Consider the following 144,179-nt stretch of genomic DNA (forward strand, 5'->3'; position numbering starts at 1 on the left):
GTGGGGAGTAGTAGGAAATGAGACAGACAGCATTGGCCAGATTTGCACAGGAGTTAGGTGTCAGGTATCTGCCGGGCAAATCAGTGCCAACAGAATTCCATGAGGGAAGCCAGCTGGGATAGTCTTCCTTCCAATAGGATCAAGACAGACATATTCTTGCTTAAGTCAATGGAAAACTTTAAACTCAAGAGAACAAGCAAGGAAAAACCATAAAGAAACTTAAAATCCAAAGATCAGGAGAGGTACAGAAGAAAGTTTAGTACCTAGTAAGTGTTCAGTAGTTATTTGCTGAACGAATCAATCGGTGATTAAATAGACTTCTATAACTTTTCATATATGCGGTTATTAAGCCACATGAGAAGAAGCCCAGAGTAAAGCATTTTGCAGTAGGGGATTAATCTTATCCAGAGAGAGTTCTGGCCTTTGGCCTCAGCTTCTAGGAGGTGATCTCTATGTGTCTGGAATGTCTTGGTTCACCTGGGGCCTCTGGGCCACACTGGATAGTCTATGTTAACAGTGTGATTTATGATGGGGGCTTTGGGTCACCAGTATCAGCTCAGCCTCTAGACTGCTGGAGACTAAGGCCAGCCACCTGGGCTGTCAGTCATATCTATGTGACCAAGACCCAATAAAACTCTGGACACCAAAGCTCAAGGGCACTTTCCTGGCTGTCAGTACTCCATGTGAATTAACACAGTGTTGCTGAAAGAAATCAGCACTGTCTACAACTCCACTGGGAGAGGACAAGTGGGAGATCCTGTGTGGACCATGCATTATGCACCCCTTCCCTCTGATTTTAATCCATGTCCTTTCACTATGATAAATTATAACTATGAATATAGTAGCTTTCAGTGAGTTCTGTGAGTTCCTCTAATGATTTATCAAAACTGACAGTAATCTTGGGAACCCCAAAACTTATTTAATAAGTGAGTGATCTTGCGGATTCCTGAACCTTACAAATGTCAAAGTAATAATCTTGCGCCAGAAAGTCAGGGAAACATGGGAGGACAATATTAGGAGTAATGTCAGGACACACAGAAATTTTAGGACAATTTCTCAGAAAACCTAAGAGTTTGGGGCCTGTTTTAATGGGCCAATGAACCTCCAATGACTTGGTCATTCAATTAAAAGGCTAGGCAATCAAATAATAAGCATCTTCTTTCTCAGAGACCTTTCCCCTGGCAGAGTAATTTGGAATGGGGTCCTCTTGCTTCACAGTGGAGCTTCTGAGATTTCTAGGGGGAGAATTAATGGATGATGGCTTTTTTACTTTTAATGAAGAAACCCAAAGAGTAGTTCATTGGTTTGGGTCAAGATCAGTTGGGTGAAGGGGAGCCAGATGGCTTCTACTGCTCAGATAATCAAATACCAGAAGATTCCTCACAGTTGGCCACTATTGTGCCCAAAGATGGTTGGTACATGGTCTTTACTGCTTCACAGTATTCTAGACAGTATGCTGCAAATTATTTTGAATTAACTGTAATTTCATAGGGATACAGAATTACTATGTTGGAAACTTGGTAATTGGGGACTGTGAAAGCAGGTCTTCCTGGGTTGCTTGGTCTAGAAGGTAGAGCTATTTTAATTTTGCTGAGATAAGCAAGGCACCAACACATCATTTAGAAAGCAGACAATAGATGTATTCATTGTGAAAAAACTTAAAGAGTGGTCCTTTAAAAGGGCAGGATTTTATAAAGCCTCTTCAGGAAAATGTTTCAGCTAAACAAAGATGAATTTTCTTACCATCAGAGCTCTGCATTGGCTAAGCACATTACTTCACTGAGTGAGTTTTTTTTGGCATTATTAAAGCTCTTTAAGCGTGACTAAAAATATTTTTGTATGGTAATTACGGAAGGAATTCAAGCTGTATTAGTTTGGTTGGTTGAACTGCTATATCAAATAAACTCAAAAATATATAAAGGTGCAAACACAGAATCAGTGTATTTCTCCCTTACATAACCTTTTAAAGTAAGTGTTTCTGAAGAGCTGGCTGCTTTTAGCTAGTCCTGATTCAAAAACAGTATCCATTCACCTGAAAGTACTGCCATTTCATAAAATATTATAATTCTCTATACCCAGAATAGGTAGAAAGAGGAAGAACGTGGAGGGGACACATCTGCCTCTTAAAAGTCTTGATCTTTGAAGAGCAGATATCGTTTCAACCCAAATTCCAGTGTCTAGAAACCAATCATTGGTTCCATCTACCTGTAAAGGAAGCTGGAAAATGAAGCTAACTGAGGCTCAGAAAGAAAGAAAAGCAAGTATTTTCCTGAGGAGTTAGCAGCTTCTGCTGATGAGCCATGACCATTCCATTCCCTGGAATGCCATCGATACTGCCTTCTACTGTGAGCCCACTCCATAGTCAACCAAATGATTATGAGCACATTGAAGGGAGAGGATGTCATTGGGTAGTGCACACAGATGTACTAAGAATTAGTCATGAAAAACTAACACACTGTCTTTCTTTGGGGTTACCTAAATTAGATATCTTATTTGGCAGGGACTTTGGAAAAGCATTTCAAGATATTCTATTGTTCAAGAGAGATAAATGAGAAGTAAATTGCAAAGGAGTTACATAAATTATTACCTATTTTAAAAACCTTCCCCAAAAGGGTCTAAACAATCAGTTACTAGTCTGGAGGAGGTATCCCTAATGGTGTACTGAAGGACTTAAACCTGATCCTGTACTCATGGAAATGTTTTTAAATGCCTTGGATTAAGATGTAGAAGTTTTATTGATCAAACTTACTGCCACCAAGTGGAGTCAAGTTTATTAAGGTAATAGAATCAGAATTGGTAAAGACATAGACACTCAGTAACCTTTAATAAATGGCTTATTTAATAAGTAATGAATATGGAGGAACTTTGTATGGATATAAAAAAAAAACCCTCCTGTTTTTGGTTTGAACCCATGAACTGCACAGTAACTACTGATAAATGAGAGTAAAGAACTTGACATAATAATGGATCATGTGAAAAGACCTGTGAGTTTCAGGTGATTATAAATCCCATGGAGCCATCAATTCACTAAGTGTGCAGTGGAAGGTGTGGGGAAAGACAAAGCAAGATTATGATGTATAAGTAGAAATAAAATGTTTTCTCAAGGAAATAAACAGTTCTGAATGCTGCAGTCTGATCAGAGCACATGTGGAAAAATTTTAATTTCTACATAACACATTTCAAGGACACTCACATGGTGGGAGGGTGTATCTCAGTGGTAGACCACATGCTTAGAATGCATGAGTTGCTGGGTTCAATCCCCAATACCTCCATTAAAAATTTTTTTAATAAATAAATAAACTTAATTACCTCCCTCCCCCCAAAAAAGGACATCCACAAATGCAGTACATCCTGAAGAAAGACTAGAAAGACTAGAACCACAAAAGTTTGAAAAGAAACTATCTTATGAATAGTTGAATGAATTAAAAATGTTTAGAGTAGGAAAGATTATTTTCAGAAGAATTTTCTTGTGAAAGCAGAATTAGCTCTAATCCTGCTCTAACCCCACTATACGGTGAATGGCATCTTGCATCAATGTAGTAATGTTATCTTACTTTTTTGAATTATTGTTATATTACTAATATTAATGTTACACTGTTATATTGTTAGAATAATAATAATAGCTGAAACAGATTACCTGAGGGAACTTGAGAAAGGAATTCTGCCTCCAGATTGCAATAGAGAAATTCTGCCTAAGTTTCCACCTCCAGACTCAAGACTCTTACCTGAATCTCCAGCCAGCCAGCTTGCCCTACAGATTTTGGACTTACTGGTGCCTGTAATATATAATAAGACATCTATATAGAGAGACATAGATATATACACACACACATATCACCTACTGGTTTGTTCCCAATTGGAGAACCCTGGCTAATACACCAGGAGACAATCTCTCTCTTTTCTGTTCTCTATTGCCCTACTCTTTTGATTGTATTAAATATTCCTCTATCAAGCTGAATTTATTTTGTTTATTTTTAAAAATCTCTCATTTGATTATTTTACTTGTACAGTCGACCCTTGGACAATGTGGGGGTTAGGAGTGCCAACATCCCATGCAGTTGAAAATCCACAGATAACTTTATAGTTGGCCTTCTGTATCCATGGTTACACATTCTCAGATGCAACCACCCAGTGGACTGTGTAGTATTATAGTACATATTTATTGAAAAAAATCCCCATGTAAGTGGACCTGTGCAGCTAACACCTGTGTTGTTCAAGGGTCAACAACATATTGAATTTTCTCCAAATCTCATCATTTGGATGCCCATCATCTCATTCAGATGCCTCCCAAAAAAAGGCCTCACACATCACACATTTTTCTAAACAATGTAGTAGTGGTAGGGGCTCTAATTAAATACATGGTTCAGATCTAATCAACTTGACTTTAGAAGGAATCTCAAACTTCACTTGCCCACCCAAATTGCCACATAGAGGAAAGAGCTTGGACTCTGATACATGAATGAAACAAAGAAATATTCTGCTTCAATATATATTGTTATTTTATATACAATGTTGTGACTATAAGTAATAAAATTGATGGGAAACATCAACCAAAAAAAAAACAAAAACAAAAACAAAAATATAACATGGAATCAGGAGAAAGGACACAAAGCATCAGCACAGGTAACCAAATTACTAGAACTAGCAGATGAGGACTCTGCAACAATTATTACTAATACATGTATATATTTTAATTACAGGATCAAGTAGACCTAAAAGTTAGCAGATGATGTATTTCAGAAGAAAAACGGAAACTAAGAGTGAAGTAAATGGAAATTATAAAAGAAAAGTATTCTCTAAAAAATATGTATCTACAAACATCAATGTGAGCTTTAAAGTAGATTAGACACAAAAATACTGATTAGTAAAACTGAAGATAATTCATTAGGTATTTCTAAATTAAAGCAAAGAGAAGAAATATTCAAAATAAAACAACAGGTAAACAAAATGTCAGCTACCTGTGCGATTATCCCAAGAGGCAGATCTTACATATAGTTGGAGTGTCAAATGAAGAGAAGTTGCAGAAAATTTATTTGAAGAAATAAGGGCCTAACTTTTCTAAATTTTACAAAACTAAATCCTAACCCACAGTTTCATGAAGCTCAATTATCCAGAAGTGTCATAAACACAAAGAAAACCAAACTAAAGCACATTATAGTCAAATTGCTAAAATACAAAGTAAACTATCTTAAAAATAGAAAAAGAAAAAATTGTATTTAAATGCATCACAGCTAAACAAAAGCAGGCAGTGATTGCTGACTTAAAGAGAGATCAGGAAATAACAGAAAAAAAAATCTTTAAAGTGAATTGATACTATATAAGAGCTGACAACATAAAAAATAATGACTGCTTTCACACATACACACACACACACACACACACACACACACACACACACAACACTAAAATAAAATAAAAGAGTAAGATTAGGGGTTTCCTTTCAGGAAAAGATTATTTTTAAGAGTAAAGTTTCAGAATCTTCTTCTCTGGAATTTCATACGTGTAGGCTATTGCCAGGGTGCCATTACTTGACAAGATGAGGACGGTAAACAGCAATCTATGTTCCTCATTAACACCCCCAGACTGTCCTATTGAATATAGTTCCCTGCACTATACAGTAGGACCTTGTCGTTTATCTGTTTTGTATATAACAGTTTGTATCTGCTAATTCAAAACTCCTAATTTATCCCTCCCCACTTCTTCCCCCTTGGGCAACCATAAGTTTGCTTTCTGTATACACCAGAAACTAACAACATTGTAAATCAACTACACTTCAATAAATTAAAAAAAAAAATCCTCAGACCCTCCTACTGCAGGCGAGGTGCCACTGAAGTCTCTCCCTGTGGAAATCCACCTGGAGCAGCACACAGGAAAGCCCTTCCTCTCTGCCAGCACCCTACACTGACAAAGCTTAGCATTTTGCCAGCTAGCAAGGAAGGAACATCTACAGAGTTCAGTTCCAGTATCACAGAGCAAGTAGTTGAGGTTCTATTTGGAGCTGGAGGGCAATGAGTTGACAATTGGCGTAATGGCAATGGGCTGAAAAATATTTTAGAGAATCTTATGTAAAAGTTATTAAAACAGTATCGTCAGCTTTCATTAATTTGGAAGGATGAGGACTTAACACATTAAACTATAAGTTAACTTAGCATTTCTCATGTTAAATATTGTTTCAGGAATTGTTGTTTCTCTAAATATAAACTTTCACCCGATGGAAGGTAGAAAAGTAATGGTGGGGAATGAAAGGGGCCCTATAAAAAACCTTAATATTTAAGAATACTGACTTTGTACAGAATATATTGTAAGTGGGGATCACTCCCACCTCATCTTTTTAAAATACAAGTGAGATATGTCATGCAATTAAAAAGAAAACTGCTTTTAGAATTCATTATACAATTTTTGCCAAAGTAGTGTGCAAACAAGAAATACTATAAAAAAATCAAATCTATCTAGGTCTTGGGTGATCAAAAACAGTTTATTGAAGGAAAAAAGGCATAAGACTCAGGAATAGGAATGTGGAAAAAATAGGGAAATCAAGGGTTTTAACTTGCATATACGAGTACCATTGAGAAGATGCAATGACATTTTGGTTGATCAAGAGTGAGAAGAGAGAAGATGTAAATAAAAGTTTCAAATTCATCTCTCAGACAATAAGAGACATTCAACATTTTTAAGCAGGAGAATAATATAATAAAAGCAATGTCAAGCAAAATAAGCTAGTGATGGTAAGCACCATAGACTGAAATTCAGGGAAAAATAAAAATCCTATGGAAATCATTGCTATAAATAGTGAAGACATTGGTACTTGAGATTTGGATCAGAATACTGATTATAAAGTCTTTAGAGTCAGTTCATTATGAAACTATTATAGAAAGGTAAATAAGACATAAATACCATCATAGGACTGTAGCTAGTGGAGTTAAACATGTAAGTGTCAGTGACAACAGGGAACCTCGGTTGATTAGAGGCAAACTTCACATATGAACATATTGGCTTAGGAAACAAAAAGACATAGTGCTTACTTGAACCAACTAAGGTGGAGGCATGTATAGAAAGACACTCATTTAGTTGCCACCACACAGACAGACAGCGTATCTTCACAGCTGAAATCATAAGGGATTTGTTTTTAGGAAAACCATGAGAAGTAATGAAGCCTTCCCTGATAACTCTGTTAGGCTGCCATGGGACAAACTACTGTTTTAATTATCTTTCAGCCATTCAGCTTGACCATGAACAAAGCAATAAGATTCTCTAGGACTTTGCCTTTGTGCAGAGAAATATTAAGTAAATGCTTGATCTCCCTGAAATATCAGTAAACATATGTCAGCTGTGTGACAACTTAAAGTTTCTGTTGTTCATTATCACTGCTAATGGAAATGTAGCCAGCAATCACACTAACCAGCAATCACACTAGAATGGTGTTCTTAGCATTAAATTCTACCAAAATACTACCTAGCATGATTTTTTTCTCCTAAATCACAGTGAGTTTATATATATACATATATATGTAGGTGGATGTGTGTGGATGTGCGTGTGTGTATACATACATATGTATACATATAAAATGTTGTAAGCTAGGGTTGCGTAATGAATACCCCCAAAGTTAGGGGAAAAGCCCTGCACAAATGAAGTATTTTTCTGCCTTTTTCAATATTACTTCTGCTATGCAACTTCATAGCGAGAATACTATAGCTCACATCATGATTTCCTTTTCCTTCTTACTAGCAAGGATTTTTAAAAATAAATGTATTAAGTGATTATATTGTGGCAGTTGCTTTGCTAAATGCTGCAGACACAAAGATGACAAAGTCCCTGCCCTCACATTTTAAAGTCCAGGTAGGAGGCTCAAGCAAAAGAATTACAGGAATCTAGAAGAAAACTAAAGAAATAAAACAAAATTAATAAAGCAAAAACACTTGACTCTGCCTAGAGCAGCCAAGGGAAGTTTCCCAAAGTTGATTTTTGAGTCAAGTCATAGAAGACTGAGGCATCACAGTGGGGGAAAGATTCTGGGTAGGAAAAAGAGCATATGTGTATAAAGGCAAAGAAATTTTCCTTTATTACATATGTTAGGAATAAAATAGAGAAAGTCAGTCTAAAATAATTGGAAAATGTTGCATGTGAGTGTAGCTTAAGAAACTAATTTAAAGTAATACATATGCATAACTGAATCACTGTGCTATACACCAGAAATTAACCTTATAAACCAACTATACTTCAATAAATTTTTAAATAAAGCAATACAGTTATTTTTGTTACCAAAAAATATTTTGAAGTAATCTAGTGGTTGGAACTCACGGTCACATTGGGAGACGGTTTGTGTATACAGGCAGGAAGATAGATTTCAGAAGTGTAGTTGGAAAGGGGAAGAAATGGTTTACTAAGGCAAGTCTGCAGGGACAAATAAGATGCATTTCAAATAATCACTTCTTAGGACATACTTCATGATTTAAAATTAAAATGAATATAATGATTGTTGTGTTTGCCTTAATGTAGATCAACTGTTCTTGATAAACTGTGTGTTGGTGCATTGTTTCATGCGCTGCTTCAACTGATAGCTGTCCCCATAAGGATATTCATATTTTCTTTGATTTAAGCTCTTCTTAAACAACTTAAATGCAACGGCTCACTTCACACTACTGTCCCTTTACTCTGCTAAAACTTGGCACTTAAAGGAATGCAGAGAAAAATGTAGATTTTCATTGCTTAAGAAAACATTCAAGTTCTAGAGACACTTCATTCACCCTCTATCTATTCCTTTGTTTTAAATGTAAGATTTATGGATTATTTAAAATCAGGATTTTGCCAGATGATAGGTGGTAGTAGTATTTCCTCTGAACCGAAACTTAATTTTAAATGGAATTAAATGCTTAATATTTTATTTAATTTTGCTTTTTCACAATTAAAGTATAAATCAATAAATGTAAAATGCAGTTAATTAATCACTGACGTATGCATGATTTAAGCACTTACTCAACAGAAGGGTTTGTTTTTTTGGTTTTTTTTCAGACTGAGTGAATTGATTTAACCAATTGTTCTGTCATTTCAGTCAGGTTTTAGAAAGGACAAATATTCTATTGTTAGAATATCCTACTTTTAAAAAGGCTTAGTCCCTGGAGAAGTGCCTTTGCAAAAGTCCTATTAGCATGTATTATGTAATATCCCTATTTTCTGATAAATTAGAAAAAACAAAAATATGATTCACCAAGTATTTATTGGCTCACAACGTTAACCAAGACATCGTACTTTTACTTTCCAAAAGACTATTTACCAAAAACTATGTGTTCCCCATAACAGGCTATTGTCATAGGGAAGAACAAATCTGATTCCATAATGGATCTGTTTCTTTCACTTCAACCTTTGTATTCTATTGCTTTTGCTATGAGTTAATCACTAAAGGGATATTTCCTATAGCTTAGAGTACACAGAATGGCCCATCTCCTGGAACCTTGCCTCCTATACTGAGTGTTAAGCTAAAATACCTTTGTTTAGCTCACAGGAAACAGCCTGACCAGGCCCATCTGTGAATGGCTGCAGGAAAGAAGAAATTAAAATGTTCCCCCAGAATGTGACTGGAACCAGGAAATATTTGCAATAACTTATCGCCTTTTTTTTCTTTTTTAAACTTTACCTCCTCACCTCTTCCTCTCTGTTCTATAAAAGAAACCAGCATTCAAATCTGGGAAAGATGATTCTTTGGGATACTAGTCTACCATCTCCTCAATCTGCTGGATTTCTGAAAAAAGTCATTATGCCTTACCCCAACAACTCATCTCTCGATCATTGCTCTGTCATGTGGCAAACAGTACAGGCTTGGAACTGATAACACTATCCCTCATAGCTAAATCCCAACTATTAAAACATTTCAAGTCAAACAAACTTCAGAGTACGTTTTATTTTTTTAAATTCTCATTATTCCCAAAGTTTTATACCAACATAATAAGCACTTTTTTTGAAGTCTATAAATCCATAGTAATAATTATGCATGCCTAAACTATTTAATTTATAAAAAGCAAGTAATGACAACATTCATTCTGAAGATGACTTTACTAATAAATATCTTTCTTCATATCTCAGTACCCTGTTTATGCCAACATTGTACTCTTTTCTAATTGTACCTATTTAATCATATTTTCTGCCTTAATATTTTACATCTATTTTACATCTATAATAAATTTGAAATTTATAAATAATATACATTTATAAATTATATAGAATTATAAACAATTTATATATGTAACAGATACATCATTTTTCTCCTATTAAAGCATTTCTACAAATGACAGGAAAGGCATTATAAAACTCTTTGCTCTTAGTATCACTGAAATACGTCATGTGACAATGACTGCCCTTTAGCATAAAATCTTATTTTCCTAAAATTATATATATGTTTGCACCTGTATATGTGTATACACACATATACTCACACATACACCCCATAACTTGTGTAAATAAAAGACTTCCATTTGAGTTTAGTGTCTCCTTACATTTTGCTTTCTCTTCAGAGACTGAAAGAAATGGAGGGGTGCTCATGTGACTATTTTACAAAATAAATTGAATCATATAGGAAAGAAAATGTAGTCTGTTGCTACTGAGACAAAGATAAGTGAGGGCTGTGTGGGTTATTGCGATTTGTTAACAAGAAATCACTTGAGTGCTTATTGCATGAAAGGAGCCATACAAAGTACTCAATAGATAATCAGACCCATCAGTGGTTTATTTTATCTCTGTGTAAGCTTGGGGATAGGGACCATAATTTGCAAAGGTAGCTTGCATAAACTTTCAGTTCACATTTAGTGAACATCTAGTCTGTGGCAGGTCCTATGAAGTCATTAGGGAAGTATATCTGAATCTTGATGATTATTTGTATTTTCCATGCAGTGTGTCAGGTTCCATCCTAATACAGCAACAATAAGTTCTTAATAGTGAAAAACATAATTACCACGTAAGTCATATTTCTGTGTAGCTATTTTAAACATACCTGTGTGTCAAATTTCTGCACTATCTACCTACCTGCCTAGGTATACTTCATTTACAGAGATAATAACTGCTGAGTATCTAGCAAAATGATTCTGGAGGGAGTAATAAAATTAACAGTAAAAATAAAAATGTAAAAGTTTCCAAACCACGATAGGTTAGTGGTTCATCTATCTGGGTACGTGATTTCTCAATATTACTGGAAAAAAAAAAGTCAGGTGGTTTTGATACAGTCACAAATAACATTTTAAAAAATCACTTAATTTTCTGACAGAAATGAACTTATTTACAAAACAGAAACAGACTCACAGATATAGAAAACAAACTTACAGTTACTAAGGGCAAAAGGGGCAGGGGGTAGAGGGATAAATTAGGAGAGTTTGGGGGTTTACAGATACTACTATATACAAACTAGGTAAACAAGGTCCCACTGCATAGCACAGGGAACTACATTCAATATCTTGTAATAGCCTATAATGAAAAAGAACAAGAAAAGGAATATGTACATATATAAGTGTATACCTGAATTACTATGTTGTACACCAGAAATTAACACATTGTAAACCATATTTCAATCTTTAAAAATCACTTACTTTTCAATACTGCAAAACAAAATCACTTTTTATTACACATAATGATACAGATGAGTCAAATATATGGTGCAACTTTAGAAAAATAAATCATGAGCTTCTAATCAGTTATATTTATTATACATAAACAAGTTTTGATGCATTTAAAAATTGTAAGAAACTAAGAAGTTTTTTTGTTTAGGTTTTTTTTTTTTGGAGTTTAATAAAAACCTGGAAATTTTTGTTAAAGCAGTGAAATACACTTTGAAGTCTCTCACTCTTAAGTTTTATGGCCTAATTGTAGGAGAGAAACTTCTTGAATTTCATTACTTTTTTTTTGTAAAATACACATGATATTTACATATGCATCACATTTCACAGGTCCGTAATCCAAAAAAACTCGAAGTTGATATATATAAAAACACTTTATACTATAGTGATATTTAAATGTAATTACCATATTATATGAAATAGAGTGTCTATTTAAAAAACTTTTCTCCATAATACAATTATATACATAAAACAGCTAAAAGTAAGAATTTAAAAGGCAAAAGACATTTGACATAATTACAGGCATACCTCAAAGATATTCCAGGTTCTGGTCTCTACCATTCGAATAAAGTGAGTATCACAAAAAGGAAGTCACAAAAATTTTCTTGTACTCCAGTGCATATAAAAGTAATTTCATATTATACTGTATTAAGTGTGCAATAGCATTATGTCTACAAAACCAATGTATCAATTTAAAAATACTTTATTGCTAAAAAGTGCTAACCATCATCTGAGCCTTCAGCAAGTCATAATCTTTTTGCCGGAGGATGGTTTGAAATATTGTGAGAATTACCAAAATGTGACACAGAGACACAGAGTGAACAAGTATTGTTGGAAAACTGGCACCGGTAAGACTTGCTCAAGGCAGGGTTGCCACAAACCTCCAATTTGTAAACACCACAGTATCTGTGGAGTGCAATAAAGCAAAGTAAAATGAGGTATGTCTGTATAATTTGGTATTCAGAAGTTTTGGTCAAGGTATATTGTTGATAAATCTATTAGATGTGTTGACACTTGGTAAGATGTTATATAAAAATTAGGTAAATTAAATTTCAGTATCAATTAAAAAAACAGCATAAGGAATCTATTTTTAATGCCACCCACTAGAGCCGTATGAGCAAAAGACTCAGTCATCTGAGTTCCTATAATTAATTTTAATAATTTTTTTTTACTTTTATATAAGCAATTCCAGATTTTAACAATTAGGAAAGTGGAGATACCAACCCAACCACTGGCTCCACGAACACTCCACCTCACCTGTCACTCAGACATCAGATGCCATGACTGGTGGCCCCAGCATCACACTGGCCAGGCTATTCCTGCCACCAGAAGGAGTGGCCCACGTAGCCCCTGGTCCCCTGTCATGACTAGATTCCAAACCCAAGTCTTGTGTAACAGCATCTGATTGATGGAATACAACTCACACATATGGAACACTAGTTACAAAGTACCTGGCATTTACCTTGTCAGGATATGTGGTACAAGATGACCCTCCAGAAGTGGGTCAGGATGGGTGAGGACCCACCTAACCTACATGCCACACTTCACATCTCTGATGACTTCGCAGGACTCCCAGACTTCTTCCTGTACCTAATGTGTACCATGCTAGTAATAACACGTTCCAGCTTAAAATACCACAGCCAGACTGCATAAAATAACAACATCTTCACACTCTTTCCAAAAGGAAAGACCCAATTTCCCAATCATGGCATTCATCTCTGAATAATATTCATTGCCCTGGCTTCAGTCACAGTCTCCTCTTAATACCTCTAACCTGTGGGCCCAACTATAAGTTTACACAGCACGTACATGTAGCATATGCTCTTGATAGAGAGATTCTATATTACACCACATCTCTCTCTTTTTCTCACAAACATAAATAAGCACACACACTCTCAGAGGAGGGAGAGAAGGAAGGAAGCAGGGAGACAGACAGACAGGCGGCTATCACACTCCTATACACCTTATTTCTTCACTCTGTCGCAAGGCTACAGCTCGTATTTATAACTTCCTTTCTACATTACAACTGCATGTTCCTCCTTTCCTCAGCTTTAAGTTGGATGGACTTTTTGCTTGGTGAAATAAACAAAACATTCATTCCTGAAAAATGTGTCTTAGTGGCCCTGCCTGAATTATTTTGTTAAAGTCTTTTAATTAACTTTTATTACTGGATGTGACAATTCTAGGATGTTATGGATCCTACGTTCCAGACATAGTTCCCTTGTCCAGCTGTGTTACAGCAGTTTTTCCTTCCCTGCGATGATCAGGACTAACCATCAGCCAATGCAATGACTCCCTCTTTAATGTTTTCATGACTAGGGGTCATTAGATCTAAGAGTAAAAGCTGTCACTTCCACACCTGCCAGGTGAAGTGTATTGCTTCTAGTATCTTGGAGGGTTTTGATGGATAAAACATTTTTAAATCCTGTTGCCACATGCCAGATGACAGAGGTTATGTTGATTTGCTCCAATACAAAGACTGTATATGAAATTGTACTAAGCACCGAAAATGCCACCAAAATGATTGTCATTTCTCTACATTCTATCTTGGGCAAACAGGCAAGTAAAATGTGGATGCAGTAGGAATAATCAACATTTCCTCTTCCAAGATTTTTAGGGTGATATTAATATCTGATTTTCCCCTAAGGAAATACTGACTTTGCTGTATTTTTTCAAATTATTGATTCAAAGCTTTCCCTTCCCTACTTTAATAGCCCTAACCCTAGGCATCTGGAAGTCAAATAATAAGTCTACCAATTTTGGAGAAAACAGATCACATCCAGGCATGAGGGAAATAAAAAAAAAAATAGTTTCTGGGAAACACCACACTAAATTTAAAATTGTTCTTAGTCCAAATGTTATCACCTAAAACCCCCTAAATAATGCATACTATATTGACCCTCATTAGTCCTCTTAATCACCAAGAACTAGTATTATCTAAAGCCAAAATCTATTATCCTCCCCCGAAGTTCTACATATTTTCCCTTCCCAGGTGCTCATTTTCTTAATAAGACATTGGCAAATTCACTGACAATCAAGAGAAAGATTTATGGTGTGTACTCGGGTGTGTACCAGGCCTCCCCAGAGGACTTGAGATTCATAACCTGACTGAAGACAATGATTAGGTAAGAGGAAAAGACTCTCCATCATTGTGACTCCTATCAAGACTGTCACAAGATTTGTAGTTCATGATGTTGTATGGATCAAAAAGGACCTTTTAAGATGGCCTATTTACATCCCAGGGACTCCCTGGTCAGTTGACCATTCCAGTTACTACTCCCGTGCCACTACACTGAATGACAACAATTTTTCCCTTTTTTCTGGTTATTAAGTAGGATTGCTGGCCCCTTTCTTACCAATATCTTAAACACCTACATTAAAATTAAGGACCCCATTTCAATAATTTATGACAAAGGAGCCAAGAATAAGCAATGGGAAAGGACAGTCACTTTAATAAATGCTGTTGGGAAAACTGGACAACCACATGCAAAACAATAAAACTCAACAACTATCTTACACCACACATAAGAATTAACTCAAAATAGATTAAAGACTTGAACATAAGACCTGAAACCATTAAACTAAAAACAAAATATAAGCAATCCAAATACAGCAATACACTATAAGTGCATAATGATCAATCAGTTTTTATTGGGAATAGATGTATAATTTAATTTAAGAGGTCTCCTTATGAGATTCAGTAAATTCAAATGTTGAGAGAAAAAAGCCACATGATTATTGGAATTTATACAGAAAAAAATCATTTGGTAATTATCCTAGCAAAATAGGAGCAGAAGAGAACTTCTTTTAATCTGATAAATGTATCAATAAAAAAACACAGCAAATATCCTATTTATGTATTTATGGATAAAATATTAAAAGCACTCCACTTAAAATCAGGAAATAAGGATACTGAATACCGACATTTTTATTCAACACTATACCAAAGACACTGGCCATATAGGATAAGAAAAGAGAAGCAAAATGTAATCATTGGAAAGCGAAAAAAAAAAACAAAACCTAAAATTGGAGAAAATGTGATTACCTACACAGAAAATATAAGAGGTACTGCCATTAAAACAAAATAGTGGTATACCCAACCTTTATTACTACCATTACAGCCTTTTTTGAGGATGCAACTGCTTCCCTTTACCATGTATTCTGGATGCCTTGGTAAAAGAAGTACTTTCTGAAAATCATCTTGGAAGTGGTTGAGGAAGTAACTCTTGATGAATCCACTGCACCACCCCATCTACCTAATTTATTTAGTCCTTTAATGTCCATTACATCTAAGACTGCCCTGTCCTCTCTACTCATTCTTTGTAAGCCATCACCGAGTTCTGGATTTCCCTTAACAACCATACAGATGAAATTGCTCCACCATGATCAATTTTGCAAACCGAACCCAGAGTCACTGGTTAGCACATTTCATTACAAATTAGTCCCACCTAGATTACATCCTCCCCCTTCCTTATCTAGCACTTAATTTCCACACCTATTTCTCAGGATTATTAATATAAATTGGGAAGTCTTGAAACTCCATTGGCATTGCAACACTTTTCCTCCTGAATTTGACTTTGTATTAAACCCATGGGACATGCAGGGATCTGTGTCTAGTAATAGGTCAAGAGATAATAACTGCTGGGAAAGGTACAGTACAGTAACATTTCCTTGCAAGATAATGACTTGCTGTGTGAGCATAACAGGATCTCCATAGAACACAGGGTCAGCTTCATATGACAGGGAGAAAGTATGTTTCTGCTACAGAGATACATGAGGGCATTCTGGAGTCAGAGCCCTTAGAATTATCTAAACCTTCCAATCTGAAGCATCCTACTGTTTCCTAATCAATGCCTTAATCTTTACACAACAAATATGACATTGCTATGAATTTAACCCATCTGGTGCTTTAGGTGTCAACAAAACCATACATCTGCTTTTAGATAGAGGAGACACACAGCTTCAGTAAGTATACTTTAAAAGAGATCATGGGAAGTACCTCATTCTCTGAGATGACTTGAGCTGTGTGAACTCTAACTCTGCTGCTTTCTTTCTCAGAAACTAATACACTGAGAAGCAGACACCTCACCTGGAAATAATACTGTTCCATGATAGGTCCTACGTGGTCTGCCAAAATCAGGCACTAGTCACTTTGTTTCAAATGACTACAGGTGATCATTTCAGTAACTTTTGTCACAGCAAGAGACTACCAGCATCCTCCCTTCCAAGATCGGTACTTCATCAGGACAAAACTAAGTCACATAATGTCTTCATTTGCCAGATCCCAAACCTTGAAGAAACATGGCTTATAACCAATTCCATGACAAGAATTGTTAAACAGATCTCAGTTGCAGATGACAAAAATGTCTCAAACTATTTTAAGGAGAATGAGCTACTTACATACAAAGATGTTAAAAGAACTGGATGAGCATGCCCTAATCTCTGCCTCTAGGAATGACTCCTAGAATGACATGACTGAACTGTGCTTATAAGGAAACTGATTTTCTATTAAAATCAGGAATATGGGCATCATCAAAATAATATCAAAGGACTGAGCTCCACGAGCAAGATCAGAAAGTTACTGTTAGAGCCGTCAGCTCTAGTTTACAGTTAACTGAAAGATCTGAACAAGCAAAATGAATCTCACAAACTACTGTGTGTTCCCCTACTTAGTGCCAAAATCAAGTATGTGAGTAAATCTTATTGGCAGAATCTCAGCTTTAACTAGAATCTTTACTGCAAGCTTGGAACACAGTCTTTATTTTTTTTTTATAGTCTCCACACTAATGGTAAATACACTAGCAGATATGGTACCATATTCTTGATCAAGACAGCCTCCTGAAATCTACAATCACCAGCAATCTAGAGTCAGCTGAAGCCATGACCCTGTCACTTCTTTTTAATTTTTGTGTGTGTGTGTTTGTGTATATATATATAATTGAAGTACAGTTTACAGTGTTGTGTCAATTTCTGGTGTATGGCACAATGCTTCAGTCATACATGAACATATATATACATTCATATTCATATTTTTTCACCATAAGTTACAAGATAGTGAATATAGCTCCCTGTGCTATACAGTATGAACTTGTTTATCTATTTTACACATATTAGTTAGATCCACAAATCTCAAACTCTCAATTTATTCCTTCCCACCCCTTTCCTGCCCCCATTTAGTTTGTTTTCTATGTCATTGAGTCTGTTTTGGAAATAAGGTCATTTGGCATTTTCTTTTTTTAGATTCCACTTATAAGTGATATCATATGGTATTTTTCTTTCTCTTTCTGCTTACTTCACTTAGAATGACAATCTCCAGGTCCATCTATGTTGTTGCAAATGGCCTGTCATTTAAATAGAGGTGCTAAGGATTGGAGGATGGTGAGGACTGATGAGTCACATATTGGAGTTCAAGTCATGGCATTTCCACACACAAATAGTTTTATTCTAAGCAGATCCCTTCCCCATCTCTGCCACTGTTTTATTTTCATATGTAATATTAATTACTTAGATAAGACAATTTTTAAAATTTCTAACTTGTGTTTTAACATATTCTAGCATTTTGGGAACATCTACAAAGAAAAGTTCTGGGATTTAGAGGTTTTCTATTCTTTACAACACATTTGTTTTAGCCTGTGGAGGAAGATTAGAGAATGTGTGTGTGTATTAGTAAGGAAATGGTAAATTTATTAAAATTTAGTAAGAGTAGCATAAACATTAGGCTATAAATTTTAAAAAGCTACAAGGAAGAAAAATAAGAGAGAGAAAGTATTATTATACCTCAGAAAATGAAGCAGTTGCCTGGAGCTAAGGGGGAAAAATGCATCTAGACACAAGGGACAAGCTTTATGAAATAACTAACTTCAAATACAAAGGTTTTATGCCAAAATACATTATTAGGAACACAGTAAAGAAAATATTGTAGGAAATGCCGTTAAAGGCTTTGGGTGTTGGGACAACCTATATCCTTATTTTTTTTTTTAATTTTCTAATCTCCATCTCTTAGGGCTCTGCTTGTGAAATATTTCATAGCAATAATCATGCAACACTTTACTTCTAAGAAGGAAAAAAAAGGGAGAAAAAAGGATAAAAATAAACTGTCAGAATCATATGCTCCCAATTCACAGAAAATATGAGGGCCAACATGTCATTGATCAGATGGTTCTAATCTTAGGATTTTGGTTCTTCTTAGGAATAAAGAAGAAACTAGGAGAGATTGGGAAAAGGAGGAACAATGAAAGTGAGGAAGGGTGGAAGGGGTAAGGGAAGAGGAGGGTAAGGAGGACCAGGAGCAAAGGGAGAAGGGGAAACAGCAGGATAAAAGGGCAGAAGGAAAAAGAGAGAGAGAGGAAGAAAAAAGTGAAGAAGATAAGGAGGGGGAATTGGAGAGAGAGGGGAAGGAGGAAGAAGAGCAGAAGGAGACTGGAGAATGAGGAGAAGAAATGCAATAGGGAAAAACAAATCTGACTCCATATGTTAAATTTGTTCCTACGCTCTGTTTCCTGTGCTTAGTCATGCTGGTTCTGCACCTTTTCCAAAAAAAAAAAAAAAAAATTATATATATAATATATATATATATATATTTTTATATATATATATAAATAACCTAGAGCCTGAAATATACAGGATAGCCCATTCTCAAGGCTCTGACCTTTAAGGGTGTAACATTTTCCCATTCATATAAGACAAAAAGTTGCAGAATAGAAAATAACATTTGTCTTGCAGGTTTACAGGAACATCATGACCCCACCAAGATCTTACATGGACAGCTACAAGAACAAAGGATTCCAACACCAAGAAGTTTGCAACAACCAACCACACCCCCTCCCCTTTTTTAGTATAAAAAGAGACTGGCTTGAGTAAATGTTCTCCAGGACGTTAGTCTGCTATCTTCTCTGTCTGCTGGCTTTCCATATAAAGTCATTATTCCTTGCCCCAACACCTCATCTCCCAATTTACTGGCCTGTCCGTGTGGTGAGCAGGACAAGTTTGGATTTGGTAACAGAAACAACAATGGTAACAATAACTTCATCATCCATTGGTACTCAAATTGATGTGAATGTTCAAAATCAGCTGTATTCTTCCTTTTCATTTCAGTGGCTAAATTTCCCCCAGACATAATGAAAGACTGTTTCTGCTTCCTAAACTCAATTGCCTCTGGTCAGGTTTTAGTGTACCATTAAAATAATTATAGTTGGGAAGACTCTGGAAATATGGTGTGTGTGTGTGTGTGTGTGAGAGAGAGAGAGAGAGAGCAGGAGGGGGGTGGAGAGAGAGAGACTGAAATTAATAATACGAAAATAGAACAATTAGGTCATGTGTTCTGAAATTATCTTTTGCTATTTATAATTAGAGACTACCATTTTAAAGCTAAAAAGAATTAACTGCTCTTAACTCAGAGTCATTTATCAATATTTATCAAGGCACAAGTCATACATTTGAAAGTCAAATTTTACCATTGATTCCCAGTACACAGATAAATTGGTAAAAGCCAGAATGAGCTAAACTCTACTCACTGTATCTAATGTAACCAGACATTCTAGAAATTTCAGTATATGTGGACACAGAAGTGGGAAAAACAAAACTGAAAATATTGATTTAGCTATATCGAACTTCAGGGAAGTGTTAAGGAAACCAAGATAAAAAAGGAAATAAATCTAGTCACTCTATGGAATCTTTCAATTTATTTTTAGTTCTCCCTTGACTTGAACAAAATATCACATCTTCTTGTCAGGAGACTGTCCTGTCTCACACAAACCCCATCATTTCATTCTACTTGTACAAATAAAAATATACCAACTTGTGACAGAAATGAGAATAATGCTAATTTTTAATGTTTCTATATATAATCATCCAGACAGGCTAATATTCTAAGGCATTTGCTAGTTGTTATTTTCCTGTTTTCCTACCCTGATGAAGTGAGTAAGATTAATGAAAGTAAGGCTGTGGCTTCAAGACTCTGAACCATAGAGCTGGCTGTCAATCATGTAGTGAATTTGGTCTTTATCTAATCTTTGTCATTCAAGTTTCAAATGTATAATCTACATAAAGAAACTCAATGATTACTATGATTATTTTAAATGACAAGTGAAGTATTTCATTTGAATTCTGTGTCAAGATGAAAATGTCTTAAATTAAGTGCTCATCTCAGGAATTAAAACTGAAAGGACCTCTAACTTCATAATCTGTCCCTTTTATCCATAAGAGAGGCAAATAGTTGAAAATTGATACCACTTGATATATAATTTTTGACACGAATTTTTTCCTGTAAAACATTAATATATATTTCCGATGTGAGGTTGTTTCCTCACTCTCTTTTAGATATGTTACAGAATAAAAGATAGTGAATTATTTCCCTCCCATGTAAGTATGGATTCAGAGGAAAGTCATCTAAGGCTTACACGTACAAGGACCCACAATATTTCCAGCTCACTGGTGTGTATCTCTTATCTTCATAGTTTAGGGAAGCACCTGTGTGAAAGGTAGCAGAATAAATAAAGAAAGAATAAAAGAAGTAGAAGCTTTTCCTTTTTCCCCCCTCTTTTTTTAAGAGAAAGATTTATGGAAACTTCCATGAGACACCTCTAGTTACATTTCTTTGGCCAAAATTCTGCCAAATATACACATTCACTTGGAATGGAGTGTTGGAAATGTGCTCGCCATTCTGGGTAAACATATGCCTCGCCTCAAATCAGCAGCTCTATCACACTGGAAAAGGAGTGATAAATACTGAACCATCTGCATTTCTCTAACGTATTTTCTCTTCATTCTCTTTTCCTTCTGGATGAACATTGTTTTTATTTCCCCTTTTTCCCAAATACGATCTTTAACTGTCTAAACCCATACTCTCTGTTGACAGAAGAAAACAGGAAAGCCATTGGCATTTTATGAAATTCTCTAACATTAGTACTTTTCTATGGCAGACTTTTAAAGAGATGATATTACCTCTAATGCTCCTAAATACATACTTAAATTTTTCCATGTATATGTATTTTATTAGTTGTAGGAATGAGACCAAATCCAGCTCTTGTAAAGTGATAAAAAATGTGTTGCCTTTCAACACGCAATCTTAGCACACAGTCTTGTGTATTACAACTACTGAAGCACTTCAGTATGAGGTGTTACTTGGTAGACTGTATTCCTCAAAAATACTGTTTCCTAACTTGGTGGAGTATTATTACTTTTCTGTTGCACAGACTCAAGCCTGGCTAGATGACTTGCTTTCATGAGAAAGTTTAGTGGAAGTAACAGGTGTCACTTCTGAGCAGACACCTTAGGAATCAGCACATGATTCACCATGTTCTCCTTGACTCTGCATGGCCACCAGCATTGTCTAGAAGGGGGTGACACCATCTGCGTGGACCTGAACAAAGACGATGAGGAGCAGGATTGCATTTGACCCGGGAGCAAATGTAAAGGACAGTTTTGTTTATTCTTCCATCTTTTGCCCATCCTAACTTTCAAAATCATTGTGTCTCAGTTTCAGGATTTCTCAAACCCACTAGTCTTGTCAACCAACCAAAATCTGGCTTTTTATTGAAAACCTTCCAATGCTTTCTCCAATACAGAATAAAATCTAAATACCTTAACTTAGCCAACAAATAATTTGGTTGCCAGTCTATTCTCTGCCATGCCATTTGGTAAAATCATTCCCCACAACCACTGCACTCTGACCTTCACGAGACTTCTTTCTGTGCCTTAAAAAACAATCAAGCTAATTTGAGGCTCATAACCCTTGCAACAGTTACCTCTTCTGCCTAAAGGCCAGCTTCCCTGATTTGAGTACATCATCCTGTTGCTTGGGTCTCATCACAAATGTACTGGGCACATGTATCTAAAGCACCCCCCTTCTCTTGGGAACTCAATCCCATAACCCTCTTTCCTTCATGCCACCAACAACATTTTGTTTAACTTGTGGTTTACTCAGTAGTTTTATATCTCTTCTCACCAATCTCTAAGCAATGTGAAGGAAAATGACATTTATTGCCTGGAATAAAGTGGGTAAGCTGTAAACGCTTGTTGGATAAATGGTTGAGATGAGATATGATACCATTTGCATGAGATGAGTCTGATGAGAAACTCCTACTATTAATTCAGAAGAAAAAGAAAGAATATCAAGGCAATTTCTATCATTCGCTGAATTTCCAAGGTTCAAAAAGCTTTCCAAAGCTTTTCGGAGTAAGACTTTAAAAAGATCATCACTTGGATGAGTCTAGTATAATTTTCTCCAACTATATCATCATCTATAAATGTTCAGGCACAGATTAAAGTAGATGATAATTCTACCGTTGTGCAGCAATTGAAAGTTCATGTTTATAGTACACTTGGAACTTTCCAATGTTAAGAAACATTATGAGTTAGAACTGTGATCAAATTCAGCAGTAAAAACTCATACGGTTTAAATGGAGGCAGTTCACACAGAGGCATCCACAAGGAAGCATGATTTGTTCTCAGCATCCTGAGATTCTACATCCGGTCTCTCAATATGCAATAAAAAAAAATGTCCTCTTTTCAATGTATAATGACAAATGAGAAGATTTAAATTCAGCTGACAACATGAAGGCTGGTGTTCAAAGAGCAAACTCTTGTTTGATCCAGTGATAATTTAGACTGTGGCTCTTCAATAATGGGGCCTCTGTGATTAATGAAAACGATTTTAAGAAAAAATATTCTCTTAGTTCTCTAAGAGAATCTACTTGAAAGCATTGTTTTATCACACAAAATTTTATGATGGGAAGATTTATATTTAGAATTAAATACATCAAGCTAGTTGTAACTTCTGGAGACAATGCATGTTTGTAACCTTATTTCTTCACTGAGAGTCACATGATTTTCACATAGTTAACAGTGATAAATGTTAATTAAATAATATATTAATGACGACTTTTTCAGTTTTGTCCCTAACTTTTCTACTAGCCCAATTTTTCTGTCATCAGCTGAAGTAACTAAATCCAACAAAATACATGCAAGACTTTTCCAGCTGAAACAGCATTAACATGTCACAAATTCTAACCAAACTGACCTACAGAGGTAATGTGATTTCAGTCAAAATCTGAATGGGGTTTTAGTTGGTAAAAAGTGGCCATCCAATTTAATATGTGTGTGGAAAGGAAAATAGGAAAAATAATCTTTAGAAGAGCAAAGTTGTAGGATAGGCATTATAAGATTTCAATACTTATTAGAGAGTTATACTTACCATGATACTGTGGTATTGGCATAAAATTAGACAAAAATATTAACGGGACAGAGTAGAAAGTCTAGAAAAAACACTCATGTTTACACAGCTCATTGTTTTTCAACCAAAGCACCAAACAAATTCAATGATAGGAAATAAAACATGTTTTCAACAGATGATGTGAAACAACAAAATAAATTCGTAGGAAATAAAGTGAACTTCAACCCCCACTTCCTACCATGCACAATAATTATCTCACAGTGGATTACAGACATAAAAAAGAAAGCTAAAACTGCAAAGCTTTTAGGAAAAATGTAAAAGAACACCTTTGAGTACTTGGGGTAAGCAAAATACATTAATGAAAGTGCAAAACGTACTGTTAAAAATAGCTGATAAACTGGACTTCATCAACATTAAATACTTTAGCTCATCAAAAGACAACATATAAGAAATGAAAAGGAAAGCCCGGACAGGAAGTTATTTTGGTACAGATCTCTAAGGAATGGCATCCAGAATGTATAATACAGTTTAACAAATTAATCATAAAAAGACTATTGTCTCATAAAAATTGAGAGAGAGAAGATAAACAGTTTATAAAAGAAGATATATGAATGGCCAATAAACTTTTTTTATTTTAATATCATTAGTATTCAATTCAATGCAGGTAATTCTGAGTGTTAAAAACTCCAGAGAACCCAGTCGCAGGGGGCCCACACTTCCGTGAGTTTTACTTCTGGGAACCCAACCAGGTTCTCCCCGTAACCTCCTCCTTGATATGACTAGGGTTCAGGGGTATCCAAATGAAAAACACTGACGTGACTGAGACTGCCCTAACAAGTGAGAAGCTAAACACACAGAAAAATCAACCCTTCTTGAATCCATTAAGAGAAGTTAGGCCACAGGGGAACACACCGCCCCCTTAAACCGGAGAGGCAGACAGACAGGCAGATATGGAGAAACACAACTTACCAGAGCAGAAACTCAAGCCGAAACGCCCGCGGGAGCCAGTGCTGGGGCAGGGAAACCTAAACTGTGGCTCACAAACTGCTGGAGGCTCAGCGCAGACAATTCTGGGGTAAAAACTCCGGAGGACCCAGTCACAGCAGGGTCCCCCCACATTTGTGAGTTTTACTTCCAGGAGCCTGGCCAGGTCTCACAGTAAATATCAGAGAAAACTCCCCTCCTGCCTCCGGCCAGGGAAGCAGGAGAGGAACCACTTCGAACCACGGGAGAACTCTGCGCTCACACACCTGCCCTCAGGAGAAGCTAACTGAGCAGAGCCCAGCCCGCGGCGGTTTTAGCAGAGCCCAGCCCACCTGGGAGAAGGGACCTACCCAGTCCCAGCCCAAGCTAGCAGCCTGTCCTAACTAAGGGGAGAGAAAAAACTGAGAAACACTCGTGACGTTTACAATCAGAGGCACAGGCTAACAGCTGAGACCTAGTCACAGGCCGCTTTCCCTCCCCCACACCGCACGAGCACATTTTGAAAGGCCCGTTTCCCGCAGCCCCTTTCCCCTAGCACAGGCACACCTCATTTCAGTGTGCTTCACGGTGATTGTGTGTTTCGCAAATTGAAGGTTTGTGTTAACCCTTCCTAGAGCAAGTCTGTCGGCACCATTTTTTTGACAGCATTTGCTCACTCCCTGTTTCTCTGTCATATTTCCGACTTTTTCATATTATTATGCTTGTCATGGTGATCTCTGATCAGTGATCTTTAATGTTACGACTATAATTGTTTTGGGGCACCACAAACTGCACCCACATGAGAAAGCAAACTAAATTAATAAAAGCTGTGTGAGTTCTGACTGCCCCACTGATTGGCTGTTCCCCATCCCTTTCCTTCTCCTCAGGCCTCCCTATGCCCTGAGATAAAACAATAATGAAGTTAGGCCAGTGAATAACGCTACAGTGGCCTCTAAGTGTTTGAGTGAAAGGAGGAGTTGCCTGTCTCTCACTTCAGATCAAAAGCTAAAAATGATTAAGGTTAGTGAGGAAGGCCTGTTGAAAGCTGAGATAGACAGAAAGTAGGCCTCTTGTACCAAACATTTAGCCATGTTGTAAGTGCAAAGGAAACGCTTCTGAAGGAAATTAAATGTGCTACTCTAGTGAACACACATATAACAAGAAAGCGAAACAGCCTTGTTGCAGCTAACCGAGGAAGTTTTAAGTGGTCCGGATAGAAGATCAAAGTAGCCACAACATTCCCTTAAGCCAAAGCCCAATCCAGAGCAAGGTCCTCACTCTCTTCAATTCTATGAAGTCTGAGCGAGGTGAGGCAGCTGCAGAAGGAAAGATTGAAGCCAGGAGAAGTAAGTTCATGAGACTGAAGGACAAAGCCGTCTCCACAACATCGAAGTGCAAGGTGAAGCAGCAAGTTACACAGAAGAGGTAGCTGAAATCACTAATGAAGACGGGTACATGAAACAACAGATTTTCAATTAGGTCAAACAGCCTTATATTGGAAGAGGACGCCAGCTGGCACTTTCACAGCTAAAGAGAAGAAGTCAATGCCTGGCTTCAAAGATTCAAAGTCTAGGCTGACTTTCTTGTTAGGGGCTAACCCAGCTGATGACTTTAAGTTGAAGCCAGCGTTCATTTACCATCCCCCAAATCCTAGGGCCCTTAAGAATTACGCTAAATCTACTCCGCCTGTGCTCTATAAATGAAACAGCAAAGCCTAGATGACAGCAACATGGTTTACTGAATGTTAAGCCCACTGCTGAGACCTGAATACTATTCAGGAAAAAAAAAATTTCTTTCAAAATACTACTATTCATTTACAACGCACCTGGTCACCCAAGAGCTCTGATAAAGATGTACAATGACATCAGTGTTGTTTTTGTGCCTGCTAACATGACATCCATTCTGCAGCCCTGGATCAAGGACTAATTTTGAATTTCAAGCCTTATTATTTAAGAAATATATTTCATAAGGCTCTAGCTGCCATAGATAGTGATTCCTCTGATAGAGCTGGGCAAAGTCAACTGAAAATCTTCTGGAAAGGATTCACTATTCTAGATGCCGTTAAGAACATCCCTGATTCCTGGAAACAGCTAAAAATATCAACAATAACCAAAATTTGGAAGAAGTTGATTCCAACTCTCATGGATGGCTTTGAGGCGTTCAAGGCTTCAGTGAGAAAAGTTACACAGATGTGGTGGAAATAGCAAGAGAACTAAAATTAGAAACAGCCTCAAGATGTGACTGAATTGCTGCAATTTCATAATAAAACTGCAACAGATGAGGGGTTACTTCTAATGGATGAGCAAAAAAAGTGGCTTCTGAGACTGAATCTACTCATGGCGAAGATTCTATGAAGATTGTTGAAATGACAAAAAAAGGTTTACAATGGCACATAAACTTAGTTGATAAAACAGCAACAGGGTTTGAGAGAATTGACTCTAATTTTGGAAGAAGTTCTACTGTAAGTAAAATACTATCAAACAGCATTGCATGCTCAGAGAAACTGTTCGTGAAAGGAAGACTCAGTCAATGTGGCAAGCTTCGTTGTTGTCTTATTTTAAGAAATTGCCACAGTCACCCCACCCTTCAGCAACCACCACCTACTGAGTCAGCAGCCTTTAACACTAAGACCCTTAATCAGCAAAACGATTATAACCTGTGAAGGCTCAGATTGACGGTCAGAGCTTTTTAGCAACAAAGTATTTTTAAATTAAGGCATGTACATTGTTTTTTCAAATGTAAAATACTATTGCACACTTAATAGACTACAGTATAGTGTAAACATAACTTTTATATGCACTGGGATATCAAAAAAAACAGTCCTGTGGCTTATCTTTATTGTGACATTTGCTTTGTTGCAGTGGTCTGGAACTAAACCAGGAATAGCTCCAAGGTGTGCCCGTACATAATGACTGGCAATCAAGGAAACGATTACAAGGCATCCTAAAAGGCAAAAATGTAATTTGATTATTTTAGGCCTGAGTGTCAGGCGGAGGAGGTTCAGTGATTTCTCCCACTAAATACTACTCCTTTATTCCAAAGCTGTGAGAAAAAAATTCAATAAAAGTAGATGAAAGAAATGATAGTCATCCTAACTCTCCTAACTCGGTGTCAAAAAGCAATTTGCTCAAGGCATAGCATCCTTACATAAGATTTTACCCAGATAATTATTATTACATTTGCTTTTATTTGGAAGATTTTATGTATTTCTTTTAGGAAGTTATTACTTTAAAATAGAAAATGACAAGTTCTTAAAAATAACTTACAGATTCATATCAGTGAATACCTCAGAGGTGGGTGGATATATTTATTAAATAGAAAATGAGAGCTGAAGCATTTTATGCAATAAATTATCTCTCATTGCCTCTCAGTCTACTTCTTCAGTTCTTTATATTTTTTATTTCCTATAATATAGATTTTTGGGGCTGCTGTAACAAATTAACACAGTGACTTAAAACAATAGAAATTAATTTTTTCACTGTTCTGGAAGCCAGAAGTCCCAAATCAAAGTGTCAGCCAGATTGTACTCTTTCTGGAGGCTCTAGGAAGAATCTGTTTCTTGCCTCTTCTAACTTCTGGTGATTGTTGACGTTCCTCAACTTGAGGCCACATCACTCCAATCTCTCCTTCCATATTTACACTGTCTCTGTCTTCTCCTCTCTGTACCTCTTACAAGGATACATTTCATTGGATTTAGGGCCCACATAAATAATCCAAGGTGATCCTCTTATCTCAAGAGCCTTAACTTAATTATATCTGCAAAGACTCTTTTCAAACAAGGTAACTTGTAGAGGTTCTGAAAACTAAGACATGGACACAGGTTTTAGAGGCTCACCATTCAATCCACTCCATATATCAGTATCAAGTGAGAATTACCCTGTGCTCAGCACTATTTGAAGCTACATGAGAAGGCTTACAGAGTGATGATTATCTTCACAAATTCTTAATTTAGAGCCCACCTTAGTCTTTTAAGCTAAGAACGAGTAGATTACTAAAACTTACTTCTTAATTATCTGTAAAATGGGGATGAATAAATCATAACTACATCAAACATTATTTTGGGAGTTAAATAAGTTAAGAACAATGAAGCAAGTAGAACACTTCCTGGCATATATTAAGTGCTGAGTATATTTTAGCTATCATTTGTTCAATAAGAAAAACACAGTCACTGATTTTAAGGTATTTTCATACCATCAGATCTACACTAGAGGGGAAAAAGTGTAATCCCGACTTATCTGGCACATATTTGGAGTTTATGGTCTCATCATGGAACCAATATACCTTTCTAGCTATTTTTGTTTCCATTATACTGATAAAACAATGTTTGTGTCCCCTGCTTTGTAACACCTAGCAACTGAGAAAAGCAGATCAGAAGAAAGCTAAATGGCTTGCGAAAAGGGAGCCTAGAATTTAAAGTTTGACGTCAGTAACTGGAATGTATCACCCATGGGCATAGTTTTCCTTCCACTCCCCTACTTCCTCCCAGCCTCCTTCCTTTCTGTCCACCCCACCTTGGCATCCCACCATAGTCATCTTACCAAAGACCGTATGTTGGAAAAAGAAAAAACAATAAAGTAAAATAATAAAGTTCAAGAAAACCAAAATGGATTTGTCTTTTCCAATAAGCAGACTTTCTGGATTCACAGTTATTCTCCATTCTGCTGTGAGGCCCCCCAGCTGATGCTCACAGCAGGTGGATGCTCAAAACAAGTCGGCTCTCACCAATTGCATGTTTATACTCAGCTGTACTTACATCAACCCTTATTTGTTTAAGTAAACATTATGTAGATTAAAAATTATTAATGTGAAACAAAGATGGTTGTTTTTATAAAAATTAAATTGAACTATTTAGCAACATTAGATAAATGAAAGTATGTCATTTAAAATGTTTCCAAAATAGTCTTGGCCAGATCACCATAAAAGATCAGGGGGCTGAGGAGATGAATCATAAAAATCTCAATAAATTCTGAATTCCAACAGCTTTACTTTTAAAAATTGAAACTGCAGTTTAAGCAAAAACACGTTCTTTGGAATTCTAGTCAGTGAAACAGAATCAAAGAAAAAGCTTTCATCCCATATCAAGTGATTAGCCAATGAATTAGTTCTGAGAGCTGCTGTAACAAAGACAAGCTAGGACCAAAACAGTAAAAATGTATTCTTTCTGTTTGTTTATTGGTTTGTTTTTTCCAGAGGTTATATGTCTGAACTCAAGACATCGGCATGTTTGGTTCCTCTTGGAGGTACTTAGGGAGAATCTGTTTAATTACTTCCTTGGTGTTCCTTAGTTTGTAGATCCTCCAATCTCTGCCTCCATTTTACATGACTTTTCCGTCCCCCTCTTTTCTCTGTGTGACTGGCCTTGCCTCTTCTTAAAAGGATATTTATTAGTCATTGGATTAGATTCTACCATAATTGAGTGTAACCTCATCTTAATGAGACTATGTTTTCAAAAACCCTATTTCCAAATAAGGTCACATTCACATGTTATGAATGGATCTGAATTTTTGAGGAACAGTATTCAACCGAGTACAGCTAATAAATTCTATTCACATTTATATGTTTTAAGATAAAATTAATGCTTAAAATATGCTTCTATAAATTTTATCACCATCTTTAAATTATTTTTCAATTAACCATATAACCACATATCTCAACTACATTACCTAAAAAGAGTAAATGATTCTGATCGGAAACATATAAAATATATAGGACTGTAATTGATCCTTACATAGAGAATGTAGGGTAAGTTATATAATTTTTATTACATATTTAAGCTTTTAATCTCAAAAAGAAAAAGAACAGAAATAAAGAAGAGAGAAGAAACAAAGACAAAAACAAATATAAATTTTAAAAATATAAAAAACAATTAAAAATCAAAAGACAAATTGGTTCTTTGAAAATATTAATACAAATGGGACCAAATGAAACTTACAAGCTTCTGCACAGCAAAGGAAACCAGAAATAAAACAAGAAGAAAACCTACGGAATGGGAGAAAATTTTTGCAAGTGAAACTGACAGGCTTGATCTCCAGAATATATAAGCAGCTCATATGACTCAATAAGAAAAAAATAAACAACCCAATCCAAAAATGGGCAGAAGACCTAAACAAGCAATTCTCCAAGGAAGACATACAAATGATCAAAAAGCACATGAAAAAATGCTCAATATCACTAATTATCAGAGAAATGCAAATCAAAACTACAATGAGGTATCACCTCACACCAGTCAGAATGGCCGTCATTCAAAAATCCACAAATGACAAATGCTGGAGAGGCTGTGGAGAAAGGGGAACCCTCCTACACTGCTGGTGGGAATGCAGTTTGGTGCAGCCACTATGGAAAACAGTGTGGAGATTCCTCAAAAGACTAGGAATAGACTTACCATATGACCCAGGAATCCCACTCCTGGGCTTGTATCCAGAAGGAAATCTACTTCAGGATGACACCTGCACCCCAATGTTCATAGCAGCACTATTTACAATAGCCAAGACATGGAAACAGCCTAAATGTCCATCAACAGGTGACTGGATAAAGAAGAAGTGGTATATTTATACAATGGAATACTTTTCAGCCATAAAAACCAACAACATAATGCCATTTGCAGCAACATGGATGCTCCTGGAGAATGTCATCCTAAGTGAAGTAAGCCAGAAAGAGAAAGAAAAATACCATATGAGATCGCTCATATGTGGAATCTAAAAAACAAAAACAAAAACAAACAAACAAACAAAAACAAAGCGTAAATAAAGGACAGAAATAGACTCACAGACAGAGAATACAGACTTGTGGTTACCAGGGGGTGGAGGGTGGGAAGGGATAGACTGGGATTTCAAAATTGTAGAATAGACTACACTGTATAGCACAGGGAAATATACACAAAATGTTATGATAACTCACAGAGAAAAAAATGTGACAATGAGTGTGTATATGTCCATGAATAACTGAAAAATTGTGCTGAACACTGGAATTTGACACAACATTGTAAAATGATTATAAATCAATAAAAAATGTTAAAAAAAAATATTAATAAAACCTATAAATGTTTAGCAGCAAGACTTATCAAGACAAAAGCTAAAATACAACTTTAATATCAGGGACAGAAAAGGGGACATCACTACAGATATGACATCAGAAAAATAATATAAAAATATGATAAATACCTTTAAGATAATAAATTTGAAAATTTATGTAAAATGGATGTTTCTCTCAAATTAAATCCCCATCTTATTGGAGCTGACAGAAGAAAGTTAAAAATCAGATTAATTTTATATCTATTTAAAAAAATCAAATGTTACTAAAATCGTTGACGCAAAGAAGTCCCCTGGCAGAGATGGATTCAACAATACATTCTTCCAAATATTATTTATGAGAAAAAAAATCAATCTTATACAAACTCTTCCAGAGAATAGAAAAAGAGATGACACCTCCCATCATGTTTTATAAGAAAGGCAAAAACTTAACACCAAAACTACATAAGAATATCATTAAAGGCATTATCACAGAACAATCTCTCTCCTGACTATAAATGCAAACATTTTAAGTTAAATGTCTGCAAAGTTAAACTAGTGATATAGAAAAAGAAAAATACATCATGCCAGGTGATATTTTTCTAATGATTGAAATATGACTCTTACATTCAAAAACTAATATAATTCATCATTAACAAATAGAAAGATAGAAAAGTCCTATGATTGGATAGGCAAAGAGAAGCCAAGTAAAAACAGAACAAAATGAACAAAAACCTCTCAGCAACCTAGGACACAATAGAACTTTCTTAACCTGATAAAGACAATCCACAGACTGTCTACAACATAAAAGAAATGGGGAGGAAAAACTACCAAAAACATCATTCCTAATGATAAAACAGTGAATACTTTTCCTCTAGTTTGGTAAAAAGTGAAAAATATCACCGTTGCCTCTTTATTCACCATTACGTTGGGGTTTGTAGCCAGCATAATAAAGTTAGCAAAATTTATTACGTATATAAGGATGCAGGGAAAGGAAATAAAATAGGTATTAAGTTCATATAATTGTCTACACAGAAAAAGTAAAGAACTAGAGACATTCTCTTATAATTAATATATAAATTTTCTATAGTCTTTGGATATAAATGTGTGTATGAATATGCACATGTATATTATATATAGTAAAATAGAAAATAAATGTTAATAACATTATTCATAATACTATCAAAAAATCATAAAATAGAAATTGATTGGACTAAATATAAAGAAAGCTATGTAGTATCATAGCACTGAAAAACTGAAGTGTATTTCCAGGAAAACCTTTAAAAGACAAATAAATGTAGTTACATACATTCTTAATTTATCACAGAATAATGTTAAATAACATTATATCACTTCATAAAGAGGTAATTTCATTTCTCCCACCATCAGCCTTTGTGTTCTTGCTGACACATATTTTAATTCTATGTAGGTTGCAAATTTACAATACATTTTCATTATATTTGCTTTAAACAGCCAATGGTCTTTAAGAAAATAAAATTTTTTCATTAAGCCTAAAGAACCTTCTTTAAATTTTAAGTGCCTGTGCTGGTACTAAAATTTTTCACCCTTTGTTTTTGAAAACATCTTTATTTCACCTTTATTTTTATAGAATATTTTACTTAGTATGGAATTCTGAGTTGATTTTCTTTTCTGCATCTTAAAGTTGCCTCATTTTTTTTACAGCCTTCATAATTATCCATCTTTTGTAATGTAGCTTTTTTTTTAATCTCTGGCTACTTTTAATATTTTTTTCCTTATATTTGATTTTCAGACATTTGATTATGATGAGCTTTGGGGGTGTGAATGCAGTTAAATCTTGCTTGGGTTTAATGAGCTCATCAGATCTGTGAATTAATATCTTTCATTAGTTCTGAAAAATTCTCAGCCACTATCTCTTCAAAAATTCCCTATCTCCCTCCCTCCCTATTTTTCTCTCATTTTCTGGAACTCTAATTACAAATATGTTAGCAATTTAATACTATCTCATAGGTATTAGAAAGCTCTGCTCAGTTTTTTTTAATATTCATTTTTTCCTCTTTGAGTATTAATTTAGGTATTCTGTTTTCTTCTATTTTCTTTCTTTCACTATGGACAGTCTGTGGTTAAGTCCATAGAATGAATTTCTCATTTCAGATGCTTTATTTTTCTGTTCAAGTATTTTATTTTCTTACACTTCACATTTTTCTGTTGAAATTCCCCATTTACTCACTTACGCATTTTGCTCACCTTTCTACTAGATCATTTACTATATTAACCATAGTTAAAGTCCTTGTCTTATAATACTAATCTGTGAAACATCTACAGATTAACTTCTATTGACTGTTTTTCCTCTATTATTCATGATTTACATGTTCTTGTTTTATTGCATATCTGATTAATTTTATCATATATTGAAATTATGTGTTAAAGAAGAAGAAAGATTAAAACCAATGATATTTAACCCCAGAAAATGACATGTTTCTTCCACTACTGAGCTGCTTCAAGGGTGATAGAAGGAATCAATATAACATATGCTTCAGCTGGTGCTGGGCATTGTTGCAGATTTTGTTAGATTCACTTCACCACTGGCTTCAAATGTTTTGATTTTGAGATCAGAGTATTTCCTTCAGCATGGCTTGGGATCTGAGCACTGGCAAGACTCCGAGGATCTCTCTCTGTTTTCCAATTAAAAGCTACTTTCCTGAATTACGGAAGATCCCTCTCTACCTTCTAGTTTAGTATTCAGCCTTTCAAGTGACTGGGGACTTCTCTTACTTTTCCAGGCCTGCCCCTAGCTTTTCACATTTAAGAAACATTTCTCCACCTTGCTTCAGTTTTCCTAGCCTACTATGGGCTCTAATTTTAACAATAAAGTTCTGCTTTGCATTGTGGGGATTGCTCTCAGCTACCCTGCCCTTCTCCCAGCAAAGAGCACTGTTTACATTTGACAAAACTCTTGTGTACCTCGAGGGAATTTTTCACAGCCCTTCTCCATTGCTCTCATTCTTCAACAACTCAGTGTAAACCCTGTACATCTTAAGGAAATTTCCCAGCCTTTTTACCCTGCCTCCAGTCTTCAACTCACTACTTCCATGCACTCAATGACTGTGTAGCTGAGGGAAATTTCTTTCAGTTTTCTTGCCCTGTTCCTCACCTGTTATGTACCTGGTGAAAGTCCCATGGCTCTAAGAAGTACCCAATCAGGTGTTCTGTCTTCCTAGGACGTTTAATGCACAGCAATTAGGCACTTGTGTGAAACAATTGGAGGATGGTCACACATTGAGATTCCTTGGTATATTAAATTAAGTTTTTCAGGCCAAATGCAGCCATTATAATTCCTTAAAAGTTCTGTTGGTTTCTCCTTATGTTATTCAACCACAAGTTCACTCTGTTCTCACCATATGTGCAAAGAAAAAAGGATCTGTGGGTCCCTCTCCACTCTTAGGATGGGCTCCTCCCTCTTTAGAATATTTACATTTCTATTCATCCTACATTCTCTGATGGGTTAAAAAAATTAGGATTTCATAGCTTATTCAATTTGTTCTCGTTAGGCCAGAACCTTCTTCTTGAAGAGGACACAAAACACCCTAACTATAAATAAAATATCATAAGGGCAACTTCACTAAAATTAAACACTTCAATTTATCCAAAGACTCCACTAAGAAAGTAAAGATGCAGTCCATGGGCAGAAGAAGACATTTTCATACATAGATATTTTAACTAAAAAACAACTTACAACCAAAATATGGGAAGACCTCCCACAAATCAATTAATAAAATGCAGACATCACCAAAAAGAAAAAAAACTTTCAAAAACTAGTCAGAAGATTTGAAAAAGTAATTTTCAAAAAGAGGATATACAAATTGTCAGTAAGAATTTCACTACACTGTATCATTCATCATAGGGGAAAGCAAGTTAAAACAACAATGCAATGTCACTTCCCACCCACTAATATGGAAAAATTAAAAGAGCCTAACATTTTGAAATATTGGGCAGGATATGGAGCAACTGGACCGTTATACACCGCCAGTGAGAAACAGGCATCTGGAATACTGTTTGCCAGTATCTGCTAAAGCTCAATATTTACGCACCTGACGACTTGGCCCTCCCAGGCTTAAGTATACAACCAACAGAAATGGGTAAATAGATGTTCACCAAACTACATGTACAAGAAAGTTTTTAGTAGCCCTGTTTGTAATATTTTCTAAAAATGGAAGCAACCCAAATATTCTTGAAGAGTAGACGTTATAATTAAATTGTGATATAATCATATAATGGAGTATTGTACAGCAATGAGAATGAAGTATTGTTGCACACAACGTGTGCATCTGAGAGTCATTATGTTAAATCAATAAAGACAGACACAAAAGATATATTTACAAAGCACAATAACAGGCAAAAATAAATAGAGGCTGATAGAAGTCATAACAACATTTTCCATGGTTGGGTATTGAATGGGGAGGGTATATATGTGAGAGGTATCTTGATCTACTCTAATATTCTTCCATAATGTGGAAGTCAAGTATTCACTTGTATAAACATTCATTAAGCCATACGCTTAAAATTTTGGCACTTTATGTATATTTTTCTTTTTAAAACATGGCAGAACTGAACCTCAAACCCCTAAAATCTTACTCAACATGACTAAAACCTTCCCCTTGCTGCCTCTTTATGAAGTTAACAATTATCAAGGGGGTTGTCTTTTCTTTTTTCATGTAATAAATACGCACCGTGGCATCAAAAAGTCAATCTTCCTTCACCTGAATAACATGATTTAATTATTTAAAAAACAAAACCTCACATCATCACAGATGGACAGATGCTTCAGGGCAAATGCCAATTTTTGTCCTTTCTTAACTCTTCTGATCCACCTGTATCACAATTTCTGACCTCTGATGTTTCTTTCTCACCTCCTACCAGTTCAGTTATGCATTTAAAAAGATATTTTAACTTTATTATCCAGAATTGTTAGCTGTTCTGTTCAGGAATGGTTTACTCAGACAGCAAGTATGTCAGATGGCCAAAATTATTTTCAATCTTGTTGAATATTTGAAACAACTTATTTCATATTTTTTCTTATCTCCAGTTCATGAAGTGTAAGTTTTTTAGTTTTTATCCTCCATGGTTTATAACTTTTGATTATAAATTTCTTTTCAGTGAGGATTACTTTCTACTAGCACTCTCCAAACCCTGAGTTGTCCAGGCTGGATTTAAAGTTGCTTTTACCAGGGCCCTGTGGATTTCACCTGTTAAGAACCAGCTGCGTGCCAGTTTCTTGGTTCAGTGTCCCAGAACTATGGAGACAGCTTTATACCATGTCCCACAGCAGTGAGTCATACCTGAGGTTCAGATACCTCCTTGGTGAGTCTTCATCCTTCCATATCCCTACTTAGATGGCTACCTATACACAGCTTCCAAGTTCCTGCCCCTACATGGGATAGTCACAGAATCCTTGACTTACTCGGGGATATACCTGTTACCCATATTGTACAAGTTTGAGCATTACACTTGTATTCCTCATTTCTGTCTGAACATTAAAACCCCAACCTCAAAGACCTTTATTTGAGTCTTACAGCCTTCTGTTTCCTGCTTTGCTGCACATTGACCAAATTATCTTCCAGTTACAATTTAGTCCTAGAAATTGTTCATTCCTTTTCTTATTAAAAAAATTAAAGTATACAGTTTTAAAGTATTATATTACACCTAACACATATATATGTGATGTGTATGTATGTATTTGCAGTGAGTGGGCTTGTGTTTCCACATTAATTGGTTAATCATATTGACTAGAAATTTGTTATATTTGTAATTTGAAATACATATATATATATTTTTAGAAGCAGCACTAACTGAATTCCCAGAGTTATCTTTGTTTATGCAAATGTAATCTGCCAAGCATTTTCTAGTTTTAAATTGAAGCAAAATTTGGAAAGAATCCCAAGATCGTGGGCTATTCATCTTAGTCATTCACTTCATATTAACTGTAGAATACATTTTTAAAATTCTATATACCTGGAAATATGCATTGATTAGGAATTGTTTGCAATTAGCATGAATATCTATTTTAAAAAATAATGAAATGCATACATTTAAGTCCAATGGATAGATTTGTTTGAAAATCCTTTATTTCCCGAATCAGTTCCTATGAAACAGAAACCACCCAATCTGCAGCCAGCAGACAAACACAGCTAATGATCTGGTGATTTCTGTTATAAAAATTCCACCACTGCTGCCTCCAGCCTTTCTCTTAGATGTGAGCAGACATCCGCACCATGTGCTCACCCAACACAGTACACCAGAGCAGATCCCAGATCCCAGCTTACCTTTTATGCAAAGTGCAATATATCCATGTGCATTTGCCTAACCTGAGCCACAAACTTCCCCTTCTTATGTTAAAATCTGACACAGTAACTTATCTCATGGTGTTCTGTTTGTCCCTGCTCACTCAACCCTGTAATGAGCAAAAGTTTTGCCAGCATCTGAGGCCACATCATGAGAAGTGCTAAGCTATCTTTGGGCTCCATCCTGTTTAATTTGAAACTTCCTACTCACGCAAGATGACATTTCATATGTTAGGATCAGTAGTCTATTAAGCTTAAAACTGTGAGCAGAGTCTCCCCTTCCTCTGCCTGAAAGGCTGTTCTAAGCCTTGTACATCCTTGAATGTGTTTTTCCTGTGTTCTGTAAATCCTCGAGCAAAAGCTTTCCAAATGATTTACAGATTGTGTTTATGTTAGGAGCTGCTCCTTTAATTTCTGCAATTTGGCACCTAGGGCCTTTTCAAGGATGCTACAGAGGCTAGATTTCTTTCTTCAGGAGGAGTTGTACCCTTGAGGAATATTATTATTAACTATTCTAAAAGGTCACGCTACACCATACAATTTAGAAAATTTACAAAAATCGCAATTTTGAGAAAGAGCAAGTTTGCATTATAAATAGAAACTGGACTCCAAACCAAGCTGTCGATTCTATTTATGAAATTTATTTTTGATACTTTTTCAAAACATACACATAGGATTTCCACAAATGTATTAGTTCTCTATGAAGAATCACATTGTGATATATGTTTGACCCCCCATCTCGTCTAGAACACAGTGCCCTTCATCTGTTCCTAGCCCTCTGTTTTGTTTACTTCAGGTGAGAGCAGAGACTCAAATCCTCTTTTTTGTTTTAAAGCTCCAACCCCAGTGAGTCTTCCAGGATAAGGACCTGCTTCCACCCTCAAATGTCTTCCAAAGCAGTGTTATAAGTCGTCTGTTGACATTTCCACCCAACAATAGGTTTGTTAAAACCTCCACTGGAATGACTGCATGTGTCTTAAAGAAAATAAAAATATAGGTGGGGATATTTTCAAGAATTTAAAAGGCATGGTTAGAAGTTATACCTGTATCATGTGCTTGGTTTAAAATATTAATTTAATACCCTGGACTATTGACTGTCTCATCTAAGAGTATAAGGCATTTCTGAGCGTTCCAAAATGTGAAAAGTCAAAAAGATGACTTGCGGTGGTGTGCAGACACCTGGGTGAAATTCTAGTAAATTAACTGCTTAGACAGGCACATTTATGCTTTCACATGAGTGATGTACTAAAAGCTTTCTGCAAGGATGACCAGACTGAATTGAAAAGTCCCATTCAAGCCAGAGTGTATTTTATCTGGGACCACTTCAGGCTGGTGATATTTCTGAGGACTTTCAAGTGGGCTCAATACACTGAGCAAATTTGTGAAGAAAATTAGATTCCGATTTTATTCAGTTTTTCAGTGGAATAACCCAAGTTAACATATCTATTACAGAATCCTAAGAAGTTGCTGATAGCCAGATGCTATTGTTAGCTCTTTTTCTTTGGTGATTTTCAATAAGCAAAATGGATTTCAGTCACTATGGAATGAGAGTATTATATCTGTCTATCAAACTGTCTTGTCTTAGAGTATACATACACACACAGACACACTTTCTAAATGGAGAGTTATTAAACTTGAATCTAATTGATTTTCTCTCATCTTTTAACTGAAAGAATTTATTTTTCTCAAGCTGATATTATTCCCCAGAGAAAATTTTCTAACCAGTAAGCTTCCATAAAGGCCTGATAGTCATTTTTCACATTCTTCTAGTTTGTCCCTTTTCTGCTTATTTGGAGAGAGATTATTCTGCATTAGACCTTTCCTATCTGATACCTCAAAAAAGTCAAAGTGATGAATTATTTATCTAAAAATATTTTCTACAACGGAGTGAGGATTTACAAGCACTTGAGAATGGAGTATAAGAACAGTAAGATGAAAAGGGGAACCAGCCACATTCTTAGATAGTTTATAATTGTGCTTCATTAATATTATACAGACACTATTCCAAGATCAACTGGTGAACTGCCTTCCATTTTTCCTTAAAGTTTTCCTAGGTTCCTGTTTGCTTATTACAAAACAAAATGTTTTCTTTGCCATCTCAGCTCACTAAACTAAAGCAACAAAACCACATAAAGAGAACCCTGCCTTTCTATAGTTTCTTTATATTGAGTGGACAAATTTAAATATGTTGGATGCTTAAAAGTGTATAATTTTTTAAAGTACCATTTTATGTTATATCTGCTTTGTTGGAGGCAAAACATTTTTTAGAAAGGAAACATTTCTCACTGATGACCTTTTAGAAATTGAATCTCATTGACATGGTCAAAGATTTCTCAAAATAACCTGGTTTTTAAGGAAAGGCCATTTTTCTTTAATGCTGTCTTTCAATTTAAAAATCAGTTCATCTTCTCTAAACAGTTTTCTCCCCCCTTGTTTCTAAAACGAGCATTCTTTGGAAATTGTAGTGTGTCTCTAATGACAATGTTGCCCAGAATAGTTCCATTGTTAGTCTTGTGCCTGCTCCGCGATGTGCTGCCTGTCCAGATGCAGGAAGGAGACAAGAGCACAAAGACAGATAATGGGCACTTCTACTCTTACTGATGACACACAGAGTAAATATGAGTTAAATCTGTTCATCTTAGCATCTGAAAACATGATATTTCCCAGGAACTTAATTTTAATTCCTTTTATTGGATATGTAATTTTGTCTATGAAGATAAAATTCAACCCATAAGCCACAAATAAAATATATTTAATGACTTCAAATCATATATGAAAGGTTAGCAAAGTTTCTTCCATTTGAATTTGAATTTACACTCTCCCTTTATCAAAATAAATGATAAGAAAGATCTTATTACTTCCACAGAAACAAAAAATATACTTAAGGTTATTTACGGACTGTTAGGCATCATGCCAGCTCATGGCTAAGTGATTTACACAAAAAGCAAATTTAAGGTAGTTGATGAAGTGATTTTACTTGAAATCACAAATGTATTTCCAGCACTAATTATTTACTTTCACATATTATTAACTTTGTGAGCACAGAGGTATAACATATATTTTTATACTTGTGTTCCTTCTACTTTTTAAAAATTCTCTTTTAACCATAATGCTTGTTTTGTGTTAATTTTTGATTTTATTTCTAGCTTCAGGTGAATGAGCTAAAGGCAATTTTCAAAACTTTAAACATCATTTGGATAACATTTTCTATTTTCTCAAGTTCTTATATTTTAAAATTAATTAGTATTCTGTCAATGGATCTATTTCATTTATTTCAATCATGTTGTCCTCTTCTCCCATTGCATATATATTTCACTCTAATGCAGGGTTTTCCAGCCACATTCTAAGGATAATTTTTACCCTTCCATGCCATTATGTTGCTGTGATTTCAAACAGTTTCTGCTTTCAAGATTGAAGCTATAGAAGGAAGTATGTGCAATCTCAGTGCACATTCAGTGACACATTTAGAGAAGCAAATTGAATCAAAATGCTAAGAAACATGAACACATTTTTAAACTCTTTCAGAGTTCACAAAAAATTACTCCTCCTCCCAACTTTTGATTAAAAGATGAAAATACTTAAAGGTGCATAAAAATTGCAAAATTATCTCCATGGTGCACAACATCACAAAAAATTGGAAACCAATGCCTAGAAATATTCATTTTTGACCAATTTGTCATGTTGAGCAATTTGTCATTTTGATCAATTTGTCAAATCAGCCAGTTTATTTTCAACCAATTCACCTATAGTTTAATAGAATCATTCTATATTTTCCCGTGTTAGCACAGAAATTTAAAAGCCCCTAAGAGAGAAAACTTGGTTCAAAGTGAATGTTCATAATGTCTTCCAAGAAGTACATTTTTATCTGCTCCCTAGATTCCATTCCTTTCAGGAGATTCAATGACTATGTGTGCAACATAACCTAATTTATGAGTGATTTTAATATTGGCTGATATTTAATATGAGGATGTAGCATGCAAGGACCTCAAAAGTACCAATTTTACAAGATTTTAGAAATTATATCTAAGATCTATTGGAGTAAAAATAACAAGATACAGAAAAATATGATTAGCAGGAGTCTACATTTGCACAAAACAGAACAAATCAAAACAAAAGTCTGTTTTTATGACAAAGCTCTGAACAAATAGTATTGGGGCCAAGGAATTATAGAGTAGGAAATCTCATTTTTGCTTGGTAGCTTTTTTTTATGTTATTTAGAATACTTATAAACATTTAGCCACTTTGATAATTTAAAGATTACATAGTTGATGTGAACAGGCAGCAGTTTGGCTAAATGTACAAATAAGTTTGGGCATGTCCAGAGGAAAGCATCTCAATCTAGAGAGATAACTGGAAAGCCTGACATTCATACATTATGGGATAGAGACCCCATAAGAGGAGAACAGGTATCCTTGACTCTCTGGAGTTTAAAGGGAGATTGACTGGTGAGCTGAGCTTCTCCTGCCATGGAGACAAAAAATGTAGAAGATAAGGCTTCCTAGGCTCTATCAAAGCAAAAACTGCACTAGAAAAGTTACACAAGCAAGACTTTATTCAAGACTATTGCAGAAAAAGAGAGAGACTGAACTGCTTTCTGCTAAAAGAAAAGTCAAGAAAGTTTTTAAGTGCTGAAGTGAGCTGGTAAAAAAGTACTAGAGGATGTTAGGGGCTAAGTTCATAAATGAGATGTGTCAAGCACATTGAGTTTTCTTAAATCTGCAATTTTTTTCTCTGTGATTAAGTCACCTATTTGCTAAGCAGAGCTCATTGAAGTTAGGCTCCTGCACTACTGCAGACTGGAAGATAGGGGCGCTATCTTCCTTAATGAATATATTTCAAAGGGATATCCCCTAGGTCTTGAAGAGGTTATAAAAATGGTAAGAAGCCTTTAGAAAGAAGCATCAAAAGAATTTAAAACTACCAGTTTCCTAAGGTAAATGCTCTAAGAAGAGGGAGATCAGGGGTCTATGATTAAGAATAAGCCTGTCTAAAGTTGAGTCCAGTTGAGGGGAACATTAAGGCCATCTTGGTCATTTCTTTAAATTACTATTTATAAAACCCTTCACCACCTATGGAATCCTGAGAATACTATAATAACCAGCTATGAGCCAAAATGAGTTTTTTACAGACAAAAAATAACTTACGTAAGGGAGTCTAATAGAGAGGCAAGGTGAGGCAAATATTTCAGAACACAAAAGTCAAAGATATAAAATTGCTTAAAGAGTCAATTGTACAAATATCTAAGTAAATAATAAAGCACTTAAGATTCAGTGCATCATATAAAAATAAGATACTCTAGAGCCAAATTTATCTTAGCAAACTAAAGAAATCAATAAATGTTTTAAGGAAAGTATGTTACTTTTAAGACTCATCTTTTAAAATTTAGTTCACTATTTGGGGGGGGATTAAATTTTTATTAATTAATTTTTTAATGGAGATACTGGGGACTGAACCCAGAACTTCATGCATTCTAGGCACACACTACCGCTGAGCTATACCCACCCCTGCCAAGACTCATTTTATTGGTCTGAAACTTTAAGTTCAAAAAATATGTCACAGAACACACACATACCGAGATAGAAAGCTTATGCGAGAAGAAACAGGAGATCTAATACAATAGGTCCAAAATGAGGAGGGAGGGGGGATGAAGGTATGGAAGAATGGCAATAATTAAACAACTAATAACAATAAAAATTCCTAAGTAAAAGAAAAATGTGAGTGTGCAGACTAGAAGGGCTGACCTCTTTTTCAGGTGGAAGGATGAAAAATTACACATGCCTAAATCATAGCTCAGTACAATTCTGAACCAAAGGTTTGGAAAAAAAAAAAAACCTCAAATACTTTGACAGAAAGAACAAATTAATTAATAGGGAAAAAAGAAAAGAAAGTGGACATCAGACATCAATCCTATTTGCCATACCAGAATTTAGAATACTATATACATCTGCCAAGGAATAAGAAAGATCATTTACAAATATTGGATCATTATGTCGTACATTTGAAATTTATATAATGTTGCATGTCAATTACACCTGAATACGAGTAAACATACATATGTACATAGCATTCAGAAAATTAAAAGACTATCCAAAGCATCTAAAAGAAAATGCTGTGCATCAAATACCTAATGTTTGAAGTGATGCTCTGTTTTACAAATAATCAGAAAATAGAGTCAAGTTTATGATGATCAAGGAAAAGAAGTCATGGAACCAAAAGGCCACTGTATCAAAAGGATAATCAACACACTGATTTCTTCAGAAATTTTCAGAAAATGAGAGGGAGTAAGCTAAGGTTTGTAGATGACTGCAACAAGAAAGGGTTATCAGATAGTACCAGCTCCATAGAGGGGTGTTTAGGGAGGAGAGAGAGAAAACTGCATAGAAGGAGGACTGGGGGACAATCCCCAAATGTCTCTTGCATTTCTGTGCGTCTCCTGAGCAGACTGCCTTTCCTCTGGACCATCTATTCAAGAATGTTTATATAGGGAACAGCTTTGGAAGATAGAAATAATAAAGGGCAGAGTTGTTTACTGGCCATTATAATGAAAATAATGTTTCTCCATATGGTAAAGTCAAGGTAGGCTTATCACCCATTTTAAAAGTTGTGTGTTCCCTAAGCTCAGGATTCCTTTCCTGTAAAGCATCCCCACGTGTGCATATGTCACATGATCTCTTTCTGTCACCCTGCAGGAATTGGATTTGGCGGAAGTGAAAAAAGAGAAATGATGAAACTCTGGCCACTGCTATTGCTGTGAGCAATAAACTGCCCTTTATCTCCAGGAGAGAAAAGAAAGAAAGAAATACCATCCAAATAACAAAAGAAACTGAACCGAGACTTGATGGGGATGATGAAAAATGGAATGATAAATGAATATATATACATACAAACACAGAGTCAGTGTGTCTATCTCTATTAAGTCATATTTTAACGGGTAGATAGTCTGGGGAAACAAAATATAAAACCTGGAACAAAAGAGGGCATACTCTAAGGGAAACCCTCAATACTCTATATGTCCCAAAACCAAGAGTTGGGGTAAGAGGTGGTAGACATAAAATTTTTCAAATTTTCCCTTGGGGAGAAAGAAATAGGGAACAAGGAAGGGGAGAAAGGGAATAAATATGTATTTGAAGCTCTCAACACACCAGAAAGACCTAGGAGAGGGAAAGTAAGTAAGAATATGATGGAGAGGCAAAGAAAAGCTTTTACAGCAGGGAGAGGAGGGGTTAATAGCATCTTGATTAATTAAAAATGAGAGAGGGGGGGAAAAAAAAGGATAAAAGCATCCTTGTTTTGTGCCTGAAGGCCTCCTAGAGGACACCGAAAACCAAGAGGCAGCTTAACAGGGGTGGACTGCAGAATCCAGGGCTTAGAAAAGCCCCACTCCAGGCCAGTGAACTGGCAGCGTCCTAATCGGCAGAACTGCGGGTGAGAGAGGCACAGGGAGGCGTTAAGGGGAGCGCTGAAGAATCACAAAAGCATGCCGAGAAGGGGTCAAGTAACTACTTCTAAATATGTGGGAAAGACTTCTTGTTCAAAGTTAAAACTTCACTTTTCTGCCTTGGAACCGAGAAAGCTGGGAGCCTGTCCTGGCGCTACCCCCTCCCCCCAGCTTCCATCCACTCATGCCTCGTGACCTCTCAAGCCCCCCGGTTGGAGGAAGGTGAGTGAGATGTGGTAATGGGACACAAAAAAGTCTTATTTGACTACTAACTATCTGGTATTGGTTTCTACTAGGTTTGAATGTATTTGATGCCAAATGAAATCTTTCAAGTTTAAACATTTCTGACTACTTCTTCATACCATTCCGATTCACTCCGTCCAGCCCCCGACTCTGAAAATTCTCTAAACCGACTAGGACCTTTTCAATGCATAACTAATACCTCCAGCATTTCTCCTGTGGAATTTACAAGCATACCCTGAACACTATCTTCCAGTTAAATGCTTTTTCAGTAGGAAACATCTTGTTTTCAGCACACATATTTAATAGGCATATCTCTCAAGAAAACATTTTTCAGCTTCTATTTTAATGGGAAAAACATATACTGAAGTTCCCAAAACTTAGTATAACATTTTAAACAACAAAGAAAAAAGTGCAGGTAAATTTCAAGGTATATTCTGAATATAACTGATAAAAATGTCAGAATTAGATGTAAGCATACTGAAGACCATTTTTACATACAAAGCAATCACTAGTTATTGCCAAGCAACAATTTTAAGCTTTCTCATCTAAAATTTTTTAAAATTTATATACAGACATTTAACTAAGATTAATTACATTTAAGGAAATTGGTCGAAGTTTTAGGGTTAATATTTCCCTAGGGTTTCTATTAGGGTTAATAATTCTTTTTAAAATTTTTTCCTTTACACAAAATAGGATATAGGCTCTTGGTTAGCTCTTTTGCCCAAAACATCTGGTTTTCCAAAATGGATTATTAACTAAATGAGAGTTCTCATATTTCCTCACCATCTGGCATCCAATGTCTAAGTTAATAAAATATGTATTAGTTTTCTATGATGGTAGCCCCCTTAATGCTCAACGTTCTGTGTTAGGGGAATCCTAGTTGCTAAAACAAACATGCATCAAGATTTCAGTGACTTAAAAAAATAAATGTTGCTGATCTCGTTACAACAGTTGCAGCCCCTGGCTTCTGGTGCTGAAGTGCCACTCCTGGCTCCTATTGCTTCAGGGCCTCATCATCCCTTTTGTCAAGCTCTGTGACCACCTTTCCTAATACAGGTCCTAGCCTACAGATAAGAGCCACCATTGTTTTTAGTGACCTGATACTTCTCTCAGGCGACATATCCCTCGTGCATTTCACAAGTGGTATGTCCTCTGGACTCTCATAAATGCATCCTGGTGGGTCTTATTGCTTCACATAATGTCCACATTCCAACATGCCTCTCTTTCTGAGCCCTTTAATCCCATTCCCCCCATCCTCCGTGATAACTCAGGCATTTCAACATTGCTCAGTATGAGCTATTGCTGTCTCCAGACTTCTAAGAGCCACCCTCCCAGTGAGTTTACTGAATCCCCTCAGGTCCTTGCCAGAGTTAACATCCTAAAAGAGCTCACTCAAGTATACTAGCTCTTACTCATCCAATCCCATGCCAATGCCATGAGTCCTCCACTGAGAAGCTCCACAGGGCTTCAGAACTCTCAAAGTGCTCTTTGCTGGCTACCCAAAGATTCATGATGCCCTGCAAGTCCCAGTTCAGACACCAGGGAAGTCCCAACATCAAGAAGCCATGATGGGAAGCTACATTTGAAGATACACAGGGAATCACCAGAGCCAGGGACCAAAAAGGAGTTACAACCGGATATCAGGGCATCTGCAAGTCATCAACAGCCCGGGTAGTGCCTAGTTAACAAAGAGCAATGGCCCAGGTCTCTTGGAGCAGTTTTCTTGCTCAGAGAGCAGACTGAGACTCCAGCTCTGAGGCAGTAAGAACAGATTCTAACTCAGAGCCCAGCAGTCCTGAGTCATGACCGAGTTGTAGAAATGGCTTTGTGTGAACAGGGGCGTCCTGCTGACGACTTGCAAAAATACTAGTTTCCCCTGTACTCAGATACTATTCAGAAGGGGAGGGAAACAAGAAGGACCCTAGGAGGCTGGAGAGGCAGATGTGCTAAGGAGTTAAACTTTGAATTCATTGAATAAATTACCCAAAAGGCACTCATTTAGACTGAGGAAAAAAAGTTCTAAACTGGAATTTAATGACATATTTAATCATTATTGTTTATCTCCCATTAGGGAAATGGGGGTTTATGTGCAAAATGATATCCTTTGTTAAACATAAAGGAAGTTTAGAACCCTGTGGCTTTCATATTTATTCATATTCATGTTCCCTTAGGAGCTTTTTCTTAGGAATTTTTTCTTAAATTCTTTTGTTTACGTTCATCTATAAGAGGAGACCGTTAAATAGGAAAAAAGAACCCATTGTATTTGAGTCTTCAGTATTCATTCTAGCCTTCCTTGATACAAACATAGTTTTAGGAATTGACTTCAGATCCAGGAATGGTCGTTATTAGTAAAACTACTCACAATACCCATTTCCCTTGCCAGTAATTGGTTAAGGAACCCAGATCAATCACTGCAGGGTTTTCCCACAGCAATAGGCAAGCAACTTGTGTTAAATTAGAATATTGGGGGGAAATGTATTCTATAGATGCAAAAGAGGAGATGTGGATACAATAAAGCATGTGGAGTCTTTTCTTACCGTAACCTGTAGTATAAGCCTTGTCAGCTAGTTTATCTTTTTTAAAATGCAAGTGCCTGGCTTAAGCTTTGATTGAGGAGGCATCCACTTCAAAGACGGCTGTCTCCAAAGAACACCTCACCAGCCCATGGGACGAGATAAAGAGGCTGGCCACCCTCGGGCCTCTCTATCCCCTACACCAGCCCTGCACCCCAGGACCCTTTGTTCTAGAGCTCTTGGTTGATTTCGGTAACTGGCCGTTTGGGCCCTTGCTTTTTCTCTTCTCATGCTCTAAATTCCTGCTATTAGGTTTTATTCACCAATACAGAGCGAATCTGAAAAACCCTACGCCCTCACCCTCAACTCCAATAAAAGCAGAACCCTGTCACGTGCCCTCCTTCTTCCTCCCCTGTAACCGCCCTATGTGGCCCCAAGTGTACACTGTCATTTCCAGGACTTGTAAGTAATAAACATTTCTCTCTCTCTCTTTTTCTTCCCAAAGTTTCCTGATGGCTAGTGCTGAGGGTGTCTTCAGTCACAGTAAGAACCACAAGCGTAGGTGCAGCCACAACACTGGTAATTCACAGGCTGAGACCGACACAAAACACAGCCATCTCACCCCAGGGAAAGAACCTCAGAGAGAAATGAGTATTGTAAACGCAGACCGGAGGGAAGGAGGAATCTCATTCCTTAAGGATATAACTGAGCTGCTGAATCTAACGGTCGTGAACCCCCACGACTTTTGAACTTTTGGTATTTCCTTACTTGTGTCAGGCATTTTGTTATTTAGAGCCAGAAGCATCCCAACTGGTACACACCAACATGAAAGGTCAACCTAACAATGTTCTTGCAGCCGGTGGTCCCTCTGAGTCCGTGTTATCTCAGATGGAAGACGTGTACTGCCATTCAACACCAAAGCTTTCCCAGGAGTCAGCAGCGGCTATTCCTAAAATAGCCAAGGCAATAACCACAGTGGTGGTCAGCTTGCCTCTCCAGCCGTCGATGCTATTCTGCAGTCCTATTATCAAGATCAGTGAACTGTTCTCCTCATTGAATTCATCTTCATAAAAGAAAAATGTTTCTTAAATTGCAGAAGAGGGTGTGTTTCAGGAAGAGAGAATATTTTCTTCTGACTAACAATAATCTCCAAACCACTAGGGTAAAACAAATTTTTTAAATGAAAATAATTATCATATAATGACATTAATCTTGTAATTTTCATTCACATTGCTTGCTAAAAGCCCCAGCAAAAGTGCTACCTCTTCAAGTGCTCCTGTGTGGAGCTTATTTATAATATATAAACATGGGTAGAAATTACAAGGCATTCTCCAAATGAAGAATTTTAGGGGAAAAAGTTACATAAATGCAATATATCTAATTATTTTTAAAAGAGAGAGGAAGTGAGGAAAGACCTAGAAGGCTTTCTCTCTCTATCTCTACTAGTGGAAGAAATAATTAGGCATGTTTCTTAAAATGCTTCTTTATCTTAAAGCAGTTTCTCTTTTAATTATTAGTATCTGGTATTTAAATATATATTGAAAGGAATGTAGGATATTGCAGGTAATGTTTTGTTCACTACTTTTGGAGCTAATTTGTTGTGACACTTGTAAAGTTACATGTCAGGCAGGAAATTCAAAAAGAGATTCCAAAGGAACACACTGCCAAGTTCTCCGGGTAACTTATCTCAATTCTAGATGCAGAGCCACTGTCACAGTTAAGGGAGCTTTGCCATAGGATAATTCAGCTGATGCTTGACTTCAAAAATGCTTTTGTTTATAATATTTGCCTTTAGAATGTATCTGCATAGGGAACCCAAATTCTAATTCCAAATTCTGATATTTTGACCTTAACTCCTAAGAGCTCCCTTTGCCACTCTTATTGTTCATTCAGGATTTACTCCAGAATTGTAAAGCTAGTCAATATTTTCTTAAAGTTATTTAGGTTTTCAAAATAGTATTAAAATGTTTAGTGAGGGAGGTGGGTATAGCTCAGTGGTAGAGCACAAGCTTAGCAAAGCACAAGGTCCTGGGTTCAATCCGCAGTACCTCCATTAAAAAAAAAAAAAAAAGAAAGAAAGAAAAAGAAAAATGATTAGTGAAGAATAAGATGAAAACTATATAAGAAAAGAAAAGATATCTGCCGCGTCAATTTGAAAAAGCACAGCATTTACACATGAGAAAAATAAGACCCTACATATTTCCTAATGTGACATCACTCAATCTGGGTTTTAACTCACTTCCAGGAGTTTTAATTTATTTTAACTTATAAAATAAATGAGTTGTTCTAAATAGATCTATGAATAGTTCCTAAGAGCTGTAAGATATTAATCTGAGAACATACCAATAAAATATAAAAACCACAAACAGAAAGTAAAAAATAGTAACATTTAAGTGGGATCTGTGAGAGAATTTGGAGCCCAGAAGGGTGACAAATCAGTTCTTTTGTCATGTTCCATCAATAGAACAGAATCTATAGCCTAAGTATTAATCTACAATTTTAATAACTATTATTAGGTATCCCCCACTATCTTCTTTCTAAAAAGGAAAGTACAATATTATACCTCGTTCTCTCGTATGGTATCCAAAATTCTTGTTTTTTATGGCCATCAGATGCTTTGAAATATTTTCCTTGATTTATTACTTCTAACAATTCAGCAATAAATTTTATTTTAAATTCATTCTATTTTACTTAGCTAAGAACATCCAAATTTTCTTCAACTTGGACAAGCCACTTTCTGAATTTGAGACTCAATTTTTCATCAGTTAAATGAGGGAGAGGGAATGCTGGACAAACTTGCTTCCATTATTTCTACCATCACTGAAGTTGATGACTTCACAGCCCGATAAGAGATATCTACTACAAAATTACTTCTCTGGTGGAAAGTGGAGCTAGAGGCAAAGAATGGAAAAGTTCCCTGCAAATTACTACATGTAGCTGTCAGAGAGAATCTCAGAAATAGATTTTTTATAAAATCTTTAGATTTTTACTTATAAATTTTTTTTAAAAACTATTTTCCAAAGTAATGAAGTTATGCTTGTATTACCTGAATAATTTAAAATTATATAACCTACTAAAGTAACTATTTTGAGGTCATCATCATTCATTTGGAAATATAATTCCCCAAAATTACTCAGTAAAAGTAACATTCTCTAAATATTCAAGATCCTGGGAATATACACACACATATATATTCCCAGGATCTTGAATGGATATATCTTCTTGAGAATTCATACTACTTTGGTAAACTAATTATGAATCCTTATTCAAGAAAAACGTGGCTTTTTGCCATATAACAATAAAAAGTGGTCAAATTCACATATACCAGGTATGTTCTAAATATTTTCTTAAAGTTCTGTTTGTAACTATCCCATTTGGGTGGTAATGAAAGGAGAGCAGATTGTGGATGGTATATGCAGAATAAATACCAGTATATACCAGTATATGATTTATAATGTGCTCACCTTGAGAAATAGTACAAGGTCATAAGTTGTAGAGTGTTACCTATAGAATGTAGAGTTTTAAAGTAAGTGGATCAGAGATCATTTGTATTGATAAATGAGGTTTGGCCACAGAGTACTTTAATCCCTTTGTATTGCTAAATTTCTTGTCCATAGATAAGATAATGCACCTAAGACTATGGTACTATGATAACCTGTGCTTCCCTGAATGGATCTTAAAAATAAGTTGGATCTTGGAGCTCAAAGACCAATTAAGCACCCTTTGAATAAACCTCGGGGAAAAGGAATCAATCAGCAACAGGTTCTGCTGGAATGGCTGGGGAGAGACTGCTGTGACACGTATCCTGTCTGTTCAAATGATACCTACAGAACCAACTCAGACGTACCTTAGCGATATTGCAGGTTTGTTTTCAGACCACTACAACACAGTGAACATCTCAATAAAGCAAGTCACACAGATTGTTTGGTTTCCCATTGCATGTAAAAGTTATGTGATAGTCTATTAAGTGTGCAATAGCATCGTCTTAAAAAATGTACGTACCTTAATTAAAAACACTTCATTGCTAAAAAGTGCTAATGATCATCTTAGTCTTCGGTGAGTTGTAATCTTTTTGTTGGTAGAGGGTTTGAAATGTTGTGAGACTTACCAAAATATGACACAGAGACACGAAGTGAGCAACTGCTGTTGGAAAAAATGGCACTGATAGACTTGGCTCCACAGAGGGTTGCCACAAACCTTCAATTTGTAAGTAACACAGTATCTGTGAAATACAATGAAACAAGATATGCCAGTACAATAGTTATGACTGCCCCATCAAAGAAGGTAGTAATTGGCAAGTCACATTCCAGCAAGGGCCATTAGCATCAGATCCACTTAGGAAAATTATTCGTACCAAGAGAAAACAGCAAAAAATTGTTACCACATTTTGAGAAAAGCGATATATAGCAGGGTTTTGATATTACAATACCCTTTGTTTTCTGTTTATCTTATTTGATATTCTCTGAGCTTCCTAGATCTGTAGTCTGGTATCTTTCACTAATTTTGAAAAGTTCTCAGCCATTATTACTTCAAATATTTATTTTGCCTTGTTCTCTCTCTTTTTCTCCTTCTAGAATTCAATTTTGTGTATGGTGCACCTTTGGATACTATCCCACACATTCTGGGTGTGCTGTTGAGCTTGCTTTTATTTATTTATTTTTCTTTCTATGTTTCAGTTTGAGAAATTTCTATTGAGCTGTCTTCAAGTTCACTGATTATTTCCTCAGCTCTGTGGAGTCTAGTACCTGTCAAAGGCATTTGTGTTACTATTTTTTTTTTCTTATTTCTAGCATTTTCTGTTGGTTCTTTCTTATACTTTCCATCTCTCTGTACTACCCACCTGGTCTTGCATGTTATCTAACTTTCCCATTAGAGACCTTTACATATTAACCATAGCTGTGCTAAATTCCTTGTCTGATCATTCCAACACCTGTGTCTTTTCTGAGTACAGTTCTGAAGCTTGCTTTGGGTCCTCAAAATGTTTTTTGTTTGGTTTTTTTTTTTTTTTTTTTTTTTTTTTTTTTTGCCTTTTAGCTTATGTTGGAATTTTTTGTTGAAAGCTGGACGTGTTGTATTAGATACTCAAATAAATAGGACTTTTAGTACGAGGCTTTATGTTAACATGGCTAGGAGCTAGGTTGTGTTTACAGTTTGTTATAGCTATTAGGTACCAGACATGTCAAATTCTTCTAGTGTTCTTGTCTTTGTCTCTTGACTTGAGATTTTAGGCTTCTCCTTATACAGCTCCTCAGAGACTGTCTGTGTCTTGCAGTTCTTTCTGTTGTCATCCACTCTTAAACTGGAAGTTTTGGTGTGATGATGGGGCATGGGGAAGAGGGCGCATTCTATATCATTCTAGTTAAGACTCAGTCTTTTAATGGGCCAGTGTCTTGAGGGTGTGGTCTTTACAAGTATTTCTGTCCCTCCTCCAGGGGGAAACCTTGTTTTCTCCCTCCCCCTTACACTCTTCCCTGGCTATAGTATTCCCAATATACTTTCTTAAAAACATCTTCCCTCTTAAGTTTGATTTTTTGTTTATTTCTTTTGAATGATTTTTGTTGTTCTTACACATTTGTTTTTCCCCTAAGTGATACAGAAAAGCTGAAGCTGGAGTGAAATTGCTTTCCCTTAACTGCGATACATTTTCAGAATTGCCCTCTGGCAAATTCATTCCCCCTGGAGACTAGGCTTTGTAGGGAAAAAAGTCTGAGCAAGTTTCAAGGTGGCTGTGATAGCCCTCCTCCAGCCAGGGCCAGGAGAAGCTTTTTCTCAGAGGCTCACTGGCTAACCTGCTGGGGGTCCTGGTGTAAAAGCCTAATAAGGGTGGGACCCACCTATGACAGAAACCTTTGGGAGTTTTTTGCTCCTATGTTAGCCCACACAGCCTCAGCAATTCATCAAAATAACCACTTAACTTTTCCCACCATCTTTTAAATTCCAAAGGCTTCTGCTCCAGGTCAGTCAATCTCAGGAGTTGTTTCTCTCCTGGTGCCTGACTCTCTAGCATTTAGGGTGACCATTTGCCCAAAGATCAGCTCTCCTATGGGTCTAAGAAAAGCTGACTTTCAGTTTGCCCTACTTTTTATTGTTGTAAGAGTAAGAGTAACAATTTCTAAGCTTGTCAGAACTGAACTAGAAATCTCATCTCCTTCGTTTTTGTTTGTGTCCCTACATCTGTCTCCTGCTTTTCTAACAGTCTTTTTTAAGTGTTCAATTGGATCAAACTATGGAGATGAACAAGGAATTATTTGGAAAGTGTTATTTTCAATCCCCCTAGTTAGTTTAGTGAGTTATGAAATGGCTAAATGCAAAGTACTGATTCACAAATTCCTCAAGCTTTACAAGGAGGATAGGAAATTTTAGTATGATTGTCCTAATGAGGAATGAATGGGAACCCTGTTGATCATGACCTTAGTCTCATCAGGACTTTGAAAGCAGTTCTTGTGGCCTTTATATTTAAAGTTTCTCAATTAGAAATAGTGATATCAGTCTAGGAAGGAACAAATGCTCTGATCCATAGCAGGCGAGAAGGATAAGATTCTGAGTCAGGTACTTTGTGATAGCTGATCTCACCAGCATTAGACTCAAGAGAGAGGAGATCTTCAGACACAGACTACTATTGCCAATCCTATCCCACTGAAAAAGAAATACCCTAGACAATTCAATTTTTTTCTCTTCCCCAAAAGAGCACAGTCATGGGTTTTTGATATTTTATTTTTTGTTACATGTGGCATATGCTTTGCTGTTATAGCATTTTAAAATTAGAATTATTTCTTATAGTATAGCTTAGACGAGACTTTGTATATATTTACTATATAAAGCACATGTCTAAATTGCACTTAAATTATTCACTACTCTGGAAAATGGAAATCCTTTAACTACTTAACTGGTATGTGCAAAATCCATAAAACCAACTGCTGTAACTCAAAGTTGCTACGAGATATAAAAGCAACTGCTAAATATTTTTGTTTTAAAAAATGTAAGTTTGTATTGCAATTTTATTACATAAATTTTACATTCAAAATTTTGAAATTGGATCATCAGTTTATACTGTACAAGCTAAATGTATGGAGCAAGCATTTATGATTAAATAGAAACCCCACCCCTCACCCAAACCACAGAGCAGAGGATTACTTACAAACTAAGTCTTAGCTTAGTAGCTATTAGGGATGTCTGCAGCATCCAATGCCTAAATCCACAAACAGCACTTTATGTCTTCTAAATCATGTACAAAATTTTAGTCTAATGAATAATATGTGTAAGAAGATTGAAAAGAATTCAGATCCAGCTTACCAGTATGTTTCCATCTTGCTCTGAAGAAGATTAACATGGATGCTCTGCTTCAATTCTTGGCTGGTTCAAGGCTGGTAGTTAGCATCAGTGGAGGTCTCTTCACAAATGGTCCTTTAACTCCCTGCCACCTGTTCACTAGGAAGAGAATTTATAGATCAATATATTAATCAATAGATTAATCATCAGCTACTAAACAGATGGGAGCAATTTTTAGTTACTATCAACTGAATCAGATTTGAAGCAGCAACTTAACTGTAAAAATCCTCTGTCTTCTTTGTTCTTCACATGCATTAATTCATTATTTTTTTAGTAAAAGATACATAGCTCTGGAAATTTTCACTTTGTTTAACAAGCTTCTCATGTTCCATGAGTTCTTCATTGATTCAAATGTACAGTCACCCTTATAAAACTAAAATCTTTTAGTAGTAAACTAAAAGTATGACGGAATAAAAAGAACTTTTGCAACAAAGTAGTTTTTCTCTAACTGCTTAGTAGACAATTTGCCTAGAGTCCAATCATTTACCATCACTAAACAAAATATGGTAAAACAAACAAACAAAAAACTTTATCCCTGCTTCTCATTTCCATGACAAAATGCTGCACTGGAAACTTTTGTTTGTAAGTTTCAGTTTGCAACTATAAAGGTAGCATTCAATGCAGGACCCGAATATATAGTGGGGATTAAAAAACTATTAGGATTCATCCGATTATACTCAATCGTTATGATTTGCAAATTCCCTATTTGTGAATTCACCTACTTGCTAAAATGTATTTGTAACCTGAAAATGAATACTCAAGGTGCTTTAAGATCATTTCTGGACATGCACAGAGCTGTAAAAAATTTGAATCACCTGACCCATACTTTCCTGGCTGAGATCAAACAACGTGCTGCCCTTCCTAGTTGTTTCAGCTCTCATAGTACAAACAAGTGTCCTCTTGTGGTCTGTTTAGAGCCATGTTTTCCACATTTTTGAGGGTTTTGTTGGCGATGTTGCTGTTTAAAACGGCCCCCAAGCACAGTGCTGAAATGCTGCCTGGCGTTCCTAAGCTCCAGAAGACTGTGACGTGCCTTATGGAGAAAACACATGTGGGATGAGCTGCACTTGGGCATGAGTTACAGTGCTGCGGGCTGTGAGTTCGGTGTTCAAGAATCAATAGCATACGTTAAACAAATGGTATTTAAACAGAAATACACACAAAATGAGATTGTGTATTGATCAGTTGATGTAATTTATATGAGCAGAAGCTGCAGGAACCTAACCCTGTATTTCTTCTAGGAGCAGTGGTTCAATAGTAATTAATTCAGGGTTCAGAGTGATTTTTTAAAGCTTAACTACTGCAAACAATGAGAGCCGACCATACCTATTTTCAGACTACTGACATCACACTCAAGTAGATTCTAACCTTTCTAATGTAAGGGATTATAGGGTTGTTGATAAATACTAAAGTGAAATAAACGCTAATTCAGAAAGGTGACCTACTCATGACATAGGCATCTGTAGCATGGGCAATTCTGCATTTTTCTTGGACTATCATTCATTTGACAGGAAGTGATTATTTATTTACATAAATTATTACATAACTGCATTTTTTACTTCAAACAAAGGTCTTGTAATACATACTTTACAAAGATTATTATGAATCTGTTCACAAAGAATTTGGCTCTATAATCAACATTATTTCCTTAACTATATATTTTTGCATAAAGACTTCTCTAGAAACCCTAATATAAACACTGAAAACCACACCATGACAGAAAATGTCTTGAAGCACAGATAAATAGGAAGGGTGCTGAGGGAATTATTGTCTCCAGTGTTTATAAAAGTCCTGTTCCTAACATCCACTTAGGTCAGAGAGGAAAATAAAAATCAGTTATGACCTTACCGTATAAAGGAGTGGGCACCACTTTCTCCCCCTTCAGTGAAACTTCAATTCTTTGATTGAGGCCAACATGGTGCTTTCAGAATTATGTGAACATTTTTTGTTTTTTAACTGCTGAAATGCAAATCACATTTAGAGTCTCCACCTTTTGCATTAGCAAACATAAAATTATTTTAGCTGATACAATTTTTGAAACTTTCTTAGTACATTTGTAAATTAATAATTTTGTCTTGAATCGAAAAGAAAAAAATCAGCAATTTGAGATACATTTGGAACAATGTCAAAATCTGTAAGATTTTAGACCATTTCTTAAAATAAGACAAATGTCTCCTGCCGCCCCAAACTGAGGTCAGACACACTTTCCTAACAACCTTGAAATCTTCTACCATGAATACTTACTGACACTTCAAGAGGAGTCCTGTTGTACTAGTGGTAGATTTTAAACCAGTCTGCCAGTGCACTTTTACTTGAACTCAGTTGGGAGTCTCGAAAGATATAATCAGTAACTGCACTATAATTGAATTGCAAAAAATGAAAGAAATACACTGAATAACAAAATTTGATCAGAAAGAGTTCTTTTCAGGGAAAACTTTTTATTTTAGAGGATGATGGAAAATGAAGCTTCTGTAAGGCCTTGATTATTTTTAATCACATTAGCAATCTGGAAGCCCTGCGTCTCAATGCAGAGAATGCCTTGGGCTTCCCCAAGAAGAGATTATATTGATTTCTGCATCAAGCTCTGAACAGATGGATGAGGGTCATAGTACATTATGCCAGAAATCAATGCCATTTGACTCCAGTGCTTTCCAAGCAATAAATATTCTGTTGTAACTGATGTGGTTATTTTAGCATCTTTTATGTTTATATTCTAAACACCAAGCCAAACTATTAAATACTCTATAAATTCTATTCCCAAAATAAATTGAAAGGGATTTTTTTTTTTTTATAAAAAAGGCAGAGCTGTCAGTATCAATACAGAAATTATAAAAACCCTTTCATTATTCCCATCAGGAATTCCAGCTCAAGAGTACTGCAGTAAAAATACCTAAGAAAACCTCTGGACAATGACATCAGGAAATGTTCCAGACAAAATCATATCTGATGTGCAATCCATCTGGTGTTTGCCTGAAAGCAAACTTCAGAGAGAACCAGACGATAGTCCAGCCGCTTTCTCCAGGGGCACCCAAAGGAACGTCTGCGCCCTCCCCTGTTACATCCATGCTTGAGTGAATCTTTTATTCAGGCCTGATTTCTGTGAACAGGAATCAGAGATCTTTGATTTACGGTATTTTAACTTCTGACCCCATATGAGACTGATAGATTTTAGTCTCTATTCGTGTAAGGCTCAATAAATGTCTTCCTTGTTAATAACCATGCTTAGGAAAGAAGTCTTCTCTTAGCAAAGAGAGTTCCTCCAGGCATTTTTGTTTTATTCTTTGAAAACTTTCAAATGAAAGTGCCTCTTTTGAGATGACGAAATTCCTCAGAGTTACCTGTGACTTTCTATTTCCATTCTCTTGCTCCCTCACCTTTGAAATAATGGAAGAGCCGGTATCTGAGTCCTAGCATGCACTGTCTCCTTTAAACACCTTGGGAACTCTTGAACTCCTCAAAATGCATCATATGCTGAAAAACAAACGGGAACAGAAAATATTTTGAATGACATTTAGATAGAAAAGGACTAGAGGAATTACTGCCAGACTACATTTTATATATTTTATTTTATACGATTGTAAGTCACTAACATCTACACTCTTAGGAAGCTTAGGTCTAAAAGTCTATTCAAATAACCATAAAGACTCAAAATCAAAACAAAAAAACACACTATATGAGCTTCTGCCAATCTCTGGTTTGCAAATGAGGAATTTGTGTGAAGTATTTAAAGCACGCTTACAATGCAAAATATGCTTGGTTAATAATCAAACTGGTAGCAAATATGTATAGGGCACATTTGAAGCAGGTACTTTCTAAGTCCTTTACAGAAATAATGTCATTTATTCTGTGAAGGTAATTTTACCATAAATACCACTAGTCTACAGATGTTACAACTGGGACCCAACAGGGTCAAATAATTTGTCTAACTGTGACCACAACCGTGTGTGGTTAGAAATGGGATCCCTTTTGAACATAGGTGCTTTCAAAACTGAACGATTAAATAGACATAAATTACACCCTGTAGGTTTAAATTTTCAGTCTCAAAGATGATCTAACATTATGTGAATTAATGCATCGAAATATGGATAATCTTTTGTAATTCCCACCAGATGCTGGAATCCCCTGAATAATGTCTTTGAATCCTTGCAATTTTTATAAATCCCAATGCTGTTTATTTCTACAAAGTCCATCCTTATACACTCCAAATCAGAATAACTTTGCTTATTTTTCCAAACTTTTACAGAAGAATCCCAGTTCTGTTTGACACTACTTGATCTTCAGTGTTCTCGCCGAGATGTGTTCCACTGACAGGGCACGTCAGCGTCTCCTCTGCAGCTCTTGAAGTCACTAGATCCCCAGGATGATAGATGGCACTTATGTGCCCGAGAAGAAAATGTCAAGCTACTCCTTCATCGTCAGAACTGTCAGAAATTGCTGAAGTTGAATCTAAGGGCTTGGCTTACAGTGAATGAGCTCGTTAAAACACCCCTTTCACACTCCCGAGCTCGAGATCACACCCGGGGCTTGCTGCCCTGTCCTCTCCCTGCTAGTGTGCTCAGCAAAAACTTGGGGAGTCACAGCACTACAAAGGCTGAAAATGGGGTGTAAGAGTACAAAGGCCTGGGGAAAAAGGTTATGCTGTTTCTCTACAGAGGAAGGAGAAAGCTGAAATTGCAATAAATAGTCCTATTAGAAAGAAGATAGTGCCTACGGGGACTTCATTTGATAAACAGGATAGGAAAAAGAGTACACAATAATGCTTGCATTCATGTCTCAGCTCATCAGCACAGCGCCACTGTGTGTTAGACAGTTACGCTTCCTACCCCGGATTTCATACTGAGGGGGACATTCTCTTTCTGTTATTCTTTGTTATTATAGTGATAAAATAAACTCTATTGTTGTGAATAAACAGTGACAACAGTATATCTGCTAGAAACACAATGACTGAGAAAGTCTCTAATCCAATAGAGACAAATTATGACTAAGGTAGCAATAGAAATAGCAGTATTAGTATGGGTGGTTATTCTGAAACTTGACCTATGAACCAAAATTAGCCTATGAACCAAAACATTTCCTTAAAAAGATTTCCATTTAGTTTTTGCCAGTTGTTTGGTTGTTGTTTTGTTTTAACTTAGGAAAATGTGTAATCAGATAAGTCAGGGAGAGACTTATGTCTGATCTTGACAGAGATGCTGGCTGGCCTCAGCATGCTGGTTTACACTGAAATGAGTCTTTGAAGTATCACCAAATGAAATGAGCTGAACTCTTGACATCAAATGCGTACGCTGTGATATTTCAAATAGTTTATAATAGGACATTAAAAAGTGTGTTTTTCCAGAATTTCTTAAGGACATTCTTTGATTTTTCCCCTAATTTTGCATTATTTCCCAATGTGTTTTCCATTCAGCATTTATTTTTTCCAAGTCCAAATATTTTAAAAATTATGTGATTATAAAGAACCTTTTAACTTGAAATCTGCACTGTTAGTTGTGAACATAATTGTATAGGATATAATTATTAACCAAGTTCTTAATTCCTTTCTATAAAAATTCTAGATGATTACAAGGAAATAGACTTACAAGGAAATAGATTACAAGGAAAAAGTAAATAGACTATAGACTGGTTTTTAGTGTTGATTATTTTAAAAGGGTATAAGACCTTACATAACTGGTATTTATCTGTTTCATGTCTAGTTTTATGACATGTCAGTGCTTAAGAAGGAACTAATCTTTATGAAAATATCATTGTGTTGTGTCTGTTTTGGTGTTACAGTCGTCTTCAACTCTGCCTCACTGTTACCCTCAAATGCTTCCTTCAAAACCAAGCTTAGGACTCTGTTCTGGTTCCCTAAACAAATTATCACCTAACATGCAGATAACTATTTTATTCTCAGATCTTCTCTTTGTAATAAATTGCTGCAAGTCCTGGATTAGCTGCTTTACGACATTTTCCACATTACTTCAAGAATGCATGTTAATATGATCAGAAAGAACAAATAACACATATTTTTAAATTATGCTGTATCTGTCCCACAGTAACATGCTGTGCCTCAGGGAGTCAGAACACAATGAGTGTTCTTTAAATAACAAAAATATATTTTCTGCCAGTGACACGCTGGTTAGAATTTTTCTGAATCAATCACTTCCCCCAAGAAATCAGAAACTCATCAATGCAAGAGATATATCCCAGGGAGAAATATGACAGTTCTGAAGAGAAAAACAATATGGTGATTAACAGTCTGAAAATCTTCCCTGAAGCTGAATCGCCCCTTCTTATTAACCAGATCTGGATGATCACAGCAAAAATCAGTTTGGGCCTAAAGATTTTGATCTCCCTGCAGCCCAGAAATCCATTTAGCAGGGCAAGGGCATGCCTCCTGGGTGCCTTGATGTAGCAAAAACACTGAATCAATTGTTTCACTTCTGTCTGATGTGGTCACAGTCCTAGAGCTGTGGACAAAGGGGGCGTCTGCTTTCTTTCTGAACAAATATCATTCCTTTGATGGTAAAGAAGCACATACCACATTTCTTTTTCTATATTCTATCTACCTATTAACAGTGCTATGAGATAAAATGGCAGATTGGGAAATAATGGTGTGAAACTGAATCCGCACAGAGTTCATCTTCAACTTACTCTCATTGTAATTTATAGTTAGAGATTATTTTCTCTTCTCTTCAATAATTTCCTCAAACTCAAAAACATGTTAATCATATTTTCGTTCTAACTCAGTTTTATTACTTATAATAATTGTGATAAGGAGTAGGACCATATTTTTCCAAATTAGGAAGAGACAAGAATTTACATGCCAAATGTAAAAATTAAACTGAAAAAAATGAAATAATTTGGGCAATAATTAAAAATACATACTGGGAGTTGAGATTCTGGTTTGGATATATAAGGTTTGGCAGGCCATTACTTCATTGTAAAAAACTAGAAAAGGATATATTAGAACAGAATTTTTTAAGGCACCTATGAATTTTACGTGCAAGAGTCTAAAATAACTAGTGCTCAGAAAATTAACAAAAATTGGCAGCTTCTTAGCTCCGTGGGATATTTTCTAAATATAGGTGGGAAACTGTGCCTGTCATTGGTAGAGGAACTCTTGAGGGGTAAAAGAAACCAAGCAGGGACTTTAAGGGCCACCTAGTCTGATATGGTAAATAGGAATCTGGAGGGCAACCAAACTCAAGACTTATTCTCCCTGTTCGCTGATTCTCTGCCCTAGACTTTAGCTGAGTAATGTGCCAACGTGAGACGGAAAAGCAGATAGATATCACTCTCCCAGTGCTGAGATCCCAAAGCCCTGCATGTTGCAATACATACAGGACAAAGATTGCCATCATGGTTTTGGAATTTCAGAAGGAAAATAAATTTTGATATCAAGTTATTAGAAACCAGACATGAGCCAAAATGAAGTAAAGTTGCAACTAATCCCCAAGTCAGATAAATTCCTGTTTGAAGTGATCTGGCCTTTATCCTAGCTGCCTAATAGAGAAATGCTCGCCCTTTCTAGGGAAAAATGATGTCCTCCATGGGCTTGCTGGCTTGTTTATATACAATGTCCAGTGTACATAAAACATTTCAAGATATGCAAAGAAAACATAAGGGACAGAAGGGTCAGCTGATGCAAAACACAGATCAGATGTAGGGATTTAAAACTGCGTACTTAAATTACCAATTATTAGCATGAAGAGATGGAGAATTTAAACAGAAATGAAACTTTGGATATCCTAAAACATTTACGTGTATGGATAAAATCTATTCTAAAGCATTTACAATAATGTAAATTAAGAATGTATCAGATGAGTTTAGTGGTATACTGGACACAGCAGAAGAAAGGATCAGGAAACTACGTGTCAGTAGAAATTACACAAAGTGGAGCACAGAGAAAAAAATAATAAGAGGAAAAAACAGAACTGAATATGAGAGACAAAGGGACAACATATATGATTTATGTGAAACTGAGCCATCATAGAAAGATGAGGGAAAAAAGAAGCAGAAAAATATTAGAGAAGATGATGGCTAAAATGCTGCCAATACATATACAAGAATCTCAGGAAAACCCAACCTAACTAATAAATTTAAGTCATCAAAATCAAAATATTTCACTCATCAAGAAACATTATTAAGAGAGTGAAAAGGCAAGAAACAGGTTGAGAGAAAATATTTGCAATACATATATCTGACCAAGACTTAAATCCAGAACAGAAAAAAGAATTTCAGTAAGTCAGAAAAAGATAACTTAATGTGAAACATGGTCAAAAACTTTAACAGACATGAAAAAAAAACCAATATGCTGAATAATCATTTTATATGTATATATAAATATATATATATTTTAGCATCATTATCATAAAAATACAAATGAAAATTGCAATGAAATAATACTACATACTTACTAGAAAGGATAAAATTAAAAACTGACAATAGCAAATGTTAGTAAGGATGCAGAGACAATGAATCTGTCCCTCACTCTGGGAGGAATATAAAATGATAGAACTATCTGGGAAAAACACATTTTCTACTAAAGTTGAACACACCTCTAACCTTAACCTAGCCGTTCCACTGTTAGGTATATGCTTAACAGAAATTAATACATTTGTCTACAAAAACAGCTGCATAACAAAATTAACACTGGTCTTATGATAATATCCAAGATTCAACTCAAAAACCCATCAAAAGAGAATGGAACAAGAAGAGCTGTTATGAATAAAGTGAGAGAGAGAGAGAAATACTAACACCAATAAAATGAATGAACTATTAGTACACACAACAAAATGGATGGATTTCAAAAATATGTTGAGTGAAAGAAGTCAAACAAAAAGGAATGTGTGCTGTATATCAAGTATATGAAATACAAAATAGAACTAAGTTAAATTGAAAAGTGGTTAATTCTGGAGACAGGAGACAGAATTGTGAGTTATTGAATGGGAAAGAACACATGGGAATTTTCTGAGGTGAAGGACATTTTCTATATCTTCTCTGAGTGGTAGTTATATGGTATATGCCTATGTTATAACTGATAGAATATTTTACTAAAATTTATAAATTTAACTCACAATAAAATACATTCCAACTATTTTAAAAATTAGTTAATACTTGAGAATCAGAAACTTGGGAAAATAGGACAATTATAAATTAATGTTTGAATATTAATATATACCATTAAAAGTTAAGACAGGGATATCCACTTTGGTTTAAACTTGTTGATAATCAAGACACTGCAATATGCTCAGGAAAATCTACATTTTATTCTTTGTTGTAACTAATTCAGAGTCTATTTTTTTATGCTTTCAGGTAGAAGGAGAAATTGATCTAAGATAAAGAAAATTACTCGATTTCTAAATTTTAATAGTTTTATCATTTGAGCAAAGTTTTCAGTGATGTAAAAATAATAAGTTCCTGGAAGTGGAATAATATTGATAATAGGAGGTTCTTGAAGACAAGATGTTATATAAATATTATAATTTTAGTTGTTTTTACTTTACTATATATTACAATCAGCCATTTAAACAAAAACATATACTGATCAAAGTCCATTTATATTTATCATAACAAAATGGCCCACCCCACTGGCAACGGCTTCAGGGTTTCTAGAAAGTCATGCATTAGAAAAATTCACAGTAATCATAGTATGTAGATATTAATTAATCAAAAATGTAAAAATATTTTAGAGATTGTCTAAGTGATTATAGCTAAGCTGAAATTTGACTATGGACTTAATGAAATAATTAATCTTCCAAACTTGAGCAATCAGAAATAGGATGCCAGAGATGTATGATTCTTAAACTTAGAAATAAGACAAAAAACTTAAAAGTCTATCTTCGCAAATTATGAAACTGGCTAGAGTTTCCCCCATAATTCTTTATTTGTGCAAATTTTTCTTAGTTTCATTATCATTACTTTCTCTAAGATGTTTTTTAAAGAATAATGAGTCTTCATTTACTAATTTTAAAGTATTAATAAAATTGCTACCTAGAACTTTTTAAAATAATAGAAAGTATTTCAAAAAGTTTAAAATGTATAATTTAAAATTTAAATTTATAACTTAAAATCCACACTTAAGTGATTATTTCTTTTTCCTCTTTTTGCTTTGCTCTCTTAGGAAATGAATCATTTAAAAATCCCTCTCAACCATTGAAAAGGAATGTGACTAATTTTAAACCTAATTTTCAGAAATGAAAAAAGGAGTAAGACAGACAGTAGAATAAAAAAGTAATTCTTTCAAAGGCTTAAATCTACAATACAAAGTCATACACTAAAGATAGTTTGCTTCTGCCATATTCAAATACTGGACATCAAATTCATGACAGAAAAATGTCATAAAAGAAGCTTAGAAAATTATGGAAAAAATACTACGAAATAATCTAGAAGAAAATATTTTACATGTCTAATGAAACACATTTATATTAACATTGACTTTCAATAAAAGGATCATATACAAAAGAAATATCTTCAAACTGAGATCTCTGTATACCCACAAATATTTCCTAGAACAGATGATAAAGAAGAACCCAGACTGACATGTTCCAAAGAGCTGTGACATCTCTAATCACTTTGGAGAGGCAATTGTTCTCTTAGTGATGATCAGGAGACAGAAATTTTTCTAATTTTTTATTTTTTCACCAGGCACTTTAAAAATTCTGTCACCGTCTTAAAGCTTTTATTCTCTTAGTTAAAATACATATAGTACGAGTTTGCACTCACCCACTACAGATCTTTATTTTATTAATTAGTTCACTTCCACAAAGAGATGATGTTCCAGTCTTTGGGGATCTATAACAGTCCTTTTTCTAAGGGAATTTCCCTGATCTGATATTTTTATTGTTTTGTTTTTGCTGTTACTTGTTTTAGTTTGGGTTTTGAGTTTTGGGAGCTTGGGGGTTTTGTTTTGTTTTTGCTGCAGGTTATATTGAAAGAGCTATAATCATTGATAAGGAGAGAAAAAACACTTTCTGTTTTCCAACACAGTTTTGAGGGCTCTGGTAAAGACCCCGTGTCTCCCCGGATGACTGAAGCAGGATGCCAGCCAGAAGACACTGAGTTGAACTAGCAGAGAACAGAGTAACCCCTACCACAGGGGAAATCTCATCAACAGAGATAAATGAGCAGACAAAAATAGCACTGAGCAATGTGACAGCCCATGTGAGAATGACTCGTGCAGAACCTGAGCTTGCAAGCATCCTTCATTCACAGTCAATGGCATCTAGGTGAATGTAGGTTACTGAATGCTGTTATTATAGCTACACAGCAAGTTTATTCCTTGGTATGAAATGGTATATAAATAAATGTTATCTTTACCAATTTCTAAGTAAATTATCTTTTATCATGACTACAGTGCTTACAAGTAGAGGACTAGTGCCAATATGCAAAGCAAGATAGAGGTTTTCCCTAGTTTTTGAGAAAACAAAAACAAAAGTTATTGTTGAGTGTAACAGTTTAATGGAGATCCTTCTTTTCTTCTAGACATAGGACTGATATAGATCTTCAAAGATTGGAATATCATCTCATTTTGGAAGCTAACTAACTTAAAAAGTAAAGATCTAAAATGGGTGAGTGCAAGCTCATACTATGTGTATTTTAGCTGAGAGAAAAAAAAGTTTAAAGAAGGTGACAGCAAAATTTTCTTTCCAAATTTTGCTCCAATAAGTAAAAATAAATGTTCTTTCTGGGTTTTATTAAAAATCATACATTGTTGTAGAATTATTTTCACAAGTAAGTAGATAGAGCTGATTGCTGTCCTTCTGCTTCTCAACTATCAACTCATAAGAAAATTAAAATACTGGCTAAGCAACCAAAGCCAGGCACAATTAGGAGCCTGGTATCAACCAGCATTTTTTCTTCATCAACTTTCACATTTTAACATAATAGTCTACTTATTTACATTGTATTTATCTCTTTTAGGATTTAATCCCCTAAAAGGCAGGTTTTCTCATTTGTATTCTTCACCAGTGTTCCTAGCTCCTCAAATAGTACCTGCCTTATCAATATTTGTTGAAGGAACATTTAAAAGAATGAGAAAATTTTGAAGACTTTCTATAAATACAGCTAGAATCATGACTGGGAGTTCTTATGTGATTTAAAGAATCTCTCTAGATTTGTTACTTTCTGACTCAATGTTTCTAACACAGTAAAATTATTGATAATTTCAAATTGCTCCTTCTAGTGTTTGTTCTTACTTTGTCATCGGATAGCATTTGTGTTACACTCCCTAGAAATTTTAAAGACAAAATAACAAATAAAACTCCTGGAAACAGTATTTATTGAGATGTCTGTCTCACAATAGCCAATCTTCCTCTACACTGCAGATCTTCTGTACCTGCTAAAAAGCCAACGTCAGTATCTAGCAAAGTGCTGGATGCAGCAACATGCATCTTTCCTAAGGTTTTGAAGTCAGCCCCCTCACCTACAATGAAGCTGAAACTGTGGAGGAATCACAGAATTCATAAGTATAGGAAGAAAAGGTCACTTTCTTGTCATTGTGCATACCTACAAAATTTCATACTGCTTTAAATGTTTTTCTTCAACACATCAAAAACATATTTGTAAATAACTTGTGAGATAAATAGACTTTGATCTGAGATTAAAACCTCACAATTTTCATGGTCTGGTTTTGTAAATTTTAAAAAGTTAGGAATAAACTCAAAATGGCTTGAAACCTAAATATAAGACACCATAAGCCTTCTAAAAGAAAACATAGGCAAAATATTCTCTGATAGAAATCTTAGCAATGTTCTCCTAAGTCAGTCTACCAAGGCAACAGAAATAAAAGCCAAAATAAACAAATGGGACCTAATGAAGCTTATAAGCTTTTGCACAGCAAAGGACACTACAAACAAAACAAAAAGACAACCTACAGAAAAGGAGAAAACATTTGCAAATGATGCAATTGACAACAGCTTAATTTCCAGAATACACAAACAGCTTATACAACTCAATAACAAAAAAACAAACAACCCAATCCAAAAATGGGCAGAAGACCTAAACAGACATTTCGTCAATGAAGAAAAACAAATGGCCAATAGGCACATGAAAATAATGCTTAATATCAGACAAATGCAAATCAAAACTACAATGAGATACCACATCGCATCACTCAGATGGCCATCATTAAAATGTCCACAAACAATGAATGCTAAAGAGGGTGTGGAAAAAAAGGAACCCTCCTACACCATTGGTGGGAATGTAATTTGGTGTAGCCATGATGGAAAACAATATGGACATTCCTTAAGAAACTGAAAATAGATTCATAATCCCATAATCCCACTCCCAAGCATTTATCTGGAAGAAATTCTAATTGGAATAGATACATGCACCCCAATATTCCTAGCAGCACTGTTTACAATAGACAAGACATAGAAGCAACCTAAATGTCCGACAGATGACTGAATAAAGAAGATATATACAGTGGACTACTACTCAGTCATAAAAAAGAACAAATTAATGCCATGTGCAGCAACATGGATGGACCTAGAGATTGTCATACTAAGTGAAGTAAGCCAGAAAGAGAAAGAAAAATACCATATGGCATCACTTATATGTGGAATCTAAAAAAATTAAAAAGACACAAATGAACTTTTTAAAAAACAGAAACAGACTCACAGACATAGAAAACAAACTTATGTTTACCAGCTGGGAAAGGTGGTAGGAAGGAATAAATTGGGAGTTTGGGTTTTGTAGATACTAACTACCATATATAAATCAAACAACAAAATAGTACTGTATAGCATAGGGAATTATATTCAATATCTTGAATGAAAACTATATTCAAAACCCTATAGTGAAAAGGAATATGAAAAGGAATATATACATATCTGAATCACTATGCTGTACACCAGAAACAAATGCAACAGTGTAAATCGACTATACTTCAACTTTTTTAAAATTAGGTAATATAAGTTAGGTGCCATCCATTTGCTTATTTGTTTAGATTCAAGGATGGCAGATAAACAAAATAACAAAATTGTTTTAAAGATAGTTGCACTGTGAAGTACTTTTATTTCTAAAAATTCTACATGTGTAATTATATTTAGTTCTAAACAACCTATACATAATTATACTTAAGGCAATTATTTTATTGAAAAATAAAGCTATGATCAACCAGGAATTGTAGAGTTTTGTATAGCATGTTTCTTTTCTTGTAAAATTAAAAAGTAAATCAATGAACAATGTAATATTAATACTAACATCTTACATGTCAAAATTTATTGACAGGAAAATGTTTCAAATGCATATCTAATAAGCCAGGAGGCTTTATAGTCGAGGATTTTTTTTACTGTGTACACAAACAAATATCATTTACTGTCCAACAATATGCTAACAGTCACTTTCTTGTAAAAATAAATCATGCAAAACACATTTTTAAATGTGATCCCTAATAGCAAAGTTTGACAAGGTGCTTGTTTTTAATCTTTCATGGGAGGTTTAAGTCCAAGCAGAAATGCTATTTACATTCAGCAGTGCAATCAATTCTATCACATTCCATTTTTCTGGAAATAGTTTCATTGAAATGTACTAGTATAAATGGGTTTCAAGATGTTTATTAAATATCTTATAAGCCTCTTGGCAGTATTAGAATATAATAATAGTTTTAAAATGTTTAAAAGCTGAGCCTACATAACATAAAGTAAAATATTTGCAATTATGGTGAAATCTTACAGAGTTAGACACTTCATTTACATTTTCTAATAATTTAAACTCATTTCCATGATGTCTTCTTTCTTCTGGCTTTTGACCATAGTTTAATGGGAAAAAAATACATTTTAAAGCAGAGGCAATTTACACATATAGAATTCCTGACATTGTATTATGACTACAAATTCCTGACTATGGAATTGTTAATGCAGTTATTTTAGCTCATCTGAAAAGCTAATTCAGATCACTATTATTAAAGAAGTTAAGTTAGAGGCTCTCATATACAAAGTTAACACCTACTTTAGTAATTGAGAATTTCAATTGAACAGTTCTTAACATTTCAAGAGATCTAAAACTCATAGCACATGCCCATGCATAAAAGTATTTGCTTGAGATTTATAGATACTAACTACTATATACAAAATAGATAAATAACAAGTTTATACTATATAGCACAGGGAACTATATTCAATATCTTGCAGTAACCTATAATGAAAAAGAATATGAAAATGAATATGTGTATGTATATGTATGACTGAACTATTATGCTGTACACCAGAAATTGCCACAATACTGTACACTGACTATACTTCAATAGAAACAGAAAGAGAGAAAGAGAAAGAAAGAAAGAAAGAAAGAAAGAAAGACAGAAAGACAGAAAGACAGAAAGAAAGAAAGAAAGAAAGAAAGAAAGAAAGAGAAAGAAAGAAAGGAAGGAAGGAAGGAAGAAAGGGAGAAAGAAAGAAAGAAAGAAAAAGAAAGAAGGAAAGAAAGAAAAAGAAAGAAAAAAAGTTAGTTATTATTTCCATGACTTACGGAAGAATTAATACTGAGATCCTGGGACATTGTGCTGTACACCAGAAACTGACACATTGTAATAGATGGTACTTCAATTTAAAAACAACACCGAGATTGTTTAGTATTCAAAGAATTTATATTCTAGAGTTAAAATAAGACTCATATGTTGCGTTATATTAGGTTCTTATTGTTGCTATAACAAATTATTACAAACTTAGTGGCTTAACACCACATAAATGTATTTTCTTACAGTTCTGTAGGCCAGAAGTTCAAAATGAGTCTCTCAGAGCTGCCATCAAGGTGCAAGCAGGGCTGGTTCCTGCCAGAGGGTCTAGGGGAGAATCTGTTCCTTCTTCTTCCAGCTGCTTTAGCTCCCAGCCCCCTTTCATCATTACATTCAGCAATTTCATCACTCAGACCTCTGCGTCCACAACTTCTCTGACTTTCTTGCTTCCTTCTTTCCCTTAAAAGGAGCCTGGTGATGACACTGGGCCCACTCAAATAATCCAGGATAACCTCCCCATCTCGATGCTTAATTTAATCACACCCCAAAAGTGCTTTCACCATATAAGGTAACATAGTCCCAAATTCCCCAAGAGCTGGGGCATGGAACCATTATTCCAACTACAAATACACAAAAGGGAATTTTGTTTTAATTTTTGCCAGCAGCTTTTAAAAAAGGCTTAGTCCTTTAAATTATATTATTAACCATATGGTCATATTTTATTTGCCATCCTATCTTGATTGACTCTATATAATTTTTTCACAGTTTCCTTCTGATCATTTCAGTGAATATGATACAGTGAATATTATCCAATCGACAGCAGAGCTAATAGCTATTCTGAATGGATATATGATTTCTAAAATGTTCTTAATTATTTGTGTACACCATTTTCATTAGGTTTTTATAGTAGTTTATCATTTCTGGTGAATCTTTCTCAAGAGAATAAGCCTGAATAATTCAGCAGAGATTTTTCCTTATCATTTGCAGCCAAATCACAGACTTAGCCTCCACCTCAGATACCCCCTTCCTGTCATGTGCGCCATGGCATAAAAGAAGTTGTGTTACTGTTAATCATTAAAACCTCACAAAAAAAATTCAGGTTGGTTTAGTGAGCAATTCTGTACATTGGGTAGTGATTCTTAAAGACTTTACCGAAAAAGGAAATGCAGGATCTGGAGATGCTTTCTCCAGCATGGTCACATGGTAATATAATGAACATTTTCCCACCAGAACTGCAAAGAATAAACTCTAAAAGAAAACCCAGTTTATTATTTCTTAAGGAGGGAAAAGAAAGTGAAATGGTTTACCACTAAGCACAGTCTTTGTAGGCAAGCCATTTAAAAGGTAGTAAGAATTTTACTGCTGTCCTTGTAAGAAATGGAATGTGCTTCCCCTTTCACTCCCTTGACTCTAGTTCAAACATTACACATGGAAGAATTCGCAAACGACTGGCTATAAAATTAGCTTTTTATTGCTCTTCATGGTTTGCTGGTTGGAAGACAGTAGAAGATGCTGCATATAAATACCATTGCCTTTATTAGGGAGGAAAAAGACTAGATAAGAAGCAGTCAGGAGGGTGGGATATAGCTCTGTGGTACAGTGTACGCTTATCATGCACGAGGTCCTGGGTTCAATTCTCAGTACCTCCATTAAAAAAAAAAAAGAAGAAGAGGAAGAAGAAGCAGTCCTTCTACTTATTATTTATGTAAAGACTGTTTGAGTTATTTGGATTTCTACAATTCACATTGCTGAGGCCAAACTTGGGCCTATGGCCAAAAAATAAGAAAAAAAAATTTTTAAGTATCCAGAATAAAACTGAGAATCTATACAGATCCTTCCCAAAATTACACTGTCCTACCACCCAAACCATTATCTATAAGAGGGATAAAACTACATATAGTTTAACATCAGCAGTTCCTATGAAGGAAAATTTGATTTTTCTGTTGGCAACAAGTTCAAAATCCATTGTCCCTCAGATGAGATTGCCAAAATATTTAAAAATTTGAGCTTTATTTAATTAATAGAAATGTTATCCAGCACAACTGGTATGTATATGATAGAATACAAAATAATAATTGAACAAATCATAATACTCTATACTGGTCATGCCATTTCTAGAGTATTATACTTAAAACTGGACATCTCGCTTAACCCAGAGAGTATAAATAAGAAGATGAAGCTTTAGTGAAAACTCTGATGGGTTCAGAGCACTTAATCCCTTAAAAAAAAAAAAAAGTAACAAAGTTTCAACATTGCCCCTACAGGGGGTAAGTTTCTGTTCAGAACAATATTTAAACAATTAGAGGTATTCATATGGGCTACCTGGTAAGAAATAAATATAGCTATGTTACATTAATATAGCCCTAAGGGTTTCATTGTGTTTTAACACCAAGTGTTTTCTTCAACTTCTAGGACTTTGCTAAATGAGAGGCAAAGCAGTGATTGTTCCCATGAGATAGATAAGAAAATCGAGCTAAGAGGGACTAAGCAATTTGTTATAAGATCATACAGCAAGTGGGAAGGCCACATCTCAAGTACTGATATCCTTATTCCAAGTCCTGTGTTCTGCACACTGGACACAGCAGCCTCCAGTGAGCGTGATGACATTATTGTATGAGTTACACGATGACAATACATGTAAGAGCACAGCATAATCTGGGACAGGGTAGTGCAGGAGAGTAACACAGACACTGGACACAGATGACCACAATTTTACTCCCTTCCCTACCGATTACAAGCTGTTTCATCATTTGTGAGATGGTGTCAATACCACCTACTTTACATGGTGTTTGGAGGAGTAAATGAGTTACTATGTTACAAAATACTTTGCTGTAAAAACTCTATCCATGTTAATGAATATAAAAATCTCTTACCGTCTGGCACATGGAAGGCACTCAAATGTTGGCTGCACTAGTTATCCCACGTGGGAAGTGTTAGTTCAGATGATGAATTAATGTATTTGTCATGTTGTAGAAGATATGCTAGAAATGCAGGGAGTGAGAGAAGGGGAGGGGAGGTGAATGTGAATAAGCAAACTCCTGAGTTCCTTTGTAAAATCCTGTGAATCACTGCTTTGTAGAGAGTCATATGGAATTCTCTCTCAAACCAAATATGTTCTTTTTCCATAAATTCACACTCCATATGTGTCTAATCTGTGCCTACCGTATAATTAACTGAGTAGCTAAATTTGCATGCTAGCATAGGCCTCAGTAGACAAGAAGCTAGTCATAGCTATAATTATACATTCATGATTTCCTGTTGTAGAAAATTCAATACCCACTAGTTTACAGGAATTTGTATAAATCTTATTTTCTTGAGTGTGGATAATGTGACCTCATGACAAAGATTTTCCTAAAATATTCAGTTTTGTATTTAATATCATTTCCAAGTTTGCAGATTATGCATTCTACACTGGTAAAGATCAATTTTCCATATTTGCTTTGGTGTTTACAAGGAATGAAATTTATAGGAAAAGAACTGAGTTTACGTATTTCACTAGTACAATCTAAACCAAGATGAATTAGATGTATTTCTTTCCTTGAGGCATTGGAGCAAAAGCAGACGATAATTTAGTCACGGTACATCTCTAGAGGAAATTACAATTTGTAAATATGTCATGATCTGAGAAAAGGTGGATCCACTATACATATTTTACAACTATAATACTGTCTTATGTGTGCACAAATTTATGAACTGGATACACTGTATTCTCTGCTGGATTCATGGTCTTATCTGTATTATAATTTATTCCTTTCACTATGAACTAGAAAATGATTACACTAGGCCAAGGGAATATACCCATCTATTAAGAAATAACTCCAACAACCCATTACGATGTTGGTACCTTGAACAGTAAGTTAGAAATTTTTCAAATTGTTTTATTATTTTGTCAAAAAAGGGAAATTAATATCTAAGTTAATGCAGAAGACAAAGATGTCTATAAATTATTGACAATGGAAGATCCCTATATAAATTCTACAAATCTATATTATGTATGGGGGAATGTTTTTAATTTCCAATTTTTTTTTCTTTGTTTAATGGCTGATCAGAAGACGGTAGTTTCCTTGTTCCCTTATTTTTATTTTTATTCTCAATTTTCTACTGCTTGTAACTCTGTTGATTTGCTACATACATGTATTCTTTTTTAACAAATGTACTGAGATATAATTTATACACAATAAACCGGACACTTTTAAATATTTCAAGTTTGGTAAATGTGATTAATATGCATTCTTTTACTTACCACCAAACTCAAGATATTTCGGAAATTTTCCCAAAAGTTCTTTCTTCCCTTTGCTATCCATCTCTTATGCCACCCAGCCCCAGATAACAACTGTTTTACTTTGTAATTCTAGATCAATTTCCATTTTTGAGAATTCTATGTAAACTCTTTTAACCTGGTGTGTTTCACTCAGCATGATTTTAAGATCCAGCCACAGAGTGATCATTTCCAGTACAGGACATAAATACTGCTGAGCAATCAAGACCTTCTCTGTACTTCTATTTAGACACTGGCCAAGCAGAGTATAGTGGAGTAGTAAAAAGCATCAATTCTAATGTCAGACTTTTTGGATTGGGAACCTGGGCCCACCACTGTGGAGCTGTGTGACCTTGAGAAAGTTAGACTTCTCTGTGTTCCAGTTTCCTCACATCCAAAGTTGAGATGTGTTTGCCTCATAAGGGTTGTTATGAGTATCAAATGATTTAAGACATAAAATGCTATATTACTCATTTATATATATAATTATATTTACTTACATGTAGCCACTGGGAGGATCTGCATCTGTGGCTTTAGGCATCCATCTTCCTAACCATGTAGATGGAGACTTCCTGTAGAATGAAACCAAAACAAAGATAGAATGAAAGTTTAAAGGTGGTCCCAATATCATTGCTTGAGCCCCTGGATCCAGCTATGTCTGAATTCATACATGGACTCTGCTGTTTAGTAAGCCAATAAATTCCCTTCATTTTTGCATAAGTTAAATATTAAGCTTGCATTTGAAAGAATCTTGAGAAATACAATAGGTAAAGCTGATAGCAATGAGCTTACCACATAGTAAGTTGCCAGGCATGGGGCTCATGCTGTTCCTAGTTACTCTAGTACATGTAATTTTGATGAAGAGGAAACTGAAGATGATAATAAACTTTAAATGATGGGTAAGTGGTCATCTTAATGCCCAAGTAAGTGAGTTAGAAGGTATGAACTGATATTGAATTCTCATTTATTGGATCATTGCCTAGGAAGATTGAACCTCTGCTCAAAACAGAAACGGTAGTTCCAGGTGAATTGAGACCTGGGTCAATTGCCCTGAGAAAAGAAATTATCACAGGAAAATAATGCCTTTTAAAACATGTACCAAAAGGGGCTGGGGTATCAGTGAGTGCATGTTGGTGCTAGGAAATTGCAAAGATCTTTACTACCTTTAAAATTTAGCCTGGAAGAACTATAGAGTGTTATCTCACCACTGCAAAACTCTCTAATAAATTATATTGAACCAACTTCCCATCAACCACATTTTAGCTTTATACCAAAATATTCCTAGTTATTTATGCATGAAAGAAATTAAATTGAATCCTAATAGCTTAAGTTTACAGTACATTTTTTGTTTATTATTATTTATGCTTATGCAAATTATAATTTGCTATGAAAGACATAACTATTTTCCCTTAGAAATTGTGTATGAATATGTATACCATGTATGGGAGTGTTTATATAAACACATATACTCACATAGCAAATAATTCTTATAGCAAATAATTTTCTGATATATTCTTTTTTATTTAGTTTTCCCAAATTTTAATAAATTTACTTCTCAATTATAAAGGCAGTAAAGAAAGTTTTTCAAAGTCTAGATGCAGTAATCTCATATCCCACTATTGCAACTATTTTTCATTTTTACATACTCCCTTATAACATTTGTGTGTGTGTGTTTTATATGGTTACCATTATGCTAAGTGCAAATTTTATGGTCAGACTTCCTTCACATAAGGTTAGAATACTGTTCTTGTTTCTACATGGACTTCATATGTCTCATTTTTATTTATTTTTTTAATATTCATTCATTTGTTTTATTTTTTAGGTTGCATATGTAAGTGATAACATACAGTATTTGTCACTCTCTGACTTGTGTCACTAAGCACAATCCCCTCTAGGTCCATCCATGTTGTCACAAATGGCAAAATTTCATTCTTTTTATGGCTGAGTCGTATTCCATTGTGTATTTATATACAGCACATCTTCTTTATCCAGTCATCTGTTCATGGGACATTTAGGTTGCTTCCATAAATTAACTATTGTAAATAATGCCACTATGAACACTAGGATGCATGTGTCTTTTCAAATTAGTGTTTTTGTTTTCTTCAGACATATGGCCAGGAGTGGAATTGCTGGATCATATGGTAGCTCTATGTTAGGTTTTTTGAGGAATCTCTATACTGTTTTCCATAGTAGCCACATCAGATTACATTCCCACCCACAGTGTATGAGGGCTCTCTTTTCTCCACATTCTCATCAACATTTGTTATTTGTGGGTTTTTTTTGATGATAGCTATTCTGACAGGTGTGAGGTGATATCTCATTGAGGTTTTGATTTGCATTTCTCTGATGATAAATGATGTTGAGCATCTTTTCATGTGTCTGTTGGGCATCTGTATGTCTTCTCTGGAAAAATGTCTATTCAAGTCTTATACCCATTTTTTAACTGGGTTGTTTGGTTTTTTTTTTTAAATTTCTAAAGCATGTGATATGTGTAAAAATGATATGACAAGTTCTCAAGTACCAATCTTTTGCTAATTCATGATAAGAAGGAAAGACAAATTCAATTAATTATCTTCAATAGAAAACAATAAAAGTATTATTTACTCCCTGGCCCTCCATAGGAAATACAAAGATTAATTTTAATTCAAGCAATGGACATGAAGAAACTAAAAAAAAAAATATGCTATATTTTCTAGAATGACAACATTTTGAAAAATCAATTGCCATTATATTAGTATCCAATGTTCTTACTTAATTTTCAAAGCTGAAACTGAGAAATAGTCATGAATACTAATAATGAGGGACAAAAAATTTAATTAGTCTGGCTTTGCAGTGACAATAAGAAATGTTCTGAGTCTGCTGCATCTTATTGAATTAAGTCACATGCAAAATGTGACCAACATCAACCACTGATGATGAAATATAAAGTGTTCAACACATCTCAACTATAAGACATATTTCAAAATATTGATGTGGCAAAAATATTTTGACATTTTGCAAATCATTGATTCTCTTTCTTATTACTCACTCAAATGTGTAAGGCTTACATCAGTAAAGCTCATGTCACAATTCCATCAACATTATCAGACAAAAGTACTCGCTCACATAATATATTGGTAGCAGATTGAGTGTGAAAATGTAAAATTATAGTCTTACATATTTCCTGGTGCTGGAGTGTCCCATACCTCTGAACATCATGGCAAATTCAGAACAAATATTTAAAATTAGCAATTTTGTGAGTTGGAATTACTTGCCAATCCCCACTGCTCTATTTCACATATCCTCATTATTCTTTCATCATCTGCGCCATGGGACATGCCTGGAATTCTAAGCCACAGAAGTTAGCAGGTTTATCATGGCCATAATTGTAAATCTGGCATTTGGAAACTAAAATGAAGGGAAGAGATTTAGCGGCAAGTAACAGAAATTGACCCCTTTATCCTGAGCTTGAAGGCAGCATATCATGCAGAAGAGAACCAGATGCAGCCACAGTGAGAAGTGACTGCTATTCATACCACATGCTAATATTTTAAATTTCAGTGCTGTATTTTCTCAGTGCAAAGAGTCCAAACTCTTGGCCTCATGTGGAGCAATACACCTGATAGTAGAAAGAAAATCCGGAGGCAGGTGATCTGCTCCATTGCTCAGAGCACTTGCTCTGTGGGGAAGTGGTGCTCATTTTGAACTCTGCTGTGGATGAGAAGACAAACCAATAACCTGTGGTAAGTACAAACACACACAAAATTAACCTCGATAGGCCAACAATGGAGAAACCAATTCAAAGACAACATATTAGCCAGCACAATAACTCTGATTGATTCACCATGCTTTTCTCTAACAAGACATTTATGGTCCTTGTTAAAGTAACTGGCTTGCTTTCATTCCTCTAAATTCACATGCTTACAAAGCTAGTCTCTTTTAAAACTATTTTATATCTTCTTTTCCAAATGTCCCTCTGATAGTTTTCTATGAGCTTTCATAGAATGCTTATGCTTTTTCCTTGTTCTCCATACTTATTTAACCTTTGCATATTATTATAATTAATAAAGCTTATTAATGGATAATAGCCCTCTTTATTACTATTTTATTGTTATTAGTATTATTATTATTTTCTTAATAAATGGTGATTATCAAAGAACCATCCCAATATATCCTATAATAATTATCCTATTCTTCAATAGGCCAACAGAAGGGGAGTCTACAGTCTCATTTCCTAAACTACACATTCATGAATTTCTTTCACATTCATAAAGTTCTTCCTTATATCAAACCTAAATTTCTCCTATTACAAACTACAACCATTTTCTGTGGGTCCCTGGAAATAGGCAACAGCTGGTTGCATTTTCTGTATAGTGACATTAAGGATGAAATTGTTAGGGAGCCATTTAAATTTGACAGATGACACATGAATCATAAGGACTGAAGAGATCCTGAATGTTCATCATTTTATCCTTCAAGTCAATACCTAAATAACTTTAGGAGGTTAACAATTCTTTCCTTGAATAATAATACTTAAAGCATCAGTAACCTAAGTAGGTCTTTGTTGCTAGGAAATTATGAAACTTATTTAAGATTTATTCTCCTATATAAATCTTTTCTGTTTTAACTATTAGCAATTTAGTTTATTCACCCAACCATTCACTGACTCAGTGGCCTGTTCCATAGACAAAACAACCCTATGTATCAAATCAACTAGAATATGAATTACAATTTTTAAAAGGTAATAAAGAAATGGCATTGATGGTATCTTCTTGTGTTTTGTAATATTAGTTGAATTTTTAAGTGACTAATATATATTAATACTAAAATTTATTTAAGACACACATATTCTGGTAATCAAGTACCAGGAAAAATTATGAGTGCTTTAAAAATATTAATTCATGTTATCCTATAATTATCCTTTAAGACAAATTGTATTCTTATCATAATTTTTGAGTCCAGGAGTGTGTTAAGGTAACAATGTTTATAAGTGGTAGAGTTCCCTGGGATTAACATAGGTGGTTTGATTCTAGAGTCAGTACTCTTAACCACCATGCTGTGTTGTCAAAAAAATTAGGAAGAGGAGATTGTGGAAGGATGGCTATAGCAAAAATAAATTTTGATTCTTATAAAGACTGAGCAACCAATGGGATAGTAAAACACACAAAACAGCTAGATAGTATATCCAAAACTCATAGGAAATATTTATAACAAATCGAGGCAACAAGGTATCCCCATAGACTTCAAAATATAATTGGTTGAGGACCCGTATTATATCAGCATCCGTGCATGAGAAAGCAGAGACAAGCAACAAATTGTCTGACAGAACTAAGAAAAGAACCTCAAAATATGCAACATGCTGAAAAACTAGAATTGCAGTTTGAAAACAGCTGCTGAAACTGTTAGTGTTTTTGTCAAATCCAATACGAGGTGAGCTGAGGGGCCCACAAGAAAATAATTTGAGAAGACTACAGCAGTTTGACATCTGGAAATCTAAAAACTGACCAGTTAGATCTCCTAGGCTGGGCAGAAACTGCCTGCAGTGGAATCAAAATTGAGCAGGACAATAAAAATAGAGATGAAGGAAAAACAACCCTCAGAGAAAAGTAGGGAGAAAACAAAACCAGGAAATCTTAGAAAGCAAGCTTCTATAGTTTTGGTATTAGATGAAAATAAAAGGAATTTAGAGAAGTTTAGAAAGTCTCTCAGAACCAGAACTCCTACTAAAAATTCAAAATACAAATAATTTTTCATCAAAATAGGAAATAAAAAGTATTGAGGTCAAATTCTATACAAAGTTTTTATATGAAAAATGGATGCCAAAATACAGTATAGATGAACTATAACAGGCTAATTCAAAATGAGATAAAGTACATTAAAAATTACTGAAGACATAAAAAACAACATTAAAAACAACATAAAAAACCCTCAAGCATATTGATAGACCTCAGGGGAAAAAAAAAGAAGTAAAAGAAACTGTTTTTCACAGAAATAAAAATGAATTAGGGAAACACAAACAAACATAGGTAACACCTTAGAAAAAATAGAAGGTAAAAAATTGAAAAATTGTAAAAACCAGAGATAAATGAAAGAAGAGGTTAAAAAATAATAATAATTAGAAAGTGATAAATACTGAAGATAGGCAAAGGAAGGCCAAGAAAGAAAGCCCAACAAGCAGTAATAGTAGCCCAAGGTGGGGTAAGAGGGAAAGAAAAGGAAACGCTAAAAATTCCCATTCAGGAAACTTCTTTTATATAAAGAAGAATTAAAATTACATATTGAAAAAGCATATCACTTACATGAGTACAGTTCCAAAAGAACCAATGATAAGAAATACTGGGCTTCAAAGAAAAAAAGAAAAAATAATAATTTGACATTAGGCAAAAAATATAATTTGACCTATTAGAGAAAGAAATTATTTCATTATCAGTCTTTCTGACAATAAATTTTAAGTAGAAGAAAATAGAGTAATATAAATATGCAAGGGGGAAAAGTGACAGTTTTATACCCAGCAAAACTGATTTCAACTCTGAAAGTCCAAACTGTTGTCTCATAAAAGAACTAAGGAAATATTGCTCCCATGAGTGCTTCCAGAGGAATTCACTAGAGAATGCACTTCAGACTACTAAAGTGATTATAAAACATTACCATAAGGACTGGTCACCAGCATTAAACCTATGGATATTTGCAGATCTTACTAAGACTAAATGAAGGTTAAAACGGAGAGAGTATTATTTGAATAGCTATGTGCTCAGATGTTTTTAAATTATGGAAAAAAGGAGGAGAGCTTTTATGAAAAGAATAATTTTAACTATCCTTGTTAATTATACTGGAGGTGGTAGTTATAATACTGTTATTCTGAGCTCACTGGATGTCTAATGTTGTATAAAGCAAATGAATAAATTATGATTTATTCTAACTATCATCACTTGTGATACTGAGAATGAGGATTTTTTTAGAGTGGAAGAAAGGAAATATGGTTGTAATATAGAAAAGAATTAAGTTTAAAAACTTAACTTACTGAATTGGAAATACCTATATGAACTCATGCTACTGGGATGCTCATTTCTACTGTACTTTGCTGAATGCATAGTTAAGGATGCAGTCCAGCTGCAATAAGCATTCCTAATTCCCAGACTGCAGTCTTGAATTATTATTTATCATTAAAAGAAACAGACTCCATAAAGAAACAGCCAATTCAGACCTGAAGCAGGAAATGTAAAAATGAGAGTAAAATGTCTCCATATCAGACAGCAAAGAAGCCTTCAAAGATTATTACAGTTATGTCAAAATGATTAAAGAGCCAATTTGAAGAGGCTCTTACTGGCTAATGATGGGAAAGATATTTATTTATAATAATATATTTTGAAACTAAATGCTGAAGAGGTTAGGTTAGCATAGTTAGGTGGTCAGTTTCTAAAGTGACAAATGCCATGAAGAGCTTTAATGGTGGCAAGTATCTATCATTCAAAGAATTTCATTCAATTTTCCTTGAAACATCAGAATCTTCTCTAATTACTCTAATAATCTAATTTTGTCCCATTACCTCATGTAATGATTGACTCAAACTTGCTTTAAAATAGGGCTAATTGAAAGGTTACAAAAATGTATTCTTCCAATTAAGTACTTGTGAAAGCAAAACCCAATCTTACATCTAATTCCCTTAAATTATATTTGACATTTTACTCATGAATGATCATATCTCAAATGCTAATTTTTAAACTCTCACTTTGGTGATATTATGGAGGACAATACAGAAGACATCCTCAGTGGAGTCAGAGTGATCATATAATAGTAATTTCTATCATACAGGAGAGAAGTATTAAAACTTTGAAAGAAGGCATTGACAATGGAATTGATGAGAAAGGGATACGTGGGAAAAAAGCAGAATGGCCAAACTGGATCTAACACGAGAAAAGCATGATATCTACAAAGACTTTCTGATATTGTGCTTGGAAGATCTGATGGATTCTTGTGTCCCAAACAGAGATTAAAGAAAAGTATGTATATTTATAAGTATACATTTAGAAAATATGATATATGCTGGTGTCTACCTACACTGTTGCTGGGAATGTAAATCGGTGCAGCCACTATGGAGGACAGTATGAAAGTTCCTTAAAAAACTAAAAATAGATTTACCATATGATCCAGCAGTCCCACTCTTGGACATGTATCTGGAGAAAATTATAATTTGAAAAGATATATAACCCCTATGTTCACAGCAGCACTGTCTACAATAGCCAAGATATGAAAACAACCTAAATGCCCATCAATAGATAACTAGATAAAGAAAAGATGGTATATATATATACAATGGAATATTACTTAGCCATAAAAAAGAATGAAACAATGCCATTTGCAGCAACATGGATGGACCTAGAGATTATTATTTTGAGTGAAGTAAGTCAGACAGACAAACATCATATGATATCACTTACATGTGAAGTCTGAAAAAAAAGATACAAATTCTATTTACAAACCAAAAACAGACTTACAGACATAGAAAACAAACTATCATTACCAAAGGGGAAAGGGTGGGGAGGGATAAATTTTTAGAGGTTAGGAATCAACAGACACACATTAATGTATATAAAACAGATAAACAACAGGGATCGACTGGCTAGCACAGGGAACTATATTCAATTTCTTGTAATAACATATAATCGAAAAGAATCTGAAAAGAAAAAATACATATGTATGTTTATGTATAACTGAATCACTTTGCTGTCCCCCTGAAACTAACATTATAAATCAACTACACTTCAATAAATTTTTTTTAAAAAATGATAGAGATTAACACAAGGAAATCGGTCAATCCCTTAACTTTCTATAACATGAAAAAAGGAGATAAACTCAGTTTCTTTTTATCTTTAAACTGAAGATTATATAGAGGAAAATTGCATATTTAAGGTTTTTTTTAACTGATAAGAAAACATTTGAAATATAAAAGGTTGCATTAAGACTTCGGTTTCAAACGTGAAATTACTAGTTTCTACTTCCTTGTATTCCATGAAAACAGCATTTCCTTTACATTTTTCTCTGAAAATAAGATTTTGCTATTTAAACTAAGAGTATCTATTTTAAAGCCTAGACATCATCCACAGTTAGAACAAATGAAGTCCAGAATCTGCTTATAAACAATCACATTTTAAGTACTGCATGTATGCCCCAAATCCTGATGTAGAAATGAAGGACATAACTTCAAATGGGAAATCTGACTTTAGACCATAAAGATGAAACAAGAGTACCCTTATTTCAGTTTCTTCACCAATGTTCTTTTTAAACTATGCGATTAATGGATCCTATAGGCTTACATTCCAAAAAAGAAGAAAAAAAAATGTATATCAAGCATGAAAGACTGACAGTTGTATCGATATAAAATGAATAATTTATCATCTTCACCCTATTTTTCCATTTCCTTTTTAATATTTGAAATAAAGGTGGAAAGAATGAAAAGAGAGAGGATTTTATAAAACAGTAGTTCTTTTGCTCAATATCCTTCTTAATATATATTAATCATTCTTTTCACAATATTTATATTCTGATTAAAATTCCATTGTTACCATGTATATCAGAACAGGCTACAATGATAAACCTCATCCTTTCCTAATGTTTACATATGAAATTAGCTAGCCAGATTTAACTATGCCTTTTTTTTCATACAAATAGGGAATGTTGAAAATAAGAAAAACCCTCTAAACAATCAAAATGTGTTTCCTTATTTTTAAATAATCTATTAGTTAAAAGATACATTTGTCCTTACACTACCTGATATGTCTCAAAAATCCCCTCTTTATTTCTGAGTAATCACACCAAAATGGCATTTCAACAATGTCACATTTGGAGAGTTTCAAGGGACACTGTTTATGGAAATGTTCATTATCTTTGTTGCTAATGTCAGTGTGTCTGGATTTCCAAAGGAGGTTTTTTTTTAAGTTGACAATTAACAATATAATTGCTTTTATTGTCATTTCAATAAAGAATTCATCTAGTCATCTGGATTTGAGCAATTCATGTGGCTCGAGCTTTAAGATAGAGAACTGCTTTCTTTTAAAAAATAAATTGAGGGGTTCATCCATCAAGTCTCTAATCACTTCTTTCAGAGCACTTGAAACACTGTGTTATCAGTGATGCTGGGAAGCTGGAAGCCAAGAATCTCTTTTTATTTCATCATTTCGAATTTGTTCTCAGAATATCAAAAATCTTTTTTTTAAGATGAAACTTTGTTTTTGGTTACCTTGGCTCTGCATCCTTTAAAATGGGCTATCTGATTAATATACAGGATATAATATAATTGTTATATACATGCCAGAAAAGAAAATGTTTCCTGTTCTAAAGTAAGTAATTCTGATAAATATGTAAAAGAGCATTAATTTTCTTTGTGAAATATTCATTACTTTGATTTGCTATGATTTTTATATGCATAGATAACACCAAGGCCCTTGTGTTGAGCATTTAAATAAGTATGATTACATTTCTGAAACATCTTGGCAAGACCTCAGAGCCACCACTGAGACCTTGACAGTTGTAACTGCCAAGGACTTTCCCCTGACATTGAACAAGAATAAAACAGATACTTCAATGTACCATGGAACATTCCTCTGCTTCTTTAAAATTACAGTTTTATAGCTATCTATTCATTTACTTTTCCTGTTTATGAAATAATCTTAACAGTTCCCTCCTCCTATATACTTAAAAAATTGAACAAAGAAAGAATCCAACATTAAAGTGGATACTAAACATGTTTTATGCAGTTCTCCTCATGTGAGCAATTGATTAAAATCGTATTTCAACACAAATATTAACCAGTAATCCTTGGTTAAAATACATCTTAGGATTTGGGAAATAAAATGTATGATAAAACCAAAGTAATTGAGTTTAATCAGATTGCAAATTTGACATTAGAATACATAATTTAATAACTTTCAAATATACAAATTGTGCACACATAGGGAATGGTAGACAAAAAATACCTCCACCTAAGGACAAGGCAAGATGGAGTGGGCTCAAAATGCAGCATGGAGTAATTTAAGTTTGAAATACAAGTACCAAAGGGAGCTGGAAAAATATAGGGAGTTCTCTTCACAGGTCTTTGTGAAGTATTTCTCTCTCTGAGATAAGATTGGATCCCTTATCTCAATTCTTTCTTTTGGCTGTGGCTTGTAGATAATGTTGAGAATTCATTCATGAAGAAATAATATATACTATGCAGTCATTTGTGGAAATAGTCACTTTTTCTCTTTATTGGCAATTTATCTTTACCATTTACTATGGAGCATGACACATAGTAAATGCACAGTTACTATTGGCTAATTCATAAATCAATGAAGGAATGAATCTACATAGGGTGTTCTACCAAATGTCAGGCTAAGGCAGGGCAGGCTATCACAGGGGTTAAGAGCATGTGGTCTGGAGCCACAGCTGGGATGAAATCCTGGCTCCTCCACTCACCAGCTCTGTGACCCGGAGTGAGTAATTTTATCTCTCTGTGCCCCAAATTCCTCATCTGTAAAATGGGATATTAATAATTAAGTAAAAATACAGTATTTAGGAGACTGAAAGAAACAATTAAAAACAAGTAGAAATGACATGTTAGTCACAGTGAACTTTTGAGAAATGTATATTAAGATAATAACATTAAAATACATTTTTACATGTCCATTTCTTTATACATGGGAAAGAATCTACTAACAGCTAACATTTTGAAGCTAGCATGTATATAGGATCTCTTATATATCAATAACTGCTCCAAGCTCATTTTAATGTATTTTCAGGTGTTCAAGAAAACTTTGCCACACTTATGTAACAGAGAAGAAAAAACCTGACTCCATATTAGATCTGTTCCTTTAGCTCTAACCCTGTGCTCTGTTTCCTGTGCTTAGTCATTCTGGTTCTGCACCTTTTCTAAAAGAATGTTGCCTAGAGCCTGAAATATACAGGATAGTCCATTCTCAAGGCTCTGACCTTTAAGGATAACACTCTTCCATTCACATTCACACAGAGATAAAAAAGTTGCAGAACAGAGAATAACTTTTGTCTTGTTGGAGGTTTACAGGAACACCACAACCTGACCTATACAGACAGGTGCAACACCAAGAAGTTTGCAACAACCAAACACACCCCTCCCCTTTTCAATATAAAAGGAGCCTGAATTCTGACTTGGGGAAGATAGTTCTCTAGGACATTAGCCCCCATCTTCTCGGTCTGCTGGCTTTCCAAATAAAGTCATTATTCCCTGCCCCAACATCTCGTGTCCTGATTTATTGGCCTGTCATGCAGCAAACAGAATGAGTTTAGAGTCGGTAACACTCATACAGCGAGGGAGGAGTAAAAGTAATACTTGGAAAAAGCTGTCCACAAGAACTAAATCCTCACAGGCTGGTCAGATGCCAAAACAGTGATTTTTCTTCAGGAACAGCACAACCATGGATTAAGCCATTGCATGCCTCTGGAAGGCAGGGTCAGGCAGGAATCTGACCCACGGTCCGCCAGGAGGAACAGACATGCAGGAGAATGCTTCACAAGAAGCAGCCCCTCTGTGTGTTACACACACACCCACACAGCTACACATGTCCTCATTACTGGAGGACAGAATCCATCCGAACAGTATGGTGGTGGCAGCACCAGAAGTACAGCTTCAGAAAGGAGGGCTGCAACAGTCAGAGTATTACAGGGACCCAATAAGCGCCTCTAATTCTCAAGCATGTGGAGAAGAACAGTTATCCCTTTCCCTCTTTTCCTCAAAAAAAAAAAAGAAAGAGTCATGTGACATGGTTATGAAAATTTCAAAATAATAATTTGAAAAATACAGGACATTTCAAATAATTCTTCTGTATGTTTTGATCCATTTTCCTATGGCCAAAACATGCAATGCACACAGAGACACAGCAGGGAGCTAGCCATTACCAATAATATCAACAACATTTTAAAATTGTAAGCCTACAAATGTTTAAATAATTTTAATAGCAGTCAATAAAAATGAAAGCAAGACATAAACTAATTCATGATTTTTCTTTGCTGACTGTTATTTAAAAGATTGTTTATTAGTAAATTTAAATTATGTAAAATGTTACATGACTATGATGGCAGATACATATTGAGGTCAAATTACTTGCCTTGCTTGCAAGTAGACTTAAATCTAGATTTTTTGTTGACTATTCATTCTAACTACTTTCTATCAACGTATTTTCTGTTCAATTAGTTCTGTTTTATTCAAAATAAAAAGTAAAATGAAACAAAAATCCCATAAGAATTACTTCCCATTACTATATTTTAGTTTCAGACGATACATTACCTAAGTTCCATCAAGAAAATACTGGTTAATACAATTTTAGAAACTTACAGGCTCTAACTTCCTATCTTTTCCTTTAGAAAATCAACTCTACTATAATTTGAAAATAAATCCACTTCAGCTTTTTGCTTCAGAACTTACTTTATTTCTACTATCAAGAGTAACTAGACTGACTTTTGGCAATCCAGTTCAGCATTCTCTGCTGAGCATAATTCAACTGTGGAGAAGGAGACTTCAGCCATGGTCTTGAAAAAAAAATGACAAGAAAAGACTTTGTTTTTTTTAGGATAAAAATGTGCTTTTTAAAAAAACTAATTTTTTTTATCTTCTTCCTTTATAGTTAACTCCAGTTCTAGTTAAATCTATTACAGTCTTCTACCTGATCATCATACTAAGCACTTTTTCCCTTCAAATGAAAAGCTATCTCTGAATCCATTTCAGTGCTGATGTCCCACAGAGAAGGAATCACACTGCAGGTGCTGCTGAAGGAAGAAAAGGGAAAAGTAAGCATATAAGTGACCACGTATTGAGCTTCTAATATGGGCCAGGTACCTAGCTAGCTGTTTCTTTCCAAGCTGTATGAAAAGTCCATTCCATTTTAGAAAACTTGGAGATACATTACATGAAATCAGGAGATCAAGATTAGGCAAGAGTGAAAATAATGGGAAATGTTTAATTTCTCTTTGTTCACAACAACAAAATCAAAGCCATCTCTCTCTAAGGCGGTATTTCATCTATCATTGCAGTTATTGGCACACTCTTGCTATCAACTGGTTTTGCTTTCAGAGAAGCACAAGCATTGGAGAAGATGTTTGTCTTAGAGAAAAAAAAGAAACCAAAAAACAGGTGATAACACAGAAAACAGCACTTCAGAAAACCAGAAACCCCGGAAGAGAGGAACAATTGAATTGCCCTGTCAGCTGCCATCTCCGGCCCTGTATACTGTGCTGCTCACCTACGTGAGGGGGAAACATTTGTTAACTGCTACATCTGAGTCAAAGATGAAATCCTTTCTAGGTTCTGAAAAAATAAATTGGTGTGTTTGTATATACTATTGGCCTATTTTTAATAAACGCATGTATGTTTGTTTAATCAGCATCCTGATTGGCGGCTGTTCAGTGCCTTTTGCACACTTTGGAGATATCATCATAGGTTTTGTGAGACTGATATGCAATTTAAAAATAAGTGTTTCAAATAATTTTTGAAAGGCAACCTCCAGGAATACACATTGATTACTCACAACTCACTCTATACCCTCAGGACATCTGATAAATGACTCCTGTTCTTATCTGTAAAAAAACTTATTTATAGTATCTGTCAAATTCTTTCTTTGGGTCAAAACTAAAATGTATTTGGTTCAACTTAGCTTTCATTTGAAGAAATAACTTTAGCTGGCTGTCTTAAAAAAAAAGTTGATGGGGAATTTGAAAGAGACAGTGTAAATTAGACAGACAAAAAAAAAAAAAAAAAAAAAAAACCCAGAAATTCTCACTGCACATGAGTAGGAAAATGTCCTGTATAAATATACACAGATTCCAACTTCTCTAGAAGTTATGACTCCTGAAAGTTTCATCTGCCTCTTTGCCAACAAAGCTAGAGAATATTTAAAGAATATATAGAAAGGTAGCCTTAGATTTTAATTAGGTAAAACTTTAAACCAAAGAATTAATCTATTAAAAATGTTTTTGGCTCCATATATTCAGGACACCAAGACTAGCAATAATCAATGAGATATCAACAAGAACTCCAAGGAACACGTTCATGGAGGGGAGAAAGAATGACATAGAAGTCACTCCATTTAATATTTACTGATTTGAGAATGTGATAGAAATAAATAATATGAATGTGAAAACAGTATCTGAAGATATATAGTTGAGATGATTCTGTATCTTTGCAACTGAACACACTTTTCTGTTCTCCTAACACTTAGCATTAACAATTTAATTTTTTAAGGCATATCTTCTTAAGAATAAGATAAACATCTTCCTGGGGAAGAAACAAGACAGAAACCCAAGCGATGACTTGGCTGAAGACAACTTCCTGCCAAACTAGGGAGCTAAGAGCAGATGGCGCTGCCCCGTAATTTTCGGCTGCCTAGCGGTCCGCTGTCAAACTGGGAAGGAGGGATTGGTGCTCTGTTTAGAGCCACTGGCTTCAGTGGGTTTCCTCTGCTTGTGAAAGGAGGGGAGTGAAGGAAAAATACATGTTGCCAGCACTGCCTGTGCTGTTTTGTTTGTTTGAGTAATCAGAGAGCATTTGGAGGCAGGAAAATATAGACATTACCTCCTGATGGAGGACTGAAATGAGCTGCCTATAGCTGCATCTGTGGTATCCTTAGTGTCACCACTAGGCACGGGTCTCATGCTGCCAGGTCCCAGAGGATGACAATGGACTACCATAAACTCACTGAGGCGGTCCCAGTTGCAGTGCTGTGCCAGATGAGCTCTCCTTGCTAGAATAGATAACAATGTTTCAGATATGTGGCCACTGATCTGGAGAACATACTGGTTTCTGTCCCTACAGAGAAGAGGATCAGAAACAGCTGCAACTTGCTTGAAGCATGAGTATATTTTACATTCTTACCCCAAGACAATGTCAACTCTTCCACCCTTTGCCATCATATAGTTCAAAGAGACCTGGTACAGCCAGATACACTACAAAATTTCACTTCAGCCCATGATATTATGAATATCATATACATAATTAAACCAGTTAGGCAAGAAACAAGTATATTGGGAGCTTTGGTAAAACACACGTGATCCAAAGAATGGAAGATAAACCCTGTGAAGATTCAGGTTTCTGCCTCTTCAATAAAATGTTTAGAGGTCAGAAACCTGCCAAACATCCACTATGAAATAAAAGGCAAATGGTTGCATCTTGGGATCCAAAGAAGGATGCCCAACACCTGAACACCTGATCAGCCTCTTTAGGATCTGAAGGCTATATATTCCACACTTGGGAATAATGCGTTATGCCTAATCACATGGAATGCTGCCAGATTCGAGGGGCCCCTAGAGTAAGAAAGGGATCTGCCACGGATCAAGACTATAGTACAAGACCTATCCCTTGACTCATTCTCTTGGCATCTTACGATGTTGGAGGTGTCAATGGTGAAAAAAAGACGGAAAGGTGAAGTTCATGGGAGAATCATAATCAGGCCCTAGAGAGCAAAACTATGCCACTTTCAAGAGAATTATATACCTTTTTTTAAAAACCGCTCTTGGTGTGCCACTGGACTCTGATAGAATACTGACCATTGGCCACCATGTGACGTTGCATGTGAATTGTCCAATATGAGCTGGGTTCTGACAGTCATAAATTTAGAGAAGTCCAGGAGCAATTCATTGTAAATTGGAAATGTTACATCCGTGACTCAGCCTGAGAAAGACAAGAGAGTAGGAGGAAGCTATGTTATCTCATGGGCCACTTAATCCGTCACAGTTGGACCAGCTCTGCTCCCTCGGGTCCCTCTTATGGCCTCATGAGTTGGGGTCCTTTATGACTAGCTGACAAAAGTAAAAAATCTGAGTTGGTTTTGTCAAAAGGTTTAGCTTTGGATATGTGTGCATTCTGAAAACGGGCTGCAGCTACACTACTGCCTGACCACTAGAGCGCTAAATAATACTGACTAGGAGTATTGATCTCACCACTGGGAAAAGCTCAGACACTACATTTGCTCATCTATTCCATGTGGAAAGAGAAGCATCTCAATGTTAGAATATATAAAGTGTATGAGCGATGATGAATGGCTTGACTGGTTGATCCAGGACCCAGAAGTAGAAATATTTGAATATTGAATCTGGCAACAGAGTGGCCATGGTGGCCAGGATGGAGACTAGACATGGGTCTGTCAGTATAGTTTCTCATTTACCAAGGCTGATCTAGCTACCACTGATACCAACATGCCAGCAAAAGAGATCAAAACTGAGACACCAGTATGACACCAAGCCTGGCGAAGGCCAAAGAGCTGCATGGTAGAAAACTGAACACATCGGATCCCTTCAAACACAAAAGGGGCAGTTACTCATATTAACTGGAATCGACATATTTTTGCCTTTCCTACCTACAGGGCTTCAGCCAGCAGAGGGTATGCTCGACCTACCAACACTAAGACATTAATTGATGTAACACATAAATCAGGAAACCAAGAGGGTGGGAGTGGTCCCATTTACCACACTCATCTAAACGACTGATTTTAGAGAGTTTGTATTTCCATTTACTGTGAATCTTGGTCCTGCAGGTTTAGAAGTCTTGGATCGCAGAAGGGGGAGATGACACCAGATGACACAGTAAATATATCATTAAATTTTAAACTAGAGCTACCACCCAGTTGCCATCATGAAAGGGATAATTAGCCCGAAGACAAATCTCCTTGTCAGAGTTGGTTTTTTTAGGGCAATTGACCAGCTACAATCCCCTTCTCAGGGAAGCTTTCCTGACTACTGTATTTAAAATGATACCTCCAACACTTCCCAGTCCTTCTCCCTGCTTAATTTTTCCCTGTGGCCCAATAGCTAACCAAGCTACTTATTATATATAGTTACAATGTTTATTAAAACATGTGGGTAGGGAGTGTTATCCATTATTTCATTCCTGCATCCCAAGGTTTCTTTCTCATTTAGCAATTGCCATGATAGTGCTGCATGACAAACTAACTCAAAACTCAGTGACTTCAAATAATCATTTTATCTCGTATGGTTATGCAGGTCAGCACAATGAGTCTATTTCATGCTACATGTCTGCGTGCACAGGGGCCCTTATTAGATATTTCATCACTCAGAGACTTTTGATTTGTTAATATCTAGTAACACTCTTCAAATATGTTATCTCCTCTGTAATTTTTCTCTCTTCTTTAATATATACTTTATAAAAATTATACTATTTTCATAATCTTACCAAACTGATGTATCTAGTTTTAATATTTAACCAAAAAAAGTTCTACCTTTGATCATAACTAAAATGTAGAATCTGAAATGTCATATGCCCAGAAATTTCTTCTTGTTCTACTACTCACCAAATAAGCTGCCTGGATTTTGAGTACATAAAGATCACAAGACATCACTGTCAACTATATTATACCTGTGGTCCGTATATTGTGATTTTAGGAAACTGCTTCTGAAAGAAAATTTTAAGAATGCTTTTTTTTGCTTTATCTCAATGAATAAAGATTTCACTTATGAACATTTTCATATGCTTATATGCAAAGAGAATCTTTCTTTGATGTTTTACTTTTGAAAGCACAGAAGACATGCTTTGCCTCAGGCATTTCATTCCCATTACAAGATTTATAGAAACAGACAATACATTGTATTACTTCTAAAGAGTTCTTGTAAAGAACTACATGGTAAGCCTGCTCCTGTCTACCAAATTCTGATGTAGAAAAACACTTTTTAAAATATCCATTATTAGAAAATTAATGTGAAAGACTTGTGGACTAGTGGACTTATTTTAATGAGATATGTTAAAATTGGGGAATATCTTGATCACTGAACAAAGGATATAGTGAAAAATATTTATAAAAATAATATGCCTTTAAAAAGCTGATTTGACTCTTTAATAAAAGGAATGGAATTTAAGTCAATTAACACACTTATATCCATATGTACCACATTCATACACATGTAGATATCTACCCACACACATCAATACACATGCATATACATGTTCTATATGGATTATACTTTGCAAATATAGGAAAATGTCTTACTTTTCAAGGCTAATTTAATATCATCATGAAATTGATTTTCATTATCCATAAGTTTGTATAAAATCATTCTGTGTCATTTTAATTAAAAAATAAGCATTACTTGAATTTTATTCTAAAAATAACATACTTTTGATCCTTTGTTGCTTATTAAACTTTGTGACTTTCTAACTTCAACTAGAATTATATTATTCTTTTTTTATCATTCAATCTTCAGAAGACTTAATAATATTATAAAAGTATAAATACATATTATAACAAACATAGATAATTCTTTTCCAGAAGGTTGTATTATACATTAAGAAAAAAAAAAGGGGGAAGTACCCACATATGATGAAAATAAAACAGAGAGAAGCAATAATGGAAACTAACAAGGAACAGTATCTGTGGAATCAGGAAATAATACGTCATGCATGTGCAGGAAGACTTTGATCTGATAGTATCAAAAATATTTAGGGAAGTATCAACAAACAAACAAATATTTAAGAAAATTTGAGGAAAAAAAATGAAGGCAGTAAAGAAAGTCACTCTGGAAAATAACATCTTTTTTATTAATACAAGGCATTTAGCATTTACACTGATAATGAGAAGAAAAAATATCTTAGAGATATATCTGAGAGAAAAGGAGAGAGAAATGGGGTAGGGGAGAGAGAGATTTGTTCTTTTTAATTCTAGAAATTACTCTTTGCCTCACTAATGGATGACACGGGCACATGTCCATAGATGTTCAAGCAAAATCTCACACCATTTACTTTTCTAGTGTATAAAAACAACTCATTGACTAAAAAATCTTTAATACAGCAGAGAGACATTAGAACTCTTGTTATAAAAATTAGAAACTTTCCGCAAAATCCAAGACTCTAATAGCCCTAGAGTCAATACCAACTTAATAGCTGAATAAAATGTGTTGTATTTGTAATTATGTCATTATCTTATGTAACTATGTATACACACATACACACACAACCACTCATATATGCATTCACAACAATACACATTATTCACAAAAGCAAGGAAGAAATTCTAATCCTATTGTTATTAGCTTACATTTGTTTCAAGTAAAAATGTTAAACACCTAGCTAGTTAAAATTCTCTGTTATTACATTTTTTCTAACCATTTTGTAAATATCTACTTGTTCGATAGCATGAGGTCAGGTTTTAAAAGTACATGTATATTCATAACTATAATTTTATTTTCATGATAAAAAACCTTTTTATATGAAATTAATTTTTTTTAATTTTGCAAGAACATTCATGCAAAATCAGTATCTTGATATTTATATAAATTTTCCTCATTGTTTTTTGCTTTCACATAACTACAAATATTAATCTTTTCACACACATACGCGTATGTAATATATTTTATGTAGTCATTAAAATTAACAGATTCTTTAAGCATATTTATTATACACAATGAGAATAAAATTTTATTGTGTCTGTCTATAAAGCTCCAAAGTGTTTGAAAAGAAGCATCGTATTTTTAGCTAGTGATGGAAAAATTTCCAGATGGTAAAAATGTGGATGATAAAAATAGGCAAATTGAAATTAGAACTGTGATGGATTAATTTCCTTTTGGTTATCCTTATGTTGTTTATATTCATGCCAAGTACATGAGCCAATAGTCTCGAAAAACACAGCCAGTTAAGAAAAGAAAATGAAAGGAAAGTTTCTAAAGTAGTTATCAATAACATTTGCAGTTTGAAAATCAAAATAACTATCCACACACACATAAACTCTTGGTTCTCTTGTCAAGTTTAGCTTTTCAAAATGTACGCCTTAAATTTCAAAAGCTCTTCCTTCCATATGCTCTTGGAGGTAAGTGCATACTGGAGGACTACTAGAAATAAGGTCTGCAAAAGGTGGCCGCTTAGCTTTCCATTGAAAACCAGTTTCCCTACATTGTCATCTGAACAAGCAATCAAACCATTCCCAATTAAAATGGGCTTACTGTTTTTCCTTGAAAAGTAAAAATCAACTTATCAAACACCAACGAAACAAAGTAGGCAGAAATCAAGAAAAATAAAATTCTCCCAAAGTGGAGGTTAATTTTCCAATTGTCTCCTCTTCATATCTAAAATTATTTTCTATCAATGATTGGTAAGTTTTTACTGACAATGTTCACTGGCACTGTTCTTGGCTTTAAAAAGCAACAGTGAAAGCTGAATTTTAATCCCCCAAACTCCCACAAGGAGCGTCTTTTTTGGCAGTTATTTAGCTAAAGACCCCCTGTGGAAGAATCTTGGCATGTGTTGGAACCATTTTCCCTGTAGGAAAATAGCACCAACTATCACACTGGCTATTCATGCAGTGAAGCATAGATCAATGGAAATGCCACTGAATGGGTATTTCCTAGTTTTATGCATTTTGGCTTCTAAAAATCTCTTGAAATAATTCAGTATTTGTTATTGACAACTAACTATTCCATTTCAATATTTCAGTAACATGTTTCAAAATACCCACATATATACCAAGACTCAGGGTTCTGTGGCTAAATACCTCAGAAAAATGCTGGAATGAACACTCTAAATCCTTGTCTTTGGCATAGGCATCCTCAGACATATTAACATGCTAATGAGCACCATTGGTCTCCAGGAGGGCTCCACTGCTTGTGGCTGTTCCAATATATATTCTTAGCTCCTCTGCTAGAGTCCTCTTGTCCCTCGATTCCTAGGTGACATTGCCTCAAATGTGAACTCTCATTCTTTGGATTCTGAAAGTCTAACGCCACTATCAAAATTTCACACACTCCTTAAGGATCTGAGAAAGGGTAGAGAAAAGACATATTTTGGAGCCCCTATGCTTATTTAATTTTGTGAACTCCTTAAGAAAACATACCATAAAAGTACTAATATATAATAAGGCATAAAAGTTCACACTTGAGAGGAAAGAAGAAATCACAGCCAACTTGCACATTTTGAAAGCTGATAAATTCCACAAACATCATCACAATGTCCATAAAAGTAATATTTTTATTAAATGTCTGAAATACTTTTATTATATTTTTTCCTACAATTGTTATCTATACACTCTGTTTCTTCATATGACAACAATTTTGTAATAACTTTTCTGTGGGGAAAAGAAACAAGTCTCCTTGCGTAGGTGATGAAAATTTGCTTTTTCTATTTGAAAGTTTAGGAGTTACTTTCAATATAACAAATTGATCCTGATGATATCTTACAAGTTTTTAGGACAGTTGTCAAATTTGCAGAATTTTCTATCAAATTTCTTTCTTATATGAACTGTAATATTTTACCGTTTCAATTTTTCTTCTGTACTGACCAGTATTAACTATTCCTTGAATGGATGATGCCTATTCACCACTTTGTCTCCAATGTCTGCTAAAGTGACATATTATGGTTATGTGTGTTACCTTTAATGATATCAGTAGTTTGTGTTAATTTACTATTTTAATGTGTTCAGTATAATCCATGTACTCTATCTCAAACCACCCATTTCGGTTAGTATTTAGGTTTATTCAGCTTCTCAACTTTGCCATCTAGTATGTAACAAACAGAGTGCTTTGTATGTGAATGTATAAATGCAAGTAGTTTTTACTGCAACATTTAGGAAAAGAACTTTAGAGAATTAAGAAGGGAGAAAATGCTTTCTGCCACAGCAATAGAGGCCAATGCTACTTGAGATTACAAATTGAGGCTGAAGACTGCACTGATGAGATGTCACACTGAGAAGAGAGTATCAATGTTACTATTCTCTGTCCCTAAACACAGAATAGTGTTAAAATTTAAACTTTAACTATTCTCCTTTGTTTCCTGCAGTCATAACAAATGTATTTGTAATTTATTTGCATAATAAGTGACTTTTCCCCAAGACCTTGAAGTTTTAATAGTTACTATTAGAACCAGTAGAACATAATCTTTAATATCAATTGCTCTTGCTTATTTATTGGTTATCTTATGTAACAAAGTCCAAATTGGAATCTCTGACTGATGAGGATAGTATTTGTTATTGACAACTATTCTATTTCAATATTTCCAAAACATGTTTCAAAAATACCTACATATATACCAAGACTCAGGGTATTGGCTGCTTTTTTATTTTTAATAAGTGAATCTTAATTTGATTTGCCTAATTTCCTTTTGTATATAAAGGGTGGGTGGCAAGAAGGTGGTTTTGCTGGATTCCTTATATTAAAGAAATGTATGTAACAGTGTTTTCCATTCACATAGATTTTACTTTGTTAACGTGGTCCTGTAATTTTTAGTTGATAGTTTAGAATCTTTTCATTGACACAATGCATGTGTTCATTTACTTTTGACAAAAAAAAGATTGGTCCTATATTTCCCTTTTTGATATTTTGTCAGGTTTTCCCTTTTTAATGTTTTGTCAGGCTTTTATATTAGAGTCTAAAAATTTCCATAAAAGTAAATTGGAAACTTTATTTTTGAAATATCATGGGATTATTTAGACATTATAGCACAGACAGAACTTTGGGCCTCGATTTTAGTTTTGTTCTGTTGAGGGGGAGGAGGTGATCTTAAATCTTTAATGAGTCTGATTCTTGTAGATTCTTGTGTTGAGTTCATCTCTTTTGACGTTAATTTGATTAAACTGTATTTTCTTTGAAAGCTATTCCTTTCATTCAGGTTTCAAGTTTCAATAGAAATGAGCAAATTATTCATGTTAGCTAGTAGTCAGGAGAACAGAAACCACTCTAGGTATTCAAATAGAGGACATTTAATATAGGGAATTGGTTTTATAAGTGATGGAAAAGCTGAATGGCTAAACAGAAGACAGTAAGGAACCCCAAAGAAAGCGGTAGCAGGAAGCTGCTACCCTAGAGGGACAGAGGAAACAGGTACTGTCACCAGAGCCCACAAACCAGGGCTGTAAAGTGAGAACAAGAAACCAGCAGGAGAGGCCTGGGGGAAGCAAAGACCATGACAGGGAGGGACTGCTCAGTGAGCGTTAGAATCACAGAGAAGATGTGGATGCCTTCTAAAGCACTGTCTGAATGCGGTAGTCAGAAATATCCTGGATTTTCCATTGGGAAAGACCACCAGGGAGCTAGAAAAACATCATTCCCACTGGTACAGAGCAGAACTAGAAAATTTAGGGAATGGATCTAAGTGCAATCTGGAGATGAAGTTTTAGTTTTCTTTTATATCTCCTCACTATCTTGATTTGTATATAAATGCACATAGATTACACTTTATATCATGTTTAGAATAGCTAACTGATGATCTATTTTATTATTTTTTTTCAAAGACCCAGGCAGTGTCCGTTTCTAGTAATATGGCTTATTAGATCTTGAAAAAACTTACTGCTTCAAAATTTTTGGACACTAAAAGTGATTGCATTCTGTGCACAGCTGCCAGTAGAGCCTCAGCCAGCACCTCTCTCCAAAAGCACAGTGTCTGATCCATAGACAGGACCCCATATAATCCTGCATAGGAACAAGGCACTCATTGTAGAGCAAAGGAGGTGTGACAGTGGGCACATTCCCACTGGATTCACTGCCTTCATCACATATCATACTGCTCAGGAGCTGCCAGCCTGATAGAGCCATTGAAAGGCTTTTTGAAGGTACAATCGAGGCATCGGCTTGGGAGTGAGAACTTGAGAGGTTGTGGTCCATCCACATGACACAGAATACACCCTATATCAACAAGCATTATATGGGGCTGTGTCCCTAACAGGTATAAAATGTGAAACTGGAAACCATGGGTTAAACATAGACAGTTCCCTCTTATTATAAATTCATATTGCCTCCCTTGGGGAATTTGTTCTTCCTATCCCCTCAACTTTAGTCTCTGTACATGGTATGCACCATATTAGTGTTCATTGTTATTTTTATTTTAATAGCAAATTATTATTTGATATCGTATGAATATCATATGATATTCAGATGAGTTGCCTTTCACCCTAGCCAAGAAAGTGCTTTTGAACAAAAGTCCCAAATTAAAAACCTATAATATGACAAAATTAAAAACATGTAATAATCAAAAGCATGATAAAATATGAATACATGTTTTTTATAGTTACCAACAAGTGCTCACAATTACCCATTTTTCACTTCCTGTTTTGTCTTGACCAAATTGTGTGTGCGTCTCCTTAACTATGAATTTCTAGCCCTAATCTCTTAAAAAAAATCCCTTAAAAACCTCTTGAAGGTTTTATTTTCTTACTTTAATTTTTCTTACAATTCCAGCTGACAAATTGATACTCTTACTAACTTAGACACATTTTGTTTGTGAATTATGATTTATTACAGAATTCGTCATGGCCACTTGGCAAGCTGTTGTGGTGAGGAGATAGGAGACAAGCACTCTGAGTAGCCTAAAGTATCTTCAGGAGGTGAAGACAATAGACATCCTGGAAGAGACTGCGTAGGTCAGTTAATGTTATCTACCTCAGCTAGGGAATATGAGAAGCTCCAAACGTATAAATTGAATGAGGAGACACATTTTCAAGAACACGACATCTTAAAAATAGAATCTTGAGAAAAACACACCTACGGTGGAAATGAACAAATAAACTGTCACATAAGAATTATCTTTATCAATGCTGGTTATTGCAGCAAAGAATTTTATTCAAAATAGAAAGCATGTGGGAGGTTATAATGAAGTATATTTCACTAAATCTTAAGGCTGTGTAGAGTTTACGAAAATTACAGCAATTGCCTAATATAAAAAAGAAAGAAGAGGAGGAGGGGGAGAGGAAGAGGAGGAATAAAACAAGCAGCAGCTGCAACTCTTTCTTTCAAAGGACCACTGGCAAACATCAATGCCAATGTAAAGATAATACCCATTGCTTAAATCTGGACCCAAGAGAACTTTCAGACATAAAGCAGATCTATATTTTAAATAAAAAATATATTCCCAATTCAGGTGTGCTGTTGATTGACGTGAAAAGAATTCACTGACCCTTAGGAAACAGGAATTAAAAAAAAAATCTAAATGGTCCTTTAGTAAGCTTACAATTATACTAGGACTGCTATCTAGATAACTTCTTTAATATGTTTAGCATGTTAAATAAGATATATTACCTGCCCCAAATCCATAACCCTAGATTAACCACAAGAAAATATCAAACAAAAGTTCTAAAAAATACCTGACTCTTTATAATTGTCAAGGTCATGAGAAACAAGCAAAACAGAGAAATGATCATGGACTGGAGGAGAAAAAGGAGACGTCAGGATTAAATGCAATGGAATATCCTGGATTGGATGTTAGAACAGAAAAACGACAACTAATGGAAAAACTGGAAAAATCTAAATAAAGTCTATAGTTTAGTTAATTGTATTGGAGTCATGTTAATTTCTTAGTTTTGACAAATGGTTATGTAAAATATTATCATTTGGTAGAAGCGAGGTGAAGGGTATACAGAAACTCTCTATACCATCCTTGCAACTTTTCTACAGATCTGAAATTATTCCAAAATAAAAGTTTGTTAAACATATATTATACAATATAAATTTAGTGGTTTTCTTTGTAACATATTTCTATGTACCCTTTATCTTTCAGGACTAGGTATTCTGTACTGCTTTAATGATTAAAAGACATTTTATTCACTATGTTTCCACAATTAACATTACTATAAAAGCTACAAAGATAAAGACATAACTCACATATAAACACATATCACATCTACTAGATTTCAAAAATAAATAGCATTTGTAGATTTGATTATCTGAAGCTCATCTGGTATTTTAATAAAACTGATATCCCTATAATAAAAATGTTACAAACATTTTTGAGTTTATAAATTTTATTTTATAATTATTATTATTAGCCAACATTAATGAATAACATTACATGTCTGGCATTATTCTAAGCACTGTATTCATTGATTTAATTAACAGTTATTTAATGAGTTCTTACAATGTGGCTGACACTGTTCTAAGCACTCGAGACACCAATAAGCAAAAAAGATAGCCTCCGTTACAGAACTTACAAGTGGAATAGATAGACAATAAATAGACATGCAACAAGTTTACGTCAGGCAATGGTAAGTACGATCAGGAAAAGTGAATCATTGAGGAGGAGAGCTATTTTAGACATATCAGCTTTTCAATTGTGGTGACATCTGAACAGAAGTCTGAGTGAAATGATGTAAAGACAGGACATTTAAGGAAAGATATGCTGAGCAGAGAAATTTAGACAAAATAAAAAGCAAGAGCTTTGAGAAAGGCATAAAAACAGCATCCATCATGATCTATAGGTGGTAAATAAACTGTTTAAACATAATAGAGTTATATCAGTTCATACTAAAATAACGATGGAAAATGTTTGCAAGTACCTACAGGGAGTAAGACAATTATTAAGGAAGAGAGGATAGAGAGGTTTCTTATTTCACAATAAGCTCTTCTGAACATTTAATCTTTACTATGCACATATATTACTTTGCTAAAGATTAAACTATTTTATCTAACCCCAAGACTTTGCACAGTACTCCATACAGCTCCATTATATAATTATCGTATTGGATTTATGCTTAATGAGTATGGGGCTATGTTTATATCAGATACTGAACTTTAAAATAAGAATTGAAAATCTCTGCTACTATTTCACTAAGTTGGACTTAAAAGCTTTTCTGTCTGTTCTCTTTTTCCCAAGAGCAACATTTCAATCATGAATGCGCCTGCATCCATTTCCTACTTAGCCTCACCTTCTTCAGAAGTCTTAAATAATTGCTAAATTTCTGAGTAAAATTCTCTCTGTTTTCATCAGAACTAACAAACACTAAAGGTAACTTCAATTCTCAAGCATACTGTCTGGCTAAGAGTTTAGGAGAAGTTCCTGAACATATTGTGAACATCTCAAAGTACATAATTTCTTTCTTCTGTGTCAGTACTTTACCAAAGTCTCTTAAGGAGTTCTGGGGGAGAACAGACTGTAATCACTCATGGAAAATAAGAACAGGAAATATGATAATAAGTTCCAAATATATTTAGCATGATAAAACTTTGATGAGTTGCAAATGCACTATATTCTATGTCGTTTTTTTTAAACAGTACTTCAGAGAAATTTGTCATTGGCATTCAAAATTAATGTTGCCATTAATAAATACAATTGACCCTTGAGCAACGGGGAGGTTAGGGGTCCTGACCATTATGCAGTAGAAAAATAAGCATATAACTTTACAGTCAGCCCTCCATACGGTAGTTCTACATCCACAGATTCAACCAACCACAGCATCGTGTATTAACCACAGTATGCACTATTGAAAAAAACCCACATATAAGCAGATCCTTGCAGTTCAAACACATTGGACAAGAATCAACAGTACTAAAATGTATAGCCTGTGCTTACTGTTTTAATTCTGTGTCTAAAGCATTATCAAACTGTAGCACAATGTTTAGGTATTATCTTTCTTAAAAAGTAGGAACACATCTTACTCAGATGCTCTCAGATATTAATCGATAACAATGTACTTAGACATTTGATTTGATTTTTTTCAATACATAGTGTGTGTGGATAAGTTTATTTAAGAATAAGGGTAAATTTCAATAAAAAATGTTAAAAAAAAAAAAGAATAACGGTAAATTAAGTAAAATAACTTCACTAAAACAAAGACCAAAAGGTTGAAAAGATCTTCATTTAAAAATATTTCTTTACTCCTTAAAATATTTTTTTCATAATTACTCCCTTTTTTCTCTTTCTGGAAGCACGTAACTAACCCTGTGCATTGTACTCCCAGATGTTCATGATCAAATTGAATCTTTAATTTAGTTAAATCCACATTAGCTTTTGCCAATTTTTGTTAAAGTAAAAAAATCAAGTCACTGAAGGAAAAAATGATATTATCTCACGAGCTATCATTTTAGTAAATGTAGTGTTGTCACTTAGTCATATCAAAAAAAAAAGACCTTTACCTTTAGTCATTTGGTGCCTAATAAAGAATTGCATTTTATTTTTAACATTGGTGTTTATAAAAGTATGTTGACCTGTGTAAAAATCACTGGAGATTAGTATTTCTACTACAGATTATTCTTTAATAATGTGAAATTTAAATATAAATGGATATAGCATGTAATCGGGGATAAAGCAATGTCACTTCTAGGAAACTCACATTCAAAGTCATGTGAAATTCATTAAAGAGTTCCTAAATGTTATTTATTATGCCAACATTATTTAATGAAAATATTCATGTATTTATCAATGTATTCAGTGATAATTCATGTATCTATCAAATATATAAATTTATCATATTTATATATGTCAACTATGTGCCAAGCACTATACAATGCATGGGTAATTCAAAGTAAATGGAGCAAAGCCCAATGCTTATAATCTATGGAGGAAATAAAAAGAAGAATGTCTTCCCAGAGGAGAGGTTGTCTAAAATGAGCTTCTGAGAAGTGAATCAGCAGAGAACAGCTTGCAGGCAAAGGAAGCAGCAAAATCTGATTCCCAAGGCAGCATCACACAGCTTTTTCAGCAACACCGTAGGAGTAAGATGTGGATGAGCTTTAGGACGGAAGGTTGAAAATGATGGGTGGAAAACTGATCAAGAGGCTAATATGCCTTGCTGAAGAGTTTGGGTGTTATCCTATACAGAATTGCATTGAAGATTTTTAGCAAGAATTGATTTATGATATTCTGCAGTTTTCCCAGATCTAGAAGAAAGACTTATCTATGTAGATAAATAAGCTGTCACTTTAGGATATTTCTTTTTATAAGCAAACCAATTATTCTCCTTATAAAAAGAAACTTGTAGTTAATTCTATTTCTAAGAAATACTTCCTCCTGCAAGTATTTCTTAATTTTTAATTCTCTAACATGAACTGACATGCAAATGTGACTTTCTTTAAGACTAGGATAGGTAGCACTCCCAAGTCACTCCCACTTCAACTGCCTCTTTGCAGACATAATTATCAGAAATATAAATTGTACCAAAAGAAAACGCAGAACTTTGTTCTTTTCTAGTTACCTTTCCCTTTACTTTAAAGATTCAGAAACTGAGAACAAGAGGGGAAGGCAATTTCCCCTAGTCATACAGTTTTGTCAAGAATTGAAGATTTTCTAAAACGAGAGAATTTATTTTCAAGTGAAAATACAAATGCTATTTTTATTTTTAGAAGCCACTGTTAAAAATACAGGGAAAACATCATTTATTCTTGATAATTTCTTGTTTATGCTTGTGGATGAAACTGGAAAGTACAGTGTCTCGTGTGAACTTTTTCCCAAAATGTGTGTGGAGTTCATTCTTTTTATAGTTGTCACAATAGCTCAAAGGGTTTAACTGGCCTCTGTTTAATCATTAATGTTTTAATACACATTTTAATTGAAGTAGAGTTGATGTACAACATTATAAAAGTTACAGGTGTACAACATACTGATTCACAATTTTTAAAGGTTATACTCCATTTACAGTTATTATAAAATATTGGCTACATTACCTTGTTGTACAATATATTCTTCTAGCTCATTTTAGGCGTAATAGTTTGTACCTCATCATCCCCTACCCCTATATTTCTCCTCCCCCTTTCCCTCTCCACACTGGTAACCACAGTTTGTTCTCTATATCTGTGAGTCAGCTTCTTTTTAGTTATAGTCACTAGTTTGTTGTATTTTTTAGATTTCACACATAAGTGATACCATACAGTATTTATCTTTCTCTGTCTGATTTATTTCACTTAGCATACCTTCCAAATCCATCCATGTTGTTGCAAATGGCAACATTTCATTCTTTTTTATGGCTGATTAATATTCTATTGTATATAAATATACCATGTCACCTTTATCCATTCATCTGTTGATGAACACTTAGGTTGTTTCCATATCTTGGCAATTATAAATAATGCCGCTATAAACATTGGGGTGCATATATCTTTTCAAATTAATGTTCTTGATTTTTTCAGATAAATACCTAGGAGTGGAGTTGCTGGGTCATTTTCCATTTTTGAGAAAACTCCATACTGTTTCCCTGGTGACTACACCAATTTACATTCTCACCAACAACAGGGGTTCTCTTTTCTCCACATCTTCAGCAACATTTGCTATTTGTGGTCTTTTTGATGATAGCCATCTGACAGTTGTGAGATGATTATCTCATTGTGGTTTTAATTTGCATTTCTCTGATGTTAACAATCTTTTCACATTAGGCTGAGTACTTTAATTTGTTTAACATTTTGACATTTCATTTTGATCTTTTTTCATGTGTTATTCTCACAAAAACTCAGGCAAGTAGGGGGAGAAGATAATATTATCTAATATTTTCATGTAAGGATAAATGAAACTCAGAAGGATTTAAGTCTTATGCAACACAGCCAACTCTAAACCCTGGTCTTTTAAATCTAGTTCTGGACACTTTCAAGCACATGTTCTGTCCCCTCTCCCACTCCTTCCCATACAAAACATAGTGAAAATTCCCATGACTAAAACCTGATAAGCTATGCAAACTCAACAGATCAGATACACCTACCTACATATCTTATTATTTTTTTTATTTATAAAAATGAGGATAACAATATCCATCTCATGAAGATTTGTCTGATGAAGGGTAAATGAGATTACAAACATGCTACACCCAGTCAATGACTATCACACAGTAGACACTCAAGAAACATTAGCCCCATTTTGCACTTAACTATATCCTTGTATTAATCTACCCCCATGCTTCTCGATTGGGCTCTCCCTATGGGTAGGAGACGGTATACCAGATGAGGTACAGTAACTCTCTTGGGACAATGACTCTTTAAGGACATGCAATTTTACTCACATTTTGGAGAGATACTAAATACTGTAAATGATCACTAATTTTACCTTAAAAAAATAAACTCAGACAAATGAAAAAATAAGAAATAAAGCTCATATAAATTTGTAGGATTTCAAAGAAATTCTCTTCTCTTAGGTTACCTTGGGCTGTCCCTGTATTTGCTCTATCATGCTTGCTTGGCATTTTGGTGGAAAAGTGTAAGAAGCAAACAAGAGGAAATTTTTAAAAATATACTATATATAATAACAACTTTGGAAAACTTTTTAGCACTAAATCTGAACATTTACCTGTCCTAAGACATAGCAATTTTATTACTAGGTTTATGCCTAGCAGAAATGTGCACCAAAAAAACATGCAATCAAATGTTTATAGCAGTACTCTTTGCTGCATCTCCAATGTTGAAACTACTCAAAATGCCCACAAGAATAGAACTGATAAATTGTGTTTTTGCACAAAGAATACACAGAAATGAGAATTGACGATCTAAAACCCTCTGTAGCCCAGGAATGAATCTCACAAACCTAATGTTAAATGACAATGGCTAGAACAAGAGTACACACAATATAACTTTATTTGTATAAAGATCAAAAACAAACAAAACTAACCTACACCAGTAGAATTCAGGGTAAGGTTTTCCTCAGGGAGGTGAAGTAATCTGAAGAGGGCACGGGGTGCTGTTGGGTATTGATAATATTCTGTTTCTTCATCTGTAAGGGGCCGGTGACACAGGTTGTTTGGTTTGGAAAAATTCCTTAAATTACAATTACAATAATTGTATTTTTCCACATGTATATTATAGTTTAACAAATGTATTTTTTTAATTATAGGGAAATACAAAGGAACTACCATAAAATTTCACAGATTATTTTCCCATTATGTTTAGAGATTGCTGTTCAAGATATTCTTGACTTCCATGGAGATGGATAAACAAACTTATTATAATGAGAACTTCCAATACTAACAATATGAATTTTTACTGCATATTAAATTCTAAATTTCCACAGTAAAATTATAAATGTGTTTGAAATGATTTTGAGATATCTGTAGAAAAACTAAAACTTTTATGCTAATTAAATAATATTTTGGTGTTTATTTTTTAAAAAGGAACCACATTATGTGCTTACTGCACTGATAAATAATTTTATAAAAACAGATACAGTTAATAAATGTATAAAGGTGTATTTTAAGAACTCTGTTTTATTTCTTTTGTTTATATGCCATCTTTCCCCACCATACTAGAAAGTACTTAAAGGCAGGAGCTGTGTCTCATTTATTTTGCTATTTCCACCATCTAGCAGGGTTTGCAGTACATAGCAGATTCCTGATGCATGTTGCTAACTCAAAGAATAATATGGTCATAAATGAGTTAAGATGCAGGGAAGATAACTTGTTTCCCACTTTCGTTTTTTTTTTTTTGTTTTTTTTTTTAATCACCTGGTCCATCTTCCTCAGTTGACATGCAATGAGGATATTCTAGTATCCCTTAGTATCCCTACGGAGAAGGCCTCAAGGTAAGGAACTAAGGCCTTTTGCCAACACCCAACACCAGCTGGACAGCTGTGTGAGGAAGCCATAATGGAAGGTCTATCCATCATCTCCAGTTAATACTCCAGGTGACAACATCCTGGCCAATACCTTGACTGAAACCACAAGAAAGATCCAAGCTAGAACCACCTAGGTAAGCCACTCCTGAATTCCTGACCTACAAAAAAAAGTAAGATAGTAACCATTTTTGTTCTAAAACACTGTTTAAGGTAATTTGTTACACATCAATTGATAATAAATACACAAAATGTTGTTGATTATGAATAAAGCTGCTATAAAAATTAGTCTTTGTATAGACATAGGTTTTTACTTCTCTCAGGTAAATATCTAAGCGTGAGACCTCTCAGCTGTATGGTTTATGTTCATGGCTGTACAATTTTGCATTTTCACCTTGCAACTTTTCAGCTGTTGGTATTCTCAGTTGTTGTTTTGGTCTTTAGGTGTTTAATAGTATCTCATTGTATTTTAATATACACATTCCTGATGATTAATAATGATAAGCATCCTTTCTGTGTGTTTATTTGTCTGCCATTTTTCTTTTTTGGCTCAGTGTCTGTATAAGGTTTTTGGTGATTTTTTTTTTAAATGAATTATGCTTTCTAATTGTTGAGCTTTGAGAGTTCTTGTTATATGCCAATTACAAATCTTTTGGAAATATGTTTACAAATATTTTTTCCCAGCCTCTAGACAATCGTTTCATTTTTTTTAATGTTTTTGAAAATAGTTTTTAATTCTGATGCAGCAAAATTTATCATTTTTTTCTTTTATGATTCATTCTTTTGGTGTCCTAAGAAAACTCTAAGCCAAACAATTTATTCTATGTTTTCTTCTAGAAATTTTAGAGTTGTAGGTTTTACATTTAGCTCCACAATCATTTTCATATATATTCTAAAATCATTGACAATTCCACTAAAAAAAAGTCTGCTTGGATTTTGATTGGATTTGCTGTAACTCAACAGATAAATTTGCAACAAAAAATCTTAACAATTTGTTTTTCTCTGGTCCATGAATATGGTATATCTCTTCAATTATTTACTTCTTCTGAAGTTTACCTTAGAAATGTTTTACAGTTTCAGATATACAAGTGTGGCATATCTGCTGTTAACATATTTCACATTTTTGATGCTATTATAATTTTTTCTTTCAATTTCCACTTATTTTAGTATTTAAAAAAAGATTATTTTGTATATTAATGTTATATACTGAGATGTGTTGAACTCTTATCACTTCAAGTAGATTTTTCCCTTGCCTTTTTACAATGCCCAGACCCATTAGTACAACTGAAGTTGTGAGGGTAGTTATCATTGACTGGTTAACAAAGTTAGGAAACTATTAAATACAGTGTTGCCTTTGAGTTTTTTGTTTTTTTTCTAATATCTATTATCAGGTTGAAGAAGTCCTACATACATAAAATTGACAACATAAATGGACTGGACCAAATCGTCAAAATTCATAAACTGCCAAATCTCACCAAGATGAAATACATAACCTGAACAGTAATGTAACTACTAAAGAAACTAAAATTAGAATTAAAAACCTTTCAAAAAATGAATCTCCAGCTACGATAGCTTCAATAGAGAATTTCATCAAACATTAAAGAGTAACTGTGACCAATTATAAACCACTTCTTCCTGAAAATAAAACACAAAGGAACACTTTTCAACTCATTTTATGAAATGAATATTTCCCTGGTACCAAAAACAGACAAAAGACAATACAACAAGAAGAGGGGAAGTAAAAAACTATATAATAGCATCTCATAAGCAGAAATACAAAACTCCTCAAAAATATTATCAAATCAAAAAAAAAAATCTAACAATGAAGTGAATTTTCTCCTGAGAATATAAGGCTAGTGATGTATCTAAAAATTAAATTATATAATCCATAATATTAATGACATAAATCACATGATCATGTAAAATGATGCAGCAAAAGCAGTTTACAAAATCCACACCCATTCATCATAACTCTCAGTGAACTATAAATAAAACGTAAATTTTGAACCTGATAAAAGGCATTTCCCAAAAACTACATGCAACATCTGCCCCCCCAAAATGGATTCATAACTCATATCACAACCAAAAGAGAGTCCAAATAAATCAGTGATTAAATGCAAAAGAAAATATATATTTACAAGTATTAGAACAAAACAAAGGAAAATACTTTATGATGCCAAATCCAGAAATGATAAGAGAGGGGATTAATAAATATGATGACTTTTTTTTAAAAGTCATTGCAAGAAACCTTATAAGTAAATTCAAAATACAAATGACAATCTAGGAGACTATATTTCCATAAACATATGGAATATGCAATGCTTTACTTATAAAAGAAATGTGAATGAAAATGATATTGTGATATCATTCCTTGCCTGTGAGTGGTGAAATTTAAATAACTGACAACTCACTATGTTGGCAAGGCAAACAGAGAAACACTGGAGGGGAATTTGGTAAAACCCAAAATGACATTTGCATTCGAACCAGCAATCAAACTTCTAGAATCCTTCTAGGAATTTATTTAGAAGACATATGAATCTCTTAAAATACAGTACTCCAAGTGCATCAATTTCATTACTGATAGTAGAAAATCAGAAACAAGCAAAAGACAATCAATTATGCTACCTATATGAAAGAGTACTATGCAGCCAGAAAGAGGACACATAATCTCTCTATAAACTGATAGGTACTGATTACCCAGATAAGATTATTAAGTGAACTAAAGCAATGATCTTTAAAATACTTTAACAAAGAAATAAGTAAACAACTGAATAAGAAAAAGTTGTAAACTCTTAAATTATTTTAGCATCTCTACTTCCATACTACTTTTTCTTCATTAAATAGTTTTGACATTTATCATGCTAAAAAAATTAAAACCTAGGAATTTAAAAATCATATACAATAGTTTTATTTACTTTCAAAGCTTCCTTCTATTTACATAAGATTAGATCTATAGTTTCAAGCAAAGGAATCATAACTGCTGAGCTACCCACTTTTCCTTCCCTAAGGTTTCAAACAGAAAAGAAATAACTGAAAGGCTCATATTCTGATATCTAATAAGGATTTAATCGTTCTCAGTCTAGGATGGAAGAGAATTATTCAATTGAAAAAGTAGGTTGTACCATCCTTTCACTCACGAGAATCTCTAGAGTTCACTACGTATCACTCCAGCAAGAGTGTAGGACTGAGCGCAGCCACCCTAAAGAATGGCAGCATTTCCTGACCCTGAAAATGTACTTTCTATCAGGTTGCTGATGCCCAAGCATCAAAAGACATTCTGCTCTGCAGTTCTCTTTAGGAAAAAATATTCAGTAACCTCACTTCTTTGGTAAAAGGCATCTGATTTTAAAAGCTTGAATAGATAATGGGACTTAACAAATTTTGTTCTCTTTGTGGAAAAGAAAACGTAAATGCTCAACAAACATTGGGGAAGAGACTGTGTGAAGAAAAAAACCCAACAGATCCCTCCCACCACCACCACTCCCAAGTCAAGTAAAACCTATGACTTTGGTGCATTTTTATAAACACAAGAGTGTAATACTGAGAATACAGGCATGTAGAAAAATGGAAAAATAGCTTGCAACTGACTACTTAAAAAGGAAAAGTCTTCTGAATTTTTGAAATTTATAGAGTTTATTTTTCTTTTAGTTCCATGCCCCTAGAAAGGGACATTCAAAAGTTTCTCTTGCATTGAAATCATGCTCACAGCTGCTCTCAACCAGTTCCTAACAGATTTCCTCCATTTCCCCTCAGTCCTTAAATATGCTCTTTAACATTTAAACTTTCCCTTGTCTTGTTTCATCCTACAAAAGCTAATTATACTGGGTTAAAGGGATTATGGAGGGAAGTATTCCACGAGTCCTTTTTAGTTTACTAGAAACAACCACGACCATAGGTATGATGACTTTGCATTTTTGAAGTGATACAAGCGTCACAAACTTAAGTCCTTCCAACCTGAGCCTGTCCTCCCCACCTTGCCTTCCTCCTGGTCTCACTATGTGCTCTCCTCACACCCTGGACTTCTATTTAGTTGGCCATCTGTAGTGCTAGATTGAGAACCTTCTATTTAGTTGGCCATCTGTAGTGCTAGATTGAGAAAATAAGAATCTGTCTTATTTTTTCACGACCTACACCATCCACAAGGTATTTAATACATATTTTAAATACATAAATGAAGGGCTTGGAACCTTAAGTAAATGGCTGATAGAAACATTCCTCTTACATCTACAGGGCTTGGTGTTTCTCTTTGCAGTGGCTCCTTCTCTGGGTTAGCTGCAGAGCACACCACGGCTAGGACCCATCCCTGACTCCTGTCCTTCTCCCCTTTTGCCATTCAGGGAAGACCTGTGTTAGTGGGACTCACGGGAAAAGATGGAAACAGAAGCAGGATACCTTTGCTCTTGAAACGTCCCCTTTATCTCTGCCCCCAGTGCAACTGGTGGTTGTGTCATTGGCAGTTTCCATTTGTTGTATTCCTTATTTCCTATTCTTTCCCACCTAACTCAAAAAGGATTGATTGATTGATTGATTTTACTTTGAAATGGAGTTGAATGTTGCTGCCTGTCAGGAAAACTGTCTGTGAAGCAAACAAAATTTGAAGCAGCATTTGAACAGTAATAGGTATTGTGAAGAGCTACAAATGCTATAAAAAAAGCAATTCAGGGACTAACTGTAATAGTAATAATTAATATTTATTGAGCACTGAATATGGGCCAGATATTTTGCTAGGCAGTTTACACTTACTTCTCCAAGCAACTTTTTTTGAGATAAGCATTATTACCTTTTACAGATGAGGAAGCAATCACATGGCTAGCACTCAAAATAGGTTTATCTGACATGAAAGTATACTCACTTAAAGATATGCAGCTGAAAGCCCAAAAAGCAATTATAGAAAGAGACATTGGTTTGCACAAATACAGTATAGCTGAGGCATCTTTTTTATTCTAAGACATTTCCAAAAAAAGAAAAAGAAAAAGAAAAAATGAAGGGTATAGATCATGGATTATGGATTTGGGGTTATGTATCCCTCCACCACTCAGAGTTGTTCTAAGGTGTGTGGGGTCTGGGCTATAGGTTTTGGAACCCAATACAGTGATCGTGTCCCTTGAAAAACACCACCCATCCAAGCAACTGAAAGAAGTCTAGTGCCGTTCTGTGTAGTATGCCGTTACTTCCCATATTAATTACCAATAATTCCAACCATTTATTTCCATTTTTTCCCTTTGTTATCAGTCATAATATTTTATCAATTATTCAAGTTTACAGTAAATCCAGAAATTCTTTCACATCTTTAATTCTGCGTACTTGAACCCCTATGATACTTAACTAGAAATGTTCCAGTATCTTCCAGTAATTTGATTAGACCCAGTGCCATAATATTAAAATCTCAACATACAACGCTCTGTTCTTTAAGCAAGCCTTAAGCCCTAAAAAGAAAACACAATAAAAACTGAAACACCTATACCATCTGTCTTTTTATATTTTCAACTGATTTAGATTAATATGAATGTCAGGCTTTTGATGTCTATAATGCTTTTTCTGCTATGGTTTTCCAAAACGTCCTAGATCAATTTTAAGAAAGCTAAGCCTCTCATTCTTCTCCTAAACTCTTCATTACCTTGTGAGGCGATATTTTTTCTTTAAGTTTCTCCTCTCCCTCACCCCTTTGTCATCTGCCCTGACCATCCTTTAAGTTTTTTTAAAACATCTTTTAAAACAGCATTGAATGTCACATTTCCCTTCTTATATCTTCCAATATGTTGTCCTAAGTATGAGAAAATGAAAAACAAACCCTTTTTGAATATTATTATGATTTACATTTCTTAATTAAGTGATATATCCCAGCACAGTGGAAATGGGGCATTTGGGGAGGGCAGGAGGAAACATTTTGATCTGAAAGTACCAAGTAGAAATAAACATAATGATGGCAGTAAAACTACATTGCTGACTTGGGAGGGATTAGAAAAGCCATAAAGTTCACCGAACAGTGTGTGGCCCATAATGTCACCAATAAATATTTCATATTCTTCATACACATAGCTATGACACAGCTTTCAGTGGAGTTATTATAAATATTCAACAAGAGATATTTTTCTTCATTCCTAATAACCATCAAAATATTTTATTATAGGCCCCAAATTGATCCAAGAGAAATATAAGTAAGTATTTATTAATCTATTTTACAATCAGAAAAGAGAATTAAAGGACATCAGATTGAAGTAAGCATGAAACATACCCACATTCATCCTAATTATGGTTGTAGGAATTAATTACTACTGACCACTAAGTTTATCTGAGGATATAAAATTAGAGTCAGATAAAAAAGAGCTGAGTAGATTATGAATAATGAACATATAAAGAGGTATGAAGTTAAAGTTATCATTTTATTCCTGTAATAAACAGGGTGATAAGTTTAGCACATTTTCAGAGCGTATGTACATTTGTCATTAGTTTCACTTAAAGGCAGAAAATTCAGTACTAGGTGACTAGAACTGTAATGTACATGAAAGTTAAACTTTAAATTTCTTTAGCTACATAAACCATAAAATGTCCTTGAATGCATCAACTCCTTTAAAATAGAATTATCAGTTAAAAATTTTTTTTCTTAAATTTACAAATGTGTATATTTTCACCTTTTTAATGATAACCCTTTATTCTAGACATAATTCCAGGTATTCTTAATCTCTGCATTTTGATGTATCATATTAATAACATCTTGATATATGTTTTGGTTTAACTAGGTATTGTTAAAGGTGACCTTTTGATTGGATTGTTTAGCTGACTTTGGTGCTAATAAGATAGAGAATGAGGTGTCTAATGAACCCTGCGTATGGAAATAATGATAGATGGCTTATTTGGAATTCTACAGACGTGGCACTGCCAAGCCCGCTGAGGAGTCTTTGGGACCTAACTAATTTTAGAGAGAGGTTTTATTGATTACACAGAGACAGGGCACATTTTAATCATTTTTACAGCACTGTATTGCCTGAGGTACCAAAATCCATTAAACAAGGATTATAAACTTTGTTTTAAACTGACTCCTAAATTGTTTCTTGATGTATAGTCAACAACAGCTCTGCAAGATCAATCACAGTTACTAAGGCATATTAAAATCAACTTGCTTAATTTTAATTGCTCATATGCCTGACCCTCAGAGGTACAGCTGTTCATGAAGCTAAATTACTTTTCTCCCAGATAGGAGCTTCATTTTAGTTTACAATTGCAATCATTTCTTTCCTCAGGCCACCAACCGTCTACTTTTTACACTTCCTCTTTAATTTACTCTTTCTTGCCTTAAAAATGTGCTGGAAATGATGCCTAGATATGACATATTTGGTCATTCTCTACACCTCTTAATCTTTCTAGGGAATAGATGTTTCAATACAATTACCTGAGTTGAGTTGTGTTACTATACACAGGCACGTATGTGAATATTTCATGTGGATATATTCTTACAGAATCTTAATAGTTTAACTAGAGTACCTTACACTTGGGAGCAAAAATATATAGTTTGCTTAATGGCACGTAAATGGCCCAGTGTTAAACAGCTACTTTTCTGTGTTTGATATATTACATAGATCTAGATGTACATCTTAAATATTTATTAAAAGGTAAAAGACTATACATCAATACCCATATTCTGTGGTATACGAGAGAAAGAGGGAGAGAAAATAAACATGTGAGCATGACCTACCTGGGAGGAGAGTGGCTTTCACAATCAGAAGACCTGGATTCAAGATCTAGGTGTCCGCTACATAATTATGTGACCAAGTTAGTTAATATCTTTGGGCCTCCATTCCTACATCTGTAAAATAAAAATAAAATAGAAATAAAATAAACATAAGGAAATTTGAATCTCATTATAGAAACACATCTGACAATCTTTTCGAAATTTAAATGTCCATTACTTACTGCACATATGCAGACACATAAATAAGACCTACTCAATTTGCCAAAGGTTTAACAAATATACAAATAACTGTAATGAGGAAACGATGAGAGAAAAGACTGCAGTATGGTGGAGATCAGCTTTTAAATTATACAGTTGATGTTAAAATGAGTTTCATGCGTTTTCAAAGCTGTAGGTTCAAAATAACTAGACCACTACTTAAAATTTCAGTCTTGCTAGGTTAATACCGAGCTAAACCCTTAAATCACATTATTACAAAATATATTCATTACATGTGTATGTAGTCAAACTTTAATTAACTTAATCATTCTTTAACTCTCTAGCTTCAACACAATAAAAATGTTTAAAAAGTGACTTCAATGTTTTGAATTTCAAATGGAGTTGAATACCACTGTTGGTGACATTTCCTTAAACATAAATTGAGCGAGAAAATTACCAGCATTATCATATTTAGTAATATGTATATTACCTCATTTCTTGAATATTAACGTGTGCTCACAGATGCATCAATTAAAATATGAGTCATTGATTATTCTGATTAAACTATTTAGGATGCAAGAATGCAATGTCAATATTAGATTCCAGTCTCTTTTTTTTTCAGTCTTTTAATGTGTTGTAAGTTAACATCAGTAAAACACTTTTGTAATTTCCTCAGGGAAAGAACTAAGTATAGCATGACATGGTGTACCAGTTAGAATTTGCTAACTAGTAACCATCCACCCCAAAATGTATCATGTACTACACAAATAAAACACCTATTATTTCTCATAGTGCTTGTGGTTGGTCGAGTAATTCTTTTGGCCAGAACCAGCTAAGCTGAGCCTGGACGTCTAGGATCTCCTCACTCGCATGTCTGGGCCTCACCTGGAATGACTGGTGACTCTCTCTCCCTGGTCTGTCATCCTCCAGTCGGTTAGTCAAGGCCACTTTACATGATGGTGGACGTTATTTCCAAGAACAAGAGTGGACAATTCCCAAAGTGTAAGAAATTTTCAAATTTCTATGTATGTTACCTTTACTGTTGTCCCATTTAGCCAGCCCTATGGCCATGAGCAGTCCATGTGGGAGGGGACTATCAAAGGATGTGGGTACAGGGAGGCATGAATAAACTGAGGTCCAGTATGACTCAGTCTATCACACAAAGCAGAACACACTGCTCTTATAATGCTTTATATATTTACATTAACAAATACTGTTGGTGTCCACCCAGATCCCTTTTATCAGATCGACATCTTTACTCCCCAGCTGCTGTGAGTAATGCCTGCTAAAAGCCTGGGTTTTTGATTAGTTGGTTTGAATCGTTTGGTTTTTTTTTTTTTAATTATCTGCAACCAAAATAATTCTTACTATTACACTATTATTTCTGCCAATTTTTCTTTATAGAATAGACACACAACCAAAAGAATTCTAACTTACACTTTACCATTTCTGTTCTCCTTCCTTTAACAATAGATGTACGATCAAAAGGATTCTGACTAGTGCTCTAATTCCTTCATATAACAATAGATCTATAATTGCCACAAAGTCTGTCTTACGTGTTTAGTTTACTATCAATTTTTAAAATTGTAAATAAGTGTTTATTATCTCATTTTATTTATCTCTTTTTTTTGTTTGTTTTTTGTATAAGTTAAGCCTATTCTTAAGCGGTATAGTGGGTCACATTTATCTGTATTATGATGAATCAGGAAAGTAAAAAAATTCTTGCCAAGATCAAATGATGAAAAAAAACTAGAACCTATATTTTACTTTTAGTATAATGAGTAAGTAAAATATTAACACATATTTAAAAGTAAAACTATGTTAGCACTGTCAAAGAATTCAAGAAAGTTAAAAATAAAACACAGAAATTTTTAAGCATTAAAAAGACTATGCCTTTCCAAAACAATATTTTATAATAAACATCTGTGAAATTAAAGGAAATATTATGATACATGAATTATTTTTAACTCCTCGGATGTAAATACAGAGAATGGATATAGTAATAGTAATAATGTATTTTAGTTATATAAAAACTCTTTTCTTTCCCTTTAAGACTCTTCCATTGCATATCAATGTCATAATATATAGAGTTCACATTAGATGTCACTCTTCTCCATTTATTTAATTTTAGATCTTCATAGATCTATCTATTTATATATCTCTGCATTTTACCCTTAAATGTGAGGCTTAATTTGTCCAACATTATCTTGAAAACTTTTGTCACTTGAGATTATTTTACTTCATTTTAAATAAATCAAGAATAACATGCATTTAAAAGAATTACACACTATAGCAAAGTGAGACCTATCCTAGGTATGCAAGACTTGGTAAACATTCAAAATTATATTAGTGTAATACATCCCATAAATAGGCTAACAAATAAAAAATACACATCCTATCAGTAGGTATAGAAAAAAGCATTAGACAAAATTCAACATTCATTCATGGTAAATATAATTTATGATAAACTCTCTCAGTAAACTGAGAATAGAAGGAAACTTCCTCAACTTGATTAAAAAAACTACAAACAGCTTATAGCTAATATCATACTTACTAGTGAGAAACTAGAAGCTTTCCCCCTAAGATCAGGAACAAGGCAAGGATATTCCCTCTTGCCACTCTTTTTCAACATTGTACTAGAAGGTCTAGCTAATATAATAAGAAAAGAAAAGGAAATAAGAGGTATATAGATTGGGAAGGAAGAAATAAAACTGTCTTTGCTCACAGGTGACATGATCTTCTATGTAGAAAATCCTAAATTGACAAAATGCCATGAAACTAAAAAGAAATTATAGCAAGTCTGTAAGATCAAAGGTTAAATATATAATCACTTTCCCATATAGCAGCAATGAACAAGTGGAATTAGAAATTTAAAAACACAATGCCATTTAAATTAGCACCCCAAAAGTGACAACTTTAGGTATAAACTAACAAAATATAGACAAGATATTTATGAGGAAAACTACAAAGCACTGATGCATGCAATCAAAGAAGAACCAAGTAAATGGAGAGATATCCTATGTCCATGAAAGGAAGACTCAATATTGTCAAGATATCAGTTCTTCCCAATTTGACCTATATATCCAATATAATTCCAATCAAATTCCAGCAAGTTATTTTATGGATGTGGAGAAAATGATTCCAAAGTTAATACAGAGAGGCAAAAATCCAGAATAGCCAACACAATATTGAAAGAGAGAAGAACAAAGTTGGAGGACTGATGCTAATTGACTTCAAGAACTACTACTATAAAGTTACAGTAATCAAGACAGTGTGGTATTGGTGAAAGTACCAAAAAATAGATCAATAGAGCAGTACAGAGAGCCTAAAATAGACCCACATAAATATAGTTAACTCATCTTTGATAAAGAAGCAAAAACAATACAATGAAGCTAATAGTCTTTTCAACAAATGCTGCTAGAACCATTTCCTTATGCCAGACATCCACTTGCAAAAAAGGTGAATCTACATATACAGATTATTCATACTCTTCACAAAATCAAACTCAAAATTGATTACAGACTTAAATGTAAAACACAAAACTATAAAACTCTTAGACAATAACATAGGAGAAAATCTAGATGACCTTGAGTTTGGTGATAACATAAAACACCAAGGCTGCCATCCAGGAAAGAAAGAATTGATAAGTGGGACTTCACTAAAATTAAAAATTTCTGCTCTGTGAAAAACATATCAACAGAATGAGAAGATAAGTCATAGACTAGGAGAAAACATTTGCAAAAGACATATCAGATAAAGGATTGTTATCCAAAATATACAAATAACTCTTAAAACTCAATGATAAGGAAACAAACAACCCAATTAAAAAATGGGTCAAGGTCTTTAAAGACATCAAAGAAAATGTATACAAGGCACATAAGCATATGAAAAGATACTCCACAGCATATGTCATCAGCAAAATGCCAACAGCAACAACAACGAGATACCACTACACAACTACAGGCAGACCTCATATTGCACTCTACAGATCATGTATTTTTTACAAATTGAATGTTTGTGGCAACCTGGCATTAAGCAAGTCTATTGGTGTTATTTTCCCAACAACATTTGCTCATTTCATCTCTCTGCGTCACATTTTGGTAATTCTCACAATTTTTTAAACTTTTTCTTTATTATTATCCTTGTTATGATGGTCTGTGATCAGTGATCTTTGATGTTACCAGTGCAAAAAATTACCACTCCTTGCAGGTACAGATGATGGTTCAGCATTTTTTAGCATTGAAGTATTTTTAAATTAAGGTATGTACATTGTTTTTTAGATATAATGCTATTGTACACTTAATAGACTACAGTATAGTTTAAATGTAGCTTTCATAGGTGCTGGGAAATTAAAAAATAATTGTGACTTGCTTATACCAATATTAGCTTTATTGCAGTGGTCTGCAACCAAACCTGCAATATCTCCAAGGTATGCATGTATCAGAACAGCCAAAATTCAGAAATTCACAACACTAAATGCTGGGGAGGATGTAGAACAGGAACTCTCACTCGTTGCTGGTGGGAATGCAAAATAGTACAGACTCTTTGGAAGGCAATTTGGAGCTTTCTTACAAAACTAAACGTACTCTTACTATATTAGAAGTTTACGATTAACAGATACAAATTACTAATAAAATAGACAAACAACAAGGACCTACTGTATAGCACAGGGAATGATATTCAATTTCTTATAATGAGCCATAATGGAAAAGAAACTGAAAAAATATATATGTATCGCTTTGAATCACTTTGCTGTAATCACAGATCCAGTAATCACACTCCTTAGTATTTACTCAAAGGAATTGAAAACTTATGTCCACACAAAAACCTGCACATGAATGATTATAGCAGCTTAATTCATAATTGCCAAAACTTAGAAACAATCGAGATGTCCTTCAGCAAATGAATGGATGAAGAAAAAGGCAATGGAATATTATTCAGTATGAAAAAGAAATGAGCTTTCAAGCAATGAAAATACATGGAAGAAGCTTAAACGCATATTACTAAGTGAAAGAAGCCAATCTGAAAAAGCCTACATACTATATCATTCCAAATATAACATTTGGGATAAAGCAAAACTATAGAGACAGTAAAAAAAAAAAAAAAAAAAAGACAAAAAACTCAGTGGTTGCCAGGAGTTAGAGGAAACGGATGGATGAACAGGCACAGCACAGAGGATTTTTAGGGCAGTGAAACTACCTTCTACGTTACTGTAATGGTGGATACATGTCATTACACACTTTCCCAAAACCATACAGTGCACACCACCAAGAGTGAGCCCTAGTGTAACTATGGACTCTGGATGACAAAGATGCGTCAATGCAGTTTCACCAGCTCTAACAGCTGTACCGCTGTGGCTGGGGATGTCCATAACTGAGGAGGCTGTGCCTGTGCTGGGGGAAGAGGTATATGGGAAATCTCTGTCCCTTCTACTCAATTTTGCTGTGAACCCAAAACTATTCTAAAAAATAAAATGTATTTGAAAAAGTTAAAAATTAAAAAAGAATAATACAGCTAAGTTATTCTTTGTTAGGAATTTTTTGTCCTATTAAGCCAGGTGGTCCCAGATATGCTATAAATTAAAATTTCTAAAGTGAATAACTTCATGATAGTTTTGTCTGGAAGCAAGTTTGTTAGGAAACAAACATCTCAAATCTCTGTAGTTTTTTCTTATAAAAGCCATTTTACTACATATAGAAAGATGACCAAAGATTAAAGCAAATACATCTGTCTACAGTCTCTAAAGGAGTTTAAAATGTCCAACTAATTTGTTTCCAAAAATCAATGAGAACAAGGAGTTAAGTTCAGCTAGAAACACTCTAAGATAATTCTTCAGAAATTGTCTCCAAAAAAATTTAAAAATTCATTTTTCTCCTCAAGTACATATTCTCTAAATGTACAGCTTATATATGTCAGAGCTCTGTGTCATTAGCTAAGTCCAGCCTAATGTGGTTGCATGGATAGCCCCCCACCAGCTATTATTATTTTACCCTTCCATAACCACCCTTAAAGTCACAGAGACAAGTCCCGGGAAAAGTCATCACTGTACTGTTTTTTTTTAAAGCAGACGATTGTTCTCCATCATATATGAAACATTAATCACATCTGATTCACAGCCTGTGTTTCCTAGCCTGGAAAACTGATGTGCACATTTAGCTAAAGTCTCAAGGACCTGCCTTGCCTACCCTGGATATGCTGCACACAGCTAGAAAGCTGCAGAGCAAGAACTTGAACTTGAGCCCTTCCATCTCTCATCCAGCACACTTTTAAGTACATTGTGCTGCTTGGTGTGGCTGGGGAAGACAAATCCCACTGACACCTGCGTAGCATTCCCTCTGTTGACTAATTTATCTTCCTTGACCTTCTGGTTACAACTTGCTCCTTCTTTCCCTGCTCTCTCTCCTGAACAAATTCGTCACCCTCAAAAAATTCTGGTCTTCCTTTAGTTTTCATATGTTTTTTCTCTATTTCTACCACCCAAGCAATCACATATAATTTCAATGAACACCAATTTGAAGATGACCCTTAAATTTTATTTTGGTACCACAGATTTCTCATCTAAGCTCTAGAACCATATATTAAACTATTTCCTCCATAGTAACTAAGACATCCAAGAAGGCTGAGACAATGTTTTGACTTATTGTAGTATTTCCAACACCAACTATAGTTCCTGGCACATAGGTGGTAGGTATTCAGTAAACGTACAGTGAATGAATGAATGCACATTTTATAAGAATTAATATGATGTCTATATTAGATGAAGAAGAGAGAGACTACTGAAGAGTCTGATTTAGCTTGAAGCCTCTAAAAATCATTCAAGTACAAAGTGATACGGAACTGCAGTAGGAAACTGAGCACAGGAATAGAATAAAAGGGGTCTTAAGAGCCACTGTTCAGAAGAGAGCTCCTGCATGCCTATCTTGTGGCTTGCACCATTACCTTTGAAGACCCCAATCTCTTTCCCTCCCCTTATCTAAATTATTCCAGTCCTAGAAAGAGAGCCTTAAATCCCACTTTTTCCATTAAATTTAAGCTGCTTCCAAGATCCCACATTATTTTTTTCTTCTCTGAACTCTTACTAATATATACTGATATTTTACTAATAACACATACTAATATATACTTACTAATATATACAAATAGCGTTCGCTTTAGAGAACAGTAGGAACATACAAACTTTAGCCCTGTCAATCACTACTTCCTGTGGCTCCAGGCAATTTTCTTAATGTTTCTGAGACTCCCTGTCTTCATATCCTACAATATTATTGTCAGGATTAAAATTAATAAGATAGTACACAAAATTGACTTTGCATAAAAGACATAACCTTCATTTCTACTGTACTTAAAATGAAGTTCATACACATTGGCACTTCATTTTTTCTCGAAACACTTCAGGTTAACTAGAGCAAAATATTTAATGAAGGTCATATAGGTCTCTGTAGCCTGCATGGCACACACTTTATATGTGATTTACTCTTAATTATTATTTAAAATTTTAGCAACTAGCTCTAATTTGTACATATTTTATTCCATGGTATGTTACTTGAAAAATGGTCAAAATAATGCCCCCAGGCATGTGAGTGTCTAAATCTTTAGGATGATGTAAATAATAATGAATTAACCCAGGTCTTCCAAAATCTTGATTTTTCTGGGTGTATTTATTATGCTAGAGGAAAATATTCCACATAATGTATCTCTACCATATTCCACACAATAAAGACTCATTTTTTTTTCAGGTTCTAATGAATTCATTAGTTCTTAAACCTAAGGTTTTTTCAGGTTGCTTTTTAGCTAAAGGTAAATAAAATGTTGACACAAAATCAAATATCAATGTTCTTAGGTTTTTGCATGTGCTTCTCTATTATTCTGCAGCTATCTAACTCAACCCACAACTTTTAAACATCAAGACACATGCTTAAGTTGATGATAAAAGTAATTGAATTTTAATAAAAGACAGTCAAATAATATAAATATACTTTTTTCAAACTTCCTATGAAATTAGGATTTAAGTAAAATATTCACATATAACTCCAAGAATTTTAAGTACTTCACATAACACCACAAAGAGTAGAAACTACTAAAAGCACATCTGCAAACTGTACATTGTCTTCAGAAACCTGAAAGTTTCTGGTTTTGTCCAACAGCCTGATGCTCCTGTTCACCTCCTGACGATCCTATAACTCACTCAGGCGTACAGGATCAGGCTTCTAGTGAGCTGGAACCACATTTCACTGCATTTCATCAGACTGCTCTTTGCTAAGCATCTGCATGGAAATGCATGCAGAGTCTCTAAAATTAAACAAGGAAACCAACAGACGAGTAAGATTAAAAAATGATCAGTCACCTTTTTTTTTTTTTTAACAAATACCAGGCTTTATTATGTCTTACTCTTTGTTATTTAGATCTTTTTTAAGTCAGAACATTGTTGTGTGAAGCAGAATGTTCTGTGGAGTTTGCTATTTAGACGTTTGGAGCGGAATCATCCAAGTGAAAAATTGGACCATCTCGTTACTGTCACATGATTTCCTATTAACTGCTAACCTACAGCACCTTAAATTGAACCTGTGGCACTGCTATACATTTTTTGTCACATTTTTCTTAGAAGTTCAGCTTTTTCTAAACATTAAATAGTATTTGTTGAAAGTAAGATCCTAAAGGAACCATGAATTTGAGAACTTTGGCCAAAAGGAGAACTACAGGAGGAGGACATTTGCTCCTTGAGACCCCATGCCAGGCTCACGCACCTCACTGCCACAATCCAGAGCTCAGTTATTGCTTAGCAGCTAATGACAAGGCCCAACCAAACCCAAAATACTTGGAGAACGCACAGGAAAGATATTACATGATTATGGCTGAAATTCACAATATTTGTAAGTGTACAACTATCTTAATAAAAGTAGAAAACTGAAGGTGCTATATAAATATCATTGGTGGAGTTAAAGGCAAAATGTTGGAAATACCAATTAGTGAAGAAGACAAAGAGTTTGAGTTTTAGCTACATAACGTAGGTTGCATTTTTAAAAGAGTCATAAGCTGTTTTGCTGGTATAGGGAGATAAAAATCTGTAAGAAACATTGAGAAAGTTTTAAATATTATTAAACAGCATTCCAGGCTGTTTTGTTAATCACCAAGCATTTATTAAGCACCTGTACGTGCAAGGTGCTGTGTTATGTGCCCAATGGCAAGTCTTACAGACACTGAGCCTGCTCTTGGACTTGAAGTGTACCAGGAAAATAAATTTTAGTAATGGATATTACAAAAGAAGGAACACTTACAAACTTATGGTTACCAGTGAGGGGAGAAGGAGTTGGGAAGGGATAAACTGGGAGTTCAAAATTTGCAGATACTAACTGCTATATATAGAAAAGATAAACAACAGGTTTATGCTGTGTGGCTCAGGGAACTATATTCAATACCTTGTGATAATCTATAATGAAAAAGAAATATGAAAACAAACATATGTATGTACACGTATAACTGAAACATAATGCTGTACACCATGGATTGACACAGCATTGTGAACTGACTATATTTCAATTAAAAAAAATAGTAATAAATAAATAAATAGAAGAAGGAACACTTAGTGTTTCAGAAGTAAATATCAGGCATAACAAACTTGTTGCTATCCTTTGCTAATTAAATTAGCTATAAGACATTTTATTCTTATGTGAGTTTTTACACATGACCTAGAAAGGAAGGCATGTGTGTCAGTGGGAAGGAGGGCACACCAGACTGGTCAGGCAAAAAGTCCAAATCAAATCTGGTAGTCAACAAGCAGGCAGTACATTAAGACATTTCGTGTAGTCAGAAGGCAAAAACCAGAAGAAAGACCACACATTTATTTTGTAAACGCCCACGATGGAATAAGAGGACATACTCAGTGAAAATGTCCACGTGAAACTGGTGGCAGGGAGGTGTGCATGGTAAGGCTCAAAAGAAAGCTGGATATAGAGATGTAAATTTAAAAATCACTATGAACAAATAGGTGGTGAAGCTGTTGCTGATTTCAAGGGAAGAACACAAAGAAGAGGCAAGACTGGAAATAGCTCTTATATAAATACTAAAAAAGTAAAGGAGTTATACTTCAACATATTTTCAGATAAAAATGATTATACCTGATACCTGATGTGCTCCTACTGACTACGTATTATCATAATTTTAGGATACTATTCTCTATTCAGTTGATCATCAGTTTAAAAGTGGTTAAATACCAGTTTAAAAAATAATAATATTTTATATTTTATAATAAATGCTATTACAAACTCTAAAAACAAATTCTAACATATCATTGCCTAGTAAATATCTGTGAATCAATTTTAGAGCAAAAACATGCACACAAACATTTTTTTTTAATATGCAATGTGTGTTAATAGACTATGTGACACAAAAACATATCTTATGTATTTACAGAATAGCAAGATAGCACTGGAAAATTTTCGGGACTTGGCCCAACTGGCTCCACAGCCCACTACTTTTTCTGTTTCAAACTATCAACAGACAACTTAGTTTAAGAAATGAGTATCAGAAGTGAAAGATAAGCAACATAAAAAGGAAAAAAAAAAGAAAGAGAAGAACTGCTTTGATGACTGTCTACAATTCTACTAATAACAAATTTAATCTAGCTTTGCAATAAATTATGAAATGCATAGATAGTAAGGTTAATATTATTCTTTGGTGAGCCTTTTGTGAGATCCTTAGAGGTATCAGGACTGAGCACATGGAAGTCATTCAGCTGTGACTCTACCACAAAGCAGTCAAGCTTGTATCATTTCAGAACTTAATATTTTCTGCTACATCTCGACTATTGCTTGCTACATTTTTATTAAAATTCTAGTCTTTTAGATTGAACATGAATTTTGTCCAATCACATTCACAAAGCTTTAAGTTGCTGACTTGCCCAGGGACCCCTAACCCCTCAAAGATTACTAAGTATCAGCACCATCAATTATTTGTAAATGATCAGAAGCCTATAAAAGTTACGTGATGGAGGAAAATCAACTCACTGGGAATCTACTAAGGAAAAAAGTATTTCATCATCTTCACATAGTCTACCTACTGTCTTTTCATGCTTTTTCTCATGAATAGAAAAATCAGCAAGTAAAATGAGAGGTAGTAACAAGCAAAAAGTAAACATCTGTCCGTTTTTAGTCCTCCCACAACATTTCTTAATCCAATTTATCTGCCCTTTCTTAATCTTATGTTTAATAATATTATATTGTCATTATTATATAGATACCATATGATAAATATTGAATTTATTCTTTAGGAGTTCCTCTAAACAAGTCAGATTGACGATTGCTTCAAAATACTGCTTTGTTTCCTTGCAATAAATGCTCCTCATTGCATTTGTAGAGTACAAACTTCATGACTAGGTAAAAATTGTGTTACTTTGCTCATATAAATTTTTAGAGGATAGACAAAAATACATAAATTCATTTAGGCAAGTGTAAAAGCATTTGATTAGCTCTGAGACTGACAGTTTGGGGCTTCTAATCAACACAAACTACTCCTATCTAAAGAGTAAAATTGCCCATTTATCCTGTGAGAGACAATTAACTGATATTCTGGAAATTCCTTTTAATTCCCACTCATATGAAAGATATACTGTCTGCATTTATAAAGTTAAGACAGAGCTTTCTTTTCTTTTGTGAAATATTTTGAGACAAAATTTTCTTTTAAAAATTGGCATAAACAAATTGACTATTACTCTATGAGAAAAGAATACTTTAATATTCCTCTTCACAATTATTATAACCTTAAATATTATTTTGACACAATGATACTAGCATTTAAGGTCTTTTTTTTCCTTCCTTTGATATTCAAATTCTCTAAAGCCATTATATTTAAACAAAACCATTGGTTTTAATTGTATTTTTTTCCTGGTAATATACCCACTTGGAGTTCCTCAATTGTAGAGTTTTTTGGGTTTTTTTAAATCATGCTTTACACTGATAAAACCTAATAGTGGCCAGGAACATTGAGTGTTTCTACTTAATTTAGAACTTAATTATTTCAAACCAAGATTTAGCCTGAAGCACATCTTGAATGAATAAGCAAAGTCATGGAGATGGAGGGGCATTATCCTGATTCTGAATCATTCACTTTTATAACTTTAAATGGAATGGCAAATAGTGTTGCTTTAATGAGCTTATATGAATTTTTTTAATATTAGTGAATACTTTGATGGGTGGAGGAATAAGTGAAAGGTTTTCAAGAGAATAATCTTTCAGAATACAGTCTTAACAAATATTAGATTATCAAAAGGCAAAGAAATATACTTAATGATCATAGTTGAAGAACAAATAACTTTTCAAGGAGCTTATTTTAATTACATTTCCAGTGTCCTTGACCTTCTTCTGAAAAAACATAAGTGGTACTTATTTGTAGAAGAATCACCATCTCCTGACTTTCTAGGCTCACAGTCATTGCTTGAGGGCTTTATCTATTAATAGAGTCACTTCAGGTTACTCTCATTATGTCCTCCCAAGCTTCGATCCTGCCAGCAATATCGATCTGCAAATGGGTTGCCCAAGGACAATGGCACCATTAATTGTTAAGTGATCTGAAAAGCAATTAGAGAGCTCCAGGCTCATGCACAAATGGATAGTCAGAGCTGTCAGCCTAATCAGATACGGTTATACTCGCCTGTGGACCAGTTGGACTCCTCAGAAATGTCCTCCACATCTGCCACTTTCCCACTTCTCACAATAAGCACATGCCAAGCCTTATAGTTGGAAAATCTTGTTTCCTAGGAAGTCTTTGCACATATGTGACCAAGAATCACATTGGTCTGACAAAGTCCTTCAGAGGGAGCTCAATTAGAAGCCAGACTCAGAAAAAAACCAAAAAATATATATAAGGGTAAGAAAGATTCACCTTCGTGTGAATTGAAAAGAATAATATAGTTGTAAAATCTAAAAATTATTCAAAAGCCATGCATGGATATTATTAGCATCTATAATTTCTCATCTAAGTCAACACACCACCATTTCAAAACCCCACACACCCATTATCTCTCATCTTATGCAAAAACACACTAAATACATTCAACTCTTAAAATTAAAAACTCCAAAAAAATTATGTAAGAATTTTAATAACTATAAAGAACTGTGATGCCCACCCTTGGAATTAATATACACAAATATCACTGTATTGACTTCTTAATTAATAATCATTCTAACTATTTCCCTTATTTTCTGTGACATGGATAAAATATTAAATAATGTAAACAGTAAAATTATCTTTTATAGTAAACAGTTTGAAATTTATGTGTAGTTATGATTTCAGACTAGGTACTTTTGGAATTGTCTCTTTGGACTTGACTAATTTACTTGTTTAGAAAACTATCAGAAAATTATCAGTTACCACTCTTGTCAATATCTTCCATTGTCATCTACCTTAGTGCCTATTATGTTTATCTTGCAAACTAAACTAAAAGCACAGAGGACTTGTTTTATTAATAATAGTAACAGATCTTCCACCCAAAGGATAACCAAATACAGATGCATGTTTATCTATTTAATAAATATTTATTGTACACTTATCTGTGGTCAGGCCCTGTGCTGGCCTGGAGACACTAGTGGTAAATAAGAAAATAAAGCTACCGCCACAGATTTGATTCAACTGGCTGAACACTTATAGTAGTCTGCCCATATTTTGTTACTGTCCCTTTCAACATGCTCTTTTGAAACAAAAGGCATAACATACAAGAAGGTCATGGCCCTGCAATTTGGCAAACCTGTATTTAGAAAATTTGGACTCTCATTCCGAATACTGATCACGAGTTTAAATTTAGGAGAGCCACTTAAACTTTGTGTCTTGGTTTCTTTATATGTTTGTCATGTGTTTTTCTTCATGGCCCTGACCTTGCAGAAGCACACAGATACAGGCACACTGGCACTGTGCCTAACTTTTCTTTCTTTTCCCTGTGGCTTAGTAGGAAACTGTAGGAGTTCAATTCAAGTTCTTTCAACCTAACTAAACTTATGGATAAAATAAGAATGTCCATCAAACTACTAAGGTATCTTTACTATACAGATATAGTTGTAGGCAATATTGATTTTAGCCTAACTGTTACAGGAATAAAACTAATAATTATTAAGTCTGGGATTTGTTTTATATTCAGCCATTGTCCTATGCACTTTACATATTTCTATCTCATTTAACACTTCCAACAGTGCTCATACTAAGGAGTCACTAAAGGAAGTGTCACCTAAAGAATTCAGGACATACCTTCAGTTTGTCTAAGTTCTTTCCGTTAGTGTAAAGTCCTCTCACAATCGCACAAGTTCACTACTAATTAAATTACAATCTTTGCCCTTTTTTCTGTTCTTAACTTTTTTTTAATTGAAGTACAGTCAGTTACAATGTGTCAATTTCTGGTCTCAGTCATACATGTATATACATATATTCATTTTCATACTCTTTTTCATTAAAGGTTATTACAAGATACTGAACATAGTTCCCTGTGTTATACAGAAGGAACTTCAAAAAATCTATTTATATACATATATCTTCTTAATTTTTTAATAAGAATTATAAAACACATAAAAACAGCGAGAGAATAGTATTATGTCCCCATACGTATATGCAGCCATTACCATCCTTCATCTCTCTCACCAGCAAATCCCAGACATTATAGCATTCCAGTCTAAGTAGGTACTCCCAAAATATCATTATCACACATAAAGAAAATAAAAATAAGTCCTTAATATCATTTAATACATGTTTAACAAATTTCAAAACGTCCCAACTGTTTTATAGTTGTTTTTAATAATTGTCTCGTTCAAATCAGGATTCAAAAAAGATACACATTTTCTTCTTTCAATATCCTTCTTCTAATACCTAACATATTCACTAGATCTTCAACTTTTCCAGTCTATACGTACTTTCTTAATAACTCAAAATTTTCCCATTTCCTCATTTCACATTTCCAACAACTCATTTATTCCAATATACGAATGGCCAATTCTCTTCTGATAATTTGATTACATTGCTATGTAGTCGGAAATCAATAAATTTAGGCAGGGAATACGTCCTGTCACTGTTAAAGGGAATAACAATGTATTATTTAATGATCGTCCTTAACTACCAGTAAAAGAGTTATAGATTTTTAAGCACAGCGGTCAGTAATTTATCTTCCTAGGTCAATCTTTAAAGTCTGTCACTATAAACCTAAGCCTATGCACAGAGGCTCTGGTATTTTTGTTTCAATAAAAATATTTGGAGTAAATGCTTTAAGTGTTCAAGAATAAAAAAGAAAATATCCTTTCAATTGATTCAGCCAGTTCAGAGATAACTACAGTTGTTATTTTGCTATACTTTATTTTCTTGCTTCATACTTGCAAAAGAAATAGAATAAGAGGTATGGATCAAAGACATTGAAAAATTATAATAGGATGTATGGGGGCAAATTCTAGATTCAGATAGAATGAATTCAAACCTCATTTCTGATAATTACGAGCTTTTGATCTACAAATCTTAATCTTTCTAAGCATCAGTTTCCTCACCCCCAAAAAAGGAAATTAATGTTTATATTATTGGGCAGTTTTTAAAAAAATGTAGTGTGGCAATTCAGAATGCTAGTCCATCTGTTACAACGCATAGATTTGAATCTAGGCCTAATCGTTTACTAGACTTATTTATACCTTCCAAGTGTGAGTTTCCTCATCTATAAAATGAAACTGATAATAAGATAAAAATCAATATTTTACTGAGAATTTGAGAAAGCCTGTGACTTTTTTTAAAAAATATTTTTTAAAAAAGGAACTTGTGCTTAAGGGTATTTCTTGTTTGTAATCTATTATACTCCTGTCACCAAATTTAAAATATTGTAATAGCCACGGTTTCAACTGTATGTTCAATAATGGGAAAATATTCAATATATGCTGAACCTAGCAATATAAAGAGCTCCTTTTATAAAGCTCCTTTAACTCTGTTCACTTTGTTTATAATTGATTATTTTTAGACAAACTAGTGATCCATCTGACCTGCTAGAATATAAGTTGATGACAATTATTTACTATATAAGAACGCTCCTCCTACTGTGTGAAACAAACATATATCATCGAGATCTTAACTAGTAAAAATAAATTTTCTTCACCTTTGCAGCTGTCTAAATGCAAATAAAATACTTGAGATTTTGTATAACTTATACTCACTTTCAGACTTAATTGTGCCATTTTTTTGTTGTTGAAAAGAGATAACCAAAAAACCTACAATAAACAAATGCTGCTTTTGATTTTTATTAAAATGTAAGCAAAATCAAGACTTCCTTTGGGCCAGAAATAATTCTTTTCATAATCCCTAAGAATAGTTTTTCTGTCTGATCTAACTGCCTTGATTATTGTGGAAAAAATTATATCATATATTTGAAATCAAAATAGACATTTATTTTTAGAGTTTTAATATATATAGTTGCTTCTCTGTTAACTGCTTTTGTATAATATCCAAGTGGAGCAACATAAAAGATTCCTATAAATAACCAATTATTTCAAATAATTTTAGATGTGGTCTGGGAGAATAAAAATAGTTTACTTACAAAAAGACAATCCTTCAAGAAACAACTTTAAATACACTCAAATTTTTACAAAATGCAACTTCAGAAAGCAATTCAGTCTTCCAGGAAACAGAATTCATGGAGTCCCTTGGGAAGAGCCCAGCTATGACAACTCTGGTTTCCAGCTGGACAGTTCCATTAACACATTTGAAACGCACAAGCCTCCTGAGAGACTCAGTGCAACGTTTGGTCTCTCTGACTTTCTTTTTCATCTGACAGTCACACTTTAAGATCCAGGCCTGGAATATGTCTAAGCTACAACACAATATTAGTTACAGTAACTAGGATAAAATAAAGAATATACTTTACAGTTATTAAAATGTGTAATATAATTAAGTAAATGTAATAAGTCCAAAGAAATTAAAATTATAAAGCCTGATGGCTTGAAATTAAAGCAGGCAACGTCCCAGGCCAGTGTCTGTCTATGTACGACTGCGCTGGCCAAGGAGCGCATGTAGAAGGGAGAAAATGTCAGGCAGCAGGGAGGAAGTGAGAAGGCTGCTTCATGGAATTAGCCAGATCAGTGAGACACTTGCAGAGATATAAGGGAAAGCAGATGGCACAAGCTGGCTACACTAACAACAGCATACAACATCTAAAGGTCAAACTCTTCTTGCCCTGCCTTTTCTTTCCTGATTCAGTCCAAATTGTCCAGCCACTTTTTTGCTGTCACTGAGACATACACACACACAAGGTCTTTGGGAAATTTTACACTATCTCCTTTCCCTTCTCCACAATAAAGAGACTAGAAATTTTTTATCTGAAAGTATTCTTGCAATGAGAAAACGAATGCTTATTTTCAAATGCATGTACAACTTTTACTGAATAATGGCATGTGAAATTTAGGGTTTCCTAGTTGGCTTGACTTCACAGAGATTGTTAAGTGTTCTCAATGTTTTCAGTCTGGGACTAGCCAGTGGGATGGATTGTTTTGAGCCTTTTCCTTCTGTGAATGAAAATCAAAACTGCTTAAAACCTTCTCTAAAAGTAATGTAGTCATTCTGTCATTGGCCCTGGCATCCACAGCAAAACAATACCATTGTAAAATAATGGTCTGCTCTTTGAATGTCCCTATTGTGTTTTCCCTCAGAGACTCTACCTTTCTCAAACTTCTCTGATCCTAAAATAAATTTCTGTGAAGTATAGAAAAATAGAGTAAAATACCTGCAGCATTGACGGAAGCTTAAAGAGCTCACCCTTGTACATAACATAAATATTCCACTTACTTTTATTATGTTTCTGTGCATCCAACACCACATGTGACTCAAATTACAGATCTACTCTGAAGGGCAGGTGGAAAATTGGTAAGACGATAGGCAACTCTGGATTGTCATTGTAAATGGTAAAGCAATATGTGAAATTACAGTGTTTTAAGGTCCCAGTAATATCAGGAAAGAGATTATTAATTTAGAGTAGACAGTATGAACTCAAGAATGCATATCGTAACCTCTAAGATAACCACTAAAAGAACAGTAAGAAACGTCTGGCTAAGAAGCTAATTTTGTGTTGAGATGGAAGAAGATTAAATAATAAAATATTTTGCATTTGGTTAATTCAAAAAAGATAAGAAAGGATAGAAAAAGAGTAATATAACATATAGTATAAGTGGGGGAAAGTTATTTATAACTTTAAACAAAAATATATTACCAACATATTTATGGAAAATGGATTAAATATTCCAATTGAAAGAAAAAACATATGAGTATTAAAGAAATAACTACTTTCATTGGAGTATAGTATAGTTGATTTACAATGTTGTGTTAGTTTCTGATGTACAGCATAGTGATTCATTCATGTTCTTTCTCATGTAAGTAATCACAAGATACTGAATATAGTTCCTTGTCCTATACCATAGGATCTTGTTGTTTATCTGTTTTATACATGGGAGTTTGTATCTATTAATCCCAAACTCCTAATTTATTCCTCCCTCTTCTTTCCCCTTTGGTAACCGTAAGTTTGTTTTCCATGTCTAAGAAAATTTTATAGTTATACAAACATCAGAAAAAGTAGACTTTAAGGCAATATGTTTTATCAGAGATGCAGGTGGGCATTTCAAAATATTTATAAAGTGGTCAGCACAGTCAGAAGAGAAAAATTCTAAATTTTTATTGATCTGAAGAGTTAGTTTCAAAATATATTCAACAACATTTAACAGAACTAAAAGGAGAAGTTGATTAATTCTCAATTATATTTAGAAATAGCTTATTTTTCTCTCTAACTGATCCAATAAGCTGACAAAAAATCAGTAAGCATATAAAAGAAAGACAATGAACAAGCCTGACCTAATTAATGGGTATAGAATACCACACACCACAATGAGAGAATACATTTTATTTTCAAATAAACATTTATCAAAACTAACCATATGTTGATTCAAGTCTAAATAAATTTCTAAAGATTGAAAGCATCTAGCACAGAATCTCTGACCACAGCAGAATCACAATACAAGAAAATCCCTGACTTCTAAAAACCAGTCAAAGAAGAAATCACAATAAGAAGTACAAAGTACTTTTAACTAATAGATAATGAAAATGCAACTTGTCAAAGCTTGAAGGACACAGTTAAACCTATGCTTGGAGGAAAATTGATAACCTGGAACGTACATGTTACACATAAAAAGCTTAAATCCACGATCTATGTATCCATCTCTAGAAATTAGAAAATGAATAGAAATTAAACAAAAAGAAAGAAGAAAATAATAAAGTAAAAACAGAAAATAATTTAAAAAAAGGTAAGTATACAGTAAGTAAAAAATTTTTTAATGTAAGTTGTTATATACTTATACACACAACTATATACCAATTAATTTAAAAACTTACATGAACTGGAAAGATTTCTAGAGAAACAATTTACCAAAACTTACAAAATAAAGGAAATCTAAGTATTTCTGTTAATTTTACATCTCTACTTAAATCATCTTTGTATAAAGAAATCTCCAGCCCTAAATTTCCTTACCAGAACATTCTCTCAAATATTTAAGTAACATCCTACATAAAGTCATCCAGAAAATAGAAAAAGGAGTAGTTCTCAACTCATTTTATGGAGTCAGCATATCCTTGATATAAAACCCTGATGAAGATATATTAAGAAAGGGAATCTATAAACCAATATATCTCATAAAAAAGAATGAAAAGAAATTCTGAACAAAAATATTATCTAATCAAAGCCAGCCATATAAAATAAATTAAAATTATATCCTTACATGGAGTGGTTTCTCTGCTTGAGAAATCGATGGCTACTAGAGAAATAAGAATAATATTTGTCTGAAATGATGATTGATCCCAATTCAAAATATGTTTCAAGTATAATTTGATGGTTTATATTTACATATGAAGTAATAGAAATCTCAAAATAAAACAAAATCTGGGCAAATACTGTTAATATTCTGGTCATAATGTGTAGCATATTTCCTGTTGTAGCTTTCCTCACAGTTCTTGTGCCCATTGAATAAATAAATAAATAAAGAGATTACATATAGTAAAAGATGTGCTCTGAAGAACTCTGGTGCAAGTTTTGAAGACCATAAAGATAATCGCTTTTTTCCCTAATTTAAAATAGCCTTGTTAAATAAAACTGAGTAACAACAAGCGAAATAAAATTAATCAGTTTCTTTTCATAAAAAGTGGAGTACACCTTGGAGCTTGCTGTGCTAGTAGACGGTACAACACTCCAAGAGGAAAGCACACTGGAGCCTCAAACTCACTTCATGCTGGAACCACCACCTTCCTTTTTCTGCCATGCGGCAGTACTCTGAGTAATTCTGCTTTAAGTAAACTTGATGATTCAAAGAACTTTTTGAGGCTGGTGTGCCAATGATTGTACAAAAATACATTAGACAAATGAGGAAACTAAAGCCCAGAAAAGTAAAATTTGTCTAAGGCCACTAGGCAGGCAAGTGGGAGAAAATCCACATATTTCACTTTCAATGTCTCATGCAGTTCATGTATAAGCTAAGATGCTGTTTTCTTTATTTAGACTATGCCAATTCTCTCATCTCCTTACCAAAAATATTTAGTCATATTTCAGCAACTCTTGGGAATTATAATTTTTAAATGTACTCCTCATACATGCAGAACGGAAGAGCTAAGAGATGACAGACAAGTTACCATCCCTATGCTTAACTCCACTTTTTCACTTGTACCACCAGATCACTGGCAGTGATACTGGATATAGCTGGTCCTCTGATACCAGCTTTTCTTACCTAGATGAATCTTTCTGGATTCATTTCCTTTTACCCTTTGTCTTTACACATCTGCCTTGACAATTTCCAACCATGGCTCAACCCATCTGTCCATTTCCTTTGTTCCTTTTCCCAGACTACTAAGAGTACACTGCAGTAAAAGCAATACTGTTATTCAACTTTCTCACTATGTTTTTAAAAAATGCATGTATATACCAATTCCATTCTTTGTCCCAACTCTTTAATCAAATACTAGTGGAGTGTTCCAAATCTGTTTCCAAAGCTACCCAGCAGATGTCCTTGTTTCATACTATGAGGAGATAAAGCCATCAGGAGCAAATGTTTTCAAACATCCTCTCCACCTCCAAGCATACTGAAAATTTACTTACATTGGTTTCATGTGCTCTTTTCTCAAAGAAAACCAAGACTCTCTTTTCCAATAGTTATTTCTCTAATAATTCTCATCTTTCCACTCAGCTTTTCTTAAACGAGTCATCTCTATCTGCTGCCTCCTCTTTCTCATTTCCCTTCATTCTTCCACTCATCAGAATCTATCTTTCCTCTGATTATTGCACTAAAAATGTTCTTGGGGAAAAACCTCTTATTGTTTCGTAATTGTGAAGGCCAATGACCTCTTCAGTGTCCTTGTCTTTCTTGATCTCATGGTCTGATTTTGTAAAATTGACCATTCTCTCTTTAAAACTTCCCATTCCTTTATCTTCTATTTTGCCCCCTTTTCATAGCGTCATTAAATCTCTGATTGTACCTCATCTTCTTTACCAGCAAGTTGCTTCCTTTTGCTACTTAAATACTGGTGTCTCGCAGGGTTCTGTTACCATCTATAGTCTCTTCCCTCTATCTTCCTATGCAGAGTAATCTATGATTCACATGAACTTAACTATCAGTTGCAATAGTCAGAATCCTCAAGTCTACATCCTTAGTCCTGGCCAGTCTCCTGAGCATCAGAGACGTTTCCAAATGGCTGCTTTATCTAAATATCCCACTGTACCTCCAGTTTAGCCTGTTCAAAACTGAATTCCTCATTTTCCCTCTAAAGCCTGCTTCTCCATCTGTCTTCCCCTGTAATAATAAATCATCATTTACTCAGTTGCCACAGCTAAAAATCTACCATTCACAAGTTCTCCCTTCCTAACTTCCAGTATTAAATACAGCTTTTGAGTCTTATTTTTTTAAATACTTCTCTAAGGATTCCATCCTTTATATTTCCATTATCTTAATGAAAAAACTCAGCATCAGGACTACTTGTAGAGTCTGATGATCTCCTTTGCCCACCTCCTCTCACAGCAAAAATACCTCTCACAAGGGGGAAAGGTGGGTTAGGGGTAAAATAGGAGTTTGGGATTAGCAGATACAAACCACTATATACAGAATAGATAAACAACAAGGTTCTACTATACAGCACAGGGAACTATATTTAATATCTTGTAATAACCTATAATGAAAAGGAATATGAAAACGAATATATATATATAATATCTGAATCACGATGCTATACACCAGAAACAAATACATTTAAAATCAACTACATTGCAATAAAAATAAAATAAAATAAAATAAAATAAAATTGAACACATACACACACACACAAAATACCATTCACCTTGCTACGAGAGTTCTCTCTTTCAGTATATATTTTCTTATATTCCTCTTCCATTTTTAAAAATCTTGTAAGTTTCCCTACTATCTACAGTGTATAGGTTAAAATCCTCAGTATGGAATTCAAGGATATTTGTAATGTAGCCCCACATTGCTCACTTCCAATTGCTGCTTTCATTCACTCCATGTTCTAATCATACAAAGTAATTCACAGTTACTTGAATGTATCAGTTATTATCATACCTGCATGACTGTGCAAGAAACAACTGCAGTGTGATTTTTTTTTCTTTTTTTTTTTTTTTACTATTTTTGCTTTTAAAACTGTGCTCTTTCTTTATTCCTAGTTTTCTTTAGTCCTGGCTAAAATGCATGTGCAGTCAAGATCCAATTAAAATACACTGAACTTTTTCAAAACAATTCCTGCTCATTTCTTCCCTCTTTATTCAGCAGAATTACTTTATTTTTCATCTTAAATTATATGGTCTTCAGTGAGACTTTTCATGTTACATAAGTTGTAAAGTACTGCAAATAAAACTATATATATCATCTAGGAAGTCAGAGATGCCTTAATTTTAATCTCGTATCTTCTTTTTAATGCTACGAAACCTTGGAGAGGTCACGGTCCTCTCCGAAAATTAGTTTTCTCACCTGTCAAAACAGGGATAACGTGTCTCAGAGATGTTGGAGATATTAAAGGAAGCATAGTGCCTAGAACATTAATCAATTTGACTTTATTCACTTTAATAAAAATAATAACAGCAACAATAATATAAAAGTAGTATCTTTTAGGTAGATGCCAATGTTTTATGCACTTTTAATGTACTGATTTATTTAATTCTTCCAATAGCCCTAGATGATTATTACTATAATTTTCTCATTTTATATATGAGGAATCAAGTACTTAAAAAGATTAATTAACCTGACCAATGTCACAGATATAGTAAATAAGAGAGTCACAATTTCTACCCAGACAGTCTGGCTTCAGATCTCCATCTGGCTAATAATGGCAAACTTGAAATATTCTTTGGTGTTTGTATGGCTTTTCTAAGGCTTCCCCTTTTCTGTTTTGCAATCAGCTCCAATTCTGGCCCCATTCCTACCCAGATTCACCCATGTGTTTATTCCTGCCTTTGACCTGGAATTTTGGCATTTAGACTCAGTTCCTCTAGTATCTGAACATCAGCTTTGCCCAGCAAATCCTGTTTGTTCATCCTTAGGCATTTTCAGCAAATCCCCACTACCAACACCACTGATTCCTCGCAAGACCAGGGACCTACTTCATTTCTAATAATTCCAATTGTGATCATCACTTGGTTAGTATTTCCATAGGTCAGCACCTTTCAAGTGAGAAGATATTATAATAGCTCTTCATAAAAACAAGCAGACAATTCAACAGCAAAAATAAATAAATAAATAAAACAAAACAAAAAAGTTGATTAAAAAACAGGCAGAGGATCTGAATAGACACTTCTCCAAAGAAGATATACAGGCAGCCAACAGGCACATGAAAAGATGCTCGACATCACTAATCATCAGGAAAATGCAAATCAAAACCACAATATATCACCTCACCTGTTAAAATAGCTATTACCAAAAAGACATGAAATAACTAAAGGGGATGAAGAGAAAAGAGAACTCGCCTGTACTGTTGGTGGGAATGTAAACTGGTGCAGCCATTTTGGAAAACAGTATGGAGGTTCCTCAAAAAATTAAAACCAGAACTACCACATGATCCAGCAATTCCAATTCTGGATATTTATCCAAAAAAGACAAAATATAACTTGAAAAGATATCTGAACCCCCATGTTCACTGTTATTTACAATAGCCAAGCTATATAAACAACTTAAGTGTTCATCAACAAATGAATGGACAAAGAAAATATGATACACACACACACACACATATGCACACAATGGAATATTATTCAGCTATAAAAAATAAAATTTTGCCATTTGGAACAATATGGATGAATCTTGAGGGCATTACACTAAGTGCAATAAGTCAGACAGAGGAAGACAAACACTGCATAATCTCATTTATATGTGGAATCTAAAAACAAACAAACAAACAACAAAAAACAAGTTTATAGAACATACTGGGGAATGCCAGAGGTGGAGGGTGGTGAAATGAGTGAAAAGAGTTGAAAGAAAGGTACAAACTTTTAGTCATCAAATAAATAATATGGGTGTAATGTACAGCATGGCAACCATAGTTAATAATACTGTATTGAACATTGGAAGATTGCTAAGAGAGTAAATATTAAAAGCTCTAATCACAAGAAAAAAATTCCATAACTATTTATGGTGATGGATGGTAACTAGACTTATGGTGGTGATCATATTGCAACCTATACAATTTCTGAATCATTATGTTGTATACCTGAAACTAATATTATGTTGTATGTCAGTTGTACCTCAATTAAAAAAATAATTTTTCAAAATGAAGATTCTCATTTTTTTAATTAGAAAATTTTAATGTAATTTAGTGTCCTAAATTACTGTTGGTGTCTTAGATGAAAATAATTGATGGTTTGGATAATAGAGTTTCAGAACTGACTGCTTGCAAACATGATTTCCTTTGACAAGTCTCACAAAATTTCATTCTTTCTCATCTTCTGAGTATGGCCCTTCTATTTACCACATCCATTGTTTCTATTCTTAGCTCTTTATACCTAACTCTCATTTTTAATATTATCTCCTTGAAAATGTTCAAACAATATAAGCAGACAATCCTACTACATTAATGGACCTGAAGAATTTTCCTTCTTTCCTTTTTAAACTTCTAATTGTTTGATATAAATCTATAAGATAAAGTGAGTCAGAATTTTCTTAATCTCAAGTAATTCTGGGTATAAGAAAGTTGCTTTGAATCAAAACTACAATGAGGTATCACCTGACACCAGTCAGAATGGCCATCATTCAAAAATCCACAAATGACAAATGCTGGAGAGGCTGTGGAGAAAAGGGGACCCTCCTTCACTGTTGGTGGGAATGCAGTTTGGTGCAGCCACTGTGGAAAACAGTATTGAGATTCCTCAAAAGACTAGGAATAGACTTACCAGATGACCCAGAAATCCCACTCCTGGGCATATATCCAGAAGGAACCCTACTTCAGGATGACACCTGCACCCCAGTGTTCACAGCAGCATTATTTACAATAGCCAAGACATGGAAACAGCCTAAATGTCCATCAACAGATGACTGGATATAGAAGATGTGGTATATTTATACAATGGAATACTACTCAGCCGTAAAAACCAACAACACAACGCCATTTGCAGCAACATGGATGCTCCTGGAGAATGTCATTCTAAGTGAAGTAAGCCAGAAAGAGAAAGAAAAATACCATATGAGATCGCTCATATGTGGAATCTAAAAAACAAACAAACAAACAAAGCATAAATACAAAACAGAAATAGACTCATAGACATAGAACACAGACTTGTGGTTGCCAAGGGGGCAGGGGTAGGAAGAGATAGACTGGGATTTCAAAATTGTAGAATAGATAAACAAGATTATACTGTATAGCACAGGGAAATATATACAAGATCTTATGGTAGCTCACAGAGAAAAAAATGTGACCATGAATATATATATGTTCATGTATAATTGAAAAATTGTGCTCTGGAATTTGACACAACATTGTAAAATGATTGTAAATCAATAAAAAATGTTAAAAAAAAAGAAAAAAAAAGAAAGTTGCTTTGTAGCACAAGCTATTAAATCATTAGAAATACAAATAGATGAAGATTAAATGGATGTACATACAATATTTCTTCTTAATTTATTTGCTATGAATAAATTTTCAGAAGAAATCATTAATCCAGTAATTCAAATAGTAAAATTGAAGGGATTGTAAATTAAGGAATTTATTAAACTATAAGGACAGATAAAAAGCAATTGCTTCCTTAGAGTTGTGTAGCAGAAGAAATACTGATGTACGAAAGGAATCTGAGGTAGAAGTGCCAACATGCCTAGCAAGCTTTTCCTTTAGTACCTACATCCTAAGTGGAAATTTCTAAAGATTACACACTCTATAGCAAACCAAATGAAGAAAGATAATCTGTTGATTTTTTATAAGGATTTTGGGGATGTGAATATTGCATGAGCTTCTGCTTCAATGTCTAGGAACAAAAGAAAAGATAAGACATTTTGTGGCTCACTAATCTAAAATTGACTGTAAGAATTAAATGCTTAAAAGGCCAAGGATATATCCAGAGGTATAGCAAAGCAGACATCAGGTTTTGACACTTTAAGGGTATTGACTATATGGAGAAGAAAGTTACTTATTCTACTAATCTATGTCATAGAAGAAAATACATCTGCAGCAAGATGTTAGCATTAATTATAGCAAGTTTCTACAAAAGAGCCACAGGTTTTAGAGAAGTCAATCAGAATTTAATATGGTCTTCTTTAGCTGGAAATACATAAGGACCAAGTAGTAAACCCAAACTAGAAATCAAATTTGAAATGTATGACCACTGGGTTCACAGTCGTAAACTCTTACAGTAGCATATTTTTCATCTTGTATTGTTAACACTGTGCAACAGTAAGACTGTCAGCATATAGGAAAAATTAATAGCTAGACCTATGCTAGAGAGAAGAAAAAATGCTTATAACTGAGCCAAAATATTCACATAAACTACCTCAGTCTATATTTAATCAGTGTCATTTTTTCAGCATAAGAAATCTCCATCTTTATTTACAGCCTCTACCTTGAGGAGCAGAATGTTCATGATCTGTTTCACTTGGAATGCTTTCAAAATGCTTTTTTGAAAAATGAAGTTTTTCAACATATTTCCTCTAACTAGAAAGAGTCTTCCCTCTGGTAATAAAGTGTCTTCTCAAAGGGCCCACTAAAGTCCAACAATGAAAGTAGAATTTAAAATACGTAAACCTTTAAAATAAGAAAAGGTATGCCCTGTGGTGGGTAAAAGAGGTCTGTGGGACCTTCTACTCTCGGTCCAGTAGCGGAGGAAGCAGATTCTTTTACCAAATGAGCCAATTGTCTTAGAGCTCATGGAGCAAGGACTTGGGGAAAACAGACAGGTAATTGGAACTGTAGAATATGAGTTGAAGGGGATCCAGGACAATAACATGAGACTTTGTAACTGAGAGAATCACGAAAACAAGTTTTGGACAACAGTTAGCCGCAACAGCTGCTGAATTGTGTCCTTTACATACAAGGAGGTTTTGTTGGCTGGTTGCAGAGGGTTGTGATTGGAAGTCAGAAAAGCATATTCCTGCTGGCCTGGAAGAAAGAAAATATCCACACTGTGGACTGTGAACAGCTTCTAGGAGCTGAAAGTAAACCTCAGTTGACCACCAGTAAGGAAGTAGGGACCTCAATCCTACAACCACAAGGAACTGTATTCTGCCAACAGCAAGAATGAGCTCGGAAATGAATCTTTCTCCAGAGACTACAGGAAAGAACTCAGCCAGGTCAAGACCTTGATTTTAGCCT

The sequence above is a fragment of the Camelus ferus genome, chromosome 2, assembly GCF_009834535.1.
Source record: "Camelus ferus isolate YT-003-E chromosome 2, BCGSAC_Cfer_1.0, whole genome shotgun sequence".
Classification (NCBI taxonomy): Eukaryota; Metazoa; Chordata; class Mammalia; order Artiodactyla; family Camelidae; genus Camelus; species Camelus ferus.